Source organism: Schistocerca nitens, chromosome 4 (genome assembly GCF_023898315.1).
Source record: "Schistocerca nitens isolate TAMUIC-IGC-003100 chromosome 4, iqSchNite1.1, whole genome shotgun sequence".
NCBI lineage: Eukaryota > Metazoa > Arthropoda > Insecta > Orthoptera > Acrididae > Schistocerca > Schistocerca nitens.
In genome coordinates this window covers 945,787,945-945,932,123 of record NC_064617.1, presented here as the reverse complement: position 1 = coordinate 945,932,123, position 144,179 = coordinate 945,787,945, and the positions used below count along the sequence as shown (strand labels likewise).

At 43.3% G+C, this 144,179-nt stretch overlaps 4 protein-coding genes across 6 annotated transcripts; all 4 read left to right on the top strand.

Annotated features, from left to right (window-relative positions):
• Positions 1–20,168: 20,168 nt before the first annotated feature.
• LOC126252705 (cuticle protein 16.5-like) lies at positions 20,169–23,254 on the top strand. Its single transcript, XM_049953607.1, has 2 exons — positions 20,169–20,205; positions 22,400–23,254. Exons 1-2 carry the CDS (start codon positions 20,194–20,196, stop codon positions 23,252–23,254), a joined length of 867 nt encoding a protein of 288 aa, XP_049809564.1. The 5' UTR covers positions 20,169–20,193.
• A 21,132-nt stretch (positions 23,255–44,386) lies between these two features.
• LOC126253612 (cuticle protein 38-like) lies at positions 44,387–143,805 on the top strand. Of its 3 annotated transcripts, XM_049955077.1 has the most exons (3): positions 44,387–44,435; positions 117,575–118,027; positions 143,657–143,805. In XM_049955077.1, exons 1-3 carry the CDS (start codon positions 44,424–44,426, stop codon positions 143,672–143,674), a joined length of 483 nt encoding a protein of 160 aa, XP_049811034.1. In that variant the 5' UTR covers positions 44,387–44,423; the 3' UTR covers positions 143,675–143,805. The 3 variants fall into 3 exon arrangements, with proteins under 3 accessions (XP_049811034.1, XP_049811033.1, XP_049811035.1); XM_049955076.1 differs by lacking the exon at positions 143,657–143,805 and having other exon boundaries at positions 117,575–118,162; XM_049955078.1 differs by lacking the exons at positions 117,575–118,027; positions 143,657–143,805 and adding an exon at positions 47,472–48,032 and having other exon boundaries at positions 44,424–44,435.
• Positions 73,694–77,227, top strand: LOC126253613 (cuticle protein 63-like). Its single transcript, XM_049955079.1, has 2 exons — positions 73,694–73,745; positions 76,800–77,227. The coding sequence occupies exons 1-2, from the start codon at positions 73,734–73,736 to the stop codon at positions 77,094–77,096; spliced, it is 309 nt and encodes a 102-aa protein (XP_049811036.1). The 5' UTR covers positions 73,694–73,733; the 3' UTR covers positions 77,097–77,227.
• On the top strand, positions 115,476–143,805 carry LOC126253611 (cuticle protein 38-like). Its single transcript, XM_049955075.1, has 2 exons — positions 115,476–115,518; positions 143,204–143,805. Exons 1-2 carry the CDS (start codon positions 115,507–115,509, stop codon positions 143,672–143,674), a joined length of 483 nt encoding a protein of 160 aa, XP_049811032.1. The 5' UTR covers positions 115,476–115,506; the 3' UTR covers positions 143,675–143,805.
• Positions 143,806–144,179: the final 374 nt, after the last annotated feature.

Genomic DNA, 144,179 nt, shown 5'->3' with positions numbered 1-144,179 from the left:
TCTATTAACATTTCGGACGCCCTCAATTAGACTGTCGCTGCACGTGTGAAGTGGTGAAGGTGAAAACGAGAAGCTCTCACCTTAACGATATTGCAAAGCGATGTGCCAATGGAGAGCTAAATGTTTCACAGGAGAAGAGCCCAAGAATTTTTTACAAAGCCTACAGAAGAAGCTAAAAGTTAAAACGAGCTCCTTGTAATTGTTATTAGTTTTGACTACAGGCAAAATGTCCAAACTCCACCGATTCCTGCCCAGAATACATTTTATCAGCTACGGTTGGTAGCTTCCACCATCCAACAGTCACTGAACTACGCACACACTCCGGCAACTATGGAGGACACAACAAGAATCATGTTGTATACTGAATGTTATTGGCATTGATTGATTATAACCAGTTTGAGAAAATTGCCGGTGTTTCCCTGTCGCGGGACATTTTCTTCTTCCTTATGACAGGAATTTGAGCAAAATAGAAGTTAGGAAATATGACAGTTTCTATAGCACACACGAACTAACAACGCAACCTTGTAGTAATAAATTCCAGCAAACGCTAAAAATTTATTGTGGCAGAACTTTGTGACAAAGATGTACTGGATTTCAAACTTGATGCCACATGTTTTACAACTAGACTTACATTTCAGTAGAAACATGAGATAAAAGTATTCCAAGAGGTATGAAAAATCACTTTGTTTCGAGTAGTATGGCGCATTTTACATACTTTGCCTGTGAACCTTTCTAATACATTTGTAATTATTGCATACTGTTAAAGCCACTGTTGAACGCATTTATTACAAGAAGGAACAGTAATTACTATAGGAAATCCCGAAACGTGCTAAAAGAACGTCAGTAGACGAAATTTACACTTTTTTATGTGCAAAATTTTTATCTTTCATTGTGAAACGAAACCTGATATTCACATCAATATTATGCATTACTGATATTTTTTTCTAGCAGAAAAGAAAGAATGATTGAAGTGTAATTACGTTTCACTAAGGCCCTTTTAGCATGAGACCATTCAGTCACGTTCTACTTTATTTCAAAACCATTTTTAAAGAAATCAAGAGATCGAGATAACATTTAAAAAAAATTAGTATTACATTAAAGCTCATTAACAGATTTCCTTAACTTGTCCCATTCACGAGTAGAGGGAGAAAGCAGCTGCACAGGCTGCTGCAAACTTTCTCACAAGTGCCGCCGTTTGCGCCCATGAAGCGCCTGTTTACTTGCAAATGAAGTATTTAGTCGTACTTTCAGTGGAGCTAAGTAATGGTTGCATCGCAAAAGAATAAAGTACTGACCAATGTAAACGTGCACACGTGAGTCATTCAAGTATAGTGAAACAAAGTGAAAGATAAGAGTAAAACTGATCATAGGACGACATTTCCATAAACGTAGGAGACTTTGGTGGTATGGCGATCAAGATTGCGGGATAAATCTGATCCAGACATGGAGATTTACGACCTGCGTTTAACTTATGCTTCACAGCACATCGATATGAAGACTCGCCAGGAACGACACGTGGTTCGAATTTCACGTTAAACTGTAGGTCCTCTTTGTGTGCTTGGAGTGTATCACTGTGCCATGTTTGACTAAAATCGTCTTGATTTAGAAGCCATATCACTCAGAACAAAACACTCGAGCTTTCGATAGCTCTGTCCATAATCGTCACCAGGTGCAAAAAGACCACTGACTGCCGGGACTGGCACGGTTTCCGCTTATATAGGTGTTAAAACTGACCTCTAATATTATTTTAATCTACTTCAAAACGAGAAGATAACGAAATCTTGCTTTTCTGGGTTGGATTAATATTTCATGAGCGCCCACTATAAATTTTTCGCAACAGTGTGATCAAGCGTTAAACAACATCTCAGCGCTTTCTACACTTTTGAGCAAAGAGCAAATAATAATTTGCTTTTTATTCATATTTCGATTAATAAATTTCTCTCTCAAGGAAAAGACACTAAATTCTGCTGAAGCCAAAGTTACCGAGCAGCTACGGCTTTAGTGGGTGCGTTTAAAAGTAATGTGGCTCCCCGGCGTAACCTAACAAAATATCGGACTTTGTAAACAAATAAAATCGGTGCAGTTTCTGTTAAACGGAAGAAACAAGTAATGAGTATTAAGACTGGAAATAATTTAGTATCAGTCCGCAAAACCATACTACCTTCAGCTAGTACAATTACAGTGACCCCCTTTAACTTTATGCACTGCAACTAGTAAAGGATAGGAAATGATGCAAAGAAGGTTTGCTGAATCCTTGTAATAATTATTACTGCAATCAGAAGTTACACTTATACTCATCAGCGCAACTGATGCAGTCGTACAGACCAAACGAAGATCAGATCAGACAAGATAATGAATAAACAATGAACGACGCATTGTCGTGAAATAGTATATACAGTGAAACGTGAAACAACCAGGGGCGCTTGCTTCGTACTGTACTCTTATTCTTAGTCAAACAAGACAATTTACAAGGGAAAGTAGTACATTTTAAGTCATAAAAAAACATTGCATTTGCAAGTATTGAAAACAAAGTTTTTTTTGTGAAGTTACGGTACAAAACACAAGAAAATTAAAGGCGAATTTACAGTTGTAGTCAAATATTTGTGTTAATAAAACTTAATTTAACAAAGGGGAAAAAGAAAGTTGAATCTGGTAATTCAATAAGAAATTGGTATCTAGGTTCTACGTTTATAGATTTCCAGTATATCTTTCTGCTTTTTCAGGCAGAATGTAAAACTGCACATTCTACGTTATGTAGGTGGTTTTCTGTTAAAATATTAACCTCCAGTTTGTCTCGTGCTCAGATAACCTAATTGCCACAGCTCTGCCTGACTGTCCAACATATACATAGATTGGAACTTAAATAGTGGCAACACTTCTGTGGAGACACTACGCAATGGAATTTACTATGGTCGCTGATAGCACACGTTGTTGACATACCTACCTTACCTACGAGCAAATGGACTCGCCTGTCCCACGCCACCGGTGTACGCACAATCGAGGGAAACACAGTCACTTGTGTGCGAGCTGTGTGACGTAACGGTGTCACTATGGTATCGAAAGAGGAACAACGGAGCTGGATCAAGATTGAATGTGTCAGAGGTAGTACAGCACGACAGTAGCGTCAAGGTCTTCAAGAGGCGTGCGGGGAATCGGCATTGCAGTACAGAACAGTGGCACGTTGGGTGAAAATCTTCAACGAAGGTCGACAAACTGTGGCAGACATGCATCGGGCTGGTCGTCCTGGCATCTGTGAAGAAGAAGTGCATGCTGTTGCCGCGTTAGTGGACAGTGATCAATGCCACACAATTCGTGAGCTCGCCCACAAAACCAGATTAGGGCATACCACTGTGGTTCGCATCCTGAAGGAACGCCTGGGAATGAGAAAAATTGCATCACGGAGGGTTCCGCATGACTTGACGGAAATGCAGAAATGGATTCGTTACGATGCTGCTCAGACGCGCTTGGAGCGCTATGAGCGCGAAGGAGAGGCTTTCTTACGCCGTATTGTAGAACTGGATGAGACATGGGCCACATCGTACGAGCCAAAACTGAAACGACAATCCAACGAATGGCGTCATTATGGGTCGCCGCGAAAGTCGAAAGTGCGTCAGAGCCCCAGTATGGTGAAAGTTATGGTGATTCTCGTATACGACTATGACTGTTATCCTAAAGCATTACTTTCCTCCAGGGCAGACCGTCAATGCACAGTGTTACTGTTCGTTTTTGGAGCACCACCTGCGACCAACTTTGCGAAAGAAGCGGCGGCACTTCCTGCGCAACCCACCCAGCATTTTGCACGACACTGCGCGGACGCATACAGCGCAAGCTGTGGCTGCTCTATTCGGTCGAAGGGACTAGGGAGCTGTATCACCCATCATACTCCCCGGACGTAGGTTATTGTGACTTTGATTTGCTTGCGAAGATGAAGTAACCAGTTCGTGGCATTCCCTTCAAAACTGTTCCAAAGATTCGACAGGCGGTAGACCGCTCCATTCACACCATCAGCAGAACAGGCTCTGCTAACGGTATACTACGCCTTCCACATCGCTGGCAGCGGGTTCTATCAAACGCTGGTGACTACTTTGAAGGACAGTAACAGGTGCAAACATGTAACTCCTGTGGTGAATAAATAGTTGCCACTATTTAAGTTCCAACCCTCGTACTTTACTACAGTGCTTGCATGTGATTTTGTTGACACCACTGTGTGTCAAATTTTTGTTGCAGTTTCTTTTTACTAACTGCATTTTATCATACCAGCAACATACGAATATTTTTAATCAATAGTAAAATTAATATGATTGTATCTTTCATCATCATCATCATCACCATCATCATCACCATCATCATCAGCCAATTCAGTCATTAAATGATGTGGCCTCTTCGAGTCGTGGATTGAGATAGGCTTTCAGCAGTCTTCTCCAAGTGGGACGGTCTTGGGCAGTTCTCTGCCAGGTGTTACCAGCGATCTTCTTGATGTCTTTGTCCCATCTGTCTGGTGGTCTTCCTCTAGGCCTCTGGTGCTCTCTCGGACTCCACTCCAGTACTAGCTTCGTCCATCTGTTGTCTTTTCTTCTTGCGGCGTGGCCAGCCCACTGCCATTTCAAGGAACCTACTGTCTCTAAGATGTTGTTAACCTTCGTCACAGACCGGATGTCATCTGCCCTGCTCCTATCCTTTCTTGTATAGCCCAGAATTGATCTCTCCATGGCTGTCTGTGCTGTCCTAAGTTTCCCTTTTGTAAATGAGTTCAGTGTCCATGTCTCGTAGCCATACGTCATCACAGGAGGAATGCATTGATCAAATACTGCTTTCTTCAGATTTACTGGCATTTTTTTATCTGAATACTGTTGAATTCTTCCCAAATGCTTGCCAGCCAAGCTTGATGCGTCGGTAGATTTCTGGCCTTATGTCTCCCTTCATATTTATAATCTGGCCAAGGTAGACATATTCACTGACCTCTTCTAATAGACTGTCCTTGACTTTCACATCTCCAGCTGGGACCCATTTGTTGGACATTACTTTTGTTTTGGAAAGGTTCATGTTCAATCCAACCAGCTGACATTCCGATGCAAGCTCTGTAACTAAGTTTGGGAGCTCTGCGAAGTCTTTGGCCAGTAAGGCAATATCATCAGCAAATCTCAAGTTGGTAAGCCTTCTTCCATTAAGCCTTCTTCCATTGTATCTTTAATAAAGTATTTATTATCTTATCCTGAGTTAGTAAAAGTTGTTGAATTACGCAGAACTGTTTGGTCTTGCTACTGTTGATACAACAGTGCTGGAGTGCAGTTTTGAATTTAAGTGAGGTCGTGGCAGCCAGTTATGCTAATCCTCCGCAAACTGCTCCTGCACTCATTTCTCAAGTGCACAAGCAGCCTCTCTCTCTCTGTGTCAGGGTTAGCAGGTAGCCGACTCTAGGCGACGACATATCTGGTTGCAAAACTTCACTGTCAAACGCCGCAGTACTCGTATTTCTCCCAGATGTTTAGAGGCAGTTCAGTTTGTTCAATAAACCACAAGAAAGATAAGACTCACTCGAATCAGATCTGTAGGACGTGCTTCTTCCAGTCACAATAACAAGCAGAGTCTCCGCATGTTTGAGAGGCTTAAATTCTTAGAGGCAAAGATATTTGTGTCGTCTTTACAATGAGTGAGCGTAGTATCTATGTAACGTTGTTTCACGTACAGCCAGTCAGTTGTTACTGAATAAAACGTAAGACTGAAATCTTACGTAAATCATGAAATTCAGGAAGAGCCAGTGTATTTCTCACACAATCGTGTTGAGTCACTGTGGACTAGGTGTCAATACTCAATAACACTTTACATTTTTAGATCTTTTTCGTCTGCCAATTTTGATGTCCTGGTAGTATCTCTTGAGCCCATCATTCAATGCCATCTTCCAGTCGTCTGACAGAGGTTCCATAGCGTTTTAAGTTCCTGTCGCATCTTGAAATTCTGATAGTTCGTCACCATTTCTGTAAAATTTTTCGTATTTCCCTTAGTCCTCTGGGGAAGCCGATTTCTTTAAAATCTTTGTCTCATTATTGGATTCATCCTAACTTTTTTGCCTTTGGCCTTACGAAATTCCAGATTTTCTTTGTTAGACGATCGTCGGCTAAAAAACAACTTTTTTCTTTTTAATCGTAGATGTTACTGGTAATACCTTCCTGTAAAGTTTCTGATTTGTTCTCAAACTTACGTGCCCATTTATACATCCGTTGGCTAAAATCTCCCTTAATATCTTGCTCACTCTTTCGATTAATGTATCGACTAATACCCGTCTGTTCATAGTCAGTCTCCGAATCATCAGAGATTTGACTACCGTACCACAAGGTCTTACCTAGCCTCCTACGCTTAACGACTTCTTCGTACAGAAATTTTTCATCAGGTGATATTCTTGCTCCAATTAGATTAAACATTTTCTCTTTCAAGCACTGCTGTTGGCTTACGTCACCTAGGTATCTAAATTTCCTCACACTATTGATTTTTTCCTCCTGGTCCATCGCTGATGTATGTCATGTACAGTCGAGGACAAAACGAGCGAGACCCCTCGCCTTTTCGTTATACTGATCCGCACAGCTTTAAAGTCTGCAACACAGCATAACAGGAAAGTCGACGAAGTACTACCAACATACTATGCACAAGCGTGAAATTAACAAACCATCCAAACTATTTTCAATCATGTGTAAGACTATATTAATGCTGATTAGTGTGTTAAACACAACACGCAAATATAAGATATAAATGAAAGAAGAAACACGTGGTAATTCACATCCCAGTATAAATGCCATCGCGTTTTAGAAGTGCGAGTATTCCCATTGCTAGCTAGCTTAAGAAACACTTCGGCTAATGAACATTTTCTGGCTGTGGCGAGTCTAATGGAAAATTCGGAACATTGTAGAATATGTTTGGCAGCTATGTAGCCGTTTATTTCCTGGGGTAATGCACAATTCTCCTACTAAATTTAATCGCTATAACAGTAGTTTGTTATTTCGATAGCCGGCCGGAGTGGCCGAGCGGTTCTAGGCGCTACAGTCTGGAACCGCGCGACCGCTACGGTCGCAGGTTCGAATCCTGCCTCGGGCATGGATGTGTGTGATGTCCTTAGGTTAGTTAGGTTTAAGTAGTTCTAAGTTATAGGGGACTTACGACCTCAGCAGTTGAGTCCCATTGTGCTCAGAGCCATTTGAACCAATTTTTTTTATTTCGATAAACATCTCGAATGATTGTCACAAAAGCGGTGACATAAAGGTAGAAAATTCATGTTTTTGCGTCCAGAAAGCTCTATGCAACAGAAACTGCAGATCATTTTGCCACTTTCATTGGAAAATTGCCGGCTTATTCATGTCTGGGCTAATAAAAGAGGACTGTTTGCCTGTGTTGTCTGCTAGCGTACTGAGAGGTGTTTGCTTTGCTACTGCAAGGGAGTTCTGGTTTGTTTTCGGTTCTAATCTCGATGGAGACAGATAGACTATCAATAAAGCAATTATAAGAAATCCTCGAGCCCTCAATACGTTTTCCTGCTATCTTTATTCTGTACCGGCGCCTTGTGAATGTCATTATGAAATTCTTGTAGAATTTCATACTTGTTACTGCCTACTTTTTCTGCTTCTGTCAATAACTGGATTGACTTATGTGTGGCACTGAATGATTTTTAACTGATTTTCGTTATGAATCTTCACGCATTATTAAATTTGATCACTTTCATGGTAGGTCAGCAACGGTAATCCAGTATGACTGGTCTGAACGTTGACACAGACCGTATCGCGACCGAATGTCCATAATATTTTGCTAATTCGTAACGATCTGGGGTACTTTGTATTACTAAAACACTTATGTTATCTCGGTAACCTGAAATTCATTTTTATTGGTACAGTTCATACTAATTAGCGTTTCTTCTTTCATTTGTTTCCTATATTTACGTGTCGTGTTTAACACACTAATCAGCATTAATGTAGTCTTACACATGACTGAAAACAGTCTGACAAAGTTTCCTATAGTTTGTCAATTTCACGCCTGTGCATAGTACGTTGGTAGCACTTCGTCACCTTACCTGTTATGCTGTGTAGCAGACATTAAAGCAGTGCGGATCAGCATAACGAAAAGGCGAGGGGTCTCGCTCGTTTTATCCACGACTGTACTTTGTCTTCTCGAAGAAGACATCTAATGGTACTTCCTCAGTTGTATCTGTGAATCGATCAGTCCTTGTGATTAATGAATTAGTATTGTAGGCAAAAACGGCTAAGTCAGTATTTATTTAACTAAACTAATAATGGCCCGCATCTCGTGGTCGTGCGGTAGCGTTCTCGCTTCCCACGCCCGGGTTCCCGGGTTCGATTCCCGGCGGGGTCAGGGATTTTCTCTGCCTCGTGATGGCTGGGTGTTGTGTGCTGTCCTTAGGTTAGTTAGGTTTAAGTAGTTCTAAGTTCTAGGGGACTGAGGACCATAGATGTTAAGTCCCATAGTGCTCAGAGCCAGTTTTGAAACTAATAATGTTTCTGGACTTAATACAGTCAAAATCACGATATATTTACATTTAGTAACAGGTTTAAGTTATGCAACGATCTTCAGACCTATTTACTTTCTACGGTGAGACAGACATTGTTGCTTGAACAAATGTATATTAGATTTTCGTTTCGGAGTCATTTCAAACAGCGAATTCCTCAGAATATTGTCGGACGGTTAAGGGGTACGCTGAGAGAGGATATTTCAAAGAAAAATAGAAATATGGAACAATATAAAACGACCACACTATGTCTTGCATCACTTCCATGACTTGCGTAGTCTGCGACGTTTTAATCAGAATCTTTTTGACCATGTGTGTACTAGAAGTAAAAGCAAACCTTAATCGTGACTTCAGTTCATTAAAGTCTGCTGTCTCTCCAGTCGTGACCGAGGTAGTGCGGATTGTGTTCGATATAAAGTTTGTCAACCTGCGTCAGAAGTTTATTTGAAACTTAGACCGGGCGTGCGATGTCACTTTACGGTAAAAAGACTCGTCAGCACGAGAGGATGCTGAACTGCTGTTCACCTTCCGTGACGTCATTTAGCCATTGTCGTGAGATACGAGACTCTGAATGCATATATGCCTCATAGTGCTCGCCCGAGCTCAACAATACTAGCTGGAGGCCGAAACACATAAATAACTGCTCATAAGTACCCCGCCGAGAATACAAAAAAACTGCACGTTCTTTTTTGGAGGCAACTAGGAGGCTCGTATCAACCTAGACAGTGCACAACCGACTTCATATGATCCATTTTAACTCTAGGTCTCCCTTACGAGACAGCAGCAATCCCCCAGCACAGTGGCCCGCAAAGACGGTAGGGAACATGGATCAACAGCATTGGTTCCTCGTCAGTAACGAGTGGAATATTTATCCGACCCCCGGTTATTGTCAGAGATGGTTACTGCGGCGGACAGGAACCAATGCACATGTCACGCTTGCAGCAGTTCTAGTTCAGAAGGGAGATGTATTAGTAATGTTTAGGTCCGGTATCATTTACGTATGTAGTACGTATCTCATTACTATCGAGGGTAATGTGAGAGTGCGACAGAGCGGTTTTTCTCTCGTTACGTCGTTGTCAGTATGCAGGCTGCAAATTAAAATTGATCAACCTCAGAACGGCGTCTGCTCGATGTCCCTTACTCGGAAACTTAGATACTTACAAGATTATGTAAAAGCAGCGTTGATAATATACACCATCTAATATCTACAATTAGTGAGGCCACGCATCTCTAGTTATGAAAGAAAGTTCTCTAGAAAAACTATCATTCAGTTTTATCGGACGGTAAGAAAATGGATTGGTTCCTGGAAAATAATGTCTGAAATTTCCACAGAAAAACGTTTATTTTGTCGTTGATAGCCATTTTCTTCCAGTTCACAACTCATACACACATTTCACGCGCACAGCAGCGAGAAATCTGTCCAAACCCGACTCACATTAAACAACATTTTCGCAATCATTAATTTTACCACTGATTTGAGTTATTACTTTTGGTCCTTCTTGTCGATTTCTAAAAATGAAACTGCACGCCAAAAATGCTCAGTGGTCGAATACTGAAACGTGCCATGCTGATTCTATGAAGGCCAATATGTCACATGCGAATATCTGTCCAACATATATACTCAAAATCTCTGAAATTTCGCCAAGCAGTCCTCAAAAACAAATGCTATCGACTTAGCTCACCAACATCTCAAACACTAAGACATTCTTCATCTTATACATTATTTTGACTGGCACTAGTAACATGGCCGTCTGCGGTCAAAGCCAGCAAGCGGATTTCTTCTTCCAGCCTCACTCCCAGTATCAGGGAACCGTCTCCATTCTGATTGGCTGCCCATACTCGCTGCCAATTAGAATGCTCGCTCATAATCATACTCGCGCCAAAACTGGCCTGCACCAATCCTTATACACAGACGAATTTGCGTCAATCTGACATGCAAATATTAAAGAAATGTTTAATAAACGAACACGAAAAGGCAATAATTCTGGAAATATTCTTTAGATACAGATTTTACTCCGGCTGACTTTCTGGCTGCTCTGTTACAATAGCAATCACACCTAGACACACGTCATCAGCACAGCGAGTAAATCCCCTAGGATCATTTTCCCACGACAGGCTTGCGTAACTCTTGTGGGTTATTTAAGACGGTATAAAATGCAACATTGAAATTAAACGAATGTCCCACATACACACTCTAATTTACTCACATTTACTCCCACGACCACATTAGATACAAATAATAACTTTGTCTGAATTTTATGTTACGAAAACGAAAAGTAATTAAAGTTTTAATATGAAAATCTCAATTATATTTGCACACTGAGAGTTCCGTTTATGTTTTCCAATTATACCAGAAGATAAACTATCATGTTTCCTAACTGAATTTAGTTCCCTAAGTGTCGTTTTTTTTTTTTTACTTTTTAGTAATTTTTTTTATCTCCGAAACTATGATAGTTACAATGTTGAAATTTTTATACAATCTTCTCCTGAATAACAAAAGGTAGTCTACCGATTTTGAAAATGATTGAATAATATTTAATATCATTTATTTAGGTTCTTATAGGTAGTAAATGTACGCGTCCAGTAAGAGACCTTGAATACCTTTCCCACGGCAGGCAGTGACAGATGCAAGTGTGTCTCCCGGGTAGGCCGCTAGATGTCAGCCTCTGTAGTTACATGCAGAAAGCTATCCTAAGACAAACGTTCGCTCGGAACAACTTGCGACGCTACAAGGGATTCGCGGTATTGGGACAATATCCTCTAATTCTTGTCCAGACCCACTGTCTACATTAACGTCCGTCTTTCAGAACAATAATTCAGAAGCTCACAAACCCCACATACCGTATATCTTTCTCTTGCAGACAGAGATCAACAGAATGTAATGTCCTGTTGACATGAACTTGACTGAGCTTAATCCGAACCACTATAACTTGTTTTCCGTCGTCGCGAGAGACCCTCTACAGCGCATTGGATGTCCTCAGGAGGGCTGCGGACTGGCTTCTACACTTACATCTCCACAGACACTCCGCAAACCAGCGTGCGGTGCGTGGCGGAGTGCACCCTGTACCATTAGGTATCATTTCCTTTTCTATTCCACTAGCAAATAGAGCGAGAGAAAAACGAATGTCTGTATGCCTGCTAATTTCTCGCATCTTCGTGGTCCTTACATCTACATGGTTACACTGCAATTCACACTTAAGCGCCTGGCATAGTGCTCATCGAACCATTTTCATACTACTGCTCTTCCATTCCACTCTCGAATGGCGCGTGGGAAAAAGGAACACCTAAGTCTTTCCGTTCCAGCTCTGATTTCTCTTATTTTATTATGACGATCATTTCTTCCTACGTAGATGGGTGTCAACTAAATGTTTTCGCATTCGGAAGACAAAGTTGGTGATTGAAATTTCGTAAATAGGTCTCACCGCAAAGTAAACCGCCTTTGTTTCAGTGACTGCCACCCCAACTCGCGTATCGTATCAGTGACTCTCTCACCACTATTTCGCGATGACACGGAACTAGCTGCCCTTCTTTGCACTTTTTCAATGTCCTCCGTCAGTCCTACCTGGTAATGATCCCATACCACGCAGCAATATTCCAGCACAGTGGGTTTGTCGCATCTTCTGAGTGTTCTTCCAACAAAGCGGAGTCTTTGTTTCCCTTTCCCCACAATATTCCAATTTAAGTTGCTCGTAATTGTAATTCCTAGGTATTTAGTCGAATTGACAGTCCTTAGATTTGTGAGATTTATCGTATACCTAAAATTTATCGGATTTCTTTTAGTACTCATGTGGATGACCTTGCACTTTTCTTTGTTTAGTGCCAATTGCCACTTTTCGCACCATGCAGAAATTCTCTCTAGATCATTTTGTAATTGGAACTGATCGTCTGATGATTTTACTAGATGGTAAATCACAGCGTCATCTGCAAACACTCTAAGGGGCCTGCTCAGATTACTACCTAGATCATTTATGTAAATCAGGAACAGCAGAGGGCCTATGACACTACCTTGCGGAACGCCAGATATCACTTCTGTTCCACTGGATGATTTGCAGCACGTAAAACTATTTGGACACTGCGACCTCTCTCAGAGGAAATCACGAAACCTGTCATACAACTGAGACGATACTCCACATGAACGCAGTTTGATTAATAGTCTCTTGTGAGGAGCCTTCCGGAAATCTAGGAATATGGAATCGATCTAAGATCCCTTGTCGACATCACTCATTACTTCATGGGAATAAAGAATGGCTCTGAGCACTATGGGACTTAACATCTGTGGTCATCAGTTCCCTAGAACTTAGAACTACTTAAACCTAACCAACCTAAGGACATCACACACATCCATGCCCGAGGCAGGATTCGAACCTGCGACCGTAGCAGTCGCGCGGTTCCGGACTGAGCGCCTGGAACCGCTAGACCACCGCGATATTTTCTAAATCGGTGTTGGTTATGTATCAGTAAGTCATTTTCTTCAAAGTGATTCATAATGTTAGAGTACAGTATACGCTTCAAACTCCTACTGCAAATTGAGGTCAGTGATATGGGTCTGTAATTCAATGGGTTGCTCCTATTTCCTTTCTTGAATATTGGTGTGGCCTGTGCTACTTCCCAGTCTTTAGGAACAGACCTTTCGTCAAGTGAGCGGTTGCATATGGTTGCTAAGAAAGGCGCTATTGTGTCTGCACACTCTGAAAGGAACCTGATTTGTATACCATCTGGACCGGAAGACTTGCCTTTCTTAATGTATGTTGGTGGCAATAGAATCGTTCGGCAGTCAACTTCAGATTTCAGTTCTCTAAATTTTCTCAATAGTGTTTCCCTCCAGGGATTCCTATTTGAGTTCCAGAAGCTCACGGTAACACGTATTGTTCGACCATACCGCTAACAAATCTAGCTGCCGGCCTGTGAAGTGCTTCGATGTCTTCCTTCAACCCAACCTGGTACGGATCCAAAACAGTACTCAAGAATAGGTCGCACCAGCGTCGTATATGCTGTCTCTTTTACAGATGAACCACTCTTTCCTAAAATTCTCCCAATAAACCCGAAATCGACCATTCGCCTTCCCTACCATAGCTCTTACATGCTCGTCCCACCTTATGTCGCTTTACAACGTTACGCCTAGATATTTAAACAACGTGACTGTGTCTAGCAGGAAACTAGTAATACTGATCCGGACATTGCGGGCTTGATCTTCCTATTTATCCGTATTAACTTACATTTTCCCACATTTAGAGCTAGCTGCCATTCATCGCGTCAACTGGAAATTTTGTTTAAGTCATCTTATATCTACCGACAGGTACTCAACTTTGACACCTTAACATTCACAACGGCATTATCAGGAAAAAACCGAAGATTGCCGCGCACCCTGTCCGCCAAATCATTTATGTATCTAGAGAACAACATCGGTCCTATCACACTTTCCTGGGGCACTCCTGACGATACACTTGTCTCTGATGAACACTCGCTATCGAGGACACCAAACGGGGTCTATTATTAAGAAGTCTTCGAGCCGCTCACACATCTGTGAACTTATTGCATATGTTCGTATCATTTTAACAGCCTGCAATGGGGCACCGTATGAAATGCTTTCTGGAAATCTAGAAATACGGAATCTGCCTGTAGCTCCTCATCCATATGTGAGAAAAGGACAAGCTGAGTTTCGCACGAGCGTTGCTTTTTAAAACCGTGCCGATTCGTGAACATAAGCTTCTCAGTCTCTAACTGAGTATATGGTCAAGGATTCTACAGCAAACGAAAGTTAGAGATATCTGTCTGTAATCTTGCGGGACCGTTCTTTTACCCTTCTTATACAGGGTAAGTCACCTAACGTTACCGCTGGATATATTTCGTAAACCACATCAAATACTGACGAACCGATTCCACAGACCGAACGTGGGGAGAAGGTCTAGTGTAATTGTTTAATACAAACCATACAAAAATGCACGGAAGTATGTTTTTTAACACAAACCTACGTTTTTTTAAATGGAACCCCGTTAGTTTTGTTAGCATATCTGAATATATAAACAAATACGTAATCAGTGCCGTTTGTTGCATTGTAAAATGTTAATTGCATCCGGAGATATTGTAACCTAAAGTTGACGCTTGAGTACCACTCCTCCGCTGTTCGACCGTGTGTATCGGAGAGCACCGAATTACGTAGGGATCCATAGGGAACGGTGATGGACCTTAGGTACAGAAGAGACTGGAAGAGCACATTACGTCCACATGCTAACACCTTTTTATTGGTCTTTTTCACTGACGCATATTTACAGTACCATGAGGGGTGAGGTACACGTACACACGTGGTTTCCGTTTTCAATTACGGAGTGGAATAGAGTGTGTCCCGACATGTCAGGCCAATAGATGTTCAATGTGGTGGCCATCATTTGTTGCACACAATTGCAATCTCTGGCGTGATGAATGTCGTACACGCCGCAGTACATCTTGTGTAATGTCGCCGCGGGCTGCCACATTACGTTGTTTCTAACCTCTGGGGTTGTAGGCACATCACGGTACACATTCTTCTTTAACGTACCCCACAGAAAGAAGTCCAAAAGTGTAAGATCAGGAGAACGGGCTGGCCAATTTATGCGTCCTCCACGTCCTATGAAACGCCCGTCGAACATCCTGTCAAGGGTCAGCCTAGTGTTAATTGCGGAATGTGCAGGTGCACCATCATGCTGATACCACATACGTCGACGCGTTTCCAGTGGGACATTTTCGAGCAACGTTGGCAGATCATTCTGTAGAAACGCGATGTATGTTGCAGTGCTCTCCGATACACACGATCGAACAGCGGAGGAGTGGTACTCAAGCGTCAACTTTAGGTTACAATATCTCCGGATGTAATTAACATTTTACAATGCAACAAACGGCACTGATTACATATATGTTTATATGTTCATATGTGCTAACAAAACTAACGTGGTCCCATTTAAAAAAAAAACATAGGTTTGTGTTAAAAAACATACTTCCGTGCATTTTTGTACGGTTAGTATTAAACAATTACACTAGCCCCTCTCCTCTCGTTCGGTCTGTGGAATCGGTTCGTCAGTATTTGATGTGGTTTACGAAATATATCCAGCGGTAACGTTAGGTGACTCACCCTGTATACTGAAGTCACCTATGCTTTTTTCCAGTCGCTTGGGACTTCGTGCTGTGTGACATACTCATGATATTTGCAAGCTAAGAGAAGGGCGAATGCCGTAGAATACACTTTGTAAAATCGAACTGGGATTCCATCCGGACTTGGTGATTTATTTGCTTTCTCAGTTCCCTGCACGTAAGCTTCAGTTCGCCTTAACATCAGCATCCGTAGTTGCAGTAATAGTACGAGTAGTAGTAGTAGTAAATTATTTATAAAATAATCATTTTACAGTGATATAGGAGATGTCAGTTTAATATAGGGAAAACAGAAGACACATATACAGACGTATGGATACATACACTTGTTCAATGAGGACAGAAAAGCCTTGTAGAAGGAACCATCCAGACGTTTGTTTAAAGCAGTTTTACAGATACCACAGAAACATTAAATCAGTATGGCTGCACACATCATCAACCTCTGTCTTCCCTAATATGAGGCAAGTATCCTAACGAATCTACTACGGTTCTTTCTCTGTTGTACACACTTGCAACAAGTTAGTTTAGCAATATGAAACATAATATTGTGTCGAAATAGTTTTACGTGCTCACCACCCGCATGGCTAGCAGTTGCGTGTACATCAACTGTAACCTTTACTTACACCACACTACTCGTTACAGTGCTTAAGATTGGACAGTCTGCCCCTAAGCTTGCTGCACAATAGACCTTCAAATACACTGTCTCCACAAAGTATGATCACTCATTTCATCTAACTTATAGGACCTGTTTAAAGGAGCGAAAGGTCTAATGAGCATGGAGTATGGACTGAGAGCGAAATACAAATTTAAGAAATACAAAAAGCCGCCCAGAGTGGCCGAGCGGTTCTAGGCGCTACAGTCTGGAACCGTGCGACCGCTACGATCGCAGGTTCGAATCCTGCCTCGGGCATGGATGTGTGTGATGTCCTTAGGTTAGTTAGGGTTAAGTAGTTCTAAGTTCTAGGGGACTGATGACCTCATATGCTAAGTCCCATAGTGGTCAGAGCAATTTGAACCATTTTAAAATACAAAAGTAAAGAATAACAAATATGAGATGCTAGCAAAGCAAACAAGGGTGTTCCTCGGAAAAGAAGTCTATTTTTTGTTCGATATAGTTAGTTACCTTTTGACTGGGCGGACGTCTCAAGACATCCGTTCAAGTTGACCGTTGATTTCTTGACTCAGTTCTTTTGTTACAGAGAGCACGCAGCCCTCTGACAGAACACGCAAAGCTACCGCGCCGGCACTGTTCGTATTAACCACAGGCCTTAAGCCTTAAATTCAGGAAGAAATATACGGCAACGTTGGAAGCTGAAGAAATGAATTAAAATTTGGGGTGCGGCCGGGACTCGAACCCGGGTCTTCTTGCTTATGCGGCAGATATGCTTACCATTACACCACCACAGCATTATGATCAATAGAGCTGCACGAACTACGCAAGTCAGATACCCTCTCCAACACAAACTCCAGTTTACATCTCCCCTTATATTGTCACTATTACCAGGGTTCTCCGACATTGGAATAGCATCACAGCATTGGACGTAATGGAGAAGTGCCTTTCTACAAGTGGTCGTATAGATCTTAAATTAAATTTTCCCTGAGACATTTAAGTCTCTGCCATAACGTTGGAAGCTGGTTTGCTATTCCAATGTCGGAGAGGCATGGTAATAGTGACAATATAAGGGGAGATGTGAATTGGAGTTGGTGTTGGGGGGGGGGGGGGGGGGGTACTCGACTTGGGCAGTTCGTACAGCTATATCGACAATAATGCTGTGGTGGTGTAATGGTAAGCATGTCTGCGTAGAAAGCAAGTAAGAGACGGGTTCGAGTCCCGACCGCAGTACAAATTCTAGTTCACTTCTTCAGCTTCCAACGTTATCGTAGGTAAGTTAGAGAGTTAAATGTCTCAGGGAAAATTTAATTTAAGACCAGGAAGAAATGTCTGAGGATGTATGGCTAAATAACAACATTGTAAGAAAGTGACTCACGGATTTTAGAAAAACAAGGAAAGACGAGAATGCATATGCTTAAGATGTGACATAAGAGAAGAAAGCAGGAAATGAAGTGTGTTGTTACCCAGAGAATCATCGCCGAAAGGAATATTGCAAATGAACTTAACGTGAAGAAGGGATCGAGTGATAGGCAATGGGTTAAGACCTCAGAGAACAACTTCCACTGTTGTAGAGGGAAACAGCTGTAGGGGAAGGAGGAGACTGGAGCTCAGGGTGACCAAAAAGTCCACCGACGTTTGAAAATGCACTAACTCACCGAAGAATCTAAGTAGAGAGGCAAAACATGGCACACACGCTTAAAATGACATCGAGTTTTATTGAAACCAGAAACGAGTGCAAAAACCGGCCAACAGATAGCGCTGAACAGCATCTCGTCAGCAATGCAGCATGAGATTCGCGCACAGGACGAGCAGTAATGACAGAAGGATACGCGCACTTCGTTTGGTGTGGACCGTGTGATGAGCCGCCACTTTGGTCATGCTTGTCCTCCCAGCTCCCCGGGCCTCAATCGCCGTGGTTATTTATTGGTTGTAGGGATAGCTAAAGACGAGAGTCTACCACGATCGTCCGATCTCTTAACGGACGCTAAAAGACATCAGACGGTAATTTCTGACCACAACCAGTGATATGCTGAACAGCTTCACATCACTGTCTCTCGGCTACAGGTATCGTTGATGAATAACATATGACACGTTCAGTATTTCTTATAAAGCACATCGTCTTAGCTAAAAATCAGATGTTATGATAATTATTGCTTTTGTATCATATGATGCGCTATCTGTTGGTCATTTTGTGCATTTTTTTCGTTTCGGTGAAACCCCAAGTCATTTCAAGCATGTGTGCCAATTTTTACCTTACTAACTACATTATTCCGTGAAATATTGAATTTTCAAATGTTGACGGACTTTGGGTTACCCTGTACTGTATATCCAACACGTAATCAGAATGTTGGGAACTAAGTCATGCCGGATCACATAAAACCTACCAAATTACTGATGACAAGGTAAAGAAAACAAGAAGAAGGTAGGAGAAGAAATCGTGGCGACGGAAAACTAGGGATCAACAGACGGTACCCCAGTATCCTGATTTCATTCTAAACAACATCTATATTTCACGTTGTGTTTAGGCATGCGGCCCTGACTGTCTATGAGATGGCATACGTTTCCGTAGCAGGAGAACAGACTGCTGGCCGCTAAAAGTGCTGCATCAGGAAGGATGTAAAATAAGGTTCAAATGGCTCTGAGCACTATGGGACTCAACATCTTAGGTCATAAGTCCCCTAGAACTTAGAACTACTTAAACCTAACTAACCTAAGGACATCACACACACCGATGCCCGAGGCAGGATTCGAACCTGCGACCGTAGCAGTCGCGCGGTTCCGGACTGCGCGCCTAGAACCGCGAGACCACCGCGGCTGGCTGTAAAATAAGGAACAATTACTATATCTGCGTATACAGTGTAATACGAAGAACAAATTATTACATTTATAGGTGACTTGGGAGTACAGTTGCTCCAGCGCGTCTGGATGTCGAGCCTAACGTAGCTTGAACGACAGATGTGGGAACATCTGTCCTTACGACTTCATCTTTAGTCCAAACTTCATAAACTGTACTGAGGATCTAGTGGTGCTGTCAAACTCTCGGCAGTACATGACAAAATGTTTTCCCCGGCGGAGGTTCGAGTCCTCCCTCGGGCATGGGTGTATGTCTTTGTCCTTAGGATACTTTAGGTTAAGTAGTGTGTAAGCTTAGGGACTGATGACCGTAGCAGTTAAGTCCCATAAGATTTCACACACATTTGAACAACAAAATGTTTTCACTGAGTGAGAGAACAGGACAATATGCTGGACACTAAAGTATAGATGCAGATCAAGATAGCATGGCGAACAAGCGTTCTGACGATTTCTTTTTGAAAGACAACTTCACAGAAAATTCGACAAAATGTATGGCCACTGTTACGAAAGAGGAGTATATCAAACTGTGTTCTACCCCGCCCCCACTGTTGTCCAAGATAGTGCAACAAAGCAATAATTTCACATGCAGTACACGGTTATGAGCTTCCTTAGAAGTTCCCTTTGCACAGAGCATTAACAAGTTGGGATGGAATGTGAGGATGTGTTCAACAATTTATCTCAGTAAGCTCTCGTCATCAAGCATTAAATGATGTCATACAACTACCTCTCTCTGGTTGTAAAAAGACAAAGGATTGCATCTCCCCGTGAGGTGGTTCAGATAGCTCTGCACTGCGTATGACTTCCTTGTGTCCTGGTTCGAATATCGCTTCGTCAACTAATTTCACATAATGAGAAATGTGTTCTTTCGTCTGTTTCCTTATCAGTGCTGCTTACTTTACATTCGTTTGCGAGTGTTTTACGTGGGGTGCGTTGCGTAAGCTAGAAAGTAGAGCTAACGTCCAAGGAAGACGTGGAGGGAAGGACACCCGCTAGTACTTTCACGCTAGAGCGGCGCTCGACTACGGTATAAATAGTGCGTGCACGCAGTCCGTAGGCAGAGTTCAGCAGCTGCAACAGCCGTCAACCCTCACCGCCGACGATGAAGTCCCTGGTGAGTGTCAGTGAATACCCTAGTGTTCGCGGGTTTTCTGGATACGCGGTCACTAGGACGTCGTAAACCAAATCGTGTGGTTTTCTACAGTCTCGGACTCTTAGGAAGTGCGGTCGTGACATACAGCAGTACGTATTGTAGTGAGGGGATACTACGGCAGCTTGAAGTTATGTGTCTGTTCGTGAGGCATGCAGGACTGGCCACACACTAACATCGAAAGGAAGCTGAGTTTAATTTTGGACCAATATTCTGTAAGGATTATGACTGTCACAGAGAAATATAACATTTGCTCTACACACTACTACTTGGCAGGGAGTGACAACCCCTCATTACGCTACTCTTCACCAATGATAGATATACAAATTGGATTTTCACCTGGTGTTTGTCATTACTGCTTAGCAGATGGAAAAAAAGTTGTGGAAGGTACGGAGTACAGATTTGTCATATCGTCTTAAGAACGAAATAGAGTGAAGTATAGCTTACCTGTGCTCTCGTTTACATTATCATCGTAGTGGAATGTGAATTCTGCATATCTTATCACGAATCAGACACGCATCTCTGGTTATCTGTCACTTCTGGTAGGCAGAAATTCAGCCTGGTATAAAAATATAGCTATAAGGTGAGAAACGTAGCTAAAATAACTGAAGAGGTTCATTGCAAACTATGCGCTTCAAGTCCTATACTTTAAATTTAGCCTTCAGCTGTCTGCAGCATCAACGTATTTTGCCTTAAATGAATAGAATAAGATCATTTCATTCCCTTAGCTTGGAGATCGATAAAGACAACATACCACAGGAGCCAAAATGTTAAGTTCGATACTTTACAATGGGTAGTAAATGAAGTAGTGAAATGTGTACAAATGCTAAAATATGTGTGAATTCCTAAGGGACCAAACTGCTTGGGTCATCAGTTCTTATACTTACACACTACTTAAAATATGTTAAACTAACTTATGCTAAGAACAGCACACACACCAATGTCCAAGGGAGGACTTGAGCCTCCGGAGGGAGTGGCCGCGCAGTCCGTGACATGACGCCCCAAACCGCGCGGTCACTCCGCGCGGCTGTGAAATGCGATTAAGGCTCTTTTAGGGCTTGTAAAGGTTGATCTTCGTTTGCTTATTGCGGGCGCCTTCTGTTATCCGTGTAGCTGCGGCATGTCTTACATGGATCAGACTATGAGGACCATGGAACATAAGTGTCACACATGCTTTCAAATTCCGGGACATCCTGTAATTGAAAATGTTGTTTGATACCGTTCATAAAGTGGATTGTAACAACACAGAGATTCTGGCATCCATTTCCAGTTACTAAGACTATTTTTTTTAAAAGAAGCTCTTGAGATTAAACTTGCAAGTGACCTAATAAACAAACAGTTTTTTGCTCAAGTTCTGCTACGAAAATTGCTCTTTACCTGACCAGACAGTAGAGGTATATAGCGCTACTTGTATACCACTGTTCGGTTGATAATTCACTAACAATAACTTTCCACACAGGCAATTTTGGTTGTCTAGAGGTGCTAGGTTGTTTACTGAATGTACTGCGTCTGCATGCTCCCCTGTCTGGTTTCACGGGTGGCACGATCCACTCACAGAGGGCTTCAGTTGCCACACACAGATAGTTCACATTTAATTTGTGCCTCGAAAAGCCCTCTGGGGAACGGCCTTGCCGCAGTGGATACACCGAAGTTAAGCGCAGTCGGGCGTGGTCGGCACTTGGATGGGTGACCATTCGGGCCGCCATGCGCTGTTGCCATTTTTCGGGATGCACTCAGCGTAGTCATGACAATTGAGGAGCTACTCGGCCGAATAGTAGCGGCTTCGGTTAAGAATACCATCTTACGACCGGGAGAGCGGTGTGCTGATCCCACGTCCCTCCTATCCGCATCTTCCACTGAGGATGACACGGCGGTCGGATGGTCCCGGTAGTCGACTCGCGGCGTGAAGGAGTGCTCGAAAAGCCCTCGGTGTTCATCTTTCAAATTGGTGGTGGTTGTCAAGGACGTACCCACTTTCGTTCCTGTAACTTATTTGAACAGCAGCTTGATTGTTGATAAAATGTAGCTCCAGGTAGAGATATCAGATACCTGGCGATGAAAAACTCTCATAAACGCATGTTACTGTTTTACTTACATATCTGACTTGAAATGCAAAGGTTGCGCATGGCGGACTGTGTAGAACGTGTTGTTTCCTCAGATCATCCTGAGCGCGGTTCTCGCCGTGGCCGTGGCGAAGCCCGGCTTCCTGGGGGCTGGTCTGGCAGGCCCGGCCATCGCAGCCGCCCCCATCGCCGTGGCGGCGGCACCGCAGCCCCCCGCCAACATCATCGTCGGACCTGGCGGTGTGCCCCTCGATACCCCTGAGGTGGCGGCAGCCCGCGGAGCCCACCTGGCCACCGTCGCCCAGACACGGGCCCGCGACGCCGTCGTCAACTCGGCCGCCATCCTGGCAGCCGCTGCCGCCCCCGCCGCCATCGCCGCCGCCCCCGCCGCCATCGCCGCCCCCGCCGCCGTCGTCGGCTCCCCCAACTATGCGGTCGGCCCCCCTGCGCTGATTAACGGCCTCGCTCCTTCGATCGCCGCTCTGGGACCACAGATCGCTGCCGCCGGCGCCGCCTCAGCCGCCTCAGCCGCCTCAGCCGCCGCTGCCGCCGGTGCCGCCATCGCCGCCGCCCCCGCCATCGCTGCCGCCCCCGCCGCCATCGCCGCCCCCGCCGCCGTCGTCGGCTCCCCCAACTATGCGGTCGGCCCCCCTGCGCTGATTAACGGCCTCGCTCCTTCGATCGCCGCTCTGGGACCACAGATCGCTGCCGCTGGCGCCGCCGGAGCCGCCGGTGCCGCCATCGCCGCCGCCCCCGCCATCGCCGCCGCCCCCGCCGTCCTCGCCGCCCCCGCCGCTATTGCCGCCGCCCCCGCCTACGCTGTCGGTCCCCCCGCGCTGGTCGGTGGCATCGCTCCCTCGATCGCCGCCCTTGGCCCAGCGGTGGCTGGCGCCCCGGGAGCCCTGGCTGCCGCCGCCCACCTGCAGGCCAAGGCTGCCCTGCTGGGCTGAACTGCACCCCACAACGACCTCTGATGTCCACCGACTGACCTTTTACAATCCATGTATTCTTCTCTTGGAGTGACAACACTGAGGTTACAGCAAATAATGTAGATACATATTTATAAATAAATGTGCCTTACTACATTCACATCTGCTTATTCATAAACCTGTCTCATCAACATCCAGGTCCGCCCCCGGTAGCTGAGTGGTCAGCGTGACATAATGTCAAACCTAAGGGCCCGGGTTCGATTTCCGGCTTGGTCGGAGATTTTCTTCGCTCAGGGGCAGCCGGCAGGGTAGCTCAGCGTGTTCGGTCAGAGAGCTGGTTGGCGTCTGTAACAAAAAACTGAGTGAAACGATCAACAACGAACTTGAACGGATGTCATGTGACGTCCGCAACGACCAAACACAACGATCAACAACGAACAAAATGAAAAAAAAGGAAGAAGGACTGGATGTTGTGTTGTCCTAATCATCATCATTTCATCCCCATCGACGAGCAAGTCACCGAAGTGGCGCCAAATCGAAAGACTTGCACCAGGCCAACTGTCTACCATACGGGAGGCCCTCGTCACACGACATTTTTTTATCAGCATCCAAGACAAAGTAAAAACTTCGTCACCTGGCGGTAAAAGGGTGGGTAGTTGCATACGGTTCCACATACTTTTCGAGATATTACTCCCTCAGCTCAGTATACTCTGAAAGCTCTCAGGTGGAGTCTTCACTCCCTTCCGCTCACCAGGATTGTCACTCTACATGAGCAGACAAATACAGCCCTTCTCAAGACGACCATTCACCGTAAGGCTCGCCCACTATACAGTAAAGTGGACGCCCTCCGTGACACGGTCGCAGGACTCCAAACCATCGGCACCACAGTTCAACAGCGCTGGCACAAACACACCATTCCTCTTACCATCCTCGAGGACTCGGATTCTGGGGTATGACGATAGGCAAAATACGACCACGTTTTTCTGTCCATTTTCGTACAATCACTAGCAGTTGTCTTTTCTCGTCCAGCCACTTATTTTTATTCTTTTTCTTTCTTTCTCTCTCTCTTTTCTTTTTTTGGGCCATAGAGTTGAAGCATTACTACACCCCTCCTCTGTACTTCCACCGTCGGAGGGTGGCACGCAACTTAAAGTTCCACCGCCACACCTTCAACGTGCTATGCTCGGCTGTTATCCAGCTGTTGGTTTGAGTCCCCTCTCACTTGTCCACCGAGAGAGTTGGACCGGATCTGAACAGGTGACGCTGTGTATTAGTAAACTGTCACAAAACAAAACAAAAGTTTACTCTGAAAAATGATCCTCTGACGAACAATCACATTCGGATCGTGAGTCATGCCAGAAAAATTCAGTGGGTAACTGTACTGATTGTGTGAGTGAGGATCTGTGCTATGGGAAAATATGCACAGAGTAAGAAAAGGTGAAGTCTTCTTTGCATTTTATTTTCACACATGCTGATCAGTATTTCTCCATGGTCCCCTTACATTGATCATGTCAGATATTGTCGAACTCACTATCAGACTCATTTTAGATATGTGGATAATTTTAGAGGGAATCATGCCTTCTACGACATTTTATTTGAACACCTGCAAGATAATGGAATTGCTATTTAATTGTACATAATGTAGCCTGCGGAGGGGTAATTGACATGTACGATAAAACGACATAGTGGAAGAACTGTGCAGTTTACCTTTTTTAGAATGAGACACATGCGTCGTGTGTAGTACAGCGCTATAGACCACTTACTGAGTTTTTAAGGGTACTAGTGGACTCAGTGTTTCAGGCCTGTACAAAGACTTACGATGGAGAAAGGTATATGTTACATAGCGTGCCTATCTCATCATAACAACTAAATATCTCGGAAGATACGCATCATATGAAAAAAATGTTCGAGATGGAAAGTTAATGATTTCAAAGGTGACATCTATCTGTGCTAAAACTGGCTACCCCCTAACTGCCGCCTGCCAATGCCAATCACCCAAGGGCAGGTCAACTTTTTATTTTTTTGTTGATGGGATCTCTCCGTTTTTCACTGCAGATTTGAATTCTACGCAAAAAAATGCCTAGCGTTTATCTGACACCATTTTTTCTGTTCGTGGTAGATGGAGCTACAATCGGTGCGGGAGTTACAACAGTTGAAAGTAAGAAGAACACACTGAAATAAGTCAGATCGCGAGATACGAGGCGACTCATCGAAATCAAGCAACCTGATGGTGAGGGAACTCACTGAAATTAACCGTGAAGGGAACAGCAAAGTACTTTACGATAAATGTAACTTTTTTCCAGATTTTTAAATGTTTAAAAGTAAACGTTTTACCCTGCAATTCAATTTGCAAGACTAAATTTAATTTTTAACAATAATATCAACTGTTTCGAAAACGTAAAGTAGAATCAAATGATTCAGGTCTTCATTACAAAATCCGAAAAACTGAGTTTTGTTGACAACAGGATGGAAAATTTTTCTTAGGTATTTTTTGGAGTGGAATCGAAATCTGAAAAAAATGGGGGAGAGTCCCTATTTGGAAATAGGAAATTGACCTCTCCATGGGGAGGATGGGGGTCGAGTTAGAGCATGGCCAGTTTTAAAACAAACAGATGTAACGCTTGAAAATATTAATTTTCCATCTGTAACACTTCTTGTACGATATGTGTTTTTACAGATACTTGGTTGTTTCCAGTTTAAAAAAAACACCCTGTATAATACTTGTGGTTAGATCATTTGCAGGGGTGGAGACAGCCACCACGAGGTGAGTTGTGAGAGGAATTCACTGGTAGTGCCACGAACGACTGTCAAGAAGAGTCCATGCGAATGGCAAAGAGGCAAGATTAACAATGCACGACAATCCAGGATTCTTGTCCTTCGATATATATCCAAAAATGTCCTATCCCACAATACCCACTCTCGCTAGTTACTGGGTAGTAGCCTCTATCCCCATTTTCAGCTACTCTTTATCTTCGACTTTGGCAGGTTACATTGCGTTCTCTGCCAGCCCATAGATGAATTACTTCTAGAAAAGGTATTGTGTGGCTCAAATAATGTAGTGTTTTGCTGCTGTTAATGGATTTAGAAATAATGGAATACTATCACAACCCTACAGCTACACAAAAAATATACACACCGTTTTGCAATGTTTCTGCTGGTCCGTGTGAAAAAGAGTTTTCTAAAGTACACTTCTGGCGACTGAAATTTCAGTATCATGAAAGCGATATCCAACAAACCTTAAATTGGTATTAAGGTTAGCGCATGCTTGGCTATGTAAATGATTAGCTAATTTTCGTAAATGCTTTAGACATCACCTTAGATACATTTTAATATCACGCAGTATTACTTGCCATCCACTCCGCCTCCCATCTTCCTGTGCCCCCTACCCATCAACCATGACAAATGGATCCATAGAACACCAAGTGTGATTATTAAGGTGCTGGACACAATTGAATGTAGTTATAAGTCTGCTACAGTGCTGTTCCTTTTGTTTTCCAGTTAATGACTGTATTCCTCAGTAGCTCATTGTTATTCAGAAACCATTTTAAGTGTTTTAAATTTTAAATATTTGCAGTCTATATTATCTACTTAATCAGGTACAGTTTTATGAATTACACGTTTTAAAGAGTTTCGAATATGTTATTTAAATACATTTTTACTATTTGTTCATCAAATGACCGAAATTAATTATCATATTAACAAATTACAAATGATTAGCATTTCAGGGAAACTGCAAAAAATAGGTAAGAATAGAACCAATTACTTTCTGTGCATGGGAAAAGGTTACGTCGAAACGTTCTTTTCGTACGTTAATTAGCTTTTAATATAGCGTGGAAATTTACATTAATAATCAAAAGGATACCCTTTACGAATTCTGTGGAACAGCATTTCTTTGCTTAATAGAACTGTGCACTCATTTAAACACAGAATTTTTCTATTAATATTTCCTGTTATTCTCCTTTCTTAAATGTTGTCAGGTCCACATAGGACAGGCTACATGCCAATGTTGGTCAGCAGTTCACTCTATGGCACTTGACCGCGTGAGTGACTTATATTAGAACACACATGTAAAATATTTTGCACACAAAGTTATCAGACTTCGTTTAGGAAATGCAGATTTAGTTCAAAAAATAGAATATTTAACGATAAAGTACTGAAGGCGCCGAATTGTTGCGTCAGCAACTGTGTCATCTCATCTCCAACTCAGTTTGAACGTCTCAGTCTCAAGAAAGCTACACACACCAAAAAAAGTTTTGCGTCACCTCGATTCTTAGAGTTCCGGAACCTGTACAGGAAACTAGAATAGAAATCAACATAAACATCAATTCCGCCCTTTTTATTACTCATGAAAACTATACATTGCATGTTGTACCACGATACGGCGAGACCTTCAGAGGTGGTGGTCCAGATTCCTGAACACACCGGTACCTCTAATACCCAGTAGCACGTCCTCTTGCTTCGATGCGTGCGTGTATTCGTCGTGGCATACTATCCACAAGTTCATCAAGGCACTGTTGGTCCAGATTGTCCCACTCCTCAACGGCGATTCGCCATAGATCCCTCAGAGTGGTTGGTGAGTCACGTCGTCCATAAACAGCCGTGTTCAATCTATCCCAAGCATGTTCGTTAGAGCTGATGACTGGAGAACATGCTGGCCACTCTAGTCGAACGATGTCGTTATCCTGAAGAAAGTCATTCACAAGATGTGTCCGATGGGGCGCGAATTGTCGTCCATGAAGACGAATGTCTCGCCAGTATGCTGCCAATATTGTTGCATTGTCGGTCGGAGGACTGTATTCACGTATCGTATAGCCGTTACGGCGCCTTCCATAACCACCAGTGGCGTTCGTCGGCCGCACTTAATGCCACTCCAAAACAGCAGCTAACCTCCACCTTGCTTCACTTGCTGGACAATGTGTCTGAGGCGTTCAGCCTGACCGGGTTGCCTCCAAGCAGGTCTCCGACGATTGTCTGGTTGAAGGAATACGAAACACTCATGAGCGTAGAGCACGTGAAGCCAAAACTGAGCGGTCCTTTCGGCATGTTGTTGGGCCCATCTGTACCGCGCTGCATGGAGTCGTGGTTGCAAAGATGGACCTCGCCATGGACGTCGGAAGTGAATTGTGCATCATTCAACCTATTGCGCACAGTCTGAGTCGTAACACGATGTCCTGTGGATGCACGAAAAGCATTATTCAACATGGTGGTTTTGCTGTCAGGGTTCCTACGAACCATAATGCTTAGGTAGCGATCATCCACTACAGTAGTAGCCCTTGGGCGGCTTCAGCGAGGCATGTGGTAGACAGTTTCTGTACCTCCTCCATGTCCGAACAACATGTCTTTTGTTCACTCCGAGACGCCTGGACACTTCCCTTGTTAAGAGTCCTTCCTGGCACAAAGTAACAATCCGGACGCGATCGAAACGCGGGCCGGTCGATGTGGCCGAGCGGTTCTAGGCGCTACGGTCTGGAACCGTTCGCCCGCTACGGTCGCAGGTTCGAATCCTGCCTCGGGCATGGATGTGGGTGATGTCCTTAGGTTAGTCAGGTTTAAGTAGTTCTAAGTTCTAGGGGACTGATGACCTCAGAAGTTAAGTCCTATAGTGCTCAGAGCCATTTTCAAACCACGGTACTGACCGTCTAGGCATGGTTGAACGACAGACAACACGAGTCGTGTACCTAGTTCCTGGTGGAATGACTGTAACTGATCGGTTGTCGGACCCCCCCCCCCCCCTCCCATCTAATAGGCGCTGATCATGCATGGTTGTATACATCTTTGGGCGGGTTTAGTGACATATCTGAACAGTCAAAGGGACTGTGTCTGTGATACACTATCAACAGTGATGCAAAAATTTTTTTGATGTGAGTATGTTGCTATAATCTCGGAGCACCTATAATTGTCACAGATACAATTCTTTATATAAAAGCTAGTTTCCATTGTATCGTTGTATCACTTGCGTGTCGTCGACAGCACGACATTGCAATATGAATGTATTATTTCGTAAGGAATACAGAGTTGTTCACAATCAGTATATTACATTGTTATGAGAATGATTTTGAGTTTACGCTCTTGTTCGGCGTGAATGGATCTACAAATAAAACGCTGTAACGCCCCAGGCTTATCGATCATAAATCGCATTTGAACATTGTGAGAAGATCGTGTTACGCCTCGTGTAAGGAAGAGAAATGTCAATCAGCACACGTTAGAATTTGACATTGGCAGCACTGTGACGTGTAAAGAATGCAGCTGATCATACCACGGCATTACTGCTATCGTCGGTAGGGACTCCACGACTGACTTGTGAATAAGGAATAGGTGGATGCAGGTGGGCCATACTGAACGCCGTGTTGGATGTCTATGGCCCCATTCTACTGGAGCTCGAGGATAGATATTACGTTAGCTTGGCCGTGCAAAAGCATACAGGCATGTCTCACACCCTAAGTTCAAAAATGGTTCAAATGGCTCTGAGCACTATGGGACTCAACATCTTAGGTCATAAGTCCCCTAGAACTTAGAACTACTTAAACCTAACTAACCTAAGGACATCACACACACCCATGCCCGAGGCAGGATTCGAACCTGCGACCGTAGCAGTCCCGCGGTTCCGGACTGCAGGAGACATGGAGGAGATGCAGAGAGACAGAAAATGTCGATGACATGCCTCGCTCAGGCCGACCAAGAAAATCTGAAAACAGAAATGCTAACACACATTCGAGGTACAGCGAGCGTCAGTGAAATGCAATGGAAAGAAGATAAGTATTTCTTGTCAGCCGAATATAGGGTGATACCAACAGCAGGAGAAAATGTAAAACTGGAATAGAGTTAGTTATGAATAGGAAGATAGGGTGGAGAATGAGCTACTGCGAACGGCTCAGTTATATGGTTGTTCTCATCAGATTCGACAAGCAAACCAGCGCTGACAACAATATTTCAGATGTAGACACCGACTCCGCAAGCAGAATGAAAGGGATAGAGGAACTATGTGACGATGTTGAACGGGTAATTCAGTACGTAAAGGGAGCGAAAATCTAACAGTCTTCGGGTACTGGATGCGGGTGTAGGGGAAAGAGTGGAAGAAAGTGTTATGGGAGAACAGGAATGAGACAGGAGAAATACTCATTGAGCTCTGCAATAAATTCCAGATGTTGATAGCGAAGGGTCTGTTCTAGAATCACTTGAGGAGGAGGTATACTTGAAAAAGATCCGGGAACACTTGACGATTCCGAATTCAGATAATGGATTGTAAGGGCGTGCACAGGAGCAGATACGGGGCTCAGATCATCATGTAAGTGGAACGTAAGGAAGAATCGGTGAGGCAGGAAGTGGGGTATTGAAGGGCTGATGAATGATGGGACGCGTTCGAAATTCGCGAAGGAAGTGGATACTGCGATAAGGGATACAACAGTTAAAGACAAGTGGATATCTGTGAAAACGGCAGTCACATATGTTGCACAGTTATGTGTGGTGCCAGTAGGTAAGTGCGAGAAAAGCTAGGCTAACAGAAGAAATATATCAACTGATCGACAAAAGGAGGAAACACCAAATACAGAAATATATAAATCACTTAGAAATCAAGTACAAAGAAAATGATTCCAGGTAAGGCAAAATGATTGTAGGAAAAATTTGAAGAAATCGTAAGAGAAATGGCTGTTGGAAGGACTGACTCAACGTATAGAAAAGTCAAAAGAAGGGTGATAACATTAAGAGTGCAACTGGAATTCCACTTTAAACACAGAGGAAAACGAGGATACTGGGGAAGAGTACGTTGAAGGTCTCTATGACGGGAAGGAACTGTCTGATGACCTGACAGAAAAAGGAACTCGACTCGATAAGGAAGGCACAGGGGATCCAGTGTTAAGAGACCGAATTTAAAATAGCTATGCATGGCTTGAATCAAACGAAGAAGCGATGGATAACATTTGATCGTAATTTCTAAAATCACTGTTTGAAATGGCAAATAAACGAATATTCAAGTTTGTGTGCGGAATGTATGAAACTGAAAACGTAGCATCAGACTTTTGGGAAAACATAACCCACACCATTCCGAAATTAGCAAGGCAGACAGGTGCAAAAACTACCGCACAAGTTGCTTAACACACGCTGACTCAAGAATAACATACAGAAGAATGAAGAAGAAATGACTATCAGTTTGGCTCCCGGGAATGTAAAGGCATTAGGCAGTTCTGACTTTGCACTTGATAATGGAGACAAGAATGAAGAAAAGTGATAGGATTTATTGAGCTACATAAGGCGTTTTACAATGCCAAATTGTGCAATATGTTAGAAATTCCGATAAAAAGAGGGGTAACCCACAGGAAATGACAGGTGATATACAATAGGTACGATAGCCAACAGGAAGACGAAGAACGAAATGCTCAGATTAACAAGTGTGCAAGACAAGAATGCAATATTTGGTCTCTACTGTTCAGTCTATAAATCGACAAGGGAATGATGGAAATAGAAGAAAGTTTCAGGAGCGGGATTATAATACAGGCTGAAAGGAGATCAACAATTAGATTCCCTGATGACATTGCTTTCCTTAGTGAAATCAAAGAAGAATTGCTGGATCTTTGAATGGAATGTTAATTGAGAAGTAGAAGAAATGTGAATAGCGAAGAGCTTAACGTCCTAAGTGGTGGTCACGAAGTAGACAAAGTTAACGAATTCTGCTACGTTGGAAGCAAACTAACCCATAACGGACGTAGCAAGGAGGACATAAAGAACAGACTAGCACAAGGCAAGATGGCAATCCTGGCCAAGACACGTCTACTTGTGTCAAACATAGGGCTTCATTTGAGGACGAAATTCCTGAGAGCGTACATTTGGAGCACAGTTTTGTATGGTAGTGAATCATGAACAATGGGAAAACCGGAAGAGAAGCGAACGGAAGCACTAGAGATGTGGAGCTACAGAAGAAATGTTGAAAATGGGGTGACCAATAATGTAAGGGATGATGAGGTTCCCCGTAGAATCGACAAAGAAAGGAACGTACGAAGAACACCGACAAGAAGAAGGACGATAGGACATGTGTTAAGGTATCAGGGAAAAATCTTCATTGTTCTAGAGGGAATTGCAGGTAAAAAATTAAGGGGAAGCCATCAAACCTATTAGAAGACTGTTGACAAAAAAAAAAAAAAAAAAAAAAAACAAAAAAAAAAACCTTCAATAAACCTTAATGTGCGAGTCGGTGACTTGGATTACAACAACAATATTGTAATAAGGTTTGGAACACAATATGTTAAATATTAATGTTTGGCTTCTACATACCAACGCAATACTGACGTGGCGGCCAGTTCAAGCGATGCGGTGCTTCTGGTCAAAGTAAAGTACGTTCATTAAGACCACGGACACCATATCACTTACACGTACGACTTTGTGTAGTTCATTTTATATTGCACGAAGAATACAATTATGTGAACCTGATAGTATTTCAGAGAGTGATTTTGTATGGTCCATGGCTATGATCTACATTTGTCTTGCATATTCTGTAGTTATGCTGGTGACCTCGTTCGGTCAGGGCTTTTCATATGGCTCTATGTTGATGAATAATCTGAACTGTGTTTATTCTGAACTTATTTTATTTTAGAAATAGCTATTTATTACAGGTTTACATGTAATGTATGACAATGTATACATCGTTGTCAATTTTAATTGTTAAAAATGACACTGTACATTTACAGACATAATGTTATTTTAAATCTGCGATTTAAGATATTACGTAAATGGTCTTAAATAATTTTAATGCCATTGGAGGGGAGACATAATGTATCGAAATTTATCAGTTATCAGACACTAATATGTAAACAACTGTATATTTACTTATCTGTGAAAATATTATATTTACTAAGAAGCCGTCGTGGTGCCAAGTGATTAGTGTATAGTGCAACATCAGTAACAACATGTTGTATATTTTAGTTGTGTGTTATTTTATTTGTGACATGCTAATATTCCCTGTCATTTTTATTACCATTTGACGCTACATCACTCTGTGACTTTCAGTATTGTAACAAGCATGTACATTTAATAATGTTTCAAGGTACGTTCTAACGTAGAAGCAGTGTATGTAAGAGTTATAAGCAATCTTTATGTTTGAGATGCATTCACAAGGGATGTTTATTTTTGTAAGTTTCCGATCCAATGACGACAGTGCAAATCTGTCGAAAACGGTCATAGGAATAAAAAGACTTGCTAGCGATGTGGGCAAACTTGATTCTTCAAGAATAGTATTATACACTCCTGGAAATGGAAAAAAGAACACATTGACACCGGTGTGTCAGACCCTCCTTACTTGCTCCGGACACTGTGAGAGGGCTGTACAAGCAATGATCACACGTACGGCACAGCGGACACACCAGGAACCGCGGTGGTGGCCGTCGAATGGCGCTAGCTGCGCAGCATTTGTGCACCGCCGCCGTCAGTGTCAGCCAGTTTGCCGTGGCATACGGAGCTCCATCGCAGTCTTTAACACTGGTAGCATGCCGCGACAGCGTGGACGTGAACCGTATGTGCAGTTGACGGACTTTGAGCGAGGGCGTATAGTGGGCATGCGGGAGGCCGGGTGGACGTACCGCCGAATTGCTCAACACGTGGGGCGTGAGGTCTCCACAGTACATCGATGTTGTCGCCAGTGGTCGGCGGAAGGTGCACGTGCCCGTCGACCTGGGACCGGACCGCAGCGACGCACGGATGCACGCCAAGACCGTAGGATCCTACGCAGTGCCGTAGGGGACCGCACCGCCACTTCCCAGCAAATTAGGGACACTGTTGCTCCTGGGGTATCGGCGAGGACCATTCGCAACCGTCTCCATGAAGCTGGGCTACAGTCCCGCACACCGTTAGGCCGTCTTCCGCTCACGCCCCAACATCGTGCAGCCCGCCTCCAGTGGTGTCGCGACAGGCGTGAATGGAGGGACGAATGGAGACGTGTCGTCTTCAGCGATGAGAGTCGCTTCTGCCTTGGTGCCAATGATGGTCGTATGCGTGTTTGGCGCCGTGCAGGTGAGCGCCACAATCAGGACTGCATACGACCGAGGCACACAGAGCCAACACCCGGCATCATGGTGTGGGGAGCGATCTCCTACACTGGCCGTACACCACTGGTGATCGTCGAGGGGACACTGAATAGTGCACGGTACATCCAAACCGTCATCGAACCCATCGTTCTACCATTCCTAGACCGGCAAGGGAACTTGCTGTTCCAACAGGACAATGCACGTCCGCATGTATCCCGTGCCACCCAACGTGCTCTAGAAGGTGTAAGTCAACTACCCTGGCCAGCAAGATCTCCGGATCTGTCCCCCATTGAGCATGTTTGGGACTGGATGAAGCGTCGTCTCACGCGGTCTGCACGTCCAGCACGAACGCTGGTCCAACTGAGGCGCCAGGTGGAAATGGCATGGCAAGCCGTTCCACAGGACTACATCCAGCATCTCTACGATCGTCTCCATGGGAGAATAGCAGCCTGCATTGCTGCGAAAGGTGGATATACACTGTACTAGTGCCGACATTGTGCATGCTCTGTTGCCTGTGTTTATGTGCCTGTGGTTCTGTCAGTGTGATCATGTGATGTATCTGACCCCAGGAATGTGTCAATAAAGTTTCCCCTTCCTGGGACAATGAATTCACGGTGTTCTTATTTCAATTTCCAGGAGTGTATATTAAGCTGATGATGCTGTACCGATATCAAATATTGATGAAAATTTAAAAAGGCTACTTCACCAATATTATAAAAGACCTAAGCAATATAACAGGGAAATATCATCTCAAAAACTAGGCGTGTGGTAACGTCAAAAGATCTATACGGTGTGAATTGGAAGTCGACTGTGGGTCAGTTGAACAAGTGATAAGCTTTATTTATCTAGGGACTGTGATCACCAGCTACAAAGAGTTTATCAAGAAAGTGAAAAATCAAGTGACATAGATTAAGGGTACCAGTCTGCCTCCAAAATACTGAATGGAGAAGCAAATTTACGTCAATTAAATGGAAAATAGAAGTAGATAAAGCAATAGTTGGTCCTGTTTTGGCATGTGCAGCAGAAGCTAGTGAGGAAACGAAAAACATAAAACAAAAGTTAACGGAAGTGAAAATGCAGATACTAAGACAGATCCAAGGAGTTACCATGTGGGACAAAAGAACAAACGTTTCGCTAAGGTAACAGTGTGGAATACAAAATATAAACACATAGATGAAGACAAGAATAAGAAATTGGAAGCATCATGTGGAAAGAAGCCACAAGACTAGCTAAAATTGGTAGACATGGACGATTGCAAGAGGAGCGACTACCTGGATAACCAGCCAAAAGATGGGACAGCTACTGGTGGACTACATCTACCAAAAGAGGCGGACAAACAAGGGCAGCATTAATCAGCAGAACAGGAAGAAGAAGATATTTTACTAAAAGACAAAGTGTTTCCCATAAGTAAATTTAACTATGAAGCATCTGTCAACGGTGCACTAAACAACTGTATTTGTTTTAATTGATGGTCACGTTTTATTAAAGGACAAAAAGTTAGTAATTACTAAATTAAATTGCGCAGTACTGCTCACCTATGCACTGCATACTATGGGTCTTTTTTTAGTTTTTCAAATTTTTGTTAAGGCAAAGAGTTTCTGGTAATATGCGTGACGTTGTGTTTAGTACCTTGTCAGAATGACAGGAGCTGAAATCTGATCTTTCTCTGTTTTGCTCTTGTTCCACTCCCTGTTTGTGGTGCTGCCTGGCTGTACGCAAAGTGGAAGCGTAGTGGAAGCCACCTGGGTCCCACTTGTGTTTGTCCATTGGTGGACTGGTATACATCTGGTATCATGTATACCGTTTCTGAATTTCTTTGTATGATTTCACCTTATTATAAGATTCCTTGCTTATGAAATATTGATTGATTTGGCTATGATGCCTTTGTTTTGTGGGATTTTATGATTATTTGAGATTTTCTTGTGGGTTTAAAAGCATTCTTAAAGTTATTTAAAGTTTTAGCAAATTTCTCAAACTTCTTTTTAGACACATTTTCGTTCTAAATAAATTTTGGTTGCAGGCTTGGTTTAAAATGATGGATTGTTTCAGAAATGATTAAACCAGAATAATGAGTTGAAAGACACAGTGTTTCTTGTTCATTCATTTAAGATATGTAGTGTTTGATGGCATTAATAGCGAAGGGTAATTATTACTGGCGTGTACAGGCTGACTGCTGTGTGAAATAAAGACTGCTAACCGTTTTTGCTTCTGTGCGTTCAATTGCTACAACTCCCTGATCCCTATCTCCTATTATCACAATTAATAGCTAACACTTAGCGTGGTTATCCGGTCAAGTAGGCGTGGTATTGTGTGGGCTGGTAGTAGGTAAATAGTTTAGTATAACCGATTTACTGTGGTACCGTTTAAGCGCACTTTACGTTGTAATTTGTGCTGTTGGAGATTGTACAATCAAGAGCGGAAACACTGGCTCGAGTATGGACTGCGAGCTGCCTTGGGTAACATCACCACCTCGTCTACTGGAGAGGAAAGTGCTGCTTGGTCCTTGTTTGGGGCGCTACTATCTGACGTGCAAGAGGATGGTTCAGCATTTAGCTTTGCTTCAGCCCCCTGTAAACAAATATTTCGATTAGAAGCCTTGTTAGATCACTTAGCTAATATGGCGTGGGACATACGTTTCATTACAAAAGATCCTCAGAGGTTGTCAGATATTCAGATGTTGCAAGAGGAAGAACTAGCAGTACAATAACAAGTGTCGTTCCCTACTTGGTAAGATGAAAATGATGTACGTCATGCGGGCCATTGGGGTGTCAATCAGAGGCTTCACCTTTGTAAACAGTTTTGTAAATGGCCTAATCCTTTAGCTGCCGTTGTTAAGAGGGCTTAGGCGATATTTGTTGAATGTACTGATCAGGCGGTGCTGTTAATGTGGTTTACGGTTAAACTACAACAATTGTACGAGGTATTACATGTTCATTGTAGCGTTTTCTTTAAAGTTAGTTTTCCTTTAACAGTTGGTTGACTGAGTAGGATGACCGCGGAAACCTTGCGAAAGTTGGAGACCTTAAGTGGCTTCCACAAGAAAATTATTTCTGAACACTAAGGAACTCGTCGAAAGAAGGAACTGGTGGATCTGCATGTGTTTAGAGGATTTGTATGTAATAACCATTAGGCGCACATGTTGATAGTGTGTGGATAGACACCACGGTCCTCAGTTCTGAGACTTCTGAGAGTGATGCAGTGAGTAGTATCCTTGAAGGTCCGTTTGTTTTCAGGTATGTCCACCATTCGTTGCCTGGAGGGCCTCTTGGCTTCCACAGGACGAGACTCAATATTAAGGAGTGACTAACCTGGAAAGGAGTAGACGCTGATATCCACAATGTGAGAAATGCAAGGCGGCTAACTCCGATACTAGAAGCAAGCAGGGACTTTTACAATAGACTAATGAGTGTCAGCCTATGAACAAGCTATTTGTTGATTTTTTAGGTCCTGTGCCAAGAACCACGATAGTAATCGTTTTATTTTTGTGGTGGTCGACACATTCATTAAGATCGTTTGGTTGGTACATTGTGTGGTACTAGCTTTCAGCGTCTCTAGAAGACATTTACTAGTTTCGGTTCCCAAAAGCCCTCGGTGAGCGATAAATCTTCCACCTTTATATCAAGAGAGTCTAAGGGGTTTTCGTTCAATCATGAGATCTCTTACACAACCACTACGCCCTGCTACCCGCAGACCTCCTTTGCTGGAAGTATTATTACACTACTGGCCATTTAAATTGCTACACCAAGAAGAAATGCAGATGATAGACGGGTATTCATTGGACAAATATATTATACTAGAACTGACGTGTGATTACATTTTCACGCAATTTGGGTGCATAGATCCTGAGAAATTAGTACCGAGACCAACCACCACTGGCCGTAATAACGGCCTTGATACGCCTGGACATTGAGTCAAACAGAGCTTGGATGGCGTGTACAGGTACGGCTGCACATGCAGCTTAAACACGATACCACATTTCATCAAGAGTAGTGACTGGCGTATTGTCACGAGCCAGTTGCTCGGCCACCATTGACCAGACGTTTTCAATTGGTGAGAGATCTGGACAATGTGCTGGCCAGGGCAGCAGTCGAACATTTTCTGTATCCAGAAAGGCCCGTACAGGACCTGCAACATGCGGTCGTGCATTATCCTGCTGAAATGTAGGGTTTCGCAGGGATCGAATGAAGGGTAGAGCCGCCGGTCGTAACACATCTGAAATGTAACTTCCACTGTTCAAACTGCCGTCAATGCGAACAAGAGGTGACCGAGACGTGTAACCAATGACACACCATACCATCACATCGGGTGATACGTCAGTATGGCGATGACGAATACACGCTTCCAATGTGAGTTCATCGCGATGTCACCAAACACGGATGTGACCATCATTATGCTGTAAACAGAAGCTGGATTCATCCGAAAAAATGACGTTTTGCCATTCGTGCACCCAGGTTCGTCGTTGAGTACTCCATCGCAGGCGCTCCTGTCTGTGATGCAGCGTCAAGGGTAACCGCAGCCATGGTCTCCCAGCTGATAGTCCATGCTGCTGCAAACGTCGTCGAACTGTTCGTGAAGATGGTTGTTGTCTTGTAAATGTCCCCATCTGTTGACTCAGTGATCGAGACGTGGCTGCACGATCCGTTACAGGCCTGCGGATACGATGCCTGTCATCTCGACTGCTAGTGATACGAGGCCGTTGGAATCCAGCACGGAGTTCCGTATTACCCTTCTGAACCCACCGATTCCATGTTCTGCTAACAGTCATTGGACCTCGACCAACGCGAGCAGCGATAATATCAACCGCAAACGCGATAGGCTACAATCCGACCTTTATCAAAGTGGGAAACGTGATGGTACGCATTTCTCCTCCTTACACGAGGCATAACAACAACGTTTCACGAGGCAACGCCGGTCAACTGCTGTTTGTGTATGACAAATCGGTTGGAGACTTTCCTCATTTCAGCACGTTGTAGGTGTCGCCACCGGCGCCAACTTTGTGTGAATGCTCTGAAAAGCTAATCATTTGCATATCACAGCATCTTCTTTCTTCCTGTCGGTTAAATTTCGCGTCTGTAGCACGTCATCTCCGTGGTGTAGCAATTTTAATTGCCAGTACTGCATAAACCTTAATGGGCCTTGAGAATCTATCACTTGCACGCTCAAAGCTGTTGGGATAAGACTTTGAGTTGGCTTTCATTTCCTGTCGGTACTGCCAATCATGTAGCTCGTAAGGACCACACCCGCAAAAGTCATGTTTGCCTTCCTGCTCAATCTTCCCCTAGCCGACGTGTGGTCGTTAAATGATTTATTGCTTGAATTCTTTCATTCTATGGACATGAAGAGGAAGTGGGGAGCTGCAACGGAGAGTATCATTATTGCACATCAGAGGGAAGAGAGCAGGTAAGATCGGTGGAGGTGGGCCGTTTGCGTGGCAGTTCATGATCGTGAGTATGGTAAGAACTTCCGGGGGAAAGTAACGGTGCGCAGGGGGCATCAGGCAAAATGTGCTCCATTTCCACGGACCACTTGTGGTTGTAAAGATTCTGTCGATCGTCAGCCTATGGTTCCATGATTTGAATATTAAAAGTGAAATTAGGTATAGCTGAGTCAAATACATTGTAGTAATATTGAAGGTAGAACCGAGGTTACGAAGGAGTGAGGAACCGTGGTTCCTTCCCGAGTTTCGTATTATGGGGAGGATGGTTGATAAGTCGGTGTCGATACTCGCTGCCACAGCACGTATTTACAGGGCTTTGGGTTCCTGGTTCCAGATGGGGTGGGCGTCTCTGCCACTTTTGAGAATTCAACTGCACTGGTTGGTGTTGCGTGTACCGGCAATATGTGATCGCACGAAAGGCTGGTGCATATTGTGGTTCCTCTGCCTGAGCGAGTAAGCCCACGATAGTGAGACTGCCTGTCTGCTTGCCGTTGCCCGTCAATAGGCCGACATAATTCATACGGACCTAAGTTTGGAATGATGGACCTCCTTCTGCCATCTTATGTTTAGTTTTTTCTGACACTTTTATCATGTTACTGATTACCTATGATAGTGATCCGTCATAAGAAAACCTACTTACTTACGTCATTCAGTCATTGCCTAAAGTTAAAATTGTGTTCGGCAAGGTTAGTAGGTACCAAGGCTGAACTGTTATTCCGGTTTCAAAAAGTGGTATCATTACGACGTCCATTGATTAGGGCCTGACCTCATTAATAAATTGAATTATGTAGCATCTCTCACTGGAGCACTGAGAGACTGTGTTTTCTTTTAATTAATGCTCATGTTTTAATAAAAGATAAAGACTTCGTCGTTAGTAAATTGAGTTGTGTAGTACCTCTCACACATGGACTGCTTACGTGTGGGTCATTTTTTTAAGGGACAGAATTTCTGCTAATGCGTGTTTAATGTGTCGAGTACTTTCTCAGACTCTTACCAGCTTAAAGGTGACTGATATTTCTCTGTATTAGAAGGCTTATATACTGCTCTTGTTACGCACCAAGTTTGTGGTACGACAGAGTGAACGCACAGTGAATACCAAGTGGAGGTGTATACTGTGGCCACCTGGGCCCCGTTTGTGTATGCCTGTTGGAGAGCCGGTATACGCTGACGTTATTTATGAGGTTTCTGAATGTATTAAAATGGTTTCGCCTCATTAAAACTTTCCTTGTCAATAAAACATCGTATGTTTTGGTGATGATATTTTATTTTATTTTATAATTGTTTGTGACGTTTTGTGTTTTTAAATAGGTCCTTAAATTTTTTACAGTTTTAATTCTTAACATTGATTTTGTCTAAAAAATTTCTTTTTAAGTAGTTTTCTTAATTGGAACTTATGAATAAATTTTGGTTACTGGCCTGGATTGAGCCACAATATTGAAATGTAAAACAGATTGGTTCTTGCTCATGCATTTAAGATATGTAGTCTTGATCGTATTAATTGCCAAGTGTACTTATTAGTGGCAAGTACGGGCTGGATGTTGTGTGAAATAATGATTGTTTACTGTTTTTGGTTCTGTGTTCTCAGTAACCGCACATCAGGATCCCTGTCTCCTGTCATTACCCATCAGTAACCTACATGTTATGGAAGTATTATGACAATGAAAATCAAACACTTAAGTTGTAAACATATTACGAAAACGTAATTGTAACGCACTGGCTATAGAAATAAAGGAGATGCAATTGATGCTTTATAAAAATGTAATGAAAAACATTCGTAACGTATTAGGAGTTTTATGTCTCAGTGTTTTACTTGTGAACTCTACCTATCATGTCTCTTTGAATTTGCGTGGCTCACAGAACATTCCATTTCCTTTACGCATGAATCCAATTGGCAAGATTATGTCAGCTTTCAGAGAGTGCATGTGTAAGGACTTTGCTGTGTTGACATAAACAACATACATGCCTCAGCCAACCAGTAGGGTGGATAAGTACACAGTAGCCTATGCTAGTGGTCAAGAGCGCTGTGCCCTGCCCATTCTTACTATAGAAAGCTCTCTGAGTAGCTGTTTAGTTTGTATGTCAATAAACTACTGAACTATCATTGGAAGTTTTAAACATATGTAACACAACTGTCTTACAAGCCTAGATTCCAAGAAAGGAACGTGGCTCGACGAATCGGACGAGTTGTTATGTCAGTAAAATGTTGAGCTATTATTGGGAGAACTAAATATGTTGGTTCGCTTAGAAATGCTCTCATTGGCCTGTCATGGTGTAGAACAGGGATGGGTTGGGGGAAGGGGTGTTAGTTAGTTATGGTGGAGAACAGTGGGGCAGTGGAAGGGCTGTGGCGTAGGAATGTTGATGTGCAGTTGGGAGAGAGGAGAGGAGGGGGAGGGGATTTGAGGGCAGATAAAATTCTGTCCGGTGTAACTATTCTCCTCCTACTATCATTCACTTGAGCAGTCTCAATATTTTAGGTAATGCAGTTAATGTAGCTTATCGTGTAACCGTTTGTATAAATTAGATTAGGGAATAACATTTATCTAGGAATAATGTTTAAGACCAATGATGAAAACCTACCCTACTAATTAAGAGGAGGAGAACTATTTGGTATACACTATTGTGCTGTAGCTAATCTGTTAAAGTATATTGTATATGACAAATCTCATTCACTATATACTTTCTCTGATTTTCAAGGCATATTCAGCGGTTAAGATTCAATATTATGGGTACAAACAAATTACTGTTAAAGGGGCGTAGTTTTAGAAGTTACCCATAAGTTAAGGTTCCCTACTACAGTCCTTACATGTCCATTTCTTTGCGCTTTGCATTGTTACATCTATGTATTTCATTTACGCTACTATTCTGACCACTACACAACTAATGATGTATCTGAAAAGTACGGGATTGTTATTATTACTCATATGCATTAAGTTAATTTTTCATTCATTTAAGCTAACTCCTACTCTCTACTTATTATGTACCCTTTTGATCACAGGCTAGTACTCTTATGGAATACTGCTTATAGGGAGCTGTCGTGCAGCTCGCTAAACATAGTGTAAATATGTCTTTAGACTATTTCTTGACTAGCTTAGGTTTTTCGTTTTGGCAATTAAGAAACAACAGATTTACGGTCAAAGAGTTATTTATGAAAAAATTAACTTCAATACTCTATGTAGGCAATGCGCAGCCCAAGCAAAAATTGTTACCGACGAGGAGTAGATGTCTGATCCTGCAAGATGGCTTCGAAACTCTTTACAATGGTCTTAAGTTTTTATTGATAGCTTGGCACAAGAAGGTGGTTTACACGTCTTGGGACTTGCTTGTAACTAAAACAAATTAGCTGCAGGATTTTACATATGACCTGAGACATTTGATGTCACTCTGCCCAATTTCTGAGGTATTCTCTAATTGGGCGTGAAAGGCAACACTGATTAATATCGGTAAACTCATAATGTATTGGAGACTACTAGATGGTCTACATGTGTTGCTCCAGAACTTAAGGAAAGAAATTGAGCTGTTGGTTTAATACTCTAAAGAGAGAATTTTTAAATGTTGTAGTCTTCAGTCTGATGACTGGTTCGATGCAGCTCTCCCGGATAATCTATTCTGTACAGACCTCTTCATCTCTGCATAAATTCTGCAGTATACATCCATTTGAAGCTGCTTAGTGTGCTCAAGCTTTAGTCTTCCCACAGAATTTCCCTCCTTCCCCCCTTCCGCACCCCCTACCCGCTTCCTTCCAGTACCAGACTGATTATTCCTTGAAGCCTCAACCTGTGTCGTTTTAACAGATTCCTTCTTTTAGTTAAGCTGTGACATATATTTCATTTCCCACATTACAAATGCTTCTATTCTCTTCTTGCTGCGCTTCTTATCGTTTACTTTTGCACAAGGCTTCATTCTAAGAAAAACTTTCAGTAAATGAATAATATTTGTATTTATATTCCAAGTTTACAAATTTATCTCTTTCCCAAACGCGTTCCTTGCTAATGACAGCCTGCAGTGCAGTTCTCTTTACTTCGACCATTATCGGTATTTGGCGGCCAAATAGCAAAACTCATCTCCCTCGTGCCTCATTTTCTAATAGAAATTTATCAGCAGCACCTGATTTAATTAGACTATTTTCTGTTATCCTTGTTTTACCTTTACCTCCAGCCACAGGCTTGGATGAGTGTGATGTCCTTAGGTTAGTTAGGTTTAAGTAGTTCTAAGTTCTAGGGTACTGATGACCTCAGATGTTAAGTCCCATGGTGCGTAGGGTCATTTGAACCATTTCAATCTACCTTTGCTGATGTTCATTTTATAAATTATATTCAGGACACTGTTCATTTCGTTCAACTCTTAAGTTATTTATCTCTGGTATCTTGTATTACTGAATTTCGCGAATTCAGAGAAAAATCACTCAGATCATGGTACTACTGAAGCGTTAGATCAGAATTCTTCTATTTCTCCTATAGAAATATGGCGAAAAGCTATGGAAAGTATCTTCTACCAGTTATAAATAAATTCATTCATAGCTTATCATACGAGCAACAACGACCTGGGTACCTTCGTCACATGTAGGGTGTATTGCGTCAGCCGCAGTGCATAGTTAACGCCCAAGGAAGACGAGGCTGGAAGGACATTCGCAAGCACTTTCACGCCAGTGCGTCGCAGGACTAGGGTATAAATAGCGCGGGTGCACTGCCCGCAGTCACAGTTCAGCAGCTGCAACAGCCGACAACCCATTGAGCCTGCCATGAAGACCCTGGTGAGTGCAACTGCTGCCCTGATATTCACAGAAGTTGTGGATGCGCCGGAGTTGCAATGTCGGTAGTTTACACTCTGTCCACAGTAGGATATAGAATACGACTTCTAATAGTGGCCACACCTATCTGATCTGAAGCATTCGTGGCTTCATGTAATGCTGATAAACACACGGAATGTTAGTACCTGGTGACAGGGGACGAAGTGTATCCGAACTAAAAGTAAGTAAGGTCCTTGGTCACATGCAGCTCGGACTAGTTCTCATTTAGGTTTTCCAAGATTTGTTTAAGCCTATAATAGAATGTAAAGGATTAATGCTACGAAGAGGGTAAGACGGGATAATTGCCCTCTTCTGATACCGCAAGATATCTGGTGATTTTTCCAGCAATTCGACATCAACACCAGCGTCATATTTCAAAAATGTTCCCTTGGTACCATGCAAGATCTGTTCACGTTTTAGTGTTGTATGTATAGCCTCGAATAAATCTGGGAACCATGCGATATTCAACAGAGTAGTAGAGAGAGAAGAGAATCTGTGATTGAATTATGAAGATAAACACAAGTGCTGAAAATTCAGAGTAATCTGCTCAGCTTAAGCCTTTCCCATTACTCGCAACGATAACCCTTGATTTTGTAAGCAGTCCAAAATTAAATATCTCTTACAACTGATAATGTCGTAACCCAGTTGTGGTATAGAAGCCAAAGTATACTGCAAAATGAAGTTTTTACTCTGCAGCGGTGAGTGCGCTGATGTGAAACGTAACTTCCTGGCAGATTAAATCTGTGTGCGAGAGCGAGACTTGAACTCGAGACCTCCGTATTTTGCAGCAAAGTGTTCTACCGACTAAGCTACCCACTCCCGAGTCACAAGCCGTCCTCACACTTCTACTTGAGGCAGTTTCTCATGTACTACCTTCCAACTGCGGAGACGTGGCTTAGTCACAGCCTGGGGTATGTTTCCAGAATGAAATTTTCATTCTGCAGCGGACTGCACACTGACGTGAAGTTTCTTGGCAGACTGAAACTGTGCGCTGGACCGAGACACGAACACGGGACCTTTGCCTAGGAAAATTGTTGAGCGGTATGATAGAAAATGAAACGAACAGAGCAATGATACGCGCAAATGAGAAAGTGGGGTGAGCCAGCAAAGGTCCCGGTTTAAACAAAAATCTATTTTATCACACATATGCAAATAACAAGAGGAAGACAAGGAGTTAAGAGGGTATGGAATAGTAATAGAGAAAAATATACGATAACGAAATTCTGTTGCCGAAATTATTTGCAACCTGGTTAACATCTATCAGTAAACATTGGCAATGGTTGAAGTTAATACACTACGGGCCATTAAAATTGCTACACCACGAAGATGACATGCTACAGACGCGACATTTAACCGACAGGAAGAAAGAAGATGCTGTGATATGCAAATGATTAGCTTTTCAGAGCATTCACACAAGGTTGGCGCCGGTGGCGATACCTTCAACGTGCTGAAATAAGGAAAGTCTCCATCCGATTTGTCATACACAAACAGCAGTTGACCGGCGTTGCCTCGTGAAACGTTGTTGTGATGCCTCGTGTAAGGAGGAGAAATGCGTACCATCACGTTTCCCACTTTGATAAAGGTCGGATTGTAGCCTATCGCGTTTGCGGTTTATATTATCGCTGCTCGCGTTGGTCGAGGTCCAATGACTGTTAGCAGAACATGGAATCGGTGGGTTCAGAAGGGTAATACGGAACCCCGTGCTGGATTCCAACGGCCTCGTATCACTAGCAGTCGAGATGACAGGCATCTTATCCGCATGGTTGTAACGGATCGTGCAGCCACGTCTCGATTCCTGAGTCAACAGATGGGGACATTTGCAAGACAACAATCATGTGCACGAACAGTTCGACGACGTTTGCAGCAGCATGGACTATCAGCTCGGAGACCATGGCTGCGGTTACCCTTGATGCTGCAACACAGACAGGAGCGCCTGCGATGGAGTACTCAACGACGAACCTGGGTGCACGAATGGCAAAACGTAATTTTTTGCGATGAATCCAGATTCTGTTTACTGCGTGGTGATGGTCGCACCCGTGTTTGGCGACATCGCGGTGAACGCACATTGGAAGCGTGTATTCATCATCGCCATACTGGCGTATCACCCGTCGTGATGGTGTAGGGTGCCGTTGGTTACACGTCTTTGTCACCTCTTGTTCGCATTGACGGCGCTTTGAACAGTGGACGTTACATTTCAGATGTGTTACGACCCGTGGCTCTACCCTTCATTCGATCCCTGCGAAACCCTACATTTCAGCAGGATAATGCACGACCGCATGTTGCAGGTCCTGTACGGGCCTTTCTGGATACAGAAAATGTTCGACTGCTGCCCTGGCCAGCACATTCTCCAGATCTCTCACCAATTGAAATTGGTCAATGGTGGCCGAGCAACTGGCTCGTCACAATACGCCAGTCACTACTCTTGATGAACTGTGATATCGTGTTGAAGCTGCATGGGCAGCCGTACCTGTACACGCCATCCAAGCTCTGTTTGACTCAATGCTCAGGCGTATCAAGGCCGTTATTACGGCGAGAGGTGGTTGTTCTGGGTACTGGTTTCTCAGGATCCATGCACCCAAAGTGCGTGAAAATGTAATGACATGTCAGTTGTAGTATAATATATTTGTCCAATGAATACCCGTTTATCATCTGCATTTCTTCTTGGTGTAGCAATTTTAATGACCAGTAGTGTATTTCATTTCTAGCTAGGTTCGAGGCTGCTAAAGTCTGCATCAAAAATATATATCTACATGCTTCTCGCACAGGTATTGTCGTGTAGATGTGGATTAAGTGCATAAAGCACAGGTGGCCATTATTGAATGAGGCACTTCAGTCAGCAACAACTATCGAGTATTATTATTAGCAGGCAAATAAATGTACGAGTGGAGTGAATGGCATTGAAACACCAGAGATTAAAATCAAACAACTGGATTCATGACTACTGTGAACATAAAATACTAACGAATCGTTCGTTTCAGATATATGTCATTTTTCCTCCAGATCGTCCTGAGCGTGGTGCTGGCCGCGGCGGTGGCGAAGCCCGGCTACCTGGGCGCTGGACTGCTGGGTGCCGGTCTGGCAGCCCCGGCCATCGCAGCCGCCCCCATCGCCGTGCCGGCGATCCCGCAGCCCCCGGCCAACATCATCATCGGGCCTGGCGGTGTGCCCCTGGACACCCCTGAGGTAGCTGCCGCGCGTGGCGCCCACCTGGCCACCGTAGCCCAGACGCGGGCCCGCGACGCCATCATCAACTCGGCCGCCATCCTCGCCGCCCCCGCCGCCATTGCCGCCGCTCCCGCCTACGCGGTCGGTGCCCCCGCGCTGATCGGCGGCCTCGCCCCCTCGATCGCCGCCCTGGGCCCAGCGGTGGCTGGCGCCCCTGGAGCCCTGGCTGCTGCCGCCCATCTGCAGGCCAAGGCTGCCCTGCTGGGCTGAACTGCACTCTACAACGACCTGTCAGCAGAGTGACACTACGTATGTCACTGACCATTCTTGTACACCCCAACACAGAGGCTACAGACGTTAATGTACATATGTTTTATAAATAAACATGCAAAATTACTTATCTATTTCATTTGACCATGAAACAGATTCCCATATGGACGCCATAGTAATAATCGCACAGGGCATACAGAAAGAACTGAAAGATTTGAATGAAAATAATTCACCATGTCGGGATGGAATCCCAATTCGGTTTCACAAAGAGTACGCTACTGCATTGGCATTCATCGCAACTATTTCGCCCAGCGCACAGTCCAAAGCGGCTGAAAAAATACAAGTGCCTCCAGCATAAGGGAAGAGTAGAAGTGTGTGTTTGTGCGTGCGTGTGTGTATGTGTGTGTGTGTGTGTGTGTGTGTGTGTGTGTGTGTGTGTGTGTGTATGTGTGTTTGTTTGGTGCTTGCCGAGCGGTCTAAGGCGCTGCAGTCATGGACTGTCCGGCCGGTCCCGGGGAAGGGTTCGAGTCCTCCCTCGGGCATGGCTGTGTGTGTCCTTAGGATAATTTAGATTACGTAGTGTGTAAGCTTAGGGACTGATGACCTTAGCAGTTAAGTCCCATAAGATTTCACACACATTCGAACATTTTTTGTTTGGTGCTTACTGGCGCTCAACGGCGAGGTTATCAGCTCCCTTACTCCTATTAAAAGTAACGAATGCGAGGGACGTAGTAAAATTTGACCATACACGTTAAGACAACGGGAAAGAAGAAACGATGCTATACAGAAGGCTACAACACAAGCGTCGGCCGTTGTGGCCCAGCGGTTCTAGGCGCTTCAGTCTGGAACTGCTCGACCGCTACGGTCACAGGTTCGAATAGTGCCTCAGGTGGGGATGTATGTGATATCCTTAGGTTAGTTACTTTTAAGTAGTTCTAAGTTCTAGCGGACTCGTGACCTCAGATGTTAAGTCCCATAGTGCTCACAGCCATTTGAACCATTTAAGACACAAGTAATACGTCAAAGGAGCTAAACTTAAGGCACAGGAAAATTTCACTGGCTGACCACTCAAATAAAAATGGGCGAGCCAGTTACCTCATGAACATATTAACACCAACTCCATAAAATCTTGGTATGAACTTTGGACAGTCAATAAAACTTAAAAACTCGAACCACATTCATTTGATAATTATCGAAAATAGACAGTAGTTCCGCCAGCAAATCACCCGCTACCCGCTGGTCGGAAAAAAAATGCAGTCTCATAAAATGTGGCGCACGGTGATCCGTACGCCACGAGCGCCACACGTTGGAGGGTCCTCTTGCCGGAGCAAGAAGCAATGCGTCATAGGGCTGTGAGCTATGCGAAGGTGAGTGAGGAGGACCTCGTCCCGTCGACGTGGCTTGAAGGAGGTATGCCGTGCTTTACGACACAGAGTTTATTGTTCGTTACTTCCAACCTCTCATCCACCCACTGACGCAAGACTCTGGAGCTCAACAGCGAGGTCATAGCACGCAGGGGCATGGCGCACTGAAAGACCAGAGGCACGCTTCCTTGGTTGCTACATCCGCTCTTTCCTTTCCCACAATTCCCTGGTGCCCTAGTACGATGTAGAAAGATACCTCCGACTGTTGTAGGTGGAGGAGACCATCCTGGATAGTCTGGACTACTGCTGGGTACAAATGTTTCAGACTGAATGGTACTCAGAGAAGCGGAACAGACAAGAAATTTAGCGCTTGAGGAAAGTTTCATCTGCTCCAGTGCCCGCAAGGTTGCATACAATTCTGCATCAAAGACAGTAAAGACCTGAAGCAGTTTAACCTTGAGGACACAATCTGGAAAAACAACAGAGAAACCAACAGAATCCCCCTGTTTCGACCCATCTGTAAAAACAGCGACATAGTCGTGGTGCTCAGATGATATGTCAGAGAATATTAAAAACGGAGGCAGGAGTGCTATCTCTCCTGTACCGCACCAAATCTAAAATACTCTGCCCCTCTCCAATAACCTGGCCTGCACACGGTTAAAACCCTGGATCTAGAGTCGTACTGGCTCCAAACCGAGTGACTCCAGCACACGCTGCACGCCGATCCTAAACGGCATTGTGGCTCGTGGACGGTTGGAAAAAAGTGAAGTCGGAAGTGCTAGGAACTTACACGACTGTTGCACCATGAGGAGCTGGCGCCAGGTGCTAAGTGGCGGTTCCCATGCCTCAGCACAGAGGCTGGGTATGAGACTGGACCGATAAGAACCAGTGGCCAGCCGAATACCCTCATGGCGGGCAGCGCCAATGATTCGCAAGTAAGAGCGTCTCACTGACCCGCACAACGTGCGCCGGTAGTTCAGCCGTGAACGCACTAAAGCCCTATAAAGCTGGGGGAGACGCGCCCTGTTTGCTTCCCAAGACCTGTGGCTAGGACACTTTAAGGTATTGAGGACCTTCAGGATTCTGACCTTCAGGTCTCGCAGGTGTGGCAACCACGACAATCTGGAGACAAAAATGAGGCCCAGAAAACCACACTGTCTCTAAATGTAGGATGGTGTACACCACATACAAGGCAGGTAAATTAAAAATACGACGAGGACGATTTAAATGAACACACAAACGCTTATCCACAGAAAACTGAAAACGCGTCTTTGCAGAACACTCCTGTAACCGCCGCTCTGTAAGCTGTGGCAACTCTGGAGGAGGAACAGAAAGCAGCCAAATAAGGAGCACTATACAGGGCTCCCTACCGTACACCTGATACTGTTGATAGCTGTTGCAAAGAGGGTAACACTGAAAACACTGTCCTAAGGGACACCATTCTCATATTCGAATCGATCTGACAGTGAGGCACTAACTCGGGTTCTAAAAATCCGGTGAGACAGGAAAGACCGCAGGAAGATAGGGAGGTGACCACGAAAGCCCCATGCAATTGTGTGAGAATGCAGTCTCCGTTTGGTATCAAATACCTTGTTGTTGTTGTTGTGGTCTTCAGTCCTGAGACTGGTTTGATGCAGCTCTCCATGCTACTCTATCCTGTGCAAGCTTCTTCATCTCCCAGTACCTACTGCAACCTACATCCTTCTGAATCTGCTTAGTGTATTGATCTCTTGGTCTCCCTCTACAGCTTTTACCCTCCACGCTGCCCTCCAATGCTAAATTTGTGATCCCTTGATGCCTCAAAACATGTCCTACCAACCGATCCCTTCTTCTAGTCAAGTTGTGCCACAAACTTCTCTTCTCCCCAATCCTATTCAATACCTCCTCATTAGTTACGTGATCTACCCACCTTATCTTCAGCATTCTTCTGTAGCACCACATTTCGAAAGCTTCTATTCTCTTCTTGTCCAAACTGGTTACCGTCCATGTTTCACTTCCATACATGGCTACACTCCATACAAATACTTTCAGAAACGACTTCCTGACACTTAAGTCTATACTCGATGTTAACAAATTTCTCTTCTTCAGAAACGATTTCCTTCCCATTGCCAGTCTACATTTTATATCCTCTCTACTTCGACCATCATCAGTTATTTTGCTCCGTAAATACTTTAAGTTTCTCATTTCCTAATCTAATCCCCTCAGCATCACCCGATTTAATTTGACTACATTCCATTATCCTCGTTTTGCTTTTGTTGATGTTCATCTTATATCCTCCTTTCGAGACACTGTCCATTCCGTTCAACCGCTCTTCCAAGTCCTTTGCTGTCTCTGACAGAATTACAATGTCATCGGCGAACCTCAAAGTTTTTACTTCTTCTCCATGAATTTTAATACCTACTCCGAATTTTTCTTTTGTTTCCTTTACTGCTTGCTCAATATACAGATTGAATAACATCGGGGAGAGGCTACAACCCTGTCTCACTCCTTTCCCAACCACTGCTTCCCTTTCATGCCCCTCGACTCTTATAACTGCCATCTGGTTTCTGTACAAATTGTAAATAGCCTTTCGCTCCCTGTATTTTACCCCTGCCACCTTCAGAATTTGAAAGAGAGTATTCCAGTTAACGTTGTCAAAAGCTTTCTCTAAGTCTACAAATGCTAGAAACGTAGGTTTGCCTTTTCTGAATCTTTCTTCTAAGATAAGTCGTAAGGTTAGTATTGCCTCACGTGTTCCAACATTTCTACGGAATCCAAACTGATCTTCCCCGAGGTCCGCTTCTACCAGTTTTTCCATTCGTCTGTAAAGAATTCGCGTTAGTATTTTGCAGCTGTGACTTATTAAACTGATAGTTCGGTAATTTTCACATCTGTCAACACCTGCTTTCTTTGGGATTGGAATTATTATATTCTTCTTGAAGTCTGTGGGTATTTCGCCTGTCTCATACATCTTGCTCTCTAAATGGTAGACTTTTGTTAGGCCTGGCTCTCCCAAGGCCATCAGTAGTTCTAATGGAATGTTGTCTACTCCCGGGGCCTTGTTTCGACTCAGGTCTTTCAGTGCTCTGTCAAACGCTTCACGCAGTATCTTATCTCCCATTTCATCTTCATCTACATCCTCTTCCATTTCCATAATACTGTCCTCAAGAACATCGCCCTTGTATAAACCCTCTATATACTCCTTCCACCTTTCTGCCTTCCCTTCTTTGCTTAGAACTGGGTTGCCATCTGAGCTCTTGATATTCATACAAGTGGTTCTCTTCTCTCCAAAGGTCTCTTTAATTTTCCTGTAGGCAGTATCTATCTTACCCCTAGTGAGACAAGCCTCTACATCCTTACATTTGTCCTCTAGCCATCCCTGCTTAGCCATTTTGCACTTTCTGTCGATCTCATTTTTGAGATGTTTGTATTCCCTTTTGCCTGCTTCATTTACTGCATTTTTATATTTTCTCTTTTCATCAATTAAATTCAATATTTCTTCTGTACCCAAGGATTTCTATTAGCACTCGTCTTTTTACCTACTTGATCCTCTGCTGCCTTCACTACTTCATCCCTCAGAGCTACCCATTCTTTTTCTACTGTATTTCTTTCCCCCATTCCTGTCAATTGTTTCCTTATGCTCTCCCTGAAACTCTCTACAACCTCTGGTTCTTTCAGTTTATGCAGGTCCCATCTCCTTAAATTCCCACCTTTTTGCAGTTTCTTCAGTTTCAGTCTGCAGTTCATAACCAATAGATTGTGGTCAGAATCCGCATCTGCCCCTGGAAATGTCTTACAATTTAAAACCTGGTTCCTAAATCTCTGTCTTACCATTATATAATCTATCTGATACCTATTAGTATCTCCAGGATTCTTCCAGGTATACAACCTTCTTTTATGATTCTTGAACCAAGTGTTAGCTATGATTAAGTTATGCTCTGTGCAAAATTCTACAATGCGGCTTCCTCTTCCATTTCTTCCCCCCCAATCCATATTCACCTACTATGTTTCCTTCTCTCCCTTTTCCTACTGACGAATTCCAGTCACCCATGACTATTAAATTTCATCAATTTCTTCTTCATCTGCAGAGCTAGTTGGCATATAAACTTGTACTACTGTAGTAGGCATGGGCTTTGTGTCTATCCTGGCCACAATAATGCGTTCACTATGCTGTTTGTAGTAGCTAACCCGCACTCCTACTTTTTTTATTCATTATTAAACCTACTCCTGCATTACCCCTATTTGATTTTGTATTTATAACCCTGTAATCACCTGACCAAAAGTCTTGTTCCTCCTGCCACCGAACTTCACTAATTCCCACTATATCTAACTTTAACCTATCCATTTCCCTTTTTAAATTTTCTAACCCACCTGCCCGATTAAGGGATCTGACATTCCACGCTCCGATCTGTAGAATGCCAGTTTTCTTTCTCCTGATAACGACGTCCTCTTGAGTAGTCCCCGCCCGGAGATCCGAATGGGGGACTATTTTACCTCCGGAATATTTTACCCAAGAGGACGCCATCATCATTTAATCATACAGTAAAGCTGCATGTCCTCGGGAAAAATTACGGTGTAGTTACCCCTTGCTTTCAGCCGTTCGCAGTACCAGCACAGCAAGGCCGTTTCGGTTAATGTTACAAGGCCAGATCAGTCAATCATCCAGACTGTTGCCCCTGCAACTACTGAAAAGGCTGCTGCCCCTCTTCAGGAACCACAAGTTTGTCTGGCCTCTCAACAGATACCCCTCCGTTGTGGTTGCACCTACGGTACGGGCATCTGTATCGCTGAGGCACGCAAGCCTCCCCACCAACGGCAAGGTCCATGGTTCATGGCGAAAGATCAAATACCTTACAGTTATCAAAGAATGCACCGATGCAGTGATGGTTGAGTAGGAAAGGCTGCTGAGTAGCCGCCTCTAGCGGGGTGGGTTGTTGACAGTGGACCGAAATCTCTGGAAGTCACACTGAGAGTGGCTAAGGAGTTGTCCCGTTTCTAACAACCACACCAGATAACGGTAAACCGTTCGCTCCAGCGTCTTTCCTACGCACCTCGTTAAGGCGATACTCCTGTAACGACTGGGAGACATACGGTCCTTTCCTGGCTTCAGTAGGTATCGGAACCGATTCCCTCCACGACTTCGGGTAGTTGCCTGTCTGCCATATAAGATTGAAACGTTTGAGGAGGATTTCCTTTGACGCCGCTGCCAACTGGCGAAGCATGCAGTACCGTATTTGGTCGTGACCGAGTGCAGCATCACGAGTCTCAGACAGTGCTGATTCGAGCTCCCACACGGAGAAAGAAGACTTGCATGCCTCAGTACAGTTGGGTCTGAAGTCCAACTTGCCCCACTCGACAGTTTCACGGTAGCGGCTAAATAAGGGTAGAACAACGCACCTGCAAAATTACAGTATCCCTGAACATATTATCAGTTAGAATACAGGGTGATTCAAAAAGAATACCACAACTTTAGGAATTTAAAACTCTGCAACGACAAAAGGCAGAACTAAGCACTATCTGTCGGCGAATTAAGGGAGCTATAAAGTTTCATTTAGTTGTACATTTGTTCGCTTGAGGCGCTGTAGACTAGGCGTCAGCGTCAGTTGATGCTAAGATGGCGACCGCTCAACAGAAAGCTTTTTGTGTTATTGAGTACGGCAGAAGTGAATCGACGACAGTTGTTTAGCGTGCATTTCGAACGAAGTATGGTGTTAAACCTCCTGATAGGTGGTGTATTAAACGTTGGTATAAACAGTTTACAGAGAATGGGTGTTTGTTCAAAGGGAAAAGTTCTGGACGGCCGAGAACGAGTGATGAAAATGTAGCACGCATCCAGCAAGCCTTTGTTCGCAGCCCAGGAAAATCGACTCGCAGAGCTAGCAGAGAGCTGCAAATTCCACAATCAACTTTATGGAGAGTCCTACGAAAAAGGTTAGTTATGAAACCTGAACGTCAACTACCCGAGGCGAAGGATCGGCCGCCAGGCAGCCCGTGACAAAGCACTTCATCACTGGCCTCCAAGAAGCCCTGATCTTACCCCCTGCGATTTTTTCTTATGGGTGTATGTTAAGGATATGGTGTTTCGGCCACCTCTCCCAGCCACCATTGATGATTTGAAACGAGAAATAACAGCAGCTATCCAAACTGTTACGCCTGATATGCTACAGAGAGTGTGGAACGAGTTGGAGTATCGGGTTGATATTGCTCGAGTGTCTGGAGGGGGCCATATTGAACATCTCTGAACTTGTTTTTGAGTGAAAAAAAAACCTTTTTAAATACTCTTTGTAATGATGTATAACAGAAGGTTATATTATGTTTCTTTCATTAAATACACATTTTTAAATTTGTGGTATTCTTTTTGAATCACTCTGTATAATAAATTTTCTTGAGACCGATAAGCTTTTGTTCACGAATCAGCATGGTTTCAGAAAGCATCACTCGCCCGAAGCTCGGTTTGCCCTTTTCTCACATGATGTACTGTGAACTATGAACGAACAACCTCAGGCAGATTCCACATTTCTAGATTTCCGGAAAACATTTAACACGGTGCCCTATTGCAGGCTGCTAACGAAGGTACGGACATGTGGAATAAATTCATAGGTATGTGAGTGGCTCGAAGACTTCTTAAGTTATGAAACCCAGCATGTTGTGTTGTGTCGATTCCCTAAAGTCTCGACACAATGAGTGGCTAGAAGCACGCGAAACTAACGCAGACGGGCGTAAATTCTGAAACAGGAGACTGGATGAAAAACTATAAAGAAAAGAAGAGAGATTGTCATATACTTAACTTTAATGTAGTCTTGTTCTTGTTGAAATACATCTCTTGCATAGTAGTAAGCAATTAGCACTAATACAAATTGCGCCTTGCTAGGTAGTAGCGATGGACTAGCTGAAGGCTATTTAATCTGTCTCTCGGCAAATGAGAGAATGACTTGATACGTCAGGTCGCAAGCTATGTCGTCCGTACAACTGGGGCGAGGTCAAGTCCGTGTCTTGTGACCTGCCATGTGGTGGCGCTAGGTTTGCGATTACATAGTGGCGACACGCGGGTCCGACATGTACTACAGGACCGCGGCCGATTTAAGTTACCACCTAGCAAGTGTGGTGTCTAGCGGTGACACCACATGTTGTCCTCGAAGGTGAGTTTTCATCGGAAACAAGGCTATCGTCAGGAGCGCCCCAGGGAAGTTGAAAGTACCGCTATTATTTTCTCTACATACATAAATCATTGGGCGGACAGGTAGGGCCGTAACCTGTGGTTGTTTGCTGATGATGCTATGGTGTACGGTAAGGTGACAAAAGTCATGGGTTACCTCTTAATACGGTGTCGGACCTGTTTTGCCTTAGTACAGCAACTCGACGTGGTATGGACCCAACAAGTCTGAAGTCCTCTGCAGAAATATTACGAGATGCTGCATCTATAGCCGTCCATAATTGGAGAAGTATTGACGGTGCACGATGTTGTGCGTGAACTGACCTCTCGATTATATTCCATAAGTGTTCGATGGGATTCATGTCAGGCTATGTAGATGGCCAAATCATTCGCCCGAACTGTACAGAGTATTCTCCAAACCAGTCGCGAACAACTGTGCCCCGACGACACGGCGCACTGTCATCCATAAAAATTCCACCGTTGTTTAGGAACCTGAAGTCCATGACTGGCAGCAAACGGTCTCCAAGCAGCCGAACACAACCATTAACAGGAAATGGTTGGTTCAGTTGGACTAGAGGAACCAGTCCATTCCATGTAAACATAGCCCACTCCGTTATGGAGCCACCACCAGCTTGTGAAGTGCCTTGCCGACAACTTAAATCCATGGCTTCGTGGGGTCCGCGCCACTCTACAAGCCGACCATCAGCTCTTACCAACTGAGATAGGGGATCATCTGATCAGTCACGGTTTTCCAGTCATCTAGGGTCCAATCCTTAAGGTCACGAGCCGAGGAGAGGAGAGGCCGGCAGGCAAAGTCGTACTACACTCCTGGAAATTGAAATAAGAACACCGTGAATTCATTGTCCCAGGAAGGGGAAAATTTATTGACACATTCCTGGCGTCAGATACATCACATGATCACACTGACAGAACCACAGGCACATAGACACAGGCAACAGAGTATGCACAATGTCGGCACTAGTACAGTGTATATCCACCTTTCGCAGCAATGCAGGCTGCTATTCTCCCATGGAGACGATCTTATAGATGCTGGATGTAGTCCTGTGGAACGGCTTGCCATGCCATTTCCACCTGGCGCCTCAGTTGGACCAGCGTTCGTGCTGGACGTGCAGACCGCGTGAGACGACGCTTCATCCAGTCCCAAACATGCTCAATGGGGGACAGATCCGGAGATCTTGCTGGCCAGGGTAGTTGACTTACACCTTCTAGAGCACGTTGGGTGGCACGGGATACATGCGGACGTGCATTGTCCTGTTGGAACAGCAAGTTCCCTTGCCGGTCTAGGAATGGTAGAACGATGCGTTCGATGACGGTTTGGATGTACCGTGCGCTATTCAGTGTCCCCTCGACGATCACCAGTGGTGTACGGCCAGTGTAGGAGATCGCTCCCCACACCATGATGCCGGGTGTTGGCCCTGTGTGCCTCGGTCGTATGCAGTCCTGATTGTGGCGCTCACCTGCAGGGCGCCAAACACGCATACGACCATCATTGGCACCAAGGCAGAAGCGACTCTCATCGCTGAAGACGACACGTCTCCATTCGTCCCTCCATTCACGCCTGTCGCGACACCACTGGAGGCGGGCTGCACGATGTTGGGGCGTGAGCGGAAGACGGCCTAACGGTGTGCGGGACCGTAGCCCAGCTTCATGGAGACGGTTGCGAATAGTCCTCGCCGATACCCCAGGAGCAACAGTGTCCCTAATTTGCTGGGAAGTGGCGGTGCGGTCCCCTACGGCACTGCGTAGGATCCTACGGTCTTGGCGTGCATCCGTGCGTCGCTGCGGTCCGGTCCCAGGTCGACGGGCACGTGCACCTTCCGCCGACCACTGGCGACAACATCGATGTACTGTGGAGACCTCACGCCCCACGTGTTGAGCAATTCGGCGGTACGTCCACCCGGCCTCCCGCATGCCCACTATACGCCCTCGCTCAAAGTCCGTCAACTGCACATACGGTTCACGTCCACGCTGTCGCGGCATGCTAGCAGTGTTAAAGACTGCGATGGAGCTCCGTATGCCACGGCAAACTGGCTGACACTGACGGCGGCGGTGCACAAATGCTGCGCAGCTAGCGCCATTCGACGGCCACCACCGCGGTTCCTGGTGTGTCCGCTGTGCCGTGCGTGTGATCATTGCTTGTACAGCCCTCTCGAAGTGTCCGGAGCAAGTATGGTGGGTCTGACACACCGGTGTCAATGTGTTCTTTTTTCCATTTCCAGGAGTGTATTAGCAAAGGCACTCAGGTCGGTCGTCTGCTGCCATATTTTAGTTATTTATTTACGCGTAAAGTTGCGTAGGACCAAATTGAGCAGCAAATCTCCAAGGTCATGGAACGTGTCAGTACATGAAATTACAACATGAAAGTAATAACAGATAAAAATAAATGTTCATGAACCCGAAAAACTCAGTCCAAATGTTTAAGTAAACGCTATCAGAAATACAATAAGAATCAGCTTACTTTTTCAAGGAGCACCTCGACAGAAGGAGTGACCCTTGAGGAAACTCTTCAGTTTCGATCTGAAAGCGCGTGGGTTACTGCTAACATTTTTGAATTCGAGTTGTAGCTTATTGAAAATGGATGTAGCAGTGTACTGCACACCTTTTTGCACAAGAGTTGAGGAAGTCCGATCCAAATGCAGGTTTGATTTCTACCGAGTATTAACCGAGTGAAAGCTGCTTGTTCTTGGGAATAAGCTAACACCATATTTAGCCGCACTGTCCTGATGGAAACTTTGGTCGTACGTTACACATTAATTTGTGGGGCAATTTCACGGGCTGTTACTTGTATTTTAGCACTGACAACTCCACACAAATGCCTCTATTCTCGGTAGCTATGTGAAGGCCCTCCGTCACTGCGTTGCCTGTCCTGAGAACTAATGCCTTAAATTTGATATTCTCGTCGCACGCTTGACACTGTGGATCCCAGAATACTGAACTCCCCGACGATTTCTGAAATCGAATGGGTTATGCATCCATCACAAACTACCGCTCCATGTTCAAAGCTTGTTAATTCCTGTGGTGCGGTCATAATCACATCGGAAACCTTTTCAAATGAAACACCTGAGAATAGATGACAGCTCCAGCATTGCACTGCCCTTTTATACCCTGTGTACGCGATGCTAACGCCATCTGTATATCTGCATACTGCTATCACTTTGACGCCTAAGTGCATTTACTTTTGTGCTGTCAATTACTTCTTTTATTGTCGCGATTTGCATGATGAAGCAATTTCTGGTCTATTCTGGGAACTACCAATAACTCTCAAAACGTAGTTTAATGAGAAATTTCTGTATGTGTGATGTGCAGTTCGAAAAGCAAAGTGCGTTTTTAGCTGTTGGACTATGCCAGGGAAATGTTGTTAATAAATTCGTTTGACAAGGTGTAACCTCCGGCAAACTGTGTCCCATATTAACGCTAGTATTTTAAAATAAATTGTAACTAGAATGAGATTTTCACTCTGCAGCGGAGTGTGCGCTGATATGAAACTTCATGGCAGATTAAAACTGTGTGCCCGACCGAGACTCGAACGGGACCTTTGCCTTTCGCGGGAAAGTGCTCTACCTTATGACCTACCGAAGCACGACTCACGCTTCTGTAAAGTTTGGAATGTAGGAGACGAGATACTGGCAGAAGTAAAGCTGTGAGTACCGGGCGTGAGTCGTGCTTCGGTAGCTCAGATGGTAGAGCACTTGCACGCGAAAGGCAAAGGTCCCGAGTTCGAGTCTCGGTCGGGCACACAGTTTTAATCTGCCAGGAAGTTTCATATGAGCGCACACTCCGCTGCAGAGTGAAAATCTCATTCTGGAAACATCCCCCAGGCTGTGGCTAAGCCATCTCTCCGCAATATCCTTTCTTTCAGGAGTGCTAGTTCGGCAAGGTTCGCAGGAGAGCCTCTGTAAAGTTTGGAATGTAGGAGACGAGATACTGGCAGAAGTAAAGCTGTGAGTACCGGGCGTGAGTCGTGCTTCGGTAGCTCAGATGGTAGAGCACTTGCCCGCGAAAGGCAAATTGTAACTGCTGGTAACTTTTGTAATAGAAACTACAGTCTTACGAAATGGTGATAACAGTAATGGCCTTTAAAGATTATTTAGCTTCGCGACCGGTCTGGGCGCTACAGTCATGGACTGTGCGGCTGGTCCCGGCGGAGGTTCAAGTCCTCTCTCGGGCATGGGTGTGTGTGTTTGTCCTTAGGATAATTTAGGTTAAGTAGTGTGTAAGCTTAAGGACTGATGACCTTAGCAGTTAAGTCCCATAAGATTTCACACACATTTGGAGTCTGGACTAAGCCAGTCTCGTCCTTTGCAGCTCTGTGGACTTTATTTTGCCTGTCCTATTCGTGTAAAGCATGGTGGAAGCTGGAGTAGTATTACTACCAAGATGGATATTGATTTATTCATTTGAATGGGAACCAAGGCTATCCGCCTAGAGTTAGTGAATTAGGAACCAGCTCAATTTTGGCTGTACAAAAGCGATTGATTGCGAGAAGACGAAAACTTTTCCACATGTACGGTGACAATCTACTACTTTCGTTGGTGTACACAATGAATTTGAACGATTTTCTCTAATGATGCTACATTTGAAAGAGAGGTGGATTTTATGACTTCAGCGGCTACCCCGTGGGAAGCAGGAATCAAATCTATGAAGTTACAGCTCAAATGTGTCATTGCCAGTACAGTACTGACATTCGAACAGTTAGCTACAGTGGTAACTCAGATTAAAGCATGCTTATATTCAAGGCTGTTATCTGCCCTCTATGACGACATAGATTCTCCATCTGCTGTCACTCCTGAACATTTACTCACTGGAGACACACTTTGGGCCTATTCTGAACCCTCCATTCTTAAGATTCTCCCCAACAGGATATACAGTTGGCAACTTGTACAACCAGTTCTTTTGGAAGAGATGGTACACTGAGCTACTACAGTAGTGCAGTGAATGGACATTGAAAGGAGCGTGGAAACCGCAGACCGGCGAACATCTGCTGATCAGGGACGACAAATTGCCTCCGTTGGTGTGGAGACAGAGTCCCATCGAGCATCTGTTTCTCGGTCCTGTTGAGGATGTTGGTGTAATGGCGAAAACTGCCAAAGGGCAGATTAAGAAACCTATAGAAGAATTGCGTTCGCTGTCGTTTGCGTGGTGTGCACGACGAAAGCCCATCGCCAAACTGCTATTCACACCAAAAATGTCGTAGCGCACTGTCTCACCTTGAGAGACTGTAGAAACTTTCTTGTAGTATGACTGACCATTGTCAGTATCAATTTCTTAACGGTCATATTGTGTGCAGTAATGTTTTTTTGTGTATTCAAAATGTTCGTGTATTTTGTTTTATGTGCGCTGGTAATGTGCGTAGTAAGTTTCCCATTGCATGAATGAGGTGGACAGAGAACTGGCTAGTGTGTCTTAGGGACGTTCCTGATGTCCAGCTCCCAACACCTCTGTAAATGTTACACACAGTCTCCGTGTAGGTGATGGCAATCTGCTGATGCCTACAACGCGGTTTGTTTGCGGTTCTGCTTCATGGGAAGCTAAGTTAGCAACAATGTTCAGGTTGGCTTCTTTATTTTATTTTATTTTATTGGCTTTGGGAACTTGCCCTTTCAGTCACCCAGTCACAGGAAACGTGATCCTGCAAATGGTTTTGAGAATTCCTGGGGTAGACATTGTTCAAGTCGTCCCCCGGCACGATATAACAGAATTAACAAAGGACTGATTCATCACAAAATAAGATTTACAATCATAGTAATAGTATACAAAAACGACTAAACAAGACGAAAGTGGAACACGCGATACGCACTGGTAGTGTACTATAAAAATCATACTGTTAACACAGTAAGAAATGATAAATCGCCGTTGGTACAACATTGAGGTATTCCCAATTCAGTCCGCGTTAGTTACTGTATGTCTAAATTAACAACAAAAGTTCTTCGTACGGTCTGTTACAATTGTTTCAAAAGCTGCGGATAGAGAATTGAATATTTGTACAGGTCTGTGAGTTCCATCTAGACAGAATAAGACATCAGTTTACAAGAACAAGAGGTATGACAGCCACAGATATAGTCACACAGGTATCCAGACTAGTACGCATAGAAGGTACAGAAGAGCTGAGCGTTCCATATTCGGTTGGTAGCAGGTGTGGATATAGTCAGTTAATTGATCTTCGGTGTTCTCCTGGCATTCTGTGTACCAGGAGTATTAGATTAACAGCACAGGGAGCTACATCTTCATGTTGCACTGTTGACGAACTCGTACAGTCGCTTATACGTTACCACATCGTTGGATGCTAACAAAATTTAGAGACTGTTTGGGTACTGATGACCATGAGCTCGAAGAGTTTTAGGAAGGACGTTTATGTCGTGCGTGTTCCGAGAACTTTGTAGAAATATATGATTAGGTTCTTGTTTCTTGTATATTGTGCTGGTTCCGAGAGAGGTTTTTCCTGCCGCTTTCCAATGCCTCGGATGGATGGATAGAGACCTGGAACTATTCTGGAATTGATGTCTACCATCGCCACCAAGAAATGACGGAGTCCAGCAATTCTACCTGCAATTCCAACTACTAACATGCAATCGCCACTACATTGCGCAGTCACCGTAATGGAGCACTATAGTAATGTGCAGTGAAGGATCAGCTGATTGGATGTTTTAGTGTGCACAAATATAAGGTAACTTATAACTGAATTCATGTACCTACCTTGAATTTTTCCCTATCACAACAACTCTCAGGTTCCTCTCCATTTGAACTATGATTACCGAGTGTCCTAGTTTGTGGAAAAAAATGAAAGCCTCAAAGCCAAATAGTTAATTATATAATGTTGTTTGATCTTTGCTAAGAAGGGAGTATTCAGATTTACTGTCGATTTAGTGAAATTGTGGGAAGTTGTAAATGTAGTTTTGTCAAAACCTCCCAGTGATGGAAAGAGTCTAATTTAAAGTTTTGTGGAGTTTCAAAGTCACCTATTTAATCATTTACTTGAAAGTTCTTGAAACTGAGGCTTATAAGGTTTTGCTTGGTTAATGATCATAGTGCTGCCTGTAGTAAATTTTAAAAGGTGAGTCAGTTTCTTGCAAATTTGTCAGCATTGTGTGTCACTATACTAAAAGTGGAAAACTGCAATAGTGAAAAGTTATATACTCATGCTTGCTAAGTACTTGTTTCTTTTGGATAACGAAAGTGCATATTAATAGTATAACAGGATCCACAGTTTGTCTATTGTGTTAATGCTGGGTAACAAGTAACGGGAAGACCACTATCTTTGAAAACAATAATTTCTTTATGCAAAAGACAGTGAGAAGTAACCTGTTAGTGAATTCCATTTAACTTTCATTCTAAATAGAAAAGTATTCAATTGGAGAGAGGCTTAACCTGTGATCAGATAATAATTTTGCAGTGAACTACATTTATAATTTTATGTCAACTAGGAAAGTGTTTGAAAAGTAATACTTAACCTGTGACCAATTTATGATTCTGCAGTGAATATTAATAGTAATGCTATAAAACTTATTCGGTTTGAATAAGCTCTGAAGATAATAGTGTGTTCCGTTATCTGTTATATTTATGCAAATAGTCTGTCCTGCTCTGTCAGCTTCCAATCTCAACCGTGAACATATGCAGGTGTCAGAGTTCATTGCACTCGCGTGTGGCAAGATATAGGTTGTGTTTGTCCGTTGAAGTTACTCATACCTATTTTCTTAAACAAGAATGTTAATCATTCTCTTGCCTAATTACACTGGCGACCGTTTTCTTTATTCTTTAAACAGTGTAGAAAGGCAAAAATATTGTTTGTTACTGTTCGAATATTTACATAATTCTGACTTTTATTTCCGATAAGCCTTCGTTAGGTACAACACGGTCAACATAACAAAATTCCTCTCAGAGGGTAACACTGCTCTGTTGCTTTATACCATAATTACTCTAACAATATAGTTCTATTTTACAAACTGTCTCCAGCTTCGAGGTTATGGTATAGCAGTAGCGGACGGAAGTGTTATAAGCTCTTCGTATATAATTATGCGCTCCGTGAGAAGCCACGGCGAACATAAACCTATGTTCGTCAACTGTTTACATCTGCCGTGCACGGTAATATTCCTGTCACAGTTTCTTTTGGTGCACCGGGCGTCACGTTCGTCCCCCTATTAACAACGACGTGCAGGAATATGTTTGGTAAGGAATCTTCAGTCCATCAGCATCCTTTCTACTAAATTCTGCAAGCAAGATTTTATTAAGTACACAAGGTGACGGATCTGTTTCGAAGGAACTGAATAAACTTGTGCTTCGCTATCGAGAACCAAAAATCGACAATGCATTACCTTTGAAAATATTCCTGCAATCCCTCTCTCAAAATGGTATGATTTACACATTTTTCCAGTATCCAGGTACGCTTCATTGTCCCGGTGAACTAATACAGACTTATTAGAAGAGGAACCAATTCATCAGCATGTACAATCTAAGGGAAACCTGGTCAGGCCCAGCAGGTATCTTCCAATTCTGCGGTGGTTTAGTTTTATATCTGTTACATTAGCACCTGTGTTGAGTATCACTGCATGTAATGTGACAATTTCTTCTGATGTCTAACTCAAAGGCCGTGTCTTTCTACGTGCACTTAGAAGTCTTGTGCCTCGGTTACGTTGACTCAGCGTTAGTCCGGTTTAGACGGCCAAGTAAAGCAAAGGAAGGTCACCTAGCACAACGCCTTCACAGTAAAACACTCTAGGTCGGTGAAACAGTCAATCTGTAGAAATACTTGCGCCAATATGGAACGAGATTAGACAATGTTTCTCCCTTTCATTCGCAGCGATCTTTTCGAATAGGCTCTGCTGTCTTCATGATTTGACAAGTTTATTTTTTCCTTAACTTTGTATACGGATGACCTTCCTGTTTCGATGGTCATTTGTGAGAGCCTAAGTGGGGAGAAGGAAGGGTAGTCAAACATTCCATCTGCCTAACATACAAAATACAGAACAAAGTTCGCACATACATATAGTATTTTAACTGTATGTGTACCCTTTTTCTGATACAGAATTTGGAATTCAGCTCAGAGTTTGCTTAAAAGAACCTGTAAAACCACCTAAAGCCACTCTCTGATCGACCATTGCACCATTTTCCCACAATTCTAACCGGTTTGGCTTGCCACCTTGCTCGTATGCTAGCATTAGCTTACAATAGCAGGACAATAATGTCAGTTTCAGCAATTAACGAAGTTTTCAGGAGCATCTAGCGGCGGTAAGTCGTTAAAAAGAAACACACACTACTGGCCATTAAAATCGCTACACCACGAAGATGACGTGCTACAGACGCGAAATTTAACCGACGAGAAGACGATGCTGTGATACGCAAATGATTAGCTTTTCAGGGCATTCACAAAAGGTTGGCGCCGGTGGCGACACCTACAACGAGCTGACATGAGGATCGTTTCCAACCGATTTCTCATACACAAACAGCAGCTGACCGGCGTTGCCTGGTGAAACGTTTTTGTGATGCCTCGTGTAAGGAGGAGAAATGCGTACCATCACGTTTCCGACTTTGATAAAGGTCAGATGTAGCCTGTCGCGATTGCGGTTTATCGTATCGCGACATTGCTGCTCGCGTTGGTCGAAATCCAATGACTGTTAGCAGAATATGGAATCGGTAGGTTCAGGAGGGTAATACGGGATGCCGTGCAGGACCTCAACGGCCTCGTATCACAAGCAGTCGAGATGACAGGCATCTTATCCACATGGCTGTAACGGATCGTGCAGCCACGTCTCCCTGAGTCAACAGATGAGGACGTTTGCAAGAGAATAACCACCTGCACGAACAGTTCGATGACGTTTGCAGCAGCATGGACTATCAGGTCGGAGACCATGGCTGCGGTTACCCTTGCCGCTGCATCACAGAAGGGAGCGCCTGCGATGGTGTACTCAACGACGAACCTGGGTGCACGAATGGCGAAACGTCATTTCTTCGGATGAATCCAGGTCCTGTTTACAGTATCATGATGGTCGCATCCGTGTTTGGCGACATCGCGGTGAACGCACTTTGGAAGCGTGTATTCGTCATCGCCATACTGGCGTATCACCCGGCGTGATGGTATGGGGTGCCATTGGTTACACGTCTCGGTCACCTCTTGTTCGCATTGACGGCACTTTGAACAGTGGACGTTACATTTCAGATGTGTTACTACCCGTGGCTCTACCCTTCATTCGATCACTGCGAAACCCAACATTTCAGCAGGATAATGCACGACTGCATGTTGCAGGTCCTGTACGGGCCTTTCTGGATACAGAAAATGTTCGACTGCCGCCCTGGCCAGCACATTCTCCAGATCTCTCACCAACTGAAAACGTCTGGTCAATGGTGGCCGAGCAACTGGCTCGTCACAATACGCCAGTCACTACTCTTGATGAACTGCGGTATCGTGTTTAAGCTGCATGCGCAGCTGTACCTGTACACGCCATCCAAGCTCTGTTCGTTTCAATGCCCAGGAGTATCAAGGCCGTTATTACGGCCAGAGGTGGTTGTTTGGGTGCTGATTTCTCGGGATCTATGCACCCAAATTGCGTGAAAATGTAATCAGATGTCAGTTCTGGTATAATATATTTGTCCAATGAATACCCGTTTATCATCTGCATTTCTTCTTGGTGTAGCAATTTTAATGAACAGTAGTGTACCTGTGGAGAACGAAACCTCCTGCTCTTCACATGCCCAACGAACGTCACCTGTTCGTTGGTAACCACATGTCAGAGTGGAAAACTCACAAAGCGAGCCAACAACAATTTTACTTGACGTGGTACCTAAACTAACCGTGAACACATAAGTTGATTGGTACACAACGTCCAAACGACAAATACTACCGACTCTGTAAACATGCAAGCGGTTTGCATACGAAACAATCTTCTCTGTCCTAATCCATATCTACATTACGAAAACACTCGCAGAGGAACCAACACAAATTTCCGAATGCTACAGAGCTGACTAGGAAAAGACACACGAAGACTAATACCACTGCGGAACCACGCTGCGTCAGCATGCCGAAGACTACAGCACTAAAGACTTACTGCTGCTGGTAGAATGTAGACATTCTAACCGACGTTCAATTAGTTTGCCACTTAGTAACCAAACAAGGAAACACCGAGGAAAACAGTGAAAGCGTGTCCGCTCGAGAATAACTCAGAACAGAATGCAGTTCGACTCAGCTACCTATAACGGCGCGATCGAAAATATGGCACAACAACTTCTACATCCGTGACTACACGCCTCCCCGACACAACGAGGGAAATTATCCAAGAACCGCTAAAGGCAGCGCATACTGGCGGCAGTTCCGCACTGCACCACTTGCTGTTACGAGAAAGGAGACAACGCCTCTGGTCGCTGTATTGCCTCAGGTCGTGGGAGCAGCCGCCAGAGAGCGTCACTCTGACAGCAACCTCGTACACGTCAGGTGGTGCGATTTAAAAATCGTCGCAAGTGGGGACCACTCGGCACAATGCGCTAATCTGCCCGACATAAGGCTGTCCGCACCCCTGAGGTACTCTATACATCGCGGGCGTTCTGAAGCCTAACAAATCTGGCAATTGTCAGGCTCAAACATTTAACGATTATGGTGCCACTTTTATTTTGGAACCAATATAGTCTCATATACTCTGTGATCTTTTCCATGACTGTAAGTCAAAAACTTGATTTCGAAGATCATGAATCTTCGCTGATACATATTTTATAGAAAACAACTTAAAACAATGTTAAGCGCATTAGGATAGCTTACGCTTCGTTTCGTATCGAGATAAAGAAAGACATCAGCAAGGTAAGATCCAACTACATAATTAAATTCCGATACTCATTAACTCACCTGTACAATATGTCACAGTCGTTTTCGTAGGTACATGAAGGAATTCAGATTTTGATAAAGAGGTTACGTTCAATATTGAACCTGAAACTGGACGTCAGTTGTAAGACTTTAAAGGTGTTCAACTTTTATATCTGGTATTGTAATCAGTATTTCCCTCTCTAGTTAGAAAGTAACAAAACATTTTATTAGAAAACTTCAACTTTTGTAGTCTTGTCTTCCTCAGTTGCGTGTAATATTACGGTATATTTATAATTTTTACTTATGGACCGTCTGACAGCAACTGAATAAATTTATTAAGTTGCTGTCAGGCGGTCCATAAGTAAAAATTATCAGTATACCGTAATTTTGTAAGAAAGTATGAGAGAAAATTAAGAGATGCAAAATATCTGTTTGCAGCCTGTTGTTTTCCCCTGTATGTTGCGATTGATAAATAGTCACAGATTTTCCCAATGCACGTCAGCTCTTTTCCTTTTTTCCTTTATTCTGGCTTTGAACCTCATTTAAATGCTATGTGAATGCACATTAATCTGTCAATCATTCTAGATAAAGGTGATGTTTCCAATAGCCGGCCGGGGTGGCCGAGCGGTTCTAGGCGCTACAGTCTGGAACCGCGCGACCGCTACGGTCGCAGGTTCTAATCCTCATGGGTGTGTGTGATGTCCTTAGGTTAGTTACGTTTAAGTAGTTCTAAGTTCTAGGGTACTGATGACCTAAGAAGTTAAGTCCCATAGTGCTCAGAGCCATTTTTTTGTTTTTTGTTTTTTGTTTCAAATTATTATGATTATTACGAACCCTCACTGTGCAGCATGACAAATGAAAGTTTCATAATTCGATGGAGTGGCTTTCGGTTTTCTTCTGAGGAAGAAGCTATTAGATGAAATTAAAATTTTTTTTCTCTGTAATGGTTCTTTACTTTTTAAGTTCCCTGTGTACAGTCTACATCTACATCTGCATGCATATTCTGCAAATAACATTTAAGCGCCTGGCAGAGGGTTCGTGGAACGACCTTCACAATAATTCTCTATTATTGCAATATCGAACAGCTCCCAGAAAAAACGAACAGCAATATCTTTCCGTTAGAGCTCTGATTCCCTTATTTTATTATGATGATCGTTACCCTTTGCAGGTCGGTGTCAACAAAATATTTTCGCATTTGGGGGAGAAATTTGGTCGTTGAAATTTCGTGAGAAGATTTCACCGCAACGAAAAACGACATTGATTAATGATGTCCGTACCCATGTACCATTTCAGTGGCACTCTCTCCTCTATTTCGAGATACTACAAAACGTGCTGCTTTTCTTTGAACTTTCTCGATGTACTCCGTTAATTCTGTCTGGTGAGGATCCCATAGGGCGTAGCAGTACTGCAAAAAAGGACGGACAAGCGTAGTGTAGGCATTCTCTTCAGTACGTCTTTTACATTTTCTAAGGGTTCTGCCAATAAAACCTAGTCTTTGCTTTGCCTTTCCCAAAACATTTTCAATGAGTTCTTTCCTGTTCGTAATAGTAATTTCTAGATATTTAGTTGAATTTACGGCATTTAGCTTTCACCGAAGTTTAACGGGTTCCTTTTAGCACTCATGTGGATAACCTCACACTTTTCATTATTTAGGGACAATTGCCAATTTTCGTACCATACACATATGTTTTCTAAAACATTTTGGAATTTGTTTTGATATTCTAATGATTTTACTGCACAATAAACTCCAGCATCATCTACAAACAACTCAAGATGACTGGTCAGAGATAAGGAACAGCAGAGGGCCTATAACATTACCTTGGACAACGTCAGAAATCACTCTTGTTTTACTCGATGACTTTGAGTGAATTACTACAAACTGTAACCTCTCTGACAGGAAATCACGAATCCCGTCATATAAGTGGGTGATATTCTATAAACACGCAGTTTCACTGCAAGCCGCTTGTGTAGTACAAAGTCAAAAGCGTTCTGGAAACCTAGAAATACGGAATCAATCTGAAATCCCTTGTCAGTAACATTCAACGATTCGTGTGAGTATAGAGCTAGTTGTGTTTCACAAGAACGTTGTTTTCTAAATTCGTGTTGACTCTGTGTGAGTAAACCGTTCTTTTCAAGGTAATTCAAATATTAGTTATGACAAATGTTCATAATAACTCTTTATCATATCCCTAGTCGTCCATTTTCAAGTAGTATGTACGTTTTCAACCAGTGGTCAAATACATTAATTCTAAATGAAAAATAAAACATCATATACATTGCCAGCTGCAACACAGGCACAAAAATCAGCAGTGGCAGCGTAATTAGGACAAGCATACTAAAATTATCCAAAAGTATCTTGAATTCCTTTCTCATTCGTCAAGTAAACATTCAATGACCGATATTGAGAATAAATAAAAAAAACAGCACCTTTATGTAAACAGTTAGCTGTGTGTAGCAAGTTGTATAGTTAAGGGTCGTCAGTATCTCCATAAGATATTAATTGTTTTCAACGAAACAAAAATTCAGTTTCAATTTTAATTTAATAAACGGTTTTACCAGAAATAAATCCTTACAGGTTTTTATAGGCAAGGAAAACTATTTTCGAGTAGAGTGGTAGTTGTTAATGAGCGGTATTGACGATAAATATGTTTGATATTAAACACTACTTATGTTCAAATGTTTTGAATGATGATCCCGAGATATAGAATTACATTTTCTTATCTGTGTGTAGTTTTCTGCTATATTCTAGCAGCCGAACTGACTGCTAATTAAGGGCCCAAAAATCTTATTACCGCAGCTTTTAAAGATTGACAAGCTGTCTGCATATATTCACTGTCAGAATTCTTAAAAATTTTGACATGTGCTAAAGTACGAAATTCTCGCAACATTCTATTTGAAAATGGCCAAAGGTCGAAACTGCTGTCGTGGATTTAAAAAGAAATAATTTTTACAATGGAAGGTGACAATGAAATCTGTTGTTGTGGTCTTCAGTCCTGAGACTGGTTTGATGCAGCTCTCCATGCTACTCTATCCTGTGCAAGCTTCTTCATCTCCCAGTACCTACTGCAACCTACATCCTTCTGAATCTGCTTAGTGTATTGATCTCTTGGTCTCCCTCTACGATTTGTACCCTCCACGCTGCCCTCCAATGCTAAATTTGTGATCCCTTGATGCCTCAAAACATGTCCTACCAACCGATCCCTTCTTCTAGTCAAGTTGTGCCACAAACTTCTCTTCTCCCCAATCCTATTCAATACCTCCTCATTAGTTACGTGATCTACCCACCTTATCTTCAGCATTCTTCTGTAGCACCACATTTCGAAAGCTTCTATTCTCTTCTTGTCCAAACTGGTTATCGTCCATGTTTCACTTCCATACATGGCTACACTCCATACAAATACTTTCAGAAACGACTTCCTGACACTTAAATCTATACTCGATGTTAACAAATTTCTCTTCTTCAGAAACGATTTCCTTGCCATTGCCAGTCTACATTTTATATCCTCTCTACTTCGACCATCATCAGTTATTTTGCTCCCTAAATATCAAAACTCCTTTATTACTTTAAGTGTCTCATTTCCTAATCTAATCCCCTCGGCAAGTCCTTTGCTGTCTCTGACAGAATTACAATGTCATCGGCGAACCTCAAAGTTTTTACTTCTTCTCCATGAATTTTAATACCTACTCCGAATTTTTCTTTTGTTTCCTTTACTGCTTGCTCAATATACAGATTGAATAACATCGGGGAGAGGCTACAACCCTGTCTCACTCCTTTCCCAACCACTGCTTCCCTTTCACGCCCCTCGACTCTTATAACTGCCATCTGGTTTCTGTACAAATTGTAAATAGCCTTTCGCTCCCTGTATTTTACCCCTGCCACCTTCAGAATTTGAAAGAGAGTGTTCCAGTTAACGTTGTCAAAAGCTTTCTCTAAGTCTACAAATGCTAGAAACGTAGGTTTGCCTTTTCTGAATCTTTCTTCTAAGATAAGTCGTAAGGTTAGTATTGCCTCACGTGTTCCAAAATTTCTACGGAATCCAAACTGATCTTCCCCGAGGTCCGCTTCTACCAGTTTTTCCATTCGTCTGTAAAGAATTCGCGTTAGTATTTTGCAGCTGTGACTTATTAAACTGATGGTTCGGTAATTTTCACATCTGTCAACACCTGCTTTCTTTGGTATTGGAATTATTATATTCTTCTTGAAGTCTGTGGGTATTTCGCCTGTCTCATACATCTTGCTCACCAGATGGTAGAGTTTTGTCATGACTGGCTCTCCCAAGGCCATCAGTAGTTCTAATGGAATGTTGTCTACTCCCGGGGCCTTGTTTCGACTCAGGTCTTTCAGTGCTCTGTCAAACGCTTCACGCAGTATCTTATCTCCCATTTCATCTTCATCTACATCCTTTTCCATTTCCATAATACTGTCCTCAAGTACATCGCCCTTGTATAAACCCTCTATATACTCCTTCCACCTTTCTGCCTTCCCTTCTTTGCTTAGAACTGGGTTGCCATCTGAGCTCTTGATATTCATACAAGTGGTTCTCTTCTCTCCAAAGGTCTCTTTAATTTTCCTGTAGGCAGTATCTATCTTACCCTTAGTGAGACAAGCCTCTACATCCTTACATTTGTCCTCTAGCCATCCCTGCTTAGCCATTTTGCACTTTCTATCGATCTCATTTTTGAGACGTTTGTGTTCCCTTTTGCCTGCTTCATTTACTGCATTGAAATCTATAAAATCTATAAAATATGAAATCTATAAAATAAATTATATCTCAGTATCGTTATGTCTTGTTTTTTAAAGCAAATTCATAACCGTTTACTGACTAAGATGTTACAGGTCAGTATACTCTGGATGCATTCACGATCGTGGTCTTACTCATTAGCTGCTTACTATTAGCCACAAGCGGAAGAAACAGTCTTTTGTTTTATCATTTTGAATGTTTGTAAATCGTTCAAACACCTATTAATCCAATAGTTGTGTCTTGAAGTGGGACATAATCAAATATTTTATACAAACACCATAATTTTGGAGGCGGGAAATATTTCAATTCATTGTAGCTGACACCTTTAAAGAAATAGTTATTTAAATTAAAAACTTATGTATTTTTTTTATATATATATATATATATATATATATATATATATATATATATATATATATATATATATATATATATCAGTTTGTAATATCTTCCAGCGAAATTTTCGTATTATGGAAATGACTGGTAGTAATAACTTTTTTTGGAAGTATTTTCTGTCGATAAACTTTCCTACCGTGTAATAAACGTCTTAAAACAAGAATAGTACGTTCATTTGGATGTATACTTCCTTACTAAAAGTGTGAAAGTTGTACGCAGGGTGTGTTGCATCAGCCACAAGGTGCAGTTAACGCCCAAGGAAGACATGGGGGGAAGGACACCCGCTAGTACTTTCACGGCAGCACGCCGTAGAACTAGAGTATAAATATCACGAGTACGCAGACCGTAGTGACAGTTGAGCAACTGCAACAGCCTGCCTCCTAGCCGACCATGAAGACCCTGGTAAGTGCAGGCGCTTACCATAGAGCTCACAGCTGACCTAGGGGCGTGGCCGGTACGACTGCACACACCTTACTTCGTGCAAGCGTCCGCTCTCTTGAACAGTAGGTAGAATGTCCATTTCCGCCGACTGAAACTCTCAAACAGCTACCCGTCATCACATAAATTTGTGATTTCTATGGTTTGCTTCTCGTCCCAGGAACAATGTGGTTACACGACAATACATTTGTGATCACTAATAATGATTAGAACATTTAATTCTAAGATTTTCCTTAAAGATGCAAGTCTATGGCTGCTCCTATTGGCAGTTGTCGAGGAATCACAGTGCCGTGGAGATCGAGTCGAATTCAGAAATATGTCGTTCAGAATCATTCCTCTGTAGCCGGCATTTTTTTAGAATTTATGTAACCCATCCAAGTAATTCCGTGAGAGAGTCAATCTTATACTTCTCAGCGGAAATGTCAATCGACATCAAACGATCTTTCCGGTGACTAGACGTTAAATCTAACGGCTAACACAGCTTAACAATAATACTTCTCTATTCGTGCTTGTATCTGAATGTTGTATTAATATTGTTACAAATTATCGAAAATTTAATTCACTGTGAAAAACAGGCTGTAAAGAATCATAAAATATAACAATTTTGACTGTAAACGTTTGCTGTAATCGTTTCACCATGAAAAGCCGATTTTTACACTAATGCAATTCTATTATTAAAAAAATTTTTAACGAGGATTCAGTAAAAACCCACTTTCTCAGGCAGTAGGAAAATACTACTCCCATTTAAACTGATAAAAGTTACCACTACTTGTTGTATGCAAGTTTATTCATGGACGTTACTAGGTACATAATGTCTCATCACATATAATGACCTCTGAATTAATGGAAACCGACATATCGCCAAATAGAAGCATTCCTTGGACTCTACAAAATGCTTCTTAAGGTGAATACTACCAATAAACCATTGTAATTCAACTGAGAGGAATAAACATTTCTAATCAGATGAAAAGTAACTAGAAGTACATATACGGAACATAACAATGTACACACATAGGCCCCAATTTAACTGGTTGGCCTTTAGGTTCAAAATGGTTCAAATGGCTCTGAGCACTATGGGACTCAATTGCTGAGGTCATAAGTCCCCTAGAACTTAGAACTACTTAAACCTAACTAACCTAAGGACAACACACACATCCATGCCCGAGGCAGGATTCGAACCTGCGACCGTAGCGGTCGCGCGGTTCCAGACTATAGCGCCAGAACCGCTCGGCCACCAGCGGCCGGCTGGCCTTTAGGTCTGAATAACAAAAGGGAGATGCATTCAATAAGAAATAAAGTATGAACCAGCTCTAAGAAGAAACGTACACTATCACAAAGCAACGCTGTCTGGTCAGATATTATAAATTCTTAGATCAGGAGAATGCTGCCTAAAATGCGGTCAATTAAGAGGACTGGAGGTAGCACTTGGCATCTTCAGACCTATATGTACAAGGGTTGTCCAGAAAGTAAGTTACGATCGGTCGCGAAATGGAAACCACAGTGAAAACCAGAAACGTTTTATTTGCAACAGTTAGGTACACCTTCACAGTCACCGCTCCAACTTCGAGTGTTGTCGTAGTGCTGTACCAACTTTCCATTATCCTCGTCATAGAAAGCAGCCGCCTGTGCTTTCGGTCAGTTATCTGCACTGGCATGCAGCCCGTTGTCTGTGGAAAAATTTTGTCTTCACAGCCAGCGGTTCTTGTCAGCAGAGGTGAGACTCATGGGGAGCCAATTACGGACTGTATTGTGGGTGATCAAACACTTCTCATCGGAAACGCTGCAGGAGCGTCTTCATTGCCCCTGCAGTGTGCGGCCGAGAATTGGTATGAAGAAGGAACTGCTCGACAGTTGTGTTATGTGGGCTGCATCACACAGGCGAAATCTCTAACCAGGCCCTCACACTTGGCGGGAGACGCTAATCTCTACGCATCTTTACGAGCTCACTGTTCACTCAAAACTGAAAAGAGAGATGCGACACGATGTACGGGCATACTAGAGACACTGCCAAACACTTCTGTGCAAAACTTTACCGGATTTTCCCAGTGGTTTCCGTTTCGCGACCGATCGGTTTAGGTCTGTCCACATTCGTTCCTTTTAATGTGTGTCAGGGCTCTGATAACCTCGACGTTAAGCGCCCATAAGCCCCAACACACACACACACACACACACACACACACACACACACCGATCGGAACTTACTTTCTGGACAACCCTCGTATGTTCGATTTCAGAATTCTCTGAAGGGTTTCTTGGGGTGATGGCACAGGTAGAGGTTTCGCCACCTTTCTTTTTTCGCATTACTCTTAACCACACATACGTGACACTGCAGTCTGCATGGACTGCTCACAGAGTTCAAATTATGGCCTGACCTACAGACTCTATAGAAGATGAAGAAAAATAACTTGCTACTATGGTCAGGATATGGGACGTACAGTAGAGGAAAGTTTTCATATAGCTATAGGCCAGAAATACATAACTGTGGAGCTACAAGCGTAACAACCTCAGCCAAAGATTTTGGGTTGGAGACGTTCAATGGTGTATAATTTTCCAAATAGCCGTTTGTCACAGAAGTACCATTGTGGAGGTGAGGTCTAAACTACTGTCAATGATGAGCACTAGGATGTGTGTAAGTATAACCTATGTTTCCATGGCTAATAATTGTACTCGTTTCAGTATCCGCTATCCTGGTCTGACCTTATTAACAGGCTGTTTTTCTCCTCGCTATGTGTTACTGTATTAACATTTTCGTTTAGGCTTACACTACTCAATTACGCAAAAATGGCTTTAGAGAGTTGGCAATAATGGGCAGGAACAATTCACAGATTTCGAAACATTTCATGTTAAAAGACTGTCGAAGAAACACTTTCAGAGGCTGCTGTTGAAGCTTTGTGCAAGCCTCTTGCGTAGGCTGCTGCTGAAATTTTGTGCAATCTTCTTGCGTAGGTTGTTATTTGTTTTGTCTACCTTTATCTCAAACTGTAAATGGTGAAATCTCTGGATGCGTGGGTTCCACAGATCATTCTGAGCGTGGTGCTGGCCGTGGCTGTGGCGAAGCCCGGTTACCTGGGGGCTGGACTGCTGGGTGCTGGTCTGGCAGCCCCGGCCATCGCCGCCCCCGCCGCCATCGCCGCCCCAGTCGCTGTCGCCGCCCCCGCCGCCATCGCCGCCGCCCCCGCCTACGCCGTCGGTCCCCCCGCGCTGATCGGCGGCATCGCGCCCTCGATCGCCGCCCTCGGTCCAGTGGTGGCTGGAGCCCCTGGAGCCCTGGCTGCCGCCGCCCACCTGCAGGCCAAGGCTGCCCTGCTGGGCTGAACTCGACAACACCGTCCTCTGCTGTCCACCGACTGACAGTCTCTATGTCCAATTCGAGGCAACAACACTGAGGCTACAGACAATGATGTATATAGATATTTATCAATAAATATGCAAATTACACATCATTTCCATACAGAAATTTCTAATTCATTATCTATTGAGAAGCCATCACGGAACTGTTTCGTGAATCGATACTAAGAATGTTGTGTAGCTGCTATCAAATATGCTATATTTTCACCACAACACGTTTCAGTCTACATTTTCCAACTATCAAGTGCTATCAAACAAGGAAATAAATCGATAAATCGCACCCTCAACGTACTGAGATGAACATAAATTATTTACATTGTCCTGCATTATAATCAGCCTCAAAGCATCTATCCCATTAAGCACCATCAAAAGTAAAATTCCAGCAGCAAACATGCATCGTCACACATAAAATACTTCCTAGAACATCTCATGTTGGCGTGTTATACTCTCAAGGCAGTTGCTGTCATCTATCCAAACTCCATACCTCGATCGTAGGGGAATCAATGAGGCCAGTTATCAGAAGGAGAAACGGACCTGTAGGAAAATTAAATAGTTCAGCGAGATGCTTCGACAATGATACAGCTAAAATGAAACCTTTTTGGTTATGAGTAGAAGGGAGGTGGCTCAACCGACACAAAAGGACAAAGTATATGACGTTGCAAGGTTGGCTTCATTGTAAGTAACTAATTTGTATACATATGTGCCAGGGGAGGAAACGATAGACATGTTGGAAAACAGCTTATGTCGGCATGGTAAAATACAAGAAGTTGAAATAGATGTATCTGCAGGATTACTAAAGATTGTCTTCTCACTTAACTATTTTAAATTTAATGGCAAATTTTATTTACAGAAGAACGGTTTAGCAAATGGTTATTCAGTAGCAGGCCAGTTAATGGCCATCGTTTTCAAATGCGTATGAAATAGTTTATTTAAAGGAAAATGATAAGTACAGTGACAGAATACCTATGCCCAGAAGATATGCTGACGTTTTGCTTATAGTGTATCAAGGATTTGAGAAAGAAACAACTGATCTTAACAAAATGCGTAGGAATATAGTACTTACATTAGATCATGAATAAGAGGGAGTTTTAAATTATTGTTTTGATGATCCAGAATAAGAATAACGGGCTTGAGATAGGAATATTTAGGAAATCTACGTTTGCAGATGCAGCAACTCGTAAGACTCGTCATAAACATAAACTGCCATTCTTCAAAAATATTATGCACGGCATTAATTCGATCTCGCTAATTCTCTTAGAACAAGGATGAAGAAACGAAAAAAAACTTAGGCGAATTTCGGTAGAAAATGGTTTTGATTTAGCTTAAATAGATTGAATGGATGCAGCAATAGGGCGCACAAACCAGCAAAACGTGAAAAAAACCGCAGAAATATAGAGACATGCCACACTGTAGAGTTACTTCATATGAAAACGGTAAGGTTATTTAACAAGAAAGGGCGAAACTTGGAATCAGGATGGATAACAAACTTCAACCAAGCTGAAGCATAAAATTGGCGCAGGAGGGAACTGGATGAGGAAAGCGAGAGTTCGTGAAATGAAGTGTCAGGACTACGGAATGAATTGAGTACAGGAAACGGGACGAAATTTTAAAGTAAGGTTTAAAGACCAAAATTATAAAGAGAAAGGCACGTCGATAGTGGCGAACACCTAAACAATGAGCAGAATTCGTTGGGTAACATGAAGGTGTTGCAGTTTGAGGATAATGCGTAGTTATCAAATTTAGAGGAAGGGAAGATTGTTTGCACTTTACGCAGGGAATGCTTGAGCGTGGTAAAAGAGAAGACAGATGTGCCCAAGGGGCATTTCTTAATTCACTTTAGCGATGTCGTCCCTGCGAAACAGTTATTAGTATACTCGAAATAGCTACATTCTCAGTTTTTTTTTTTTTTTTTTTGGTCCTCTGACTGATTTGGCGCGGCCCGTCACGAATTCCTCATCCTCTCTCTTCTCCTTATCAGCGTTTTTCATATATTCCTTTCCTCTATGATTCTGTGCAGAACCGCCTCAACCCTTACTTTCGTTACATTCTGAGTACTGAATTATAATTTATTAGATCAAATGGCTCAAATGGCTCTGAGCACTATGGAACTTAACTTCTGAGGTCATCTGTCCCCTAGAACTTGGAACTACGTAAACCTAACTAACCTAAGGACATCACACACATCCGTGCCCGAGGCAGGATTCGAACCTGCGACCGTAGCGGTAGCGCGGTTCCAGACTGTAGCGCCTATAACCGCTCGGCCACCTCGGGCGGCATAATTTATTGGTCATGATGCAGTTGATGACAGAGTATATATGAATTATAAGACGGACGTTCAGTAAGTAATGCAACATATTTTTTTCACGCCCAGTTTCAGCTGAAAAATTCTGGATTTCTTATGGGACGTCGTGGAATATTTTCGCTTCAGCCACTATAGTGTCATGAAGTCCTGATAATGACGGGTCTACACACAGACTTAAAAATAGCGTCTGTAGCGGACATGCGTTCCAAGCTGAGAGATATCAATGAGTTTCTTATAGCGGGAAACCAGAGCATCACAGATATTCGTAGGCGCTTTCAGAACGTCTACGGAGGCCTGTCAGTGAACAAAAGCACGGTGAGTCGTTGGACAAGGTACCTGTCACCATCATAACAAGATCGCGCAAACCTCTCCTATCTCCTGAGTGCCGACCGGCTGCATCCAGCTGTGATTCCTGCAATTTTGAACCGTGCTGACACTCTCATTCGAAGTGATTGACGGATCACAACCAAATACCTCGGTGCGCAACTCCACGTCTGTGTTGTTAATGCTGACACACCCGTTCACTAGTTGTGGTACTCAAAAGTATGTGCCCGCTTGGTTCCTCGCCGCATAACAGAAGACCATGAAGAGCTACAAAGGACCATCTGTGTGGAGTAGCTTGCGCGTTACGAGGCTGAACGATACAACTTTCTGTTGAACATGGTCACAGGTTACGAAACATGAGTTGATCACTCGAACCGGAAACAAAACGGCAGTCCATGGAGAAGCGCTGCGCCATCTCTCCTCCGAAAAAAAAGTTAAAAATCCATACACTCAGCTGGTCTTCTGGGACTCTGAAGGAGTTATTCTGTTTGATGTTCTCAATCATAGGGCAACGTTCAACTCTGAAGTGTATTGTGCTTCCCTTAGGAAAATGAAGAAAATATTTCAGCGTGTTTGTCGCCACAAAAAATGACAAACGAACTTCTTCCTTTTCAATGACAACGCAAGGTTTTATGCAAGTCGGCGCACCCTAGAAGAGCTCACAAAAGTTCATTGGACTGTTCTTCCTCACCCACCCTGTAGTCCGGATCACGCATCTTACGACTTCCCTCTGTTTGGCACACTGAAGGATGCACTTTGCTGGAGCCAGTACGTGGATCATGGTGAGGTTATTGGCGCAGCAAGACATTGGCTCCAACGTCGACCTGTAGGTTGATACCATACAGCCATGCAGACCCCCTCCCCAGTTTGGTGGTGTAAGGAGTGGCATGGAACAGAGATTACGTTGCAAAATTGGGTATGCAGCCAAAAGAGTGGGCAATAATATGCTGTCTTAAATCTTGAATAAAGCCGATCTGCTTTCAGGGAAAAAAATGTATTGCATTACTAATTGAACGCCCCTCGCAAAACCTAATGGTGGTGGGAACTACAGGAGGAACTCCTGTAGATTGGCTACGAATGACTATTGACGCAAAGTTATATGCGGGAAGAAAATTGAGGCTCACTCAGTTCACAATAAATCAGTGAGAAAATGTTTAAAACTACAGTTTTCTGGCATGTATATACGAGTACGCGACGTATCTTCCACGACACACTTGTCTGAATGTCAGAGAAAGAAAATGTAAATAATTAAATACTGAGGCTTTAAACATAAAAATATGTCTGAACTAGCAGCAGAGCCAGAGGAGATATAGTAGGAGATCATTTCCTTTCTGTTCCCGGAGATAAACGAAGAAGTTCATGAATTTACCAAAAAACGTACCTAATATGTCATGTCACCCTGTAACTTTATCTAGCCAGTGGTTTCCACATATTCCTTTCCTCGTCGGTTCCAGACAGGACCTTCTTCCTTCTAATATTATGAGTCGACTTCATTCTGTAATACCACATTTCTAACAGTATGATTCCCTTCTCTTCCGTGACTCACTTCAATAAATCTGTGCTCTAGATGTAAATTTGCAGAAATTTATGTGTCACATTTTATATTTGATACTAGTAGCCTGAATTAACCATGATAAACCCTCTTTGCTGGTGCTAGTCAGACCTTTTACATATTCCTTTCATTGTCCCTATTACATTATTTTGCTTCCTAGAAATGGGAATAACTCCACATCGGCTACTGCGTTTTTCCTGATTTTTATGTTATGTTCATCATTAAAGTCATTTTTGATACCGCTCAGGACTTTCTTCTCTCGTTGCATAATCCTCAATCAATATTCTGTGCTCAGTAGACAGTTCATTTCCTGTACTTATACCACAGTTCAATTAAAATTAGCAGAGTTATCAGCGATTGTTATCACTAAATTTTAATCTCTCACTTAAAGATTAATTTTGGTTTCGTCATTGTGTCTTAGATTCACATACCGGAGACATTACTACATGTTCCTCTTTCGTCGATCAACTTCAGTATTATTTTGACTCCTATTCCTTTCCCGACTGTTAATTTACAGTTACCTTCCTTGTAGATACATTTGTCTTCCCAATTGTGCGATTGCCCTATTTAGGGAAGTCCGGCTCAACTTAAATGTGTATTCTACTATTCTTTATCGTAGGGTCTAAAACTTCAGTTTAGCCTTGCGGTCTTGTATCTGAATTGCGAATCTCTGACTCACCCTGATGTAATGCAGCTGGGTCTTGAAGAGCCCCCAAGCGTTTTCTAAGTCTACCTTATCTTCTTGTGATTACTGAACAGTGAGTTTGCTGGTACTAGCTGAAATTTACTTTAGTGCTGAAGAACTCTATTCTTTTTCATTCCTACTATCAGGCTCAAATTATGCTTTAGCTCTAACTTCTATTCCTTTCCTGCCTGTGGCGTTACAATCCCCTATGATTAATACACTCCTGGAAATGGAAAAAAGAACACATTGACACCGGTGTGTCAGACCCACCATACTGGCTCCGGACACTGCGAGAGGGCTGTACAAGCAATGATCACACGCACGGCACAGCGGACACACCAGGAACCGCGGTGTTGGCCGTCGAATGGCGCTAGCTGCGCAGCATTTGTGCACCGCCGCCGTCAGTGTCAGCCAGTTTGCCGTGGCATACGGAGCTCCATCGCAGTCTTTAACACTGGTAGCATGCCGCGACAGCGTGGACGTGAACCGTATGTGCAGTTGACGGACTTTGAGCGAGGGCATATAGTGGGCATGTGGGAGGCCGGGTGGACGTACCGCCGAATTGCTCAACTCGTGGGGCGTGAGGTCTCCACAGTACATCGATGTTGTCGCCAGTGGTCGGCGGAAGGTGCACGTGCCCGTCGACCTGGGACCGGACCGCAGCGACGCACGGATGCACGCCAAGACCGCAGGATCCTACGCAGTGCCGTAGGGGACCGCACCGCCACTTCCCAGCAAATTAGGGACACTGTTGCTCCTGGGGTATCGGCGAGGACCATTCGCAACCGTCTCCATGAAGCTGGGCTACGGTCCCGCACACCGTTAGGCCGTCTTCCGCTCACGCCCCAACATCGTGCAGCCCGCCTCCAGTGGTGTCGCGACAGGCGTGAATGGAGGGACGAATGGAGACGTGTCGTCTTCAGCGATGAGAGTCGCTTCTGCCTTGGTGCCAATGATGGTCGTATGCGTGTTTGGCGCCGTGCAGGTGAGCGCCACAATCAGGACTGCATACGACCGAGGCACACAGGGCCAACACCCGGCATCATGGTGTGGGGAGCGATCTCCTACACTGGCCGTACACCACTGGTGATCGTCGAGGGGACACTTAATAGTGCACGGTACATCGAAACCGTCATCGAACCCATCGTTCTACCATTCCTAGACCGGCAAGGGAACTTGCTGTTCCAACAGGACAATGCACGTCCGCATGTATCCCGTGCCACCCAACGTGCTCTAGAAGGTGTAAGTCAACTACCCTGGCCAGAAAGATCTCCGGATCTGTCCCCCATTGAGCATGTTTGGGACTGGATGAAGCGTCGTCTCACGCGGTATGCACGTCCAGCACGAACGCTGGTCCAACTGAGGCGCCAGGTGGAAATGGCATGGCAAGCCGTTCCACAGGACTACATCCAGCATCTCTACGATCGTCTCCATGGGAGAATAGCAGCCTGCATTGCTGCGAAAGGTGGATATACACTGTACTAGTGCCGACATTGTGTATGCTCTGTTGCCTGTGTCTATGTGCCTGTGGTTCTGTCAGTGTGATCATGTGATGTATCTGACCCCAGGAATGTGTCAATAAAGTTTCCCCTTCCTGGGACAATGAATTCACGGTGTTCTTATTTCAATTTCCAGGAGTGTAGATTTTACTTTTTGAGTTGCCGGCTCACGCCCTCATGTAATCACTCTGTCGCTTATTCGTTTCTTTGTAATGCCGGCATGCATACCTGAAATGTTACTGTTAACACTGAGGTGCTGTCGCTTCTGTTGATAATACCACTAAATGCTACCTATGTGTAGATATAGAATGATCAACAGAAAAACTGCAACGCAGACTTTGCCCTATCTTCTTACTCTTAACGAATCCTACTCCCATAACACCATTTTCAGAAACCCTTATTGATGTCTCACAACTAGGTTTGAGATAGATTTAATGGAAAAACATGGAAGGTGGGCCCACATATTTTGTCATTTGTTGTTTCACGTAATACACTTTATTACTGAAAAACAACATTAATATTACAATTTAAAAACTTATTAAAAGAATCGGAGTTCTCAATAAAGCTTGAATAGGCTAAAGTCATTATAAAAAACAACTCTAACAATTGTACCATTAAGAGGAGGACATGAAGACTGGAAGTACAGAGTTCCCAAAAACAAGAAAACTCAGATAAACTGGGCGTGGCTGCAAGCAGGTTCAACATACAATTTTATCAACCAAATGAATTACAATAACAGCTGTTAAATGTACTAACAAATTGCAAGCATAGGTAACCGTCACACAACTAGGCAACATTCATCCAAATACGGGAGTGATAACAAGAAATGCGACTGTTTGTAGCTTAGCCATGCATAATGCTTAATAAGGAAATGACTTAAGCAATTAAATCCATAGTCCCTCAAACAGACCAGCTGCGAAGGTATAAAATTTAAACATAAATGCAAAACCGTATATTCCGACTAAATATTAACAACAACCCTCCATAAATGTACAGTTGGCCAAAGTTGACGATAAGTTGAAAGTACAGGCAATTCGAAAGTACTTCAACTGGTACATACCTGCGGAAACGCTGGCACTACCCTTAATAAGTGTACAATTGCCCATAATTCAATGTAAGCTGAGAGCTGCAGCAGATGACTACCACATCCCGGAAGGAACGAGTAGCCAAATTTCACAGCAAGTGTAAAAGCTACTGACTGTGGATCAAGGTAAGGTCAGGTCGTTTATATTGATACGTAACAGATCTTAGGCTGAACGCGCTCTGAAGTTGTAATAAGAGTACCAGCTTTAAACAAATAGTTACAGAAGTACAATGAGGAAGAATCTCAGGTTTGATAAACATGCCTTCACATCGAGAGCTCTTTAATTCCAGCAAACAGATCCTGCTACTGGTTCCTGCTTAAATGGTGACAATCCGCCGTGTCACATGTAAAACGATCAACTTTACTTAACTTGATCCACCGCGAGGCGACTGTCTAGGGGGGAGCTAGGGGGGAGTGGGGGGGGGGGAGACTGCCAATCAACCCAGACGCCGTGCGACGGTGCGAGTGCCACCGCGCTAACAAACAAACATGCCTCTCCTCTGGACCAAGGGAACGCCGCCAAAGCTACCCTGCCAACAAACATGCGCAAATACAGCTTCACGGGAGAATGCTCAGGGAGTAAAAACAAACATAAATTAATGGTAAAGCGGGTACCAATACAGATAAAATTTAACATTCCTTAAAATTACTAGCATTGACAAGGGATCATATCAGCGCCTGCTGTGCAAACATGCACATGTACTACCTTGCCTAACACACAGATGACGCTACAATTTATTCCACTCACGGGACCTACAACAGTGAATACTCATACAATTGCACGACAAATGGCCTAGAACACAAGCTGCAATAAGTGATACTGACCGATGGTAAAACGTTCATAGGCGCGTTAATATCCAGGGTGGTCCGTTGATCGTGACCTGCCAAATATATCACGAAATAAGCATCAAACGAAAAAACTACAAAAAAAGAAACTTGTCTATCTTGAAGGGGGAAACCAGATGGCGCTATGGTTGGCCCGCTAGATGGCTCTGGCATAGGTCAAACGGATATCAACTGCGGTTTTTTAAAATAGGAACTCCCATTATTTATTGCATATTCGTGTAGTACGTAAATAAATATGAATGTTTTAGTTGGACCACTTTTTTCGCTTTGTGACAGATGGCGCTGTAATAATCACAAACACATGGCTCACAATTTTAGACGAACACTTGGTAACAGGTAGGTTTTTTAAATTAAAATACAGAACGTAGGTACGTTTCAACATTTTATTTCGGTTGTTCCAATGTGATACATGTACCTTTGTGAACTTATCATTTCTGAGAACGCATGCTGTTACAGCGTGATTACCTGTAAATACCACATTAATGCAATAAATACTCAAAATGATGTCCGTCAACCTCAATCGATTTGGCAATACGTGTAACGACATTCCTCTCAACAGCGTGTAGTTCGCCTTCCGTAATGTCCACACATGCATTGGCAATGCGCTGACGCATGCTGTCAGTCGTTGTCGGTGGATCACTATAGCAAATATCCTTCAACTTTCCCCACAGAAAGAAATCCGGGGACGTCAGATCCGGTGAACGTGCGGGCCATGGTATGGTGTTTCGACGACCAATCCACCTGTCATGAAATAGGCTATTCAATACCGCTTCAACCGCACGCGAGCTATGAGCCGGTCATCCATCATGTTGGAAGTACATCGCCATTCTGTCATGCAGTGAAACATCTTGTAGTAACATCGGTAGAACATTATGTAGGAAGTCTACATACATTGCACCATTTAGATTGCCATTGATAAAATGGGGGCCAATTATACTTCCCCCCCTAATGCCGCACCATACATTAACCCGCCAAGGTCGCTGATGTTCCACTTGTAGCAGCCATCGTGGATTCTCCGTTGCCCAATAGTGCATATTATGCCGGTTTACGTTACCGCTGTTGGTGAATGACGCTTCGTCGCTAAATAGAACGCGTGCCGTCTCGAAGGTCGAACATTGGGCCAATGTTCTTTTCATAGATCAGTCCCGATTTGGTCTGGAGAGTGATTCTCGATCGATTCGCATCTGAAGGGAACGTGAAACGGGAGTTGTGGAAAGCGACTGAGATCCAGGAGGATCCCTAATGATGTGTGCATGGGTTATGTTTGCCACTCGAACCCCTCTTCATGATATTATACGGGTAAATCAGCAAAGATTAGCTGCTGTCAGGTATCGTGACGGGGTCTTGGGACGACATCTGAGGTTGTTCCGAGGTGCTGTGGACCCAGACGTTCTACTGATGGACGACGTCATAGAGCATGGGTGGTTGACATTTTCTTGGAAACGGAAGATATTGCAGACATGGTGTGGCCCTTTCGCTCTTCCGACTTGAACGCTATATAGCATGTCTGGGATGTACTATGGAGACGGCTTGCATCACATCAGCATCCACCAACCTCTCTCCAAGGCTGCGAGCAGCTCTACAGGAAGGATGGGCGTTACCGCCTCAACATGAGACTGATGACAATTAAAAGCATGGTCCATCGTTGTCAGGCCTGTATTGCTGCCAGAGGTGGTCACGCCCCATACTGAGCACATTAACCAGTTGTGGGAATGTGTGTGCAAATCTGTTAAGTTGGAAGAAACCGTTATGCATTTTGCAGCCATTTGTGTTCTGCATTCTTTACACTGTTTATAATTTACTATAACCTTTTTATAGTGTTTTGTGACAAAATAAACGCAACCCTGCAAAATTTCCGTTTATTACTTTGATTTTGGACACCAGTGTATGTACTAGCCGATCGACGTCTTACTCGGCCTCTCATTTCAATCAGAATGTATGAATGTCTAAACAGACCACGTTAGGGCTTGTGCAATGGAAGGGTAGCACAGCGTCGTTGAAGTCATTCGGAATGTGTGAATGTCTCTCCAGACAATGTTAAAGCTTGTGCAATGAAAGCGTAGCAGTTGAGTTTTACAGGCTTGAGCGTCGTTGAACTCGGCCACTGGTCAGACCAAGAAGGTGAGCGCGAGTCAGAGGGGCTCTAACTTGGCTAGCCGCCACTAGCGTGAGTTACTTATCCTTGAGGCGTTGTGTTTTTTACTTTTCATCTACACTCCTGGAAATTGAAATAAGAACACCGTGAATTCATTGTCCCAGGAAGGGGAAACTTTATTGACACATTCCTGGGGTCAGATACATCACATGATCACACTGACAGAACCACAGGCACATAGACACAGGCAACAGAGCATGCACAATGTCGGCACTAGTACAGTGTATATTCACCTTTCGCAGCAATGCAGGCTGCTATTTTCCCATGGAGACGATCGTAGAGATGCTGGATGTAGTCCTGTGGAACGGCTTGCCATGCCATTTCCACCTGGCGCCTCAGTTGGACCAGCGTTCGTGCTGGACGTGCAGACCGCGTGAGACGACGCTTCATCCAGTCCCAAACATGCTCAATGGGGGACAGATCCGGAGATCTTGCTGGCCAGGGTAGTTGACTTACACCTTCTAGAGCACGTTGGGTGGCACGGGATACATGCGGACGTGCATTGTCCTGTTGGAACAGCAAGTTCCCTTGCCGGTCTAGGAATGGTAGAACGATGGGTTCGATGACGGTTTGGATGTACCGTGCACTATTCAGTGTCCCCTCGACGATCACCAGTGGTGTACGGCCAGTGTAGGGGATCGCTCCCCACACCATGATGCCGGGTGTTGGCCCTGTGTGCCTCGGTCGTATGCAGTCCTGATTGTGGCGCTCACCTGCACGGCGCCAAACACGCATACGACCATCATTGGCACCAAGGCAGAAGCGACTCTCATCGCTGAAGACGACACGTCTCCATTCGTCCCTCCATTCACGCCTGTCGCGACACCACTGGAGGCGGGCTGCACGATGTTGGGGCGTGAGCGGAAGACGGCCTAACGGTGTGCGGGACCGTAGCCCAGCTTCATGGAGACGGTTGCGAATGGTCCTCGCCGATACCCCAGGAGCAACAGTGTCCCTAATTTGCTGGGAAGTGGCGGTGCGGTCCCCTACGGCACTGCGTAGGATCCTACGGTCTTGGCGTGCATCCGTGCGTCGCTGCGGTCCGGTACCAGGTCGACGGGCACGTGCACCTTCCGCCGACCACTGGCGACAACATCGATGCACTGTGGAGACCTCACGCCCCACGTGTTGAGCAATTCGGCGACACATCCACCCGGCCTCCCGCATGCCCACTATACGCCCTCGCTCAAAGTCCGTCAACTGCACATACGGTTCACGTCCACGCTGTCGCGGCATGCTACCAGTGTTAAAGACTGCGATGGAGCTCCGTATGCCACGGCAAACTGGCTGACACTGACGGCGGCGGTGCACAAATGCTGCGCAGCTAGCGCCATTCGACGGCCAACACCGCGGTTCCTGGTGTGTCCGCTGTGCCGTGCGTGTGATCATTGCTTGTACAGCCCTCTCGCAGTGTCCGGAGCCAGTATGGTGGGTCTGACACACCGGTGTCAATGTGTTCTTTTTTCCATTTCCAGGAGTGTATGTGGTAGAAACCGTTGCAAAACTTGGAAATCAGTGAATAAATTACATACCGGTTTACGTTTATAATTGTAACTGTTCATTAAACCTATATTCATGTGAAAGCAACACAACAACAGACAGAGTCCTTAGCAATTACTGCACACGGTGTTACTGTAAAACGTTAATTTTCCTGTGGTTAACTGCTGAAAAATTCACAAGTCCACCCCGCTTCCATTTAAAGATAATATTCGCTGAAATATAAGTCACAAAGTTTTACATGTCCCAGCGTTTCACCAGGCTACCTACTGAAATGTTAGCAAGTCCACACACTAAGTACTCTGATGTAAAATCTACGGCACAGACTGCATGAAAGGACAGGTGCGTTTCTGTACTAAAGTTAAAGCTCGCCATTCTGTCAAAACACTTCCAAGTCTAATTTGGTAACTGCTCAGCGTTAGAGTCCATAAACTAACTTTAGAAACTGTACTAAGTTTTCAGAACTACTGTGCACAGTGTTACAAGTCAGCGTCACTGTCGCCCTCAAAATCTCAACCACTTACGGTCCGGTCATTCAAACGAGCCAAAAATAGCCAACGTTTGGAAATTTTTTTGAGACTGTCAAAGATATACAAAGGGGATTAGGATTGATCAAACTTTGAACTTTATTTTAGATTTTCAGCGGAAAAACTATGAAAATGGCACCCATAATTACGGTCTGATCAAGGGCCTGCGAGTTTGAAGTGCTCAGACTGCGTGCAGTGCAGCTCCTCAGGAGTTATCTGAAATAAAAAATGGATACAGTCAGTCGATACTATATTAAATTTATGCGAGATTATACCTAAAAACAATGAAGCAGCCTTAAATTTAACAACACGGTTCTAACTTGAACTTTGAGTTCGATTTTTGAGAGTTTGTTAAAAATATCAGTAAATTTCATATATTGCAGTTACAAGCTCTCAAGAAATCTGTTTACTTTTCGGGGTTCAAAGGTAGAAGTTAACAGGCTTAATCTTTTTTTTTTTATTCTGCACGCAACCTTCAAAAATCGTTTTTCGAGAAAAACCTGTTTAAAGTATAGGGAAAACATTTACATGTATTAATATTTCAATTGCTATAAAAACTACACGTTATTATCTATTTTGATGTCGCCGAATACAAATATAAAGTTAGATTTTCAAAATTAAAAATGACTATTCCAGCATGATGGATCAAAAATCATGCTAGAAAATTCTGACTAAAATTTGACCAGAAAAGTGTTTGCGATATTTCCCTTTAGTCTTCAATTCCAGGACCGTCTATCAACACTAACTCGAATTGTTCCTGGAGAGCAATTCCCTTCTTCTTCTTGGCAAGATAAGCCAGTCTGGCTGACCTGGGTATGCTGCGTTCGGCAGCTTTCACATATTAATCGTCAGCTTTTTCGGCGAATAATATTGTGAGAGTGCGTCACGGCACGACAGGTTTTCTACGTGAACCTGGCGTCTTCGGCTGAGATAGTATTACGGCGGCTGTGTCACTGCTTCGAGCAATGGGCAGGAGAGCATTCGGTAACGCACAGATTACAAAGTCTTTCCGTCCCAACATTCTAGACACATATACCGTTAAAACCAATTCAATATAAATCGAATTTTCGACCACTTTGAATGAGAACCAGGCCTTAAGATGCAAATGTCATTGCACTCAAAAACCCATACATCTGTACTCGGCCAACTTCCAAAGTTAACTGTCCAGAGCCAATATGACCGCATCCGTAAATAGACACAATCTGTCATTACGAAATTCCCAAATTTAAAGTTAACTTTTTGCTAGAATAGCCGCGCGGGATTAGCCGAGCGGCCTTAGGCGCTGCAGTCATGGACTGTGCGGCTGGTCCCTACAGAGGTTCGAGTCCTCCCTCGGGCATGGGTGTGTGTGTTTGTCCTTAGGATAGTTTAGGTTAAGTAGTGTGTAAGCTTAGGGAATGATGACCTTATCAGTTAAGTCCCATAAGATTTCACACACATTTGAACATTTCTTTTGCTAGAATATATATCACATAACAATTAGGACAAAAGACCATCAAAATGGTGTGACGTGGTCAGATTATAGCTGTGGTCCATAGTTCTCTTGTCCGCCTCCGCAGCTGAATGGTCAACGTGGTTGATGCCTTTTGGAGGACCGGGGTTCAGTTCCCAGACTCAGCCTTGTGAGGTCAATTGAGCAGCTACTTGAATTAAAAGTGGAAGATCGTACGTATGGAAAGACGACAAAGGTGAGGAGGTTGGTGCGTTGACACTACGCCACTCCACACCACACCCAGAGCACGCCGTTGGCTGAGGATGACGTGATAGCCGGTCGGTTCCGAATGGCTCGTCTGTGACCAGAGTGGTGGTGCGTCTTTCCTTCTCTTCAGTTTCTTTTATTATTCACAGTTGAATCAGTGAGACAGTAGGAAATTTACATGACGATGGCGATGGCTACTGCGGCTTACTGATTCATACTTCCACAACGTTTACTGATTTGTAATTCATTTTGCGGAAGAATGCGTCCTTACTTCTCTTACTTACTCTTTCGGCATCACAGAGGCATAATTTACAATATTCTTATCACTATATACTAAAAAAGAAAACAATATAATTCTACACTATATTAGATATGGTTTTGACACACTCTATGGCTGAGTCACTGAGTCTATGTATGTCCATGAGGTCACCACCATAGCCATACACTTTGCACACGAGTAGATGGTCCATTGTCTGTATTTCGCCGCACTCGCATACAGCGCTGTCTGCCAGGCCCCACTTGTTCATCAGGTGTTTACATCTCCCAACACTCGTTCTGACCCGGTTTAGAGCTGTCCACACTCTTCTTGGTAGGTTGAAGCCATCAATCTTCTTTTTCGGATCGTGTACTAAATTTTTGTTCTTAAATTCACTTGCCGACCATACTTCGTTCCAGGCCGTTCTCGGCTCAAAGGCTTGTAGTACTTCACCGATTTTCCAAAAAGGTGATCTGGATTTAAGCCTGTTTGTTGGTGTCAGATCTTGGTGGATAGGGAGGTCCGGGTTGTCTATAATTTTCCTGCAGGTTTTTAGGGCTAGCTGTGATCGCCTGATTTCTGGAGGCTCTATGTTCGCTAGTACAGGAAGCCGTGCACAGAGGGTGGTCCTGAGTGTTCCCGAGATTATTCGCATTGTCTCCCTCAGCTGGACATCCACTTTAGATACGTGTACACTTCTCCTACAGACTGGTGAACAGTATTCAGCTACACTGTAGACAAGGGCTAGTGCTGAAGTTCTCAAAGTGCTCGCTCCACATCCCCATGTTGTTCCAGCCAGTTTCGAAAGGATAGCATTGCGGGATTTTAGTTTTTGCTTTGTGTCTTCGAGGTGTGAGCTGTACGTTAGGGTCCAGTCTAGTTTCACTCCCAAATATTTAGGCTTATCCTCATGTCTTATGCTTTGGCCATTCGAAGAGATCTGTAATTTTCTGTGTGTCTCTCTGTTGTTGAGGTGCATTATGGTGCTGGTTGTTTTGTTGGGGTTGGGAAGTAGGTGCCACTTGGAGTAATAGGTGTTCAGGACTTCAAGGTCTGCATTCAGTGTTTCGTCGAGATCGTTGTAGTTTTTACTCTGATATGCGATGGCCAGGTCATCTGCATATGCAAATTTCCGTGATTTAGTTTCTGGCAAGTCAGCTATATATAAATTGAAGAGAGCGGGTGCTAGTGCCGAACCCTGTGGCAGACCATTATTCAGAACCATGCTCTTACTGTTCGCACCATGGAGTGAGACCTTGATTTTCCTGTTCGTTAGTATGTTCTTGAGTAGTTTGTAAGTCTGCTTGCAATTTATGATTCTAGTTAGCTTAAGCAGTAACCCTTCAATCCATACTGTGTCGTAAGCTGATGTGAGGTCTATGAGGACCAGGCTAGTGTTCATCTTGTTCTGGAAGCTTTTCTCAATATAGGTTGTGAGGGACAGCACTTGATCGCAGCAGTTTCTACCTGCTCGGAAACCCGCTTGGTATGTTGGGAGGTTGGCTTCGATGTATGGAGTTAATCTAGTCAGCAATATTCTCTCGAATAATTTATAGGAGGTACATAGCAGGGATATTGGTCTGTAATTCCTAGGATTATCTCCAGTCTTTCCGAGCAAGTCTTGCTTCTCTGAATCAACAGTGGCGCACACAATACGAAACGTATTACATTAATAAGAATTTATAAACAACATTTCGACCGCAGTATAAAAGTTGTCCCTATTGCCGCTTGCTTCATTAAAATCGCTTAAGGTTTTGACAAGTTATTAATTTATTAATAACTGTAAAAGCTGTAGTGGGCAGTTGCTAAATCTCACACAGGTTACAGAAGATGGCTTTGAAGCTCGGTAGGTGACAGGAGTGGCATTTTTCGACTTACCAGCGGCATGTGATACGGTCAGTCATCAGCTGCTATTAGTCAAGGTCTACAATCTGACCAAAGATTTAGGTCTAACTAGACTCATCGCCACCCTTTTGCAGAATCACAGGTTCTTCGTCGACTTTCAAGGACAGCGTAATCGATGGAAACTACAGAAGAATGGGCTCCGGCTAAGAAGTGTTTTGGCTTCAATTCTGTTTGATATACACACGAACGACCAACCTACAGCCCCAAACCCCAGGAGCTTCTTGTATGCTGACGCCCTCGCTCTAGCCATCCAGAGCACAGATTTGGAATCAGTGGAGAACAACCTCACGAATACCCTTGAAGATCTATCCAGATACTACAACAAAAACCAGCTTAAACAAAATCCTTCAACGACCCAAGAGTGTGAATCTCATTTGAGAAACAAGGAAGCCACTCGTAAGTTGAAAGTAGTATGTTCGGGGGTCGAACTGGAACACTACGAGATCTAAAATACCTAGGTGTGACACAAATCTCTCACTTTCAAAAAGCACTGCATAAAATGCAAGTCGAATGATTCCACCAGGAAACTGGCTAGATCAATGTGGCGTAATCAACCTGAAACAATCCGAACATCTGCAATGGCACTGTGCTATTCTGCGGCAGAGTACGCCTGTCCTGTTTGGTATAATACAACTCATGCCAAACAAGTGGATGTAGCTGTCAACAAAACCTGCAGAATTATAATAGGTTCTTGAAATCCACGCCAGTCGAATGGTTTTACGACGTCGCAGGAATAACACCACCACCTGTTCGAAGAGAAATAGCTGCGAACAAGGAAAGAAAGGTAGTGGAGCAGGAATCACCCATCGCCTGTATGGGTATGAACCGCATCCGCAACGACTGAAGTCAAGGAAGAGCTTCCTTAGGACATCAAAGGAACTTAGAACTACTGCTAAAACAGCTAGCTTACAACTACGGAGGTCTACGACCTGCCTTCCCCCTGGTCGGAAAGGAGTTGTTGAAGCTTTACATCCAGGCCATGACGGGGAATGGAAAACTAGGATTTCCCTGAATAGACTGAGACCCGGAGTTGGAAGATCTAAAGGTAGCTTGGAAAGATGGAGATACACTGATCCAAATGATATTCGGCGTGACTGTGGAGAAGAACAGACAGTTCGGCACATACTTCGGAGTCGATTGTGTCCAGTCTCCCGTACAGTAAATGATCTTCAACAAGCTACAGAAAATGCACTGAAAGTGGCCAAGTTTTGGTTAAAAGTAATTTAATCAAAACTGTGTAAAATGTATGTACATGTATCTGTATGTTTCAGTCACGAGAATAATAATAATAATGTATTAAGTCAATAGATATTACCAGATGTTAGATGTACTCTATCTGAAGTACTATTATCTCTGCGGAATGGATGTTTAGACGCCCTTTCTTATCACGTTATTATCTTTTCTTTGGTGTTCATGTCTTGCTTGTACCTGTGATGATTCCAATTTTATATATTTTGTGGCCGTGAAATGAAGTTTTGGCCACTGACTCTTCATCATGATGGTGCCTTACACCACCAGCATTTTGCCACCGCCAAACGCATGGATTTTTACCCACCTCATAGTAACGCTCCAGACTACCACCGCTCTGCTGCTAGCTAGCTTAATTTACGGCCTTTCATCCCCCCCCCCCCCCAATTTCAGAGTTGAAAGCGACACAGCGACACTTGCTAATTATCAGAAATCTCCATTCGCTAGCTTCTCCCAAATGATGATCGCCAGTTTCCAAACTTTCGCTCAGCATCCCCTTTTCGCCTATCAAAACAGGCCATTTCTGCAATGTCTCGATTACCCCACTTACTACTCCAGAATATAGGAAGTAGAGTCGGAAGGAGTGTCAAATGCACCTAAAATTCTGGTTGCAAAAAAGTCGTATTTTTAGAAGTACAGGGAAGATTTTTAAAACTGTTAAGTTGTAGCCATTGAGATCCTACATCCCAGAAATGGATACAAAAAAACTTTAACAACGAACGTGGTGATCCGCATTTGTCCTGTTGCAATGCTAGCACCCGAACCGGCGAGTGTTGTGACAGCCAACTAAACGAGTACTGGCAGCTGGGGTGCCCCTGTTGAGTTGGACGAGCTTTGCACTGTCGTCAGTAGCCTTTGGGACGCGATGATTGGCAGACTTCAAAGTACAAGAATTCCTGAGTGCAGGTCAGCTAGCCGAAGCTCTGACCACACGGCTGGGAAATCCTGAACGTTTGAGTAAACGTGGGATGGTATCCGACATGGCCAAATTGACTGAATAAAAAAAAAATATTAAAAAATGAAAACAAAATAAAAAATAAACCAAACCATTGACAAAGAAGGCAATCACATTGTTTTAAGACACAAATCAAACGAGTGCACAAGTAAAGGCGCGCTCTCGATACTAGATTTAGTTTTCAAGTTATATAATGTTAAATGTTTTACATATAAAATTATCTTTAAAAATTAATAACTAACTAAAGCCTTAAGCGATTCATACAAACATAGTGTCATGGATAGGTCTCAGTGCGTACTTCTATACTGTTATGGTAGATCTTCTGTGAATATTACGTAGTTTAAATTACAGGCCGGAATGTATATGCCGTGGAAGAACAAGGGAAATCTCTTCTAAATAAAACATGAAATGGTGAAATCAGGAAGGTATTCCTAAATAAATGCAATTAGTTCAGTTGTTCAATATTTACTGATGATGTTACGAGATAAAATAGCATCCGTATGAAGAAAAACACAAAACCATTACACCTACACAAAGAGTACGAGCAGCACCTAAAAGCTGATAATATTTTCGTCCAAATTCGTGTATAATACATATATGTAACATCAAATTTATAGTTTAGGTATGTGGTCTGAAGCCGGAAGGATACGAGTTTTAACCAACGTAATTGTGAGGCTATAAGTAGAGGTGGCCGTTTTCGCACGGGTCACTTTGCAGTCAAGAGTCAGACGAAGTGACAACTGGTCGCCTCTTATGTAAGTGTGCATCAAAAATATTTTCTAGGTATTTGATCATGGACGGGTAAAAATTGCACGTATAATTATCAAGAGGACTCTGAGACATTTTTAGCGTGTGTAGAAGAATTAGCTTCAGGTGGACTGGTTGCGTTGGGGCATGTAATATTTCCAGTGTGTCAGTCAGTAAGACTTTGAAATATTTTCAATAACTTCAGGTTAAGTGACTTAGTCTGAATTTACAAAGACTGTTCTGCAGTTAACTTTGATGTTTATCTGCAATTAGAATATTGTCAGTTCGTGAGCTTGGAATTTCAAATTTAGATTTGTGCACAAGCAACTTGAACTACTTTTCATGGACTTTCGAAAGTTCAGGCAAATGCTTGACACTGGTCAGCCTACTTAAACTCTCCACAGACAGTTGCTGTTTCAATAGTGGACGAACTTATCTAGTGTTAAAGCAATGGATGCATTGGTTGAGCCCTGGATAGTAACGTAGCCAAAATTTTGAAATCCAGCCTCGCATTTGGAGGTCCTACGAACAGTGTTTTCTCTTGCCTTCATTCAATTTTTAATTCGTTTTGTTGGACATGTGGTTTCACAAGTCGTTAAATGCTGATAGCAACATTTTTAGCATTGTCCTCAGTCGATTACTTATCCAACAGGTACCAGGAAGAAGAACATTTAATGAACATTCATTATCATTTAAACACAGTACATAGCAATCGACAGAATATCATCGAGTAAAACAGAAGTGATATCTGGCATTCCCCAAGTAAGTGTTATAGACCCTCTGCTGTTCCTGCCGGCCGCGGTGGTCTCGCGGTTCTAGGCGCGCAGTCCGGAACCGTGCGACTGCTACGGTCGCAGGTTCGAATTCTGCCTCGGGCATGGATGTGTGTGATGTCCTTAGGTTAGTTAGGTTTAGGTAGTTCTAAGTTCTAGGGGACTAATGACCACAGCAGTTGAGTCCCATAGTGCTCAGAGCCATTTTTTTCTGCTGTTCCTAATCCACAGAATCGATTTAGAAGATAATCTGAGCAGCCCTCTTAGATTGTTTACAGATGGAGCTGTCATTTCCGGTCTATTAAAGTCATCAGAAGATCAAAACCTAATGCAGATTGACTTAGTGGCCTCTGAATGGTGCAAGAAGTGGCTGGCACGTATTTCTCAGTAACGGAAAGTGTGACGTCATCCACAAAAAGAAATCTATTAAATTTCGATTACTCCATAAGTCATACAAATCTAGGGGCTCTCAAATGGACTATATACCTAGGAATTACAACTTTAATTGGCTCGGTAACATAGATAATGATGTGGAGAAGCAAACGAGGGACTACGTTTTATTGGAAGAACACTTCGAAAATGTAACAGGTCTACTAAAGAGACTGCCTATACTACTCTTATTCGTCCTCTGGTAGAGTACGGCTATGCTGAATGGGATCGTTATCAGGTAGTATTGACGGAGGACATCCAAACATTTCAAAGAAGGGCAACTCGTTTTGTATTATCGCTAAGTAGGGGAGAGAATGTCACGGGTATGCCAGGCCAGTTGGGATGGTAGTAATTAAAACAAACGGGTTTCTTCCCGTTGGGACGAGATATTTTCACGAAATTTCAATCAGCACCTTTCTCCTCTGAATGTGAAAATATTTTATTGTCGCCAACCATTGTGGGGAGAAATCATCATAATAAAATAACTCAGAGCTCATACAAAAAGATTGTCCCTCGCGCTGTTATGGAGTGGAACTGTAGAGAAATAATCTGAAGGTGGTTCCAGAAACACTCTGCCAGCCGTTTAAGAGTGAACTTCAGAGTAGTCGTATAAATAGAAGTAGATGTTGATAGATTTATGGATGCAGATCCGGGACTAGTTCTCAGTGAACCGACTCAGCACGCAGTGCAGGTTCGCGTCCCAAGGCAGTTCAGCGATCTGCAACGAACGTGTCGCCAAGTGCCGGGCAGTGCCGGCGCGCTGCAATTACTGAGTGCTGAGCAGCCAGCTGCAGGGAAAAGTGGCGCGGAGCCAACCGCGAGCTGCAGCCGCGGTCACTGCCAAACAGCACGCCGGATCGCGCTGCACTGCGCCAGTTCACCAAAGCTGGCAACAGCAGCAGTTCAAATGGTTCAAATGGCTCTGAGCACTATGAGACTTAATTTCTGAGGTCATCAGTCCCCTAGAACTTAGAACTACTTAAACCTAACTAACCTAAGGACGTTACACACATCCATGCCCGAGGCAGGATTCGAAACGTCGACCGTAGCGGTCGTCCGGTTCCAGACTGTAGCGCCTAGAACCGCTCGGCCACCACGGCCAGCTGCCGTCTGATCCTGCCGTTGGCCAGGCCGGCCAACAGCAGCAGTCATCAGCTCTAAGAAGAGTGCTTTTCAGCTCTGTTGCTTGCCACAGCAAAGGATCACGAAATTTAGAAATCAACAGTTGACTGTGCATCTATGGCTAGCAGTCTATTCAGTTTCTGTTTCAGAACAATTTTGTTTTCCTTAGCGTTGGGCCGGCCGAAGTGGCCGTGCGGTTAAAGGCGCTGCAGTCTGGAACCGCAAGACCGCAACGGTCGCAGGTTCGAATCCTGCCTCGGGCATGGATGTTTGTGTTGTCCTTAGGTTAGTTAGGTTTAACTAGTTCTAAGTTCTAGGAGACTAATGACCTCAGCAGTTGAGTCCCATAGTGCTCAGAGCCATTTGAACCATTTGAACCTTAGCGGTGTTTCTTGGGGTTCTGAATCCCGAATTGCATTTTGGTGCTTTGTAGAATGTCGGATTCACCACGAGAAACGCAAATAGTCTCAAGAATTTTACTCTTCTTCCTGTTTCTTCCTTATATCGCGGAAAGTGTGTGTTTTGTACAAAACTGAAGTCGAAAAAAGCTCCTACATATTTCGATAGTACTGTTTGATGAGCGGAATCGGCGCTACGGCCATCTGAAAAGCAGTGATTTTTAGGCCCTTCTTCGGTAACATAACAAACACCGAATCTCACCCCTTAGAACTCGACAAATATACATGTTATCAGTACAGACCACTAGGCCGTTTAAATTTACCCGTAAGGGGAAGGAGACAAACCAAAATTACGAAAAGTGCCATCTGCACCCTACACCCGTCTATCTCTCTCCGACCCTATACTTTCGGTGTATTACATTTAAAAGAAGTTGTTTTGAATGAACTAATGGGGAATAATGTTGAATGATTGTTGATTAACAAATTACATTTCCACATTTTTGGTATATGACACTGAATAAAAGGATTCATTTGAAATCTGTATGCGGTAATATGTCATGAAATGAGTGAATCTTGAGAGCAGGATCGGATAATCACATCGAGTAGGTTCTACATTTGTAAAAAGAAAGAAGACATTTAGTGACAGAATATTTATAGAAAAGACAGATAAGAGTTTTATAGTGAAAAATAAACTATCGATGTTTGACGAAATACTAGCCAGTGGTCATTAAGTCAACTACTCTGTTTCAAAGATTGGTTGTCGCCAAACAGTCATACGAAGAAGTAGAGGATTTCTTAACCTAAAAATCAGCTCCACACACACTAACTTTATTTGATCAGAGTTAAATGCGAAAAGGTACAATATCTGTTTTGTAAAAAGCTTTCAAATCACTTCCAGACACCTCACTGTTCGGCAGCATTACGTTATATGTGACAGATGGTGCCGTTTTCTTGCACAAATTCGTATGGTCGTGTAGGCATACATTCGAACAAATTTGCGTTATGCCCGACGTAAGTATAGTCAAAGTGCGACAGCTGTGTTAGATAGGTACTCGAACGGATGGAAAACTGCCGGGTCCACGAAGCACTTGAAGCGGTCGTCCAAAATGCAGTATGTGGAGGTTCGTTTAAGCAGCGCCACTAAACCAAAACTTTAACAGTAAATTTTCTATCGAGTACGTAAAACAAGTACAGACTGAGCACTATACTGATGACAAAATACAATGAAACTGGAAGCGCCTCCAAGTAGTCAGATGATGCAGACACACAGATAGTGCTGACATTAGAATCTCTGACTTCGCCCCCAAGGTTGTCGTAATTGTCGGGTAATATGTTGACTTTACGGTCATCATAATGGGTCTCCAAATTCCCATCAATATTTATTTCCTCGCGCCACGGTGATTTACAACTCTCAGCACCTCTTCTATCCGAGAAGTACGTACAGTGGAGAAGCGTGTTGCCAGCCACATGCTCTTCCCCATAGACCTCAAGCTCTTCCCCTACACAGAGAGTGGTGGAGACACTAAATCCACGTTATTCAACCAAGGCACGGTTAAATTTCTCATGACCCTCTTCAAAAATCAGTATCTCGAATCATACATTACTAAATTCACTGACCTTTCAGTCTACCAAACCGAAATATAAGCTGCCGGTGAAGTATATCTGATTGCCCTTTATGGTGATGATCTCAACCACACACTCAACAATCTGAGGTATGAGCAATATTTGACATCAGTCTTGCAAAGCATCAGGAAATATGGATTTCATACCTCCCACTGGGGCTGCAGCTCCGCAACAGAGCTTAGAATTTTTCTTCAGGTGCGACAGCAGATGGGAATCTATCTGGGTCCAGAGCCATGAGGACAGAAGTTGCAAAAAAAAAAAAAAAAATGGATTGAATCGCATTACACACTGAACCTCCCCTCTTCCATCTCTCCCCACTCTCCTGGCTTCTTCTGCTTACATCTTGCAAAAGCAAGACAGATTGTGAGGGTCGGTGCGGGGATAGGCGAGCAGCAACGTTCTGGGCGGAACTGTGCCAACAGTCTGAAGGGTCGTGCTCCAATATCGACAACAGTTTTGATTAATTTTTCTCATTTTGAAAATATTGAAGTAACGATCTGTTTTACTTCTTTTTAAGTTGCACATCATGCCAAATTGTCATGTAGATAAAAAAACAGCACATTATGACAAACCTTTTATAATGTGCTGATTTTTATCCACAGGGAATCTTGGTGTGAGGTCTAATTTAAAAGCAACACGTTTCGTAACAAACAGATTTCTTCTTAAGGCCTGAAGATGACAGAAGTCTGTTGAAGCGGGTTATTTTTAAAATAAAAACATATCTATGCGATCTTAGTCTCAGAAAATTTTTAACAATAGTGGTATAGAAGACGAAGAAGACCTGGACGAGCTCCTTTCTGTACTACTGTCTGAAGCAGATGAGCTGACAAAAAGTCTTAATTCGTGCAATATCTTGGAGCATTACACATCTTTGCTATAAATTTTTTCTGTACCACAACATTAACCTTTCACTTACAATATTTTTCAGCTGAAGAACGACACAACTCACTGTTCAGCCTGGCACTTCTGAAGCTCCTGACGCTTTTCCTAGGACCTTCCATTGCTCAAGGCCATTCACCTGGACCTTCTAGGCTCCAAGAAACGTAATCTCGGCCACCGACAGACAAACGGATTAAAAATACTGCGCACATGCCGTCGGTGCAAGTATTTCTTCATATATCGATAGTTCACTACACAACTTATCTCCTTTTTTCATATATATGCTATCACTGAATGACTTCTTTCTTTTGCGGATGGACAACCTGAGTCAGTTCTGTGATCGACATTAACTCACTTCATGACACATGTACATTACTACATTGAGATTTCATATTTACCTTACCATTCAGTGCTATGTACCTAATGTGTTGTAAATATAATTTTTTGATGCTTCGCCCCAGTTCATTCAAAACAATCTCTTTTCAGCTTAATGCACTGAAACTGTAGCTCCAGTGAAAGAGAGACAGGACGGGATGGTTTGTTTGGCAGCAGAGAGCAGATGGCATTTTTCGTAACTTTCGTTTTGAACCATCTCACCCCCCCCCCCCCCTCCAAACCCCTCTTATGCCGAAATTCAATGTTAAAATTGTCGCTTGTAGCAAATTTAATGCAATTTCACGTTCTGCAGGGGTGTGTTGATAAAGTGTACATTTTCCAAGTTGTAGGTTTTGGGAGTGGCCGTTATTTACGTTTTTGCAGAATGGTCAAATATCGCAGCTTTTCAGTACGCTCTAGCGCCGATACCGCTATTTAGAAAATCAAACGAACTTGTGAATTTTGTAGACAGTAGCACTTAACTTAGTATGGACTGGATATCTTCGAAAAAAGACATATTTTTCAGATATAAGTAAAAATCTTAAAGAAGTGCGTGAATTTTAAGGTTTTTCGCATTTTTTGTTGTAAAGCAGACCTCCTACAAGACAGTATACATGAGATTCGGAGTTAGCACTAAAAAAACGTATATAAATTCTGAGAAAAAACTTCCGCGATTTTGTTATGGAAAAACCACCATTTGACTGAGCTATAGATGAGTGAACCTAGTAGCCCGCAAGGCAGGAAGAGATAGAGGAGCTGATAACGACGGAAATGCTTAGTTCACTGATGAACCAGATGGATAGTTTAGGTAGTTATGAGGAAACAAAACAGAAAATTCTATGTGGGTTTAAGAGAGTAATTAAAATTGAAATAGACAGTTTCAAGCAATTTAGCTTACAGAATGATTTTTTGAGTGAACCAGTGTAAAAGGGGGACAGATTACTATGATAGAGTTGTGTTAGGAGTAATTAACAAAGTTGGTGGATTTAGGTAGACCACTGGGGATCCTCACTGCAATTTTCCCATTAAGGATAACGTTACCTGATAGTTTACAGTGTGGCTTAATACAGTGACCTACAGGTTCTGTTGAAAGATTCTTGGATTTTATAGAGAGGATGGATCAGGCATTGCGTCATAAACCTCTCCTTGAGGGCCACAATCAATGAAATAATGAGAAAGATTACCATTATAATATAAATGACAGAAACTGACAATCCACAGAAACAGAATAGAAATAGAAGTCTTAATGAGAGTTGGAGAGGGAACAGAGTAAGTAATCACAGGAATGAACCAAATACAATGAATGGGAATAGAACTATAAACGAAATAAAGGTAGCAACAGAGGCACAATTCAGAAATCAGAATTATGTTCCAACTAGTGTCTGATTTGGGACATGACGGAATACTGATGTAGGCACAATAGCAAGACATTTTGTAGTAATGAGAGCAAGGAAGTAAGAGATGACAGGATATACGGGACAGGGGAAGTCATAGGAAATAATAATTTATTTGGGGGCTGGCTTAAGCAAGATAATAAAAGGAATTCTCATCAGGAAAATTTTTGCAGAGAAATTGGAAAGGAAGTGGAAGGAATTAATACTAGGCTCTATTTAATGAAGAGGATGATTGTATTGTGCATACAGAGGTAAAACATTGTTGGTTTGGCATCTCTATTCAATAATGAATCAGATTCAGCTGTGGATCCTGAGCAAATAAATGAGTGTTATGGTGCTGACAATGAGAGTGTAGTTTGCAACAGAAATGATATTGAACTAGGTGAAATGGAATCTACTACAGTGCAAGTATATCTTAATTGTCTGGGGGCAATAGTGCCTGAAACTAGGGTTGGTTTGAATGGGTGTGTTCAAGGAGGCACCTGCTCCGATGATGTGGGTGACTATAATGGTGGTCAGGTAGTTTGGCGTTGGTGGTAATTTTTGTAATATGCAAAATATATCTGCAGATGATGAGGATCTTTGTGGTCAGGCAGTTGTTCCTGTATAATATGGTGTTGGTGCTGTTTTTTGTAATATGCAGAATATAGCTGCAGATGTTTTTTTTTTGTATTAGAGGCTATGAATAATACCGTTAATCCTAATGATTTAAATTCTGTTGCAAATTGTATGAATGAAGAATTGGGACAGGCATCTTTAGTTGTTGAACCTTGAGAGTAAGTAAGACGTAAGCTGATTTTGATTCTAATGATTGGACAGCTAGGTCCAAATGGTTCCAAAACTGGTCACCTGAGGATCAGAAGCTCAGTAAACATGATTATGCTACGCAATTCAGAAAGCAAAGTGAAGAGAACTGCGAGTACAAGGACGTTTTTAAAGGTGTTTTTAAATGAGACTAATACTTTAATTACTGGGGGAAAGTATGTATTTCTGATGAGGAAAAGCAGGATGGGGAATGATAGTACTACGGATAACAATCCATTTAGTGGAAATGATGAGAATGACAATGAGATTAAAATCTTCTTGATACTGGATATTATTTGAAAAATTTCTCCAGCAGTTGATACTAGGGATATGGTAGAAAGAAAAGAATAATGTTAGTAGAAAGTCAGAGGGATTAAGTGTAGGAATTTTAAAATTTAAAGAAGCCTTTAATTTGTTATGTGCATAGGATGATGAGATAGAACTATTTAGTGGCAGTGAGACGTGTACATGAGGTGGAGGACGATCTTTCAGCTGAGACTGAATTAGGACATGACTTTATTGAAAAAGTTCAGCCTATAATAAATACTGAAGTGGGAGAAATATATGCGTCTACTTTGCAGGATAGTGGGAGCTATATTTGTGGGATACAAAGTAATTTTTATGAGTACATTGACAATGAGACTGAAGTTGAATTTTCAGTCACAGGAGTCAAAATAAAAAATGCTCCTGGGAAATACAATAAGCAAATAAGAAAGGAAGTAGCATTATTTGTAGACACCGCATTTCTAGCGTGTCAAATCGGAACATAAATATGTTGCCGGGAAAAGACTTACTGGTTAATCAAGGGGCACACATTGATTTAGCAGAAAAGGTACTTAAAATAAATGCTGGAGAAGCCAGGAAGGAAGTTTAGTTTAAGACTGCTTTCACTGGGAAGGACTTGGTGGCCAGATTAAGTGCGCACACTGATAAGCCAAAACATTACGACCACTGTCAATAGCGTCGTGGGATGCCACCTGGTGACACTACGGGCACGTGATGGAGTAACAAAAGTATGTAAGCGGAGCAGACATTGACGGGGGATCACCTAGCGAAGATATGGGCTGCAAATCGGAAAAGCCATTGAGATAAGGGACTTTGACAAAGGGCAGATCATTATTACGCAGCGCCTGTATACGAGTATCTCGAAAACGGCGAAGCTGGTCGAATGTTCACGTGCTACTGTCGTGATCATCTACGGAAGAGGTATGAGGACAGTGAAGATACCACTTGGCGGTAAATGCTCCGACATCCACAACACTTCACATAACGTGGTTCAAAATGGTTCAAATGGCTCTGAGCACGATGGGACTTAACATCTGTGGTCATCAGTCCCCTAGAACTTAGAACTACTTAAACCTAACTAACCTAAGGACATCACACACATCCATGCCCGAGGCAGGATTCGAACCTGCGACCGTAGCAGTCGCGCGGTTCCGGACTGAGCGCCTAGAACCGCTAGACCACCGCGGCCGGCACACAGAACGTGGGATTTGGAGGATTGTCTGCTCTGTAAAGCAGGATAGATGGTAATTTGTGGCGTCTGAGTCGAGATAGCACAATGATGGTGCACGCAGAAGTGTTTTAGTGCACACCGTTCATCGTAGATCGTCGAACATGGAGCTCCGGAGCAGACCACCACTACGTGTTCACATTGTCAACGATATTGTCAATTACGATTGCAGTGGAGACGGGGCTTCAAATTTTTGCTACTCTAAGTTGGTGATCGTCTTCACAAAGAAAGAATACACTGACGGCCTCTACGAGAGAAAGTCAGTGTCTGCTGTCGTGATGGAAGAAGAATTGGAAATACACTCCTGGAAATTGAAATAAGAACACCGTGAATTCATTGTCCCAGGAAGGGGAAACTTTATTGACACATTCCTGGGGTCAGATACATCACATGATCACACTGACAGAACCACAGGTACATAGACACAGGCAACAGAGCATGCACAATGTCGGCACTAGTACAGTGTATATCCACCTTTCGCAGCAATGCAGGCTGCTATTCTCCCATGGAGACGATCGTAGAGATGCTGGATGTAGTCCTGTGGAACAGCTTGCCATGCCATTTCCACCTGGCGCCTCAGTTGGACCAGCGTTCGTGCTGGACGTGCAGACCGCGTGAGACGACGCTTCATCCAGTCCCAAACATGCTCAATGGGGGACAGATCCGGAGATCTTGCTGGCCAGGGTAGTTGACTTACACCTTCTAGAGCACGTTGGGTGGCACGGGATACATGCGGACGTGCATTGTCCTGTTGGAACAGCAAGTTCCCTTGCCGGTCTAGGAATGGTAGAACGATGGGTTCGATGACGGTTTGGATGTACCGTGCACTATTCAGTGTCCCCTCGACGATCACCAGTGGTGTACGGCCAGTGTAGGACATCGCTCCCCACACCATGATGCCGGGTGTTGGCCCTGTGTGCCTCGGTCGTATGCAGTCCTGATTGTGGCGCTCACCTGCACGGCGCCAAACACGCATACGACCATCATTGGCACCAAGGCAGAAGCGACTCTCATCGCTGAAGACGACACGTCTCCATTCGTCCCTCCATTCACGCCTGTCGCGACACCACTGGAGGCGGGCTGCACGATGTTGGGGCGTGAGCGGAAGACGGCCTAACGGTGTGCGGGACCGTAGCCCAGCTTCATGGAGACGGTTGCGAATGGTCCTCGCCGATACCCCAGGAGCAACAGTGTCCCTAATTTGCTGGGAAGTGGCGGTGCGGTCCCCTACGGCACTGCGTAGGATCCTACGGTCTTGGCGTGCATCCGTGCGTCGCTGCGGTCCGGTCCCAGGTCGACGGGCACGTGCACCTTCCGCCGACCACTGGCGACAACATCGATGTACTGTGGAGACCTCACGCCCCACGTGTTGAGCAATTCGGCGGTACGTCCACCCGGCCTCCCGCATGCCCACTATACGCCCTCGCTCAAAGTCCGTCAACTGCACATACGGTTCACGTCCACGCTGTCGCGGCATGTTACCAGTGTTAAAGACTGCAATGGAGCTCCGTATGCCACGGCAAACTGGCTGACACTGACGGCGGCGGTGCACAAATGCTGCGCAGCTAGCGCCATTCGACGGCCAACACCGCGGTTCCTTGTGTGTCCGCTGTGCCGTGCGTGTGATCATTGCTTGTACAGCCCTCTCGCAGTGTTCGGAGCAAGTATGGTGGGTCTGACACACCGGTGTCAATGTGTTCTTTTTTCCATTTGCAGGAGTGTAGATCTGGAAGACACACGTCATGCAGTGTTACAGACAGAGTTTGAGAGAGCTGTGAAATTTGTGCTACTAAATAAAGCACAAGGCACAGAAAACACTACTTGAAATTTCTTAACTCACTGGGCAATGTAGAAATCAAAATACTTTTGAGTAGAGTGAATGAGAGTTGAGAAATACCATTAGACTTTCGGAAAATCAGATATCAAGTGTAGTTAAATGATAGAATTAGCGTACGATCTTCTTAAAAGCTCAAGCACTGAAGTTGCTAACTTGAATAATGTGCAGAAAAAGGGAAAAGAAAATTGATGATCTCTTGGATAAAATCATTTTGGGTTTAGAAACAATAAAAGCACAAGAGAGGCAGTTCTATGGTTGATGATGGAAACAGGACTTTAAAAAATCAAGACATGTTCGTAGGGCTTGTCGACAAAGAAGCAGCTTTCTACAGTGTAAAATTATGCAAGATGTTTGAAATTGTGAGAAAAATAGATCTATGGGGAATGACGGACAGTATACAATTTGTATAAGAAACAAGGACGAATAATCAGAATAGAAGACCAAGTACGCAGTGATCGGATTAAAAACGGTGTAAGAGTGGCAGATATTCCTCTCTTGCAGTTCGGTCTGTGCATCGAAGAAGCGATGACGGAAACTAAAGATAGGTTCAGGAAAGCGACAAAATCCTAGTGGAAACACTGTCGATGATAAGTTTCGTTGATGAAATTTCTGTCTTCAGTGAGAGCGAGGAATAATTACAGGAGATCCTGAATGTAATATACAGTACACTGAGCAAAGAAAATGGATTGAAAGCAAGCCGAAGAAACGCAGAAGTCATGAGAAGCAACAGAAATGAAATTAGTGATAAACTTAATATCACAATTTAGGTCCACAAGTACGAGATCAGAAAGAATTGTGATACCTTGGAAGCAAAATGCATTGTAGACGAAGTAATGTGCATATTAGCCGAAAGAACTCTACTTACATCAAACACTGGCCTTAATTTGAGGAAGAACTTTCTGAAAACGTACATCTGTAGCAACGAGTTGTATGGAAGTGAATCACGGATTGTGGGAAAACTCTAAAAGTAGAGACTCGCAGCGTTCGAGATGTGGTGCTACAGAAAGGTATTGAAAATTAGATGGACTGATAAGAAATGAGGAGATTCTTCACAGAATCGACGAGGAGAGAAATGTACGGAAAACTGAAAAGATGAAAGAACGGGATGATAGGAGGGTCTTGGGGGCAAGTGTTGTCTTAGGTGAAGAGGCTGGCATATCAGAGATAGCCGCGCTGGAGTGCATCCTCCAGCCAGAGGACTGATGACATCCCGTCCACTCCCCCGCTACCCAAAACAGTGTATTTAAATTATGCAATTAAAACTGTAATTCGACTTACTTCGTGTATAACATGAGCGATCAATGCTGTGTTTGATCCTGTGTGTACTGGAAGTATCTTTGTTTCTAGTGTTTACAAACTAGTTTCCATTGTGAACTATAGTTGTTTCCTGACAATGGTCGAAAAACAGTTCTAAATTAACAAACGTTAGTAGAACGAAAACGCAGTTACTTTGTTTTTCAGTTTTAAATATCAGCATTATATTAGAAGCAGTGTAAAAGTTATGAATCAGTGACAGTTAGTGATACGGAAATTTATCACGAGGAAATAAGGGTTTGTAACATTAGCAGAAACAAGAAAGCAATTCGTACCGGAACTGATTTCTTACGTAACACCTAATTGAAGTAGGAGATAATTACTCTTTGAGTCCAAACCAACTTCAGAAAAAAGCAAGTGGAAAATTATTTTCCTCCTAACGTTGTAATTTGTGACACAACTGTTTCTTTCGAACTACGATGGACTATTTACAGCAAATTTTATTAGAAAAAAATTATAATATCGCTACTGTTGTTGAAATGACCATAAATGAACAAGAAATATTACTCTTACCAGGTGCTTCATTCAGACTCTTAGGACGAGTGTACTGCAAGTTTCAGATCGATACTATGAATGCCATAGGAAAGTCAGCATGCTAGTGCTCTGCGGCTTGGATGCGTCTTATGGCTGAAAGTAAAGAGGACGCTGAGGAATTTTGTTGAATGGAGTGGCAGCTGATATGAGAGAAAAATAATGTAGAGTAGAAAAAGGGAAAAAGCGATTTGTTAAAATCTAATTCTGGAAAGAGTACTAAATGAGAGGAAAGAATTACCATATCAACAAAATAAGATAACGCACCCGGAAAACAGGAGACGTCTGAAGCAGACTGCCAACACAAGTAATATTTCCTTAAGCAACAAAAATTCAGATGCTCTCAAATATTGACATGAAATGTAGAAACTAAATCCTGTAACTGTAGAAGAGAAAACAGGAAAAGGATCTGAGCGTATCTGAAGTGTGCTGCAACAGAATTATGCTAAAATTAAATGAATAATTAAGTACAGAATTTGAAGTAACATAAATACTGTAATAATAGAGAAGTTAATTGAAAACCCTTAACAGCAAAAATGGATAGGACAATATGACAGACAGTCGAGTATCCAGTATTACTTAAACGGGACCTGTCGCGAACAGCAGATGAGGTAGCTGTAGCGACATAGCTTATGATATGTGAGTCAAATTATTCTGGAAGTCTGGTGGAGGAGATACGCAGAGTTACAAAATACTAGTACAGATCAGAATCCCATTAATTTGACAGATAATTACCAAAATAAAAGCAATAACAATACCAATATATCTCACAATGTTGTCATCTTATAGTAGGGGAATGTTTCTGAAGTCATTCATGGGAGTCAGATAAAAGTTTACTTTGCCTTACATGTTTTCATTGTTTTGTCGTCTGACGGTGGGTATATGAAGATGAGGTTAACAAGGTATTTCGGAAGAATTATCTGGAATTGACATTCTCTTATTCCATCTTGTTCCACTGAAAATGAGTATTACATTCTTTAATCGACTGGTGAATTATTAAATAACTTGCATTACTCAGTTACGACATTTGCTGACATATTATGTATCGTTAAAAGAATACTAATAGAAGGATCCTTATGTAAGCGTCCAAATATCTACCAAAATGACATAGTTTTGCTTGGACAATTGTCTACGGTTAGTGAAGACAATTCAGGTTTATTAATAAACTATCTTCCAGTTATCATTTACGTTAGCCAAGGTGTACGACACTCGTATCAAGCGAATGCTGATATTTTTTTGTCCAAGACAATCTATATAAATAAACTTATCCACAAATCTGTTTGCACTGCGGCGGTTTTTGTTGGTCTTTAAGGCAGAACAGAGATCTGCCAAAAACGGCAGTTGTATAAATATTCCTTTACTTGTGATAAAATTGTACATGTTTTCTAAGGGATCAAGATAGACGAAAAAAACCTGTGCAGTCGGTTTCGTTGTTGTTTGTTGCTTATGGGCCGGTAGGAGAGGAGACTAACATTAGAGGGACAGTTGTTGATAGATGCTATCTGCTACCTCCATCTATCTCTGAGATGGAATACTCATTCATTACAAATCTGGCCCCTATTGTTACAAACCATAATTAAAACCTTAATTCCAGAATGAGATTTTCACTCTGCAGCGGAGTGTGCGCTGATATGAAAGTTCCTGGCAGACTAACACTGTGTGCCAGACCGAGACTCGAACTCGGGACCTTTGCCTTTCGCGGGAGAGCTTCTGTGAAGTTTGGAAGGTAGGAGACGAGGTATTGGCAGAAGTGAAGCTGTGGGGACGGGGCGTGAGTCGGGCTTGGGTAGCTCAGAAGGTAGAGCAGTTGCCCGCGAAAGGCAAAGGTCCCAAGTTCAAGTCCCGGTCTGGGACACAGTTTTAATCTGCCAGGAAGTTTCAAAACCTTAATTCATGTGATAGTTGGATGGTATACGATGCAGGTGTTACTCAGAGTCTGTAGGTAATTGATAAAGAGTTGTGAACAGTCAAGACATGCTGATAAAATAATTGTTTATTTATAATTCTTTGTTCACTGACGGTTTCAGTTCTCTGATGACCTACAGGTATCCGGTAAATGATACCTGAGGAGGATGACATAAGCAAACCCGGTAGTATATAAACAGTTACTTTATAAGTAGCTCTTGCCAGTTTCGAAATACACTAATGGAAAACTCGCAACACCTAAAAATAATTACTGCAGAGTAAAGGAATTTCGGGAATACAATTGTCTAGGCAAAATATTTAACTGATATACATTGTAACATAACAGGCTAATGTAACCTCAAGAAAATCCATTGCAACTGTGAAACGCTGGTACATTGTTAAGTGGTGTAAACGGTAGAATGCTGAATGCAAGCATGCAAACGTGCATGCATTGTGTTGCATATGTGCCGCATGTCAGTTTGTGGGATGGAGTTTCATGCCTGTTGTACTTAGTCGGTCAGTACAGGGGGGGGTTAGTGGTGGATGTGAATGGCGGTGAGGCTGTCGTCCTACCATGCCCATATATGCTCGCTTAGAGATACATCTGGTGATCGAACAGGCCTAGGCAACATGTCGACGTTCTGTAGAGCGTGTTGAGCTACAGTAGCGGTATGTGGGCCTCCGTTATCCTTTTGGGAAACACCTCCGGAAATGCTGTTCATGAATGGTAGCATTACAGGTCGAATCACTAGACTGGTGCACAGTTTTGTAGTCTGGGTGAGTGGAATAATCACGAGAGTGCTCCTGGAGTCATACGAAATCACACTGCAAACTATAGCTCCAGATGTAGAGCCAGTGTGTCTAGCACGCAGACAGGTTCTCTATAGGCCCCCAACTGGCCTCGTTCTAACCAACACATCAATTACTGGCGCCGAGGCAGAATCAGCTTTCATCAGTAAGCGCAACAGACCTCCACCCTGCCCTCTGATGAGCTCTCGCTTGACGCTATTGAAATTTCAAATAGCAGTAGTTTGGGCTCAATGGAATGCATGCTACACGGCTTCTGTCTCGGAGCAGTTCCTGAAGTAACCGATTTGTAACAGTTCGTTGTGTCACTGTGGCGCCAACTGCTAAAATTACTACTGCAGAGCCGTAGGCCGAACACCTCTCGGTAGCGCCACTTTGTCGTCCAGAGTCCGGTCTCCTTGCGACCGTACATTCTCGTGACCAACGCCGCCAGAAATCATTTACAGTGGCTACAGTCCTGCCAACTTCTTCTGAAATATCGCAGACAGAAACTTCCAGCTCCTCGTAGCCCTCTTACAAGACATCGTTTAAACTCAGTGAGGCGCTCATAATGACATCTTTGTCGCCGTAAAGGCATTCTCGAGTAATGGTTCAAATGGCTCTGAGCACTATGGGACTCAACATCTTAGGTCATAAGTCCCCTAGAACTTAGAACTACTTAAACCTAACTAACCTAAGGACATCACACACACCCATGCCCGAGGCAGGATTCGAACCTGCGACCGCAGCAGTCCCGCGGTTCCGGACTGCAGCGCTAGAACCGCTAGACCACCACGACCGGCATTCTCGAGTAATATGAGCACACAAAGTCCAATGTCAAAGGTAACTAACGCTCACGACCGTTAGAGCGTGCATTAAAATCAACTTGGTTTGCATCCTCATTGTGGCGCTACCAGCGCCACTCTTACGCGACTGGCGCCAAATCTGAATAGACATCATTATTCGGATGTAGAAACACGCCTACCTACTTTCGTTTATGTTGCACCATTCATTCTTGGTGTTTTCCATCAGTGCATCAGTGTGTGAGGTTTTCCGATCATTATGTATCCATTCGCTCTAGATTACAGTGCACACACACACACACACACACACACACACACACACACACACATATATATATATATATATATATATATATATATATATATATATATATATTCACTTACGAAATTTGTTATTAACAATCCGAACGAATTTAAAAGTACTAGCAGTGTACATGGCTACAACACTAGGAGAAAGGATGATCTTCACTACTCAAGGTTAAATCTAACTTTGGCTCAGAAGGGCGTAAATTATGCTGCCACAAAAGTCTTTGGTCACTTACGTAATAGCATCAAAAGTCTGACAGATAGCTATATAGCATTTAAAACGAAATTAAAAGAATTTCTTAATGGTAACTCCTTCTACTCATTAGATTAATTTTTGTATATAGTAAGTGGGTAATTTCCCCAACCCCCACAAAAAAATTAAAAATATTAAGTGTCATGTAATATTTTGTGTAATGTAATATCTTGTATAGACACCTTTTATTAACCTGACACGTTCCACATCATAACGAAGTGTCGTATTCATGATCTATGAAACAAGTACTAATCTAATTTAATATCTCTAATCATTAAGGAATCATTGGCGTGATGAAGTATCTACATTTACATCTACACTCCGCAACTCACTGCGTCTGGCAGAGGGTACTTCTGGCACCATTAACTTGACTTCCATTCACGTTTTATTAGCGAATGGCTTATGCGTAAAATAGCTGTCGGTAAACCTCTGTATCACCTCTAATTTCTTATATTTTTTTGTTATGGTCATTTCGCGAGACGTATGTGAAAGATAAAAATATGTGGTCTGTCCCTTTCCGGAACGAACACTCTCTAAATCTGAACAGTAAGCCTCTCTGTGTTGTCATACGGCTTTATTGTAGAAGCTCGCACGTAAGTTTCAAAATGGTTCAAATGGCTCTAAGCACTATGGGACTTTATATTTGACGTCATCAGTCCGCTAGACTTAGAACTTCTGAAACCTAACTAACCTAAGGACAGCTCACACATGCATGCCCGAGGTAGGAGTCGTACCTGCGACCGCAGCAGCAGCGCGGTTCCGGATTGAAGAGCCACGTAGGCTTTTTGAGCATCGTAACACTCTCGCCCCGAATAAACGATCTCTTGACGATCTTCTATATCTCATCAATTAACCCAATTTTGTTACGATCCCACACAAAGGAGCCACACAGAAGAATCGGCTGAAGAAACATTTTGTAAACGACATCATTTGTTGATAAATTATATTTTCTTTAAATTCTTCTAATGAATCTCAATCTGATACCTGCGTTTTATAGTTTGTTTTATGTGGTCACGCTACTTTAGGTCGCTGTGGGTTGTTACTCCTAGGTATTTTACGCTGTTTACAGTTCCCAGTCGTTTTTCGCCACTAGTGTAACTGAACAATAGTGAACTTCTTCGCCTATTTATGCGCCACATACTACAATTATTTAGGTTCGGGGTCAACTACAAGTCCCTCTGTAGATCTTTCTGCAATATGCTACAGTCTTCTGGCGTTACTGTCTTCTTGTATACAAGCGCATCAACAGCTAACAGGCTTTTCCGATTTTATCCGCTGGACCATTTACATATATTGTAAATAGTAACTGTCCTATCACACTCCCTTTTGGCAATCCCTGAGTTATCCTTACATCTTCCGACATTATTCCGTTAAGAGAGCCGTGCTGGGTTCTGTCACCAAGTAAGTCTTTAGTCTGTCAGATATCTGGTCCGATACTCGGTAAGCTCGCCTTTCGTTCACTAAACGACGGTGCCTATCACAAATTAAGAAATTTCGCTATCCATCTGGATGCCGACGTCTATAGGGCCCTGGATCTCATGGACGAATAGGGGGAGCTGACTTTCGAGAGAGATCTAGTTGAATTTTATAGAGGAGATTTTCGTTTCCTGAAACATAATACTTGGAACTCGAACATGTTTCTTAAATATGTATAAATATATAGAAACTTTTATGATTGGTGCACACCTACACAAAAAGGTAATATTGCCAACAGTACTACCAAAATTTCAGGGTGGGATTCACTTCTGTATAAATACTTCGAGTTATAGCGAAATATACGCCTACAATTAATCATCACAGCGACTCGTCGACGAATTAGTCCATTCATCTCATCACATTAGAGGAAATATCGCATGCCTTACGAGCGTTGTATGCACTGTGTGTTGCATCAGCCTCGACGTACGGTTGGCGTCCAAGGAGTACATGGAGGGAAGGACAGCGGCCAGTACTTTCACGTCAAGGCACCGCCGGACTACGGTATAAATAGCGTGGTACCCGGAGCCCAGTCACAGTTCAGCAGCTGCAACAGCCAACAGCCCCAAGAGCCGACAATGAAGACCCTGGTGAGTGCAAGAGCGTCATAGAATGTTCACAGCTGGTCACGGAAACGTGTGATCACTATGATGTGGCTTGCCACACATATTTATGTAGTATGGAACACACAATTTGTTTTTGTGGTTTCCATACTGTTCCATGCTAGGCATGTGGGAGGAGAGTTTCTTAGAAAAAGCTGACTAAGGAGGTACATTAAAGCTCGAGTGTCTTCTAACCAGATTTCTTCTCACCATGATGTGCATTATCTGTGGCCTACCTAAACCACACAAAGAACTATTCCACTGGTTCTAAGGAACATGAAATCACTAGTAATTTTGAGTGTTTTCCCTTCGACAAGATGGTCATGAATCATTCTACTGGGACGGTTAGAATAAGATATCCGTATGACACAAGTTCAGGGCGCGTCTTGCAGTTGTGCACTTTGCCCATAATGGACTAACACACAAAAACTGGAAAAGCAGTTAAGTTATTCCTAAAAGTGCTATCACTGTCGACTAATTTATAACATCGATAATCGTAAAATAGTAGCATAATGGAACGATCATTTCTGACATTGCTCTACTGTACTTTCAGCAAGTTTAGCATTGGGTTACTTTCAGAAACGACCAACGTCCAACAGTAATCCATCGTAATCCAACATGAAATCATCATCGACTCACTCAGGTATAACAAATTCTGCTGCACTTTCAGGATATAAAGTAAGAGGAACTCTGATACAAGTTATACAGGACAGTTTCTTAGAAGAAGCTGACTGAGGCAATACATTACAGCTCGAGTGCCTTCTAACCAGATTTCTTCTCACCGCCGTTTATATTATCCATCGATCGCCTAAACCATACAAATAATTTTTGTAATTTTTCTAAGGAAACTGGCATTGATAGTATTATGTAGTGTTATTCCTTCGGCAAAATGATTATGAGATATTCTGCTAGGACTGCTTAGAATAAGATATCCATATGAAACACGTTCAGTGCATGTTATATACACATTTACCTTGCCCATAAAGGCCAAACACAGAACAACAGGAAATGGAGTTGAGTTTCTCCTAAAGGTGTTACCATTATCAACTAATCTGTAACACCCACAAGCAAAAAATAGCAAAATCATGAAATGAACAGTTCTGACATCGCTCTATTCTACTTTCAGTAAATTTAGCAGTGGGTTACTTTCAGAAACGACCAACGCGCAACAGAATTCCAACGTAATCTAGTATGAAATCATCATTGACTCATTCAGGTATAACAAATTCTGCTGTACTTTCAGAATATAAATTTTGTAATAGGAATTCTTATGCAAGCTATAGTGGGTGATAATAAATAGAGGATATGGCTTTTTTAGGCAGTGCTGGGATAGTCACATTAGGGAGTGAGACACTGAAGGTGGTATATGAGTTGCTATTTGGACAGAACAATAACTCACATATCAGAAGTGGAGAGGCTATACGTATAATGCAAATAGGCACTAGTAAAAAATGCGCTATGAAAGAAAATGTGTGTTAACATGAAATAGAAATTTATATACAACTGTATCTTTTCTGAAGATATTTGACAGGACTGTAACCTTTTATGCATGTGAAGCGTGTAAAATAAATCTATACAAGAAGGGAACAGAAGCTTGTGAAATTAGGTGCTGCAAAACCCTAATGAGGAGGAACTGAAAGGAATTATGAGAAAAAGTATGATATAGAAGGGATCGGTTGATCAGACTTATTCTGAGGCATCAAGGTGTCACCAGTCGATTACAGTGGAGAGTGTGGGGCAAAATATTTTAGAGGGATGTCAAGCCTCGCCTACAGTAAGCAGGTTCAGATGAGTGTAGGTTGCAGTAGTTATGCAGATATCAAGAGATTTGCACAAGAGAGTGTGAAGATCTGTAGCAAGCTGGTCCACGGATAAAGGACGACTGCAACAGTATGAATAAATGGTCTTAGCTGAAAATGCTTTCTGCCATAGATAGTTCTAAATTCTTATGCATTATGAGTTTTCCTCCATGTCTATATTTTGAACTGAACTGAACATCAGCAGGTTAAAACACAACCATCAGCACAGTGTACCTGTCCCACAGATCGTCCTGAGCGTGGTGCTGGCCGTGGCAGTGGCGAAGCCCGGCTACCTGGGCGCTGGACTGCTTAGTGCTGGTCTGGCAGCCCCGGCCATCGCAGCCGCCCCCATCGCCGTGCCGGCGATCCCGCAGCCCCCCGCCAACATCATCATCGGGCCTGGCGGTGTGCCCCTGGACACCCCTGAAGTGGCGGCAGCCCGCGGCGCCCACCTGGCCACCGTAGCTCAGACGCGGGCCCGCGACGCCATCATCAACTCGGCCGCCATCCTCGCCGCTCCCGCCGCCATCGCCGCCCCCGCCGCCATCGCCGCCCCCGCCGCCATTGCCGCCGCCCCCGCCTACGCGGTCGGTCCTCCCGCGCTGATCGGCGGCCTCGCCCCCTCGATCGCCGCCCTGGGCCCAGCGGTGGCTGGCGCTCCCGGAGCCCTGGCTGCTGCCGCCCACTTGCAGGCCAAGGCTGCCCTGCTGGGCTGAACTGCGCTCCACAACAACTTCTATGTCGACTGCGCACATATAAACATGTCTTAGAGCTTTATATTAGAGCACCACACAGAGGCTACAGAGATATTTATAATTAAATTTACAAATTTACTTTCGTGTTCTCCTCTCTGGAACCTACTTATTTAATCCGTAGTTGTACAGTGCAAAACGGTTAATTACCTAAACGATACTGGATACACTGAATACACTATCGTAGCAATCCCTGCTGATCAGTCCAGAAAGATCCCATGACCTTCTCCTTGACGTCAATACAGGTATACCTCTGCAAACAGCACGCATTTACGTGTGTGCCGTTAGTGACAAAGGGTCTGGTTGAACAAGTTTTCCTGATATGATATACTTCAAGCTGCTAACAACGATTCTCTGGTCAAATAATTTATCAGTATGCAGCTGGGTGACATCATCGGTAACTGCCGATGTTTCGTCAGGTCACCACTAAGTCATCTTCAAGGTAAAACTGCAGCATGTAAGCGCCGTGCTAGTTACCTTAAAACCTCGATTTTCTGAGCAATTCCGGAAGGATAACACACAAGCTCTCTCTCTCTCTCTCTCTCTCTCTCTCTCTCTTCTGTCTCTCTCTCTCTCTCTGAAACACACACACACACACACACACACACACACACATTGTCAACGCTAACACATCATCCAAAGATGATCCTCACCACAAAATTACTAAACAATGGGTAAGATGGCATTAACTCTGCCTGTCTGCTTTTTGACAAGGGAGAGAGCAGGTTTCGAAGCAGAATTTAAGGAAAAACTGTAGTCTCTATTTGCAAAGTTACTTGCAATTTTGCCGGCCGGATTGGCCGAGCGGTTCTAGGCGCTACAGTCTGGAACCGCGCGACCGCTACGGTCTCAAGTTCGAATCCTGCCTCGGGAATGGATATGTGTGATGTCCTTAGGTTAGTTAGGTTTAAGTACTTCTTAGTTCTAGGGGACTGATGACCTCGGAAGTTAATTCCCATAGTGCTCAGTGCCATTTGAATCAACTTGCAATTTTAATCTTAGCTGCCTCCTTAATAACACTATCTCAATAGATGAGTGTGTATGCGCGAACCCCCAGGTTGTTATAATCCTTAGGATTTTCTGCAATAGCCAATTGTCTCGGATGTTGTAAGTGTATGTAAGTCTATGTGACTCTTATGGTCAATACACATGTTTTACACGGTCCTGATTGACCAATGTAAAGCATGCCGCATCTGCAGGGAATTCGATAGACACCCAAGATCATTTTCAAGTGAACCTAAAAGACGCTAATCTAGGATGGAGGCCAGAAAAAAATTGAAGTCATATATCCTCAAAATGCGACCAATGTTGTTGGAGATTATGTCTGCATAAGGCAGAAAGGTCGTAGACCTTGGCAGCAATTAGGTATTATCATCACTCATCTGGTTCTCCGTTTGTCGCTAGGGCAACGTACGTCTGATCTGCCTTTCAGTATATCCATTCTGATGAAAAGTGTCCTCAAGATGTTTCAAATGGTTCAAATGGCTCTGAGCACTATGGGACTTAACTTCCGAGGTCATCAGGGCCCTAGAACGTAGAACTACTTAAACCTAACTAAACTAAGGACATCACACACACCCATGCCTAAGGCAGGATTCGACCCTGCGACCGTAGCGGTCGAGCAATTCCAGACTGTAGCGCCTGGAAATGCTCGGTCGCCCTTCGCCGGCTCCTCAAGATGGGCTGACTATGAAAAGGCAGAGAGACCTTGTGTGTACCCTACGGTGTTCCATAGTTTGGAAATACAGGTAGTGTTCATCATGACAAACGCAACTTAACCAGTAAGCGTCTCGTGACAACAATGAGGAAAGCTGATTTTGGGATATCGTACTGAAGGCCACCACTCGATATGGTTGTTTTACATAGACATACGGAGGGATCTCAACGATGCAAGGTGGAACAAGACGTACAAAATTCTAAGACGAGCATGAATAAAGTACAAACGTGCGATAGTAAAGAAATTCTAACTGTAATGTGTAAGGTAAAATATCGAGAAATTATATTGGACTGCTTGTAATTATGCGTGTCTGGACCGCTGATTAGCTTGTATCTGAAGGAAAAAATGCAGGGAATCAAAGAAAGTTCTAGGACCTGGTTAATGGACATAATTAGTCCAACGTTCCCTGTTGGAAATGGGCTACAGGTTCAGATTGACAAGGATGCAGAAATAAATCGGGCAAAGCCTATTCGAAATCACCATTTCGGTAATCATCTCAAGTAATCTACGGAAGTCATGTGAAATTTAAACCTGGGTGGATGGATCATAAAGTGAACCCCACATATCTAGAATACCGGTGCTAACCATTGCTACGCTTCACTTGATACTACCGAATGAAACTGCTTGGAGAAGACATCTCATTTCTACGGCTCGTTCTGATGTAGCCTTTCAGTGTAACGAACGCTTGTTATCAAATAGCCGTAATAAAAAAAAAATTATTTTAGTCGTATCGAAAACGATTATGAAAGGACAAAAGAATGGTAAAATTTGATAGTTAATTACTAAAGATCAGTACACAGTGAAAAGTCACTGAATTCTTAAATTCTGACAGCTAGAGTACACAAGATCGATAAATCAAGAAAGATGTAAGAAACAGATCTACATCTACATCGCACTCCGCAAGCCACCTAACGGTGCAGCGGAGGGATACTTCTGCTACCACTAACTGATTACCCCTCCCCTGTTCCACTCTCGAATGTGGCGTCGGAAGAATAACTGTCGGTAAATCTCTATCCTACGTCATTTCGCAAAATTTACACTACTAGCCATTAAAACTGCTACAGCAAGAAGAAATGCAGATAATAAACGTCTATTCATTGAACAAATGTATTATACTAGAACTGACATGTGATTACATTTTCACGCAATTTGGGAGCATACGCCTGGGCATTGACTCAAACAGAGCTTGGATGGCGTGTACAGGTATAGCTGCCCATGCAGCTTCAAAAAGATACCACAGTTCATAAGAGTAGTGACTGGCGTATTCTGACGAGCCAGTTGCTCGGCCACCGATGACCACACGTTTTCCATTGGTGAAAGATCTGGAGAATGTGCTGGCCAGGGCAGCAGTCGAACACTTCCTATATCCAGAAAGGCCCGCACAGGACCTGCAACATGCGGTCGTGCATTATCCTGCTGAAATGTAGGGTTTCGCAGGGATCGAATGAAGGGTAGAGCCAAGGATCGTCACACATCTCAAATGTAATGTCCACTGTTCAAAGTGACGTCAATGCGAACAAGAGGTGACCGAGACGTGTAACCAATGGCACACCATACCATCACGTCGGGCGATACGCCAGTATATCGATCACGAGTACACGCTTCCAATGTGCGTTCACCGCGATGTCGGCAAACAGGGATGCGACCATCATGATTCTGTAAACAGAAACTGGATACATCCCAAAAAATGACGTTTTGCCATTCGTGCATCCAGGTTCGTCGTTGAGTACACCATCGCAGGCGTTCCTGTCTGTGATGCAGCGTCGAGGGTAACCGCAGCCATCGTCTCCGAGCTGACAGTCCATGCTGCTGCAAACGTCATCGAACTGTTCGTGCAGGTGGTTGTTCTCTTGCAAACGTCCCCATCTGTTGACTCAGGGAGACGTGGCTGCACGATCCGTTAGAGCCATGTGGATAAGATGCCTGTCATCTCGACTGCTTGTGATAGGAGGCCGTTGAGATCCAGCACTGCGTTCCGTATTACCCTCCTGAACCAACCGATTCCATGTTCTGCTAACAGTCATTGGATCTGGACCAAAGCGAGCAGCAATGTCGCGATACGATAAACCGCAATCGCGATAGGCTACAATCAGACCTTTATCAAAATCGGAAACGTGATGGTACGTATTTCTCCTACTTCCACGAGGCATCACAACAACGTTTCACCAGGCAACGCCGGTCAACTGCTGTTTGTGTATGAGAAATCGGTTGGAAACTTTCGTCATCTCAGCACGTTGTAGGTGTCGCCACCGGCGCCAACCATGTGTGAATGCTCTGAAAAGCTAATCATTTGCATATAACAGCATCTTCTTTTTGTCCTTGGTTAGGTTTACGTAGTTCTTAGTTCTAGGGGACTGATGGCCTCAGATGTTAAGTCCCATTGTGCTTACAAGAAAACCTCCCCATCGCAGCCCCCTCAGATTTAGTTATAAGTTGGCACAGTGGATAGGCCTTGAAAAACTGAATCCAGATCAATCGAGAAAACAGGAAGAAGTTGTGTGGAACTATGAAAAAATAAGCAAAATATACTAACTGAGTAGTCAATGCGCAACATAGGCAACATCAAGGACAACGTAAGCTCAAGAGCGTCGTGGTCTCGTGGTTAGCGTGAGCGGCTGCGGAACGAGAGGTTCTTGGTTCAAGCCGTCCATCGACTGAATAGTTTAATTTCTAATTTTCAGACAATTATTATCGGTCCGTCCGTCCGTCCGTCCGGTGCGAGGTAACTGCGCCGCAGTATGGGGACGCCACACCTAAACAAACATCGAAACACACGACGTCAGTCGACTACAGCGCACGGAAGAGAGAGTATTCCTGCTAACGAGGCTCCCTGGCTGGCAGTTGACCGTTTACTACTTTGGACGAGTGTACATTAAATACGTCAGATGTATTCCGTGGGCAATATGAATCCAGAAAATATAGCTCGCGACTTCAATAACAATCGCACGGTTTTGCGGTGCGGTCGCAAAACACAGGCGCTAAACTTATTAGAGTGAACAGAGACGCCAGTGAACGAACGGACAGGTCATAACTTTGCGAAAAAAAAGAAAGTAAAATTTTCTCTGGAGGGTAGACTCGAACAAAGGACCTCTAGTTTCACACCAGCTCACGCTAACTGCGGGACCACGTTGCTCCTGTCCTCACACTAACCTTGATGTTGGCTATCTTGCCCATGGACTACGCAGTTTGTATATTTTGATTACTTTTTTCATAGTTCCACACAACTTCTTCTTGTTTTCTCGATTGATCTGTGTTCAGTTTTCCATGGCCTATCCACTGTGCCAACTTATAACTAAATCTGAGGGCGGTGCGATGGGGAGGTTCCCTTGTTAGTACCATTTGAATCAATCTAACATAAGCTTTGCAACATGTGCATGGTATGCGGTATATTCCGGACATTGCAAGGATGTCCCTTTTCTCCTTTGCTGAACTGAGACACTCTTTGACCTTCTTTGTCGATTCGTAATCAGTCTTTCCGCCGTATTTGCGCAATGTAAGGCCGATTCTGTCCATCATTCTGGGAATGTATGGCAGAAAGGCCGTACCCGACATTTTTTTCTGATTTGTCCCTTCGTCGAATGTTTGGCTCTGTTATACTTGTAATATAGCTTGTGGAGCACCCATTGCTCGTCAGAACATTTTCAAAGCGTTGTATTTTGCGCCTCATGTGCAGAGGCTCACATACTCTTGTCGCCCACGATACGATCGTGCCGGCCGGAGTGCGCGAGCGGTTCTACGCTCTTCAGTCTGGAACAGTGCGACCGCTACGGTCGCAGGTTCGAATCCTGCCTCGGGCATGGATGTGTGTGATGTCCTTAGGTTAGTTAGGTTTAAATAGCTCTAAGTTATACGGGACGGATGACCTCAGCTGTTAAGTCCCATAGTGCTCAGAGCCATTTGCGGCATTTTGATGCGATCGTATTAATCATTGCTCTTTTCTGGCTCGGGTGGTGATCTGAATGATTTTGCAGGCATCGGCCCCTGAGTGTCGGTTTTCGGTACACGCTGGGTTAAATTCAGGCTAGTCGTCACATATAGGGTGTATAGGAACCTGCTTTCTCGGATCGCTAGACAACATAAAACAAATCGTGTTAATGAATTTTATCACAAAATGTTTCAAATGGCGCTGAGTACTATGGGACTTAACATCTGAGGTCATTAGTCCCCTAGACTTAGAACTACTTAAACCTAACTAACCTAAGGACATCACACACATCCATGCCCAAGGCAGGGTTCGAACCTGCGACCGTAGCAGCAGCCCGGTTAAGGACTGAAGTTCTTAGAACCGCTCGGCCACAACGGCCGGCGAATTTTATTAGAAAATGAAGAAATATTGTACTTAACTTTGTGTTACACAAATGCATTGCAAACAAAGGGCAACCGAGAAAATAAGGAATCTCTTCAGTATAACAATTCCAAGTTTGAGCTACATAGAATGTACATGCAAAGTAAGTGGTGCTGACACGTCTATACAAGTCGCTAGTCTTAAATCTTCTATAGAACTGGGCTGCGACCAGTCGGGCGCGGCGCTTATGTCCTCTTCGCATAGGGGCCGGTGCTGTCGCGTTGCCGTCCTGGAGAGGGTTCGTTCCACGTGAGATTGGCTGATGTCTGTCCACAGCCTTCTCTGCTCTATCGTTCCCGACTGGAGTGCTGGCGCTTTACACCGTAACATTCCTTCTCCCCCCGCCCCCCCCCCTCCCGCCTCTCACAAAGCGATGGACCGTCGTCGTATAGGGAGCACGACAACGGTGGGGGAGGCAGGAGCGTGGGACGTTCTCAGGGACTAGAAGCTGTGGCTGCTGGAGACATCAGACTTCCAGTCGTATCCAGCCTTCGCTGTGGTGGAAACGTCCCCCGAAAAACAGCCATAGGATTCAGAAAACCGAATTATGGTCTTTGGGTCAAGACAAAATGTAGGAAATAGGAAGAAGAGATGGAATAGCGATTATAGGCTCAATAGCATGAGATTTCGTAATAATAACAGCAAAGAAGTAAGAGAAAGTGGATATATGGCATGGAGGCAGTCATAAGAAATAATAATTTTTTTGAATTAAGATGATGTAAGGAATCCTCATAAGAGAAGTTTTTGAGGAGAAATTAGAAACCATGGGGAAGGAATTTATACTGGGGTCTATTTAAGGTGATGGTTGTGTTGCAACGGAAAATACTGTCGGTTTGGCATCTCTGCTAAATAACGAATCAGATTCAGCTGTGGATCCTGAGCAAATAAATGAGTATTGTGATGTTGACAATGAGAAACAGAAATATTATTGAATTAGGAGAAGTGGAATCTACTATGATGGATGTAAATATTAAATGTGTATGGGACAATAAAGCCTGGATCTAGGGTTGTTTTGAGCAGGTATCTCCAAAGAGGCACCTGTTCCACCGATGTGAGTGATTTTAATAATGGCTAAGTATTATTCCTGTATCAAATGGTACTGACGGTGACTTTTGTCATATGCGGAATATAGCTGCAGGTAATAATGACATTTATGGTCAGAAAGTTGGTTCAAATGGCTCTGAGTACTATGGGACTTAACATCTGAGGTCATCAGTCCTCTAGAACTTAGAACTACTTAAACCTAACTAACCTAAGGACATCACACACATCCATGCACGAGGCAGGATTCGAACCTGCGAGCGTAGCGGTCACGCGGTTCCAGATGGAAGCGACTAGAACGGCTCGGCCACACCGGCCGGCGGTCGGGAAGCTGTTCCTGTATAAGATGATGTTGCTACTGATTTTTGTAATATGCAGAATATAGCTGCAGATAATGATTTTTTGTGTTAGAAGCTGTGAGTAATAGCATTAATATTAATGATGAAAATTCTATTGCAAATGGTATGAAGAAGTGGGACAGACGACTTTATTTGTTGAACGTTGAAAATAAGAAGGAGTCTTTTTTAATTCTAGAGATTGGATAGCCAAGGCAAGTGGTTTCAAAACCGGATACCTGAGAATTGGAAACTTAGTAAAAATGACTAAGCTAGGCAAATCAGGGAGGTAAGTGAAGAGAATTGTGAATACAAGGATATTTTTAAAGAATTATTTAAATGGGATAAAATATTTTCAATTATTTTGGGGAGAGTATGTATTTATGATGAGGAAAGGTAGTATGGAGAATGACAGTAGCGAGGGTAACAATCCATTTAGTGAAAATGATAAGAATGATGATGAGATTCAAACCTTCTTTATATTGGATATTATTTGAAAACTTTCACCAGAAGTTGATACTAGGCACTTGGAAGAGAGAAAGTTATAATTTTGGGACAATGTCAGGGGGATTAAGTGTAGAAAATTGAAATTTTGAAGAAGCTTTAATGTGTTAATTGCTGAGCATGATGAGATAGAACCATTTGGTGTAAATGAGATGTGTCCTATGATGAAAGACTGTGCACAGGTGTGGAGCAAGACCTTTTAGCAGAGACTAAGACGTAATTTTATTGATAAGGTTCAGTCTTTAATAAACACTGAAGTGGGAGAAATGTATGAGATTGCTTTACTGGGTACTAGGAGATCTGTTTGTGGGATAGTAGACTATTTTTGTGAGCACATTAAGAATGAGAAAACAGTTGAATTTTCAGTCACTGGAGTAAAAATAAAAAATGCTACTTGGAATTACAATAAGCCATTAAGAAGATAAGTATTAGTTGTAGGCAATGCATTTCGTATGCACCGATCTGAGCATAAATATGGTGTTATAAACAGACTTACTGCGTAATCGTAGGGCACACATTGATTTTAAAGAACAGGTACGTGAAGTAAATGCTGGAGATGACAGAAAGAGAGATAAGTTCAAGACTACCTTGACTGGGAAGTTCTTGGTGGCCAGCAAATGCGTGTACACTGAGAAGTCAAAACATTACGATCACTGCCCACAGCGAGGCTGCATGCCATTTGGTGGAGCTGCGGTCACGTGACGCAGTAACAAAAGTATGTAGGCGGAGCAGACACAGAAGGGAGATCAGCCTAGCGAAGATACGGGCTACAATTGGTGAAACCCATTGAGGTAAGCGAGTTTGACAGAGGGCAGATTATTGTTACGCAGAGCCTGTGGAAGGATATCCCGAAAACGGCGAGGCTGGTCTAATGTTCACGTGCTACTGTCGTGAGTATCTACGGGAAGAGGAAGAAGGACAATGGAACTAACACTAGGGGCGTAATGGTTCGTCCACGACTCTTCAAAGAACGAATGGTTCGGTGGCTTGTCTGTTCTGTAAAGTAGTGTACATAGTAGAGTAAGAGTTAGTTTATAGTTGACTTTACTTCGGTTTTTGAACATTATTATGTATTTGTGTTTAGGGATAAGATTTTTGGTGAAGCCTTGAGAGTGAGGCCATACTATGCGAGGAGCAGATGCTAACAGCCAGAGTGGTGTTGAATTAAGATGATGAATATTTAAAGTAGATATTTGTGTTTAGGTTAAAATCGTATTGCCTTGGGTGTATATTTTGGGGAGAAGTTCATTGTATATAGTATGTTAAGTTTAAGATGTTTGGAGATGTATTTTTTGTGGTGATATGTATGTTTCGTGGGTATATTTTGGAGGTATATCTCTTGGGAAATAGTTAGATGTAAGAATTTTGGATGGGTTAACTATATGTATTTTTATTTGATTGTGGGAGCTGAATATATGAGCAACAAACCAAAGAGAGAGAAAAGTGTTGTTCAGTAAGCTGCAACAGCTGTAATTATTGAATGATAACTGAAAATGTACATTTCAAAATTCAAAGACATTTAATTAAAATTAGAATTATTGCATAGTTTATTTACATGATTAATTCTGATTTGGACACTTTCAATACTTCATTTGGTGCATGGGAGTCTAGCTGGTAAGTGAGAAAGGTCTGAAGATGATTATGTAAGTGATATAATAGCAATATGAAGTTGTTGCGTACGATGCCTGTGTCACTTTAATTTTTGCGAAAGATATTATTTTGATTTGTGGGGTTGTCTATTCTTTATGGTTTGATTACATTAAAATACAGTACTGTATGCTGCATAGTTATTTTTTTTCATAGTCATTAAGCCGTTAAGATACAACAGTCAAATTTTGTTTTGCTTAAACTAAGAATTAATTTGTTTGCTGACGATTGCTCATGACAAGAGTCATCTGTTTAAGATTATGAGTATTATTATTTACACCACGCACTAAGTTAACTTTAGATGGAGAAACTTGCAATGGCTTGGGCTATTCTAGCTTCGAAAGGAACAAGTTACTGCTACGGAAACGGAATATCTGAATTTGGCACACATTCTTTGCGAACACTACAATCTGTTTGGTCGTGTGAGGTTTCACTCTAAGATTTGGTTTCTGGTTTTGTGAAGTCTGGATAGCAGATGGGGTGGGTTTCCATCGAACCTGCCCTTGGTATTCAGATATGTGTAAATAACAGGTTTATAAACGCATTACGAGTTGCGCAGTGGAAATACAATTAAATTGATATGTGCAACATACATATAACGTGAACGAACGTTTGAAAAAATCATGTTACCATCTTGAGATGCTGAAAAAACAGTTTCGGTCGACTGACCATCACCAGATGCATGAAAGTATTCACAGAATCATGTTACGCGAAATATAAAATCATTAACGTCAGATGATAAAACCATGAATTAGATACTGTTATCCAATCTTAATGTAAATTATGTTGTCAATCTATAAAAGCTGTGCTTGCTAATACACTTATCCATGTTATAACTGCAGTCAGCAGTAACACTGTGAACAGGTTTATATAATATTTAAATGGCGAAGCATCGTGTGAACTGAATGGCATTGAGAAGCGGTCACTTCAGATATTAGTAAGCGAGAAATGGCTCTGAGTACTATGGGACCTAACTTCTGAGGTCATCAGTCCCCTGGAACTTAGAACTACTTAAACCTAACTAACCTAAGGACATCACACACATCCATGCCGGAGGCAGGATTCCAACCTGCGACCGTAGCGGTAGCGCGGTTCCAGACTGTAACGCCTAGAACCGCTCGGCAACTTCGACCGAGTAAGGGAGAGAAACATGTATTCAAGAAGTTCTTTGCTGGGCACTGCTGCAAACGGTCATGTGGGCGAGTGTCATAAGATGAGTAGTGAGACAGTTTCATGTTGACTTGGAAAATACGCCATTGTTTACTAAGTTATAAAACAAAATATTTAGGATGATGTTGAATGTTGTCTGTTTTGGCAGGCACTGGTAAAATTTGGTAGTTAATAGGTCTCGGGACTTGTAAATATTGTGATTTTCCTTGGACTGACAGTTGTCGAATTAGAATTATGCAGGTTCCCGGGGATTTTTAGCAGGCTGCTTTGGACGTTAAAACCTTTTGAACGAAGTTGGACATGGAATACTTTCACATGAAGCGTGGATAAGGCATCAAATAAAGCGGTGATCATTGGCCATGGTAAGAACATTCGCATCATGCTACTGTGGTGAGGAACTAATAAATGCAGAGGTTTTAATTTAGTGTTTCTTAAAAAGATCCCTTTCATTACATTGTAATAAGAGAGGCGTCACAGTTACAGTGATTGATTACTTCTTTAGATTTCATTGGGCAAGAATATGAAAGCGAACCTCTCCTCTCTGGGCCTCCTAGACGCCCCTGATTAACAGAGTCCTATGTTATTGATAACTTCTCATTAAGAGATGAGCATCAAGGTCGAGGCATGCCCCAAGATAGTGTTATTCAACTACTATTTTCTCACAACATGTATAACTGCTTAGTCGATAACGACGGAAGGTCGATGAGAATTTTTCGCCGATAATGCTGTTATATATGAAGAATATTGCCGACCAATACTTGAATATTGCTCGTCGGTCTGGGATCCGTACCAGAAGGGATTGAGATCGTGAATGGAGAAGATCGAAAGTAGTACAGTGCCTTTCGTTGCAGATTCATTTCGTAAGCATGTGCCTATGAATAGTATCATATGCCTTGGGTCCCGATCTCGACTGGAGCAACTGCTTAAATTTTTGAAAAAAACAAAGAAACAAAATTCGTTAGCAAGTGCGGTCGAAGACTTCTGACATCAGGTAGCACCCTCTTCCTACCAAGGACGACATGAAAGAGAACGTTGCAGTGGTTGGAGGGTCCGGATGGCCTCTTTCCAATGGGGTGGTAAAGTGCCATTAAAATTCGAATAATCTGCAATGATCAACGGCATGGTGAGGCAGAAGACATCGGTAACCGCTCCATTACAGGTGCATAATTAAGGACCACAATGGAGAAAGCGTCATGATGACATATCCATTGGCGAAAGATTCCGAATCAGTCCCCTATTCGGATCCGTGGGACAGAATACCGAGAGGAAGGCAACAACGAGAAAAAGATTGAATAACTAACGAAATGGTAACATTCTACAAATTGGAGGGTAGGGAAGCTAGAAAATTTGAAAAGTGAAATCCAGAGGCACTGTGCAGGTGTAGTGGAGGTCAGTAACGTAAATAGAAATGAGATAAGCATTCCTGTCTTGTAGTATATATGATAATATCAACAGCAGCAGAAACGAGTATAAGGCTATTAGGAATCTTCAGGAATGGGAAGGTAGGTTAGAGAGTGAGATACTTTGAACAATTGAATAATAAGATTATTCTCTCGAGAATCGCCAGCAAACCACCCCCAGCAAAAATAATTCAGATATAAATACGGATGTCACAATAAGAAGCTGAAGAGATCGGGACAATATATGAAGGCACAGAATAGGTAATTTATTATGTAAAGGGAGATGACAACCATTAAATTGTGGGGGACAGGAAATTTGTGGTATTGTAAGAAACTGAAGACGGTGTCACGGGAGAAATTATGGTAAGAAGAAGACCTCCGCCTGTAGTTGGGAATACGCTTTTCTAAAATCTCAAGAGGAAGTGGTACACTTGGAAAAAGGCTGGAGACAGAGGAAGACTCCAGTCGGGTTATATCAAGTGATAGAGAACTCGAAATGTGGTACTGGACTGTAAGGCTTAACCAGGAGCATTGTGCAGGTAGCACTAAGTATCTACGGTCGGACGAGTTATATAATATATTATATACACAAACCTTCCTCGTAAATCAGTCTGTCTGTAAGTGACAACCGTATTATAATCGCTACAGTAATTCCTGAGAATAGTCTCCATATACGGACAGAAAAAGGAGGCGAGGTGCTATCGTCCGTCCAGAACGGGTAGAGACTGATTCTATTCCTTGCGAATAAGCAGCGTCAGAGAAGTAACTCTGGTGGCAGCTGGACTAAGAACTCTAAACAACAGATGCGCCTTCGACAAGTCAGTTGTCAGCAGGCAGTGTTAACCAATGGAAATGTCGCCCTAGTGTGTCAACGTGGTTGCGTCACAAATCGCTATGTAGTAGAGTGCTGAAGATATTCTGTTGAGTGTTTAGAAAAAGAGAAAAGTGTGATCCAAGTTTGTACCGCACATCTTGACGCCTGAACTAAAAACAACAACGTGAAGATTGCTAGTGCAACTTAACTGAAACGAAGAAAAACCATCAAGAGTGACGCGACTTGGAGTTATCAATACAAATCCTCTACAAAACGACATAGTGCAGAATTTGTTGCATGAAAGTTTTCGACGTTTTACTAAAGAGAGAATATATTTTTAGTAACCCAGTTTCAAAACTTCTTGGACTGACGAGGTGTATATATTCTGTTCAAGCTTCGCTTTGCTTTGCAGATGCGGCGGCTGTCTACTTTAGTGCTTTTACAATCTCATTTTCTCTCATGTCTGTCATATATCTCGTCTCATTAACACAAAATTTCACTTCAAATGCCAGCTGAATGTGGCACATATAACAATACATATGTTAAACACTTATCATTACTATAATTATAAATCGTACAGAGAAATCTTCCTCGTGAATCAGTTTGTTAATGGGAACTGCATGAAAATACCTACAGTAATTCCTGAGATCAGCCCTTAAAAACAAACGGGGAAAACGGCGGAACCTTCAATTTTACTATGCATAGATGAAAAATTTTCTGATAATGTACGTTAATGGCACTGAAACATGGAATCTACGAAAAACGGAACAGAAAAGAAACAAATCATTTTAGATGTGGTGCTACAGAAGAATGTTGAAAATTAGTTGGACTGAGAAGGTAAGAAATGGGCAGGGTGTTGGGGGAGGGGGTGGGGGCAAGTTTTACATAAAATAGTTAAGGAAGAGAGAGATTGCAATACATCCAGCAAAGAACTGAGGACGCATGTTGGAAGTGCTACTCTGAGACGCAAAGCTTGGCACAGGAGAAGAATTCGTGGTGGTCCGAATCAAACCACTCAAAAAACTGAAGTCTAAAGTAAACAAAGAATAAAAGAGTCGACAGAAATTTAAAGGTCGCGTCTGGAAGAAAAAAAGTGGAAAGGAGTGGAATACGGAAGTACAGAGGCATTATGAGGTGCATTCGAATTTCAGTGCAGCTGTAGATACAGGGACACTGAAAACTAAAGAAGGCCTTTGGTTAAGAATAGACATCTCTAAAAAAGGCAGTCATTGAATTTGGACCGATTAATATACTTGCTCGAACAGTTTTCTGGGATTGGATGAGACAATTCAGGTTTATCAGTTAAGTGTATTTCAATTATCATTTATGTCTGTTAAGGTCTACCAGACTCGTAGGAAGCCAATGCTGATATTGTTTGTCCAAGAAAATCTATATAAATAAACTGATCTACAAGTCTGTCTGCTCTGCGGCCGTTTCTGTTGGTCTTTAAGGCAGAACAGGGATCTACGACACACAGCAGTCTAATAAGAATTCCTTTACTTGTGATATAATTGTACATGTTGACTAAGGGCTCAAGATAGACGAAAAAAATCTGTGAAGTCGTTTTCGTCGTTTGTTACGTCTGGAGGGGAGACCAAAATTAGAGCGACTGTTGTTGATAGCTGCTCTCTGCTCCCTGCCCCCCCTCCCCCCCCTCTCTCTCTCTCTGAGAATTGAAAACTTACAAATACGGCCCATATTGCTGCAAACAATAACTGCAGTCTTTATTCGTGTGATAGTCAAGTAGTATACGGTGCAGGCGTTACCCACAGCTCGTAAGTAATTGAATAATGAGTTGAAAACAGTCAAAACATGTTGAGAAAGGAATGGTTTTTTTACAATACTTTTTTCACTGTTCGTTTCAGTCCTTTGGTCACTGGGCCGTGGCGGCTCGGGTGTGATCTATCGAACGTACCGCTTATAATATCGCTGTATCGCGGAGAAAAGGTGGAAGTGGCGCCCCCTCGTGGGGGAAGTCGGCGAGGCACTTGTGACAGGCGAGTAGTTGGATTTTGGAGGGCGAGCATAAACAGTGAGATAGCAGTAGTGCGCGGAGCTTTGGACGCTTGACCTTACTATTAGGAGTCCATTGCGTAAGGCCGCGTATATCCTGTGAGGACTTGTGTTCTGCATTTCAAAACTTAGTTCTTGTCATTCACTGAACTGCTCAAATGCATTCATACTTCTCTGCTTAAGTGTTATTGTTTTACGCCCCTCTGAATGGGAAAAATGATAAAGGTCCTTACTATTACTGACCTTCTTGTGTGCCACTGACTTAGTTGTGTTTTTCAGCCACGTAATTTGTGCGTTTATTGTAACGAATCGATGTCTGTTTCTGATTAATGTTTCCCTGTGACACTGAGTGTTAATCTTGTAACGAACACTGTTTTAGACATTTTAATCAGTGTGTTGTTACTCGCAAGTGGAGAGCGGAGGCGGTTTATTGGCCATGATGATGTGTTGGTAGATCCATTTCACGAGTCCAGGCCAGTCACCCGGAGATTTAGAGGTTGTATGTTGTGTTAAGTTAATACTCCTTATTTTAAGTGCAGTGCCCTCATGCGGGAAGTTTATGTGGTTTTGCGCAGATTGCGCGGTATGTTTTGATGACTCTGAATTCAGTGTGTTAAGTTAGTACTCCTTATCTTAAGCGGAGTGTGCTCATGCACCGGACGTTTATGTGGTTTTGCGCAGATTACACGGTACGTTTAGATGACTGAATTCACAGTGTTAAGTGGTGTCCTCTGAGGTGCTGGAAGTAGGGGATAGACAGCTGTTTTGGACACGTTGTATATGCGAATAATTTATGTCCTTATTACTTTGGTGAGTTGCTTGCCCTTTGTGTCACAGGTGGTGCTAATTTCATTAATTTCGCGATCGGTCTTCGCAAAGGCTGCGGGAGGAACCGACCCACTGTGGCAAGTAGTTACGTAGTAGCGCCCACCGTAGCGGGCGTTGTGTACTAGCCCGACGCCTTCCTGTACTTGGAGGCGGGAGCGTGTTGACTGGTTTCTTGACGGCTTGCAGTCTGGGAAACCGTGCTTTTGGTGTACACGTGGAAGACTTATGTTTTGCTTCCAGTACCTCGGAGTCGCTCTATGTGGATAATGAGAACGACTTATGTTGTTGGTGGTTCCGGCCGAAAGTGGTTCATTTGCTAAACAGAAGGTGTATATGCATTTCTTTAACATAATTCTGTAATCATGTTTAGGTGGTTGTGTTTTTTTAAGTCAATTGAATTGTTGTTCGTAGGTTACTATTTATGGCCATTAACTTATGCAGACATTTAATAGCAAGGATGTGTATTAAATTCTGGTTTCAAGTTGTGCTGATTATGTGGGGAAATTGCTTTGAACAGACATTTAATTAATTAGTAAACAAATGAATGCTATTTGTGAGTTGAAGTTTATTGTGTTCCTAAACATATTAACAATTATTTTTAGTAGTTCACTTATGCAGTTAGGCGATTTACAAGACCTGTTGTGTTGTTTCCTTCTAAAAATATTATCAATGTTATTAATAAAGAAGTGTGTTCTAAAAAAATAAACAGTGAATGAAGTGCCTCCAATCCCTTTGGTCCACACCTTGAGTCATTCACCCTTGGGTGGCATTAACAAACCGTGAAAACCCATTTCAGTCACCTTCCTATGTCAGGTAAATGATACCTGAAGAGGATGGTATAATCGAAACCGGTAGCATATAAACAGTTACTTTATAAGTAGCTCTTGCCAGTTTAGAAATACACTAAAGTAAAAAAAACTGCAACACCAAAAAATAATTAATGTAGAGTAATGAAATATCGGGAATACATTTTTTCTAGGCAACATATTTAAGTACTTAACATTGAAAGATCAGAGGCCAATGGAAGCTCAAGAAAAGGCATTGGAACCGTGAGACATTGGTACGCTGCTAAGCGTTGTAACCGCCAGAATGTTGAACGCAAAAATGCAAACATGCTTGCGTGAGTTGTACGTGTGGTGGACGTCAGGTTGTGGGATGGAGTTTCATGCCTGGTGCACTTGGTCGGTCAATACAGGGGCGGTTAATGCTGGATACTGATTACGCTGAGGTCGTCGTCCGATTACGGCCATACATGCTCGACTGGAGATAGACCTGGTGATCGACCAGGAGAAGCAACATGTCGACATTCTGTAGAGCATGTTGGCCTACAATAGCGATATGTGGACGAGCGTTATCCTGTTGGAAAGCAGCAACTGAAGTATTGCTCATGAATGGCAGCAAAACAAGTCCAATTACTAGACTGGTATACAATTTTGCAGTTAGGGTGAGTGGGACAATCACGAAAGTGCTCCTACTGCCGAACGAAAACACACCCCTGACCATAACTCCAGGTCTAGGTCGGTCTAGCACGCAGACAGGTAGTTTGTAGGTCTTCAACTGGCGTCCTTCTAACCAATCTACAGCCATCGCTTGGACCGATGTAGAACCGCGTTTGATCGAAAACGTGATAGGCTTCCACCCTGCTCTCAAATGAGCTCTCGCTTGACTCCACTGAAGTCGTAAATGGCGGCGATTAGGGGTCAACATGTCTGGCACGGAGCTGTCCTTGAAGTAACTGATTGGTAACAGTTTGTTGTGTGTCTGTGGTGCCAGCTGCTGCTAAATTTACTGCTGCAGATACAGTACGATGGACTACAGCCATACGCTGAAGGCGACGCTCTTCCTTCTCGAGTCCGCAGCTCGTGGTCGTGCGGTAGCTTTCTCGCTTCCCACGCCCGGGGTCCCGGGTTCGATTCCCGGCGGGGCCAGGGATTTTCTCTGCCTCGTGATGACTGGGTGTTGTGTGATGTCCTTAGGTTAGTTAGGTTTAAGTAGTTCTAAGTTCTAGGGGACTGATGACCATAGATGTTAAGTCCCATAGTGCTCAGAGCCATTTTTTCCTTCTCGAGAGTCCACATGGCCGTCTGGAGTGACCATACATACCGGTAACCACTGCTGTCACGGCAAGTTTTTCTGGAATATCGCAGAAGGAACTTCCAGATCCTCGTAGTCCTCTTACACGATATCGTTCAAACTCAGTAAGGTGTTGCTGATAATGGCGCCTTTGTCACCGTAAAGGCATTCTTGACTAACACCAACTCACCACGTCCAGTGTCAAAGGTAACTAGCTTTCAGGACCATTCGTGTGTGTCCTTAAATCAAACATGATTTGCTCTCTCACAGTGGCACTGCTAGCGCTCCCTTTACGCGACTGGCGCCATATCTGAATAGATATTTCACATGTAGAAACAGACCTACGAACTTTCGTTTATGACGTACATTTCCTTCTTGGTGTTGCGATTTTGTTACCGTCAGTGGTTGATATTTTTCTATCATTATGTATCCATTCACTTTACAGTACAATGTAGCAAAGAGTCATTAGCATGATGAAGTATCTAAACCTACATCGGTAATTACTGCACAAACGGCTCTGTTCATGACCATGCAACAAGAGATAGACTCAGCTTACATACATCAAGAATAAATAAACATAAAACTCAAAACAGCATTTTCTACCAAGGAATGAAACTGTACATTAAATCACCAAAAGAGATTAAAGAAATTGCAAAAATACACTTATTTAAAAAGGCAGCTAAAAAGTACCTGTTACGCAATACATTTTATACATTGATGGATTACTTAGATGAAACAGAGTAGGGGTTTGATAAAAAAATGTTTTACAATTAAATAATAAAAATAATGATTATAAAACATGCAACGTTCGACATACACCTTCACTTTATGCTTTTTCTTCTTATTTCTTTCTAGGAATACTTACCCCCAAGCTATACATAACACAATACTAACACCTCTTCCTCTTTCTTAGCTCAATATCTCACTCGTTATGGATGGATGCTGACTCAGTTTTTCAGGATAGCAGATGGGAAGTTACGGTACAGAAAATGGCCCAGAGATCGGCAGTGTGTGTGTTTGTGTGTGTACGTGTGTGTGTGTGTGTGTGTGTGTGTGTGTGTGTGTGTGTGTAGTGAGTGAAGTGTTATGAAACAATGTGTGTATAGTGTGTGTATTACATAGTGTGTGCATTATATAGTGCGGCTTACATTATTTAATAACTTCTGTGTAAAAAAGTTTTGTATACCAGCAGTAAATTTAATGATTGTCTGTAACTAGAAGTCTGTAAATATATATGTATTCGAATTAGCTTATTTTAAATTGATCTACACTTGTAAATACTTTGACACGTCCTATATCCTTGTAAAAAGAGATCTACGGATGAATAAAGCTGCTACTACTACTAGTACTACTATTACTACTACTACTACTACATCTATACTCCGCAACCCACGATACGTGACAGAGGGTACTTCTGGCACCATTAACTTCACTTCCATTCAGCGTTCCATTGGCGGACGGCTCAAAGGTAAAATAACTGCCGGTAAACCTTTGTATAAGCTCTAATTCCTCAGATGTTTTCGTTATGGTCATTTCGGGAGACGTATGCGAAATGACGTAATATGTTATCTGTCCCTTCCCGGAAAGAGCACTTTCGAAATTTCAGCTTTAAACATCCCTGTGTTGCTCACCGGCTCTACTGTAGAAGCCCGCACGTAAGTTTGTTGAGCATCGTAGCGCACTGGCCCCGAATGAACGATCCTGTGATGAAACGTGCCACTCTTTGTCGGATCTTCACTGTCTCATCTATTAACCAAACTTTGTAACGACCCCACTCTGAGGAATGAAACAGAAGAATCGAATGAACAAACGTTTTGTAAGCCACACCTTTCGTGGATAAATTACACTTTCTTTAGTTTCTTCTAATGGACTTAGTCTGTTACCTGCTTTTCATACAGTTTGTTTTACGTGTTCATTCCACTTTAGGTCGCTGCGCGTGGTCACTCTTAGGTATTTTACGCTGTTTACTATCTCCAGTGGTTTTTCGACACTTGTGAAACTGCACAATAATGAATTTCTTCGCCTATTTATGAGCCACATCCTACAATGATTTAAGTTCAGGGTGAACTACCAGTCCCTCCGTAGGTCTTTCTGCAATTTGCTACAGTCTTCTTATATACATCTACGTCATCTGCCAATAGACTTATGGCTCTTGCAATGTTATAAACTGAGTCATTTACATATACTGCAAACAGTAGTTGTCCTGCCGCACACTCTTTGGGCATTAAGCCATGCGTGGCTCATGTTTCCGCCATCATGTATTTTACAGCCTGTTTTTAACTTACTTCCACCTCACTACGTTAATTTAAGTTACTACTGTCACTGAGTTGCTGCTTTTCCTGACCGTGACCGGCGCTAGCAGCGCGTATCGATATATCACCTCTCGTAGAATCTTTGCGTGACTTCCCGGTCGTTGTCTGTCGTAAGGAGTTCGGGTACCGGAGTTCGGAATGCCGTCAGTTGGAACGCGTCTGGAGCGCAGTCCGGATCTGCCTGTCGGGGAGTTGCAATGCGGCACTAGTGCAGTCGGATTGGAGCAGTGAGGTCTGCGTCGACATGGCTCGCCCGACCATTGCCGCCACGCATCACTTGAGCTGGGCACGGTTTTGGTCGATCGTCCTACCGGTCGACGCGTGTGGGCTCGCCGATCGTTCATGAGTCGGCTGTGTTTGTGCATCCATTCCTGATTTGTCTTCCTGCGTGCTTAGTTACTGATGGGTATCGTTCAGGTCTTCGTGAAAGTGTTTGTCAGGTTGTGCGTGTAGTTAGCGTTATTTCCACTGACGACTATTTTAGATGTTGTCGGCATTCTGAGGGAGTCGGTCGGTTGCTGCAGGCCAGGGAAATTATCTCCGCGCAGTGCCGTCGGCTGGGTGCGCTGGCGGTTCCTGCGCAGTGTCGGAGCGTGTGTGGAGCTGTCCGATCGCTAAGAGCTTCGTGGTTCACCGACCCAGGAAGTCAAAAATGGTTCAAATGGCTCTGAGCACTATGGGACTTAACATCTATGGTCATCAGTCCCCTAGAACTTAGAACTACTTAAACCTAACTAACCTAAGGACATCACCCAACACCCAGCCATCACGAGGCAGAGAAAATCCCTGACCCCGCCGGGAATCGAACCCGGGAACCCGGGCGTGGGAAGCGAGAACGCTACCGCACGACCACGAGATGCGGGCCAGGAAGTCAAAGTTGAGTAGTGGTTTCAAGTAACCAAGCCCCGTCCATCCATGTTGTGTGGTTTGTTTCGGTGGTTCGCTGTTGGGGAGGTTTTCCTGTGAGCAACACCGAGTGTTTCTATTGCTCAAATTTAGCCGCCATGCGGTGGAATTAACTATATTGTTTGATTGCAATTCAAGTGCACCAGCGGAATTTTCTGTCTTGTGGCCGTTAGTGTTTCGGTTACCTGCCCTGGGCACTAACCTAATTTGGGCCAGTGTTCTTTCCTCACCTGTTGTCGCTGTCCAACACGGTGTGTAGTTTTGGCAGCTTAATATATATATACATATTTCATTGTGGATAATCACGTCCGTAACATTTTGTGTTTGATTTCTCATGTACCGACTGGTGGCAAGCAAGTCCTTTGTTGGTCCGTAGCCGGCCGAAGTGGCCGTGCGGTTAAAGGCGCTGCAGTCTGGAACCGCAAGACTGCTACGGTCGCAGGTTCGAATCCTGCCTCGGGCATGGATGTTTGTGATGTCCTTAGGTTAGTTACGTTTAACTAGTTCTAAGTTCTAGGGGACTAATGACCTCAGCAGTTGAGTCCCATAGTGCTCAGAGCCATTTGAACCATTTTTTTGTTGGTCCGTCCGTGGCTGTCCCTTGGATGGGATTCGAAGGATCAAGTGTAATTGGGCTCACCACCTGTGTCACTTAAACGATGGCAGACCGACCCCCTGGAGGTTCTGAGTGCTGTCTTCTGTCCTTCTCACCAGTATTTAATTGTCTGTTTATAATCGATTATAGCCAATGATTTAAAAAATTCTTAGTTTTACTGTGTTTTATGTAAGTAAGTCTGAATTCCAGCAAGTGGATATTTGCTGTAAGCTTATTGCCGTTGTATTGTCTTTTCTTCAGACCCGTTTCAGCTACTTGTAACTTAAGGCTTATGGTTATATATATTTTTTTTAATTTTAGAAAATTAATTGTTGGCCTTCAGCCTAGGAACCTTATTCTTAAAATTACCTTTCAAGCTTAAACGTTGCAGCCTTCTGCCTTGCAAAGGTTATGGTAATTTATTTTAAAATCTTGAAAGTTTTACTGTCTGCCTTCAGCCGTTTGTGTTGCATCTTGATTATGTTTGTCTACCCACCCCTGCCTTGAGGCTTTCAACCTAGCTGCGTTATATATACATACATACACACACACACACACACACACACACACACACACACACACACACACACACACATATATATATATATATATATATATATATATATATATATATATTATTTGCTATTTTAACTGCATTTTTAGCTTGTTGATTTTTAAGATTTCTTGTTTGGAGGCCTTCAGCCGTGAAAGATTTGGAGTCTGAAACTCGTTGTTGTAAAAGTTCGGCTATGTGCCGCTTTGGTTGTAATTGTGTTATTAAATTAAAATAAATTACAATTTTAGGGTGAAACTGACTCCAACCTTAATTGGCCCTTTCCACAATCCTAATCACATGTTCTTTCCAGCGGGATTAGCGGGCGTCTCTGGCATTCCTGGAGTTTTCCTTACATTTTTCGATTTTATTCCGTTAAGAGAGACAGGAATGTTGAGTTCTGTTCGCAAGGAACCCTTAGTCTACCAAATTTCTGGTCCGATACTCGGTAAGCTGACCTTTCGCTCATTAAACGGTGTTACGGAGTTCCAGTGCCTTCCAAAAATTAAGAAGTCTCTGGATCCATCTAGGTGCCGGCATTTATACAGCCGTGGCTCTCACAGACTAATAGAGCGAGCTGATTTTCGTAAGATCCCTGCTTGAATTTTTATCGAGAAGATTTACATCCTCCTGAAACATAACACGTGCACCTTGAAGATGTTTCTTAAATACATAAAAGCAGTAGTTACCTTTACCATGTCCGCCTCCGTAGCGCAGCTGTAGCGTTACCGCCTATCATGCAAAGGGGCCCGGGTTCGATTCCCGGCAGAGGAATGGGTGTTTCATCATTATTGATATGGAAGTCGCCAAAGTGGCGTCAACTAAAAAGACTTGCAGTACGGCGGCCGAACGCCGAAGGGGATATCCCGGCCAATAAATGCCATACGATCATATATACATTTACGATTGGTGAAAACCTCCACAAGGAGCTAAGATTGCCAACTGTACTATCAAACTGTTTGGATTGGAATCATTGTTATATGAATACTTGGCGTTCTAGCGAAATATATTCGTAGAATTTGTCATCCCAATCACTCGCCAACGAATTAGTCGATTCACCTCAGTACAATATAGGCAATATCGCTGCCTTACGAGTGTTGTATGCACCAAGTGTTGCATCAGCCTCGACGCACGGTTCTCGTCCAAGGAGTACATGGAGGGAAGGTCAGCGGCCAGTACTTTCACGTCAAGGCGCCTCCGGACAATGATATAAATAGCGTGGTAGCTGGAGCCCAGTCACAGTTCAGCAGCTGCAACAGCCAACAACCCCAAGAGCCAACAATGAAGACTCTGGTGAGTGCAATAGCGTCATCTAGTGTTCACAGCTGGTCTCGGAAACGTCTGATCACTGTGTGGCTTGCCACACATACTTATGTAGTATCGAACCCACAATTTGTATTTGTGGTTTCCATTTTGTTCCATTTCTCAGTAAAAGCTGACTGAGGTGGTACATTATAGCTCTAGTGCATTCTAACCAGATTTGTTCTCACCATGATTTGCATTATCTCTGGACTACCTAAACCACACAAAGAACTATTCTACTGGTTCTAAGAACATGAAATCACTAGTAATTTGGAGCATTATCCCTTCGACAAGATGGTCATGAGTCAGTCTACTAGGACTATTTAGAATAGAATATCCGTATGATACACGTTCAGTGCACGTCATGCAGTTGTGGGCTTTGCCCATAATGGCCTAACACACAAAAACAGGAAATGCAATTAAGCTATTTCTAAAGGTGCTATCACTATCGACTAATTTATAACATAGATAAGCATAAAATAGCAGCATCATGGAATGATCAATTCTGACATCGCTCTACCGTACTTTCAGCAAGTTTAGCAGTGGGTTACTTTCAGAAACGATCAACGTGCAACAGAAATCCAACGTAATCTAGCATGAAATCGTCATCGACAAATTCAGATATAACAAATTCTGCTGTACTATCAGGATATAAATTTCATAATTAATAGGAACTCTCATACAAGTGATAGAGGGTGAAAATAAATAGAGGATGTGGCTTATTTAGGCAGTACTGGGGTGGTTAGGTTAAGAAGTGAGACATTGAAGGTAGTATATGACTTTTTGCTATTTGGACAGAAAGGTAACTGACAAATCAAAGGTAGAGGGTGTATATAACGCAGACTGGCACTAGTAAAAAACGGGTTATGGAAAAATATATGTTTGTTAACATGAAATTAAAATTTACGATCAAGTATATCTTTTCTGAAGGCATTTGTGAGGACTGTAATCTTTTACACACGTAAAACGTGTAAAATAAATCCATACAAGAAGACAACAGAAGCTTCAAGCTTGATTACAGAGGAGATGATGATAATGATGCGTGGTTTGTGGGGAGCTCAAGTGCGTGGTCATCAGCGCCATTACAAAGTCCCAACGCTTACACAGTCCAATTTTTGTCGTAGTCCAATATAGCCACTGTCATGAATGATGATGATGATGATGTTGAAATGATGAGGACAACACAAACGCCCAGTGCCTAGGCGGGGAAAATCCGCCCAGGAATCGACCCCGGGTCCCCATAATCCAGAGGCGACAACGACAGCCACTAGACCACGAGCTGTTGACTACAGAGGAGAGTATGGGGCAAAAACGTTTAGGGGGATGCCAAGAATCGCCTACAGCAAGCAGGTTCAGATGACTGTAAGTAGCAGTACTTATGCAGAGATCAAGTGAGTTACGCTGTAGAGAGTAGGACGGAGGACTATTGCAACAGTATGAACAAACGGTTTTAGATCAAATTGCTTTCTGTCTTAGATAGTTATGAATTCATATGATTTTATTTTGAATTGATCTGAAAATCAGAAGGTTAAAACACAATAATGAGTATGATTTTTCTGTCCCATAGATCGTCCTGAGCGTGGTGCTGGCCGTGGCAGTGGCGAAGCCCGGCTACCTGGGCGCTGGACTGCTGGGTGCCGGTCTGGCAGCCCCGGCCATCGCAGCCGCCCCCATCGCCGTGCCGGCGATCCCGCAGCCCCCCGCCAACATCATCATCGGACCCGGCGGAGTGCCGCTGGACACCCCTGAGGTGGCGGCAGCCCGCGGCGCCCACCTGGCCACCGTAGCTCAGACGCGGGCCCGCGACGCCATCATCAACTCGGCCGCCATCCTCGCCGCCCCCGCCGCCATCGCCGCCCCCGCCGCTATCGCCGCCCCCGCCGCCATTGCCGCCGCCCCCGCCTACGCCGTCGGTCCTCCCGCGCTGATTGGTGGCCTCGCCCCCTCGATCGCCGCCCTGGGCCCAGCGGTGGCTGGCGCCCCCGGAGCCCTGGCTGCTGCCGCCCACTTGCAGGCCAAGGCTGCCCTGCTGGGCTGAACTGCACTCTACAACAACTTCTATGTCGACTGAGCACAAATGAATATGTCTTAGAGCTTTATATTAGAGCACCACACAGAGGCTACAGAGATTCATGTACATAGATATTTATAATAAAATCTACAAATTTACTTTCTTGTTCAACTCTCTGGAACCTACTTATTTAATCCATAGTAGTACAGTGCAAAACCTTCAATTATCTAAACGATATTGGATAAACCGAATGCACTATCCTTTCAACCACTGTTAATCTGTGCAAAAAGAGTCCCATGTCCTTTTACTAGATGTCAATACAGAAATACCTTTGTTTGCAGCAATAATTTAAGTGGGTGCCGTTGATGGCAATGGGATCTAGTTCAACAAGTTTTCTCTGGAATGATACATTTTCAGCTGCTGAGCTCTTGCGAGGCCATCGTTTATTGGAAGACTCTCTGGTCAAATAACTTATGGGAATGCAGCTGGATAACGTCATCGACAACTGCCGATATTTGGACAGGTCAGCAAC